The sequence below is a fragment of the Lacerta agilis genome, chromosome 5 (assembly GCF_009819535.1).
Source record: "Lacerta agilis isolate rLacAgi1 chromosome 5, rLacAgi1.pri, whole genome shotgun sequence".
NCBI lineage: Eukaryota > Metazoa > Chordata > Lepidosauria > Squamata > Lacertidae > Lacerta > Lacerta agilis.
The window spans coordinates 28428472-28550383 of NC_046316.1; the positions used below are offsets into that span (position 1 = coordinate 28428472).

General features: G+C 46.3%; 3 protein-coding genes and 1 non-coding gene across 4 annotated transcripts in view; 3 read left to right on the forward strand and 1 right to left on the reverse strand.

Annotated features, from left to right (window-relative positions):
• SAR1A (secretion associated Ras related GTPase 1A) overlaps positions 1–10486 on the forward strand; it is an 11608-nt gene extending 1122 nt beyond the window's left edge. Inside the window, exons 2-7 of the mRNA XM_033149104.1 lie at positions 1730–1804; positions 3457–3576; positions 4167–4232; positions 5435–5538; positions 5925–6056; positions 7800–10486. Coding sequence (XP_033004995.1) covers positions 1747–1804; positions 3457–3576; positions 4167–4232; positions 5435–5538; positions 5925–6056; positions 7800–7916 — 597 coding nt within the window. The 5' untranslated portion in view covers positions 1730–1746 and the 3' untranslated portion in view covers positions 7917–10486. The remainder of the gene's footprint in view (positions 1–1729; positions 1805–3456; positions 3577–4166; positions 4233–5434; positions 5539–5924; positions 6057–7799) is intronic.
• Positions 10487–13545: 3059 nt separating this feature from the next.
• On the forward strand, positions 13546–13619 carry TRNAI-GAU. The gene has a single exon. It is a non-coding gene; the product is annotated as a tRNA-Ile (tRNA).
• A 736-nt stretch (positions 13620–14355) lies between these two features.
• TYSND1 (trypsin domain containing 1) lies at positions 14356–19610 on the forward strand. The gene is made up of 4 exons (XM_033149106.1): positions 14356–15958; positions 16811–16941; positions 17933–18118; positions 19282–19610. The coding sequence occupies exons 1-4, from the start codon at positions 14808–14810 to the stop codon at positions 19497–19499; spliced, it is 1686 nt and encodes a 561-aa protein (XP_033004997.1). The 5' UTR covers positions 14356–14807; the 3' UTR covers positions 19500–19610.
• A 22705-nt stretch (positions 19611–42315) lies between these two features.
• On the reverse strand, positions 42316–114738 carry SPOCK2 (SPARC (osteonectin), cwcv and kazal like domains proteoglycan 2). Its single transcript, XM_033149107.1, has 11 exons — positions 114321–114738; positions 74100–74108; positions 70838–70883; positions 65429–65543; positions 58622–58736; positions 51974–52088; positions 50188–50307; positions 46726–46944; positions 45081–45143; positions 43851–43988; positions 42316–42567 (listed from the first exon to the last, which is right to left on the reverse strand). The coding sequence occupies exons 1-11, from the start codon at positions 114504–114506 to the stop codon at positions 42422–42424; spliced, it is 1272 nt and encodes a 423-aa protein (XP_033004998.1). The 5' UTR covers positions 114507–114738; the 3' UTR covers positions 42316–42421.
• Between the last annotated feature and the right edge of the window lie 7174 nt (positions 114739–121912).

Here is a 121912-nt window from a genome sequence, read left to right on the forward strand (position 1 = left end):
TTTCTGGTTATTATGTAATCTGGTTAGTCACAAGAGGTAGGGGGAAAAGATGGCAACCCAGACTTGGCATTCGGATTTTATGTGAGCTTTGGTGAAGGGGTGGGTGATTCTGTTCTCTTCTTGTGAGTGTACTGTAACCCAGGGTTTCCCAAACTTGGGTCACCAGCAGTTTTTGGACTACAACTCCCATCATCCCTAGCTAGCAGGACCAGTGGTCAGGGATGATGAGACTTGGTAGTCTAAAAACTGCTGGAGACACAGGTATGGGAAACCCTGCTGTAAATTTATGTTAAAAATATCCCCCCCACCCCGGTAACTGAATAGTTTGAGCCATAAGCCTTTCTGGAATTATGCCTTCTATCCTAGAAGTCATGGAAGTTCATTTAGTCTGTTAGTAGTAACGGCAAATGCACTCTGTAAGTGCTGACAATAGTTTTGTTGTCAGAATCACAGAAGTTGGAAGGGAACCCAAGGGTCATCTAGTTCAGTCTCCTGCAATGCAGGAATGTCAACTAGTTCAGACTTCAGAACCTTTTCTTGGCATCAGTCTGTTTATGGGGCTGAGCACTGACTGATTAAGCTTGGAATTCATGGCATCCTATTTGTGTAGCTGTGTTGAAATAAGGAAGGATTATTATCTGATAATGGTAGACTTTAGACAGAAAAGTTGGTGGGTAACTTGTTCAGTGTTCAAATTTATGAGGAAAATGTCGCCACCCTAACCCCCTCCCAATTTTAGCCAAATTGTGGACCCTGTAGCCTTTGCTTTGCATTCCACTCCCTCTTGTAATTCAAGCAGCAGTTTTGTTGTAACATTTGGATTCCATGCTTTTGAATTTTTAAATACTTTAGAAGTTTAAAAGCTATCCATTTGGAATTAGATGAACCAAAGAAGATGTGGTCTGTGCACCAATTAAACTGCCTTAATATTGGTATCCATGGGTACTCTTTGTAAGAACATTTGTGAGCATAGTAAGTGTTATTGTGTGTTTTGTAGGGTATGTTTCACTTGCTGTGGTCCATACTGAAGCAAGGAACAACGTTTTCTACCCTCAGTTAAGATGAATGTGTATCCATGCATTCTTCCATTGTCTCTTGAGAGAAATGGATGGCAGTGGCTTATGTACCCTGCTTACTTGAGTGTTCCCTAAACACACTAGCTGCAGGAGGAGAACCTCTATTTGTGTTCACCATACGCAGTGACAAGGCAGGGAATCCACAGCTATATGGTAGTTGGGGCACTTGTTAGCCCTTTACAAAGGCCCCTAAAGACTTGTTTTGGTGCATAAACCTGAAGTGAAAGGCTCCCAACCAAGAGAAATCAATTTAATTTCTCTCTTATATCATTTTGTGATTTGTAGGGTTGTCACTCACAGTCTTGCATAAGAAGTACTACATATTTGGAAGCTTCGGGAAGACACCTCATAACATTTCTACTAAGAATAGAACTTGACTTCATATGGGGTTAGAGTAACCTGCTATGCATATCAAATACGCTGGTACAGAGAGTCAGTTGAAAACATAGGAGCCATTGTGCAAACTGTCTAGCTTATATTCCCTGCTTGAGGGAGGAAGTGTTGATTTGTTCCTGCTATCTTCATAGCTACCACTCAGTTTTGTTTTTCTGCTTCTTAAATGGCAACTTTCTAGTTCATAGGAAATTATGATAGCTGAAATGTTCTAGTATATAGCCAAAATTCACAAACAATTGCTTTTATCTTTCTCCTAGGCAATTGATCTCCCACAATGTCATTCATATTTGAATGGATCTACAATGGCTTCAGCAGTGTTCTGCAGTTTCTAGGTAAGGCTTCAAATGTTCATGTATAAACAGTTCTCTTGGGCTTAGTGTTAACATCTGAACTGCTGGTTTTCACACAATCTGCTACTAGGAACTGAGAGGTGGTGGCACATTATCTGATGCCATTTTCACTCCTCTGGTTTTTATAATTCTGAATAAGTGTGTCAGGGAACTGCCACCTGGCCCGCTGAGGGGAACGGAGGGCCCGTTAGCATACAGAGAGCCCCAACGCCAATTCAGCTGCAGCACCTCTTCCAGCGGAGAAAGCCACCACACCTCCAATGGGGAGGAGAGGGAAGGAACCAGCCAGGCGGGGAGGGGGCTTAGGGATGCCACTGAGAGCCCCAGCGCCTCTTCTGGCCAGGAGCCACAAGCAGGGAGCCTGGTGGGGAGAGGGCTTGGGGATGTTGCTGAGACCCTGCGCTCACCTCACCTGGCTGGTCAGGAGGGAGGCACACCATTTCCAGTACCTCAGTTGTGCAGAGGAGTGAAACGCAAGGAGCGTAGGAGGAGACTTGGGGTGCCGAAGTTATTATGCTGAGGGAGAAGCCGGAAGGGGCAACTCCCGGATTCTGCCAGCGACTGAGACAGACATGCTTTTTGTAGCTCTGCACTGTAAATAGTTTGCACAATAAAACTGCAAAAGACTGTTTGGGCTCCTGCTCTGTTACTCGTGAAGTACTTTCATGTGAACCTTACAGTGTCATTTTACTCATTTGCCCTAGAGACCTTGATAATTTTTAATTTCTTAAAACTGGCTACCTACAGTGGGTCTCAAATTTCAGCGGCGCCCTGTGCAGTGCCAAAATTCTACACACTCCCCTAACCCGCCTCTGCTACTTTGCAGTTCCATCTCTAGTTGATTGGCTGTAGCTCTTCATATTTTAAGAAAGGAAACTGTCCTATCCCCGTCAGGGGGTGCCAAGGATTGAATCTGAGATCTTCCGCATTTAAAGCACGTGTTGTACTGAGCTATGATCCTTCTCCCCTTTTCCCTCTTGGCTAACTTCATCAAACATATTGGAATCTATATGGAAGTAATTGTACAACTACAAGGAAAGGGTGGAGACACCATAGCTTACAATTCTAGGAGACTAAAGGGCACAGAAACCTGGGTAAGAGGGACAAGCGGCAAAACTCAAAACAGAAGACTGCTACTTTGTATAGTACCTAAGAGGAAGTAGTCTGTCTTAATTTCAAGACTGTATAGTGGTACCTTGGGTTACATATGCTTCAGGTTACATACGCTTCAGGTTACATACTCCGCTAACCCAGAAATAACGCTTCAGGTTAATAACTTTGCTTCAGGATAAGAACAGAAATTGTGCTCTGGAGGCGCAGCGGGAGGCCCCATTGGCTAAAGTGGTGCTTCAGGTTAAGAACAGTTTCAGGTTAAGAACGGACCTCCAGAACGAATTAAATATGTAACCAGAGGTACCGCTATACAAGTTAGAAAGCTCAGCCCTTCCATAAATGCTCCCTTCTTCCACTAGTAGCACTGGCAGTTTTCTGTAGAAAACCATCTGTAAATGTGCCCAAGGTAGCATGGATATTCAAGATACAGTTTTCAAGATCCATTTATTCTAATTATACAGCTTACTTTGGTCTAGTTATCTTATTCCCTTTTTTTTACATGCTGCTTTTCTGTTCTGCAGGATTATACAAGAAGTCTGGAAAGTTAGTTTTCTTGGGTTTGGATAATGCAGGCAAAACCACTCTTCTGCACATGCTTAAGGACGACAGGTTGGGTCAGCATGTGCCTACCCTGCATCCAAGTAAGCTTTACATAGCTTTGGGTGGTTTTATCTATTAAGGTCATTTTAAAAAAAATTGCTACTGTATGTTACTAGACTACTGGAGCCTGGCATGTATGTTTAAAAAAAGTTGTGTAATAGCAGTTCTCATTGCCTTGAAAAGTAAGGCTTATAAGCCTAATACCTTTTGTAAGGATTAATAATTTTAAAAAAACTAGTAAGAGATTATAGGGAACTGTGTTATTAAATGCACATTATACCTGGTAAATTTTTATAAGCTAGAATTAAAAATAATTCTGTGTCATTTGAATAATTTGAAAGTTTAAGAAGTAATTTTAGACTTAGGTGGTGCTTTAAGGCCAGGGTCTTAGCCCTTCAGCCATTGCTAGAGTCCAGCTCCTCAGCCCCAAACAGCCAATGGCCTGGGATGATGGGAGCTGCTGCTGTTGTCATTGGACTGCATCTGGACGGCAGCAGGTTAGCCATCCATGCTTTTAAAGTCTGGTTTGTCCTGAATGGCTTCTCTTAGATGCAGGCATTTTGATATGTGAGAGAAACAGTACAACCAACCAGTACTGGAGTTCATAAAATATTTTCCTCCTTTGCTGCAGCATCAGAAGAACTGACAATTGCAGGAATGACTTTCACAACTTTTGATCTCGGTGGCCATGAACAAGGTAAAAGCAACATTTCCCATCTGGTGACTTGCGATTGATATGTGTTTCTGTCTCAGTGTTGGTTATTTTGACGTAGCAAATTATTAACTGGGAGTTTTAATTAGCTGGTCATGATGATGCCATCATGGTTCTCAACCTTTTTGGTATGGTTACTCTTCTCCCCCTCCCAAGTCCAAATTTACTTGGCATGGCAACCCATCAATTTATGTTCCCCCCCCCCTCGTCGTTGGTTTATTGTTACATGAATTTTGGATCACAAGCTAGAGTTTGTGGACCTCTTGTTGCCATGCTTTTTCCCTCAAACCATACTTTTCCCCTCTTGGCTCCACACTTGCATGATCTTGAATGATATGGCAACCCCCTGTTCTCAAAAAGGGGGGGGGGGACACTTGAAACAAAGAATGCCCTTTCACCACTCCCACACACCCAAAATAAACCTTTGGGTCTTTACTCCACACTTCCCTTTTTGGGGGGGGAGGAGGGAGTTTGAAACAACACATTTTTATACAAGCCAAATCTGTACGTTAAATTTTTTTGTTTGTTTGTTTGCTCTGGGGATATTGTAATACTTGATGTTATAGCAACATTCACCATGAAAAGAAGCTCATAGCTAAGTCAGTCCAAAAGCCCATCTAGTCCAGCATCCTGTGCTCACACATGCTAACCAGATGCCTCAGGATGCTTGCAAACAGGACCTGAGTTCACTCTCCCCACTTGTGATTCCTAGCAGCTAGTATCCACAGGGGTACTGTCTCCAGTAGAGGAGTTGGAACATAGTTATTGTGGCTAATAGCCATTCTAATCCTCCTTATGGAAATAGCTGTCTTGCAGACACAACCACATGGAGATAAAATGTAGCTGGGTTTTTAAAGCAGAACAAGTTGGCCTCAAGAAATGGCCCTGAAAATGTGGAATTACTAAAATTTTGAAGCTAGTTCACATAATGTATACTTTTTAAATTACTGAGCATAGGTGTGAAGTGAGCACTTGCCATAGAAATAACGGAATTGTAGTTGGAAGGCACCCCAAGGCTCATCTAGTCCATCCCTTGCACTGCAGAGGAAAAGATAAGCACATGCAGTAGCTACTAATGACATTGTTGATTTTGATTATAATGGCAAGCTGGAATTTGAAAATGTGTCGAGAAATACTTGTGAACTTTATTTTTATACTTTATATAAATGTTTTTCTTTCCCTTTTAGCTCGGCGTGTTTGGAAGAATTATCTACCAGCGATTAATGGGATTGTCTTTTTAGTGGACTGCGCAGATCATGCACGTCTTTTGGAGTCCAAAGTGGAGCTTAATGTATGTAGCTTCCCCCCAGTTTTACACAGCCAGTTGGAGCCTGTATAGAATCTCTGTTCCTTTCTGTCACCTGAAGAATTGGATCTTAAGGCTGTGTGAAAGAGAAGAGGTGTCATAATGAGGAAAATGTATTAAATATAAAGTGGAGAATGAAAACAAGGCAGTACTAGTTAAAGCATCTAAGTTCTAGAAACAGTTTTAGGCCTGAACATACTTTTCAATAAGCTTCTGTAGGACCTCACTGTAAGTCAAGTGCAACTACCATGATACCTCACTTAGTGCAAGGATTTTATGTATGATAATAGTCAATAAACTGTTTGGGGTTTATCTAGAATCATTGCTGCAGATATGTTATGACACACATGTAATTCTCTTTTTCCTATTAGGCACTAATGACTGATGAAACAATATCAAATGTGCCAATTCTTATCTTGGGTAACAAAATTGACAGACCAGAAGCTATCAGTGAGGAGAAGCTGCGAGAGATTTTTGGGCTTTACGGGCAGACCACAGGAAAGGTAAGAAGTCAAAGCTGGTCATAAAAATAAGAAAATTGATATACTCTATTGCAAAAACTGATATCCTTTTAAAAGCTCTCTCAGTAGAGTGGTATTTCAAGATCCAAGTCTTGAAATCTGAAGTTCTAATGGCTTTTAAAATACTGGAAAAGATAGATAACAGGCTTTCAGTACATCTGTGTGTGATGCAAATATTAGTAGTTTTACTAGCTAAAGAGGTTAGTAGCCTGTGTTTCTGTGCTAGCCTAGGAAGAGGAGAAACTTCTTAAAAGACTAGTGGGGAAAATTGCCTTCTACCAAACATGCTGACTGCCTTTCTTCCTCAGCCAGTGCAGAAACAAAGAGCACTAGCAGAGGAGGAAAACAAGAGATCCCTCCCTCTCCACCAGCCCACTTGCTCACCATGCAATTCCTGGTCACCAATGGCTACCAGGCAATTTGTTAAGTAAAAGGCTAGTTTTAGTCAAAGCTATAATAAAAGTACGATTGGTCAAGGAGAACTGCAAGAGCTTGCTTTCGTAGAATAGCTTTATTTGGTATATTTGCTCCTTTTAGGAATTCTTTCTCTTATGTGAAGTTAGAAATGACCAATCTTGTGTATAGTATGTGAACCCCCGTCTTCCCCAAAAAGAGATGAGCAACAAAATCGTCTGGCACCTTAAAGACTAATAGATTTATTGTGCCAAAAGCTTTCCTGGTCTACTTCATCAGATGCATGAAATGTTATCTTCAGTTGGAGGATACATATTGTAAGAGAGAATTGTAAAAAGTGGGCAAGGACAAATCTAGTGTGACAAATCTAGTAAAGCATAAATATATGCAAGATCATTCACAACAGCAATCGTTACTAATAACAAAGGAAGCCTAAAGTCATCGTGTTAATAAATGCCTACTAAAGGTCATGCATTATCTTTATTTAAAGCCTAAACAAATCGAATCAGGCTTCTCCAATTTAACCATTTCCTGCTTGAGTCTCCATTTGAAGCTCCTTTATTGGAGAATAGCAACTTTCAGGTCAACAGTAATGCCTTAGGAGGTTGAGTTTTGCATACAGCCATTTCTTAATACTGCCATTTCTGTTGTCCAGTTGGGTTCCATTTATTTTTACATAGACTGTACGTAAAAAGCACAAGAACATTGCTGGCTGATAAGAGATACTGAGATTTTAAAATGTGATGCATATGTTCATGCTTGCCTGACCACTATGGGTATACTGCAAATTTTATTTTTGTTTCTGTAGTACTGCATACTACGTTTCAGTCAAGGTAGAATTTACAATTCAAAAATACAATTTAATATACTTGTGAAATTTACAATTTACAATGTTTACAATTAAAAATAGCTCAGCTGTTTGCAAAAGGGGTTTCAGACAGCCCTGCACTGAGCTTTGGCTGCACCAGACTGCATGCCAAACTGGTGAGGAATGGCTGTACACATCAGTTTCCAATAGGGGAACTTGTGCACACAGCCGACATAGAATCAAACGTTGCTCATCAGGTGATCACACGCACCCATCCTGTTGGAGTGTTGTCAGTTGATTGGCAGGTGGGTGTGGTTTTTAAAAACGGCATTGCAGGCCAGATTTAAACCCCAGTGCACCATGATTGGCCTGCAGTTCGGAAGTTCCCTACCCCTAATTTTTAAGAAAGTTTTGTGTGTGTTTGAAGCCATGAGTAACTCTTTTACTGTTTTAAGAATTCCACAGCTGAGTCTCTCTGAATGAATTCTTGTTTGACTCTCTAGGGGAATGTGCCACAGAAGGACTTGAACACACGTCCCATGGAAGTGTTCATGTGCAGTGTACTGAAGAGGCAAGGCTACGGTGAAGGTTTTCGTTGGCTATCACAGTATATTGACTGATATTTGGAGAGAAATCTGCTCCTGGACTGATCCTGTTCACAGCTTCCTTATGGACTTTTCTATTAGAACATGGAAGGCTCTCCAACCACATACTGGCAATGACTGAGAGACTCCTGTCTTCACTTACCCTATATCACAGTGGTGACACAATTCTTTTCCCTTTGTCTGGGAGATAACATTCTACACACTGGTGCAGGTTGTTGTCACTTCCAGTTGCCATTGTTTCCCATGGAAACCATGGCTTTCAGTTACAATGGGGCTGGTGAGTTGGAATGCAGAACTGCACACAGCACTCTTAATGGCTGGAAAAGAGAACCTGTCTCACCACTGTGGCCAATTGACTTTGGAAAAAGCAGCTCTATTTTTTAAAGAAAGTGTTTAATGTAAACGGTGTCCCTTTAGATTTCTTAAGTTAGCATTCATCTTGTTTGGGCCAGAATTCGATAGGGTTTTTATTAATCTATTTAAATGTTGTTTAGATAGAGAGATCCCAAATTACTGAACCAGCTATCATGATATTAATCATCCTTAGTGAACAGAAAGATGGGCTCAGTTGCCCTGTAAGATGGTTGTGCTGTCACACTGTTTGATCATGAAGATGGTGCTGTTGGGACTGACTTGTGCAATGATTTGTTTTCTTTAATTTACAGGGGTTTTAGTTGGGGAGGGAAATGGAACGCACATGCAGACACACTTGTTCTAGCTTTCCATGTCATTATGCATAGGAGTCTGAAATGCAGTTAATCACCTTAGCCCACCTCTCAAAGTTACCACCACTTCCTTTGTCAGCAGTCTTCTTATCCCCCTTCTCTGCAGCAGCAGTGGAACAGTTGTCTCAGGCTTGTGATATGGCTTGTTCTACATTGCAGGCAACTGCTGGAAAAAAATGCAGTAGAAATCATGAATTTATTTTGTTGGGTTACTGTAGCATTAAATTTTTTCCACCAAATGCATATCATAATGCTGTTAATGTAAACTAACCCTGTTTCTTTTATATTCAACAGAGCTTGTGTTTGAAATTTCATTATTTGCCTAGACATCTTCATTTTCCATTTTAAAGAAACCACAAGTATACATCATTCTCCTTTAAAGGAGTATGATGGGGCTTTAGCAGAAATTATTTTAGTGCTCGCTGGCAGTGTCTTTCACTGATAGATGCAAGGGATTGGTGGCTTAGAGTCTGAAAACTCTTGAGGTGACTTGTGTGCTAAATTTTGTTACAGAAGATGAAATGCAAAGGGCAAAACACCAGAAGAACTCTTGCTTTTGTGCCATAGGCACTTTTTTATGCTGAAAGGTGCATTCTTTTGCTAGGACTTCAGTAGGTTAACTTGATAGTTAGTTCCTGTGATCTAGCACCTTTTGTCTCTGCATCAAAATCTTTGAAAGGGAAATAAGTCCTTAACATAACCATTAATAGTTTGAAATTCCAGAGTTTCTTGTGCTGGTGGTGTGAAAATCGTTTTGTTTTTTTAAAAAACTTCTGAGTTTTGTCACATTCACTCAGCGCTTGGGCATGTAAAAATGTGTTGCTCCTTTACCCAAACACTTAATGGATTCCACTGAAGCATGTAATGCAGCTGTAAAGACAGGAGAATTTACACTCTCTATGCCAGCAAGAGGAATGGAATGTATTGCTAACATGGTACACTTAAATTGCACCGTTTGATGCATCTGACTTGTAAAGCTTAATACAGTTGGGGTACTCCCAGGGTAGTTTAAGCTGAATCGTCATTAGAAAGAAGCGTGCGACAGTAAACTCTTCCTGAAAAGCATAACTAGAAGTCTGATCAGGATCAGGAAGGCTCTCTTTCCACTTACAGAATACTTGTAATTCTTGACCTATTTGCAGTGTCTTCACCAAAAATGGCTGCATATAGCATCATCATTGAGTTCTCTTTTAATCTTGTCTCTGTGAAGCCTTTTGATTTTACAGAAGCTTTTCAATCTGTAAATATCTCCCCAGGCCACCGTGCCTATGACTGTGTGGCCAAGGAGGTGTAGAGAACCACGTCAAAATACAGTGGTCATGCAAACACACTTCACTTTAACCGATCAGTTACTACATTATTTGAATCTCCGGTATTGACCACCTAGAGTTCTGTTGGCTGTTACATTCAAGGAATGCTAATGGAATTGTTCTTGAAACAATATGCGACCTGGTAACCCCTTACCTGAAGTGACATACTCCAGTTCCATGCTTAAAGGGAAGACCCCAGTAAACAGAGCTATAAAATTTGTGCCTGGTAGAGGCATAGTTTTCTATGAAGGTGGTGTCTCAGCCACTGGAGAAAGTATTTGTGAATAGCTCTGACCTTTTCCCCCTCCGCCTTGCCATGTATTGTCATTAGACAACTCTTAACTCCTTGCAATGTATGGATATAAAGTTTAATATATACTTTAGAAACTGGATTACAGATTGGAAGGCGAGAGAACATGTCATTCTGTTAGCAAAATGTTTTAACTTCCCATTTCTGGAAACGTGAAACATGTTTGCAGAGAAGGTTTGTCTGTATCCAAAACATTTTAATAAAGTTTTTTTTAAAAAAAAAAACAACAAGAACAACCCATCACACTTAGTGGACTGAGTCTGGCCATAATCCTAATGGTTTTTTAAAAAACTTCATACGCTCACAACATAAACTATTGATAAAAGGTGTACAGTGCCTGAACTGTAATGGCATTTTAGATGAATGGTTTAATTTTTAAAAAAATGACTTGGCCACCAAATATGTTCAATTACGTAACTGAGGGAGTTAATAATATGTTTTCTGGCATGTGAAGCCCTGAAGCATGTTTAGGTTAGCTGGTTGGTTCAGAAGAAAACCTGTAAAGGAAAAGGAAGCCCTTTCTGCATGTGGAGTTGCTTGAAAGAAGATTGAGAATTAATTAACTGGTTAAAGCCCGATTCAGAAGTTAACACAGAATTAGAGCCTGAACAAGCGTATAACTGGTACAGTTTCTGTTTGTATATTTCAGCTAGTTGCTATTACTTAAGTGGCCATTTGAATAAAAATGAAAATTAAAGTAGATTCTATTTAAGATATGCAAAAAAGTATTATTTCTTGCAGCTTTTGACCTCAGATGTACATCCTTTCATAATTGGGTGGAAGGTGAAAAAAGTTTAGGAGGTGACAATGCCAGTTGTTTTGTGAACTGTGTGTGGGTTGCACAAGAGAGGTGAGGAAGCCTGGAAATGGCAGGGAAGGTGAAAAGGGAGCTTCTAAATAGGCCATTGTCTTCATCTCAAACATGTTATTTGAGTAAGATCCTTGCGACCATCTCATTCTGTGCATTTCTTTAAAACCTTGGCATTTTCTCCCAGGCCATATTGGGGCAAGGCCGGCACAAGAATCTCCTTGCCCCAGCTTTAACTAACTTGATGGGTAAAGAGAGTGCGGTAAATACTACGTTTTGCAACCTCAAGCAGCTTCTTAAATTCTGTTGTGGCAGATATGGCACACAGATTACCCAACCTGCTCTACTGCTTGAAAGCATGCAAATCTAAGAGAAAGAAGAAATGCAAGAAAGGACATGTTTATGCGTATCTTGAATAGAATCTACTGTTCTAATTTCCTAGTAGTAGTGTGACATACTGCATTTTTTAAAAATTAGGAAATGGTTGTTGTTCTTTCAGCCACTGCTAGGCAGTGCAGGGGATAAGGAAAGTTGTGCACGTGCTTGGTGCAAACCAGTGTCGCCTAGCAACAGCCTGGGTGGGCTGTAATTTTGCAGCTGGACCCACTGCCAGCATGGGTGAGTAATGGAGTCGAAGTCAGGAGGCAGAGAGGTCTCCCTTCTCTGAATAAAAAGGGTTCAGCGGAGGCATTGAAAGGAATTATGTATAGAGAGATAAAATAATTTTTAATAAGACTATTAGCAACTGGAGTAAATAATGGCAGGGAGACATGACAGTTTCAAGGCAGGGATAAAAATACAAGTATGAAAGGAGATGGGGAGGAGAAATTATGGGAGGTGTGTAAAAACAGTTTGACAGGCATGCAGGGAGGAAACAAAATACAGTATTTTGTACTGTACTTAAAGCCTCTAACGCAAGCTCTTCCTAAAATGGGGAGTGGATTCAGAGTACCTCCACAGCTAATGTCTGTATTTCATAGAATCATAGAAGTGGAAGGGACCACGAGGCTCATCTAGTCCAACCCCCTGCAATGCAGGTTTTTTTTTTACCCAACGTGGGGCTTCAACCCACAACCCCGAGATTAAGGGCCTCCTGCTCTACGACTGAGCTATCCCTCTCTCATGACACTGCATGAGCCTCTGAAGTAAAATAAACATGAACACCTGAAATGAGAAGCCACCTGTCATTTTCAGAACCCAATGATGACCATAGACTGCGGGCACAATTTCCCAGTGCTGTGGAAGGCCTAGTGCAAATGTGTTCTGACTGCCTGCATTGCAGGAAGCACTTTCCCTGGCAGAACCTCCAGCCCATCAGGCACCTGTGTAATAACAGTTGGTCATGCAGTGCGGCGTGTGGCAAGCAAAGGGAGAACGAAAGCTGTTTAAGAGACACCAGGAACCCCTGAAGCTCTGCGAAAAATGATCAAACATCCATCTGCGTGGTTTGCAACAGGTCCAGCGTGCATAAAGATCCTATAGAGAAAGCTGCTCCAGTTCACCAGGAGAAAATACATCACTGTTTAAAAACCGGAAGAAGAGAGAGACAAGATTTTTGTCATTTAAATTAGATGTAGGGAAGCCAAGCCAGGATCATCTGGCAGAAACCAAAGCTGAGAATTGAAATGTGGTGTTGGAATTTGAGAAGCTCCACCAATTTCTTGAGAAAGAAAAACAACAACTGTAAACCCAGCTGGATTGGGAAGAAGCACCCTAATCAATGAGCTGGAGCCGAAGTGTCAGGAATTTCTAGCTGGGCTGCTGCAGGATATTGGAAATATCAGGTGCAACGGCGGCAAATTTCAGTTTCCTGCTCCACCCGGTTCTTCAGAGCTCAGTGCAGTGCTTCAGGAATTCTCCAAATAGAGAGTGCATTGCTGCAAGGCGAAACTGAGGAAATTGAGAGAGATTTTGGCTGAACAAAAGTGGATAAATGAGAATGTGATGCTGGACCCCGCAACAGCTTGCACTTGATTTATTGTGTTTGACAGTCAGAAAGCTGTTGCATGGGAAGCTGTCCTACAGCACTGGTATATTCAACCCTACCCACTGTGTGCTTGACTCTCAAGGATTAACATTGGGGAAGCATCAGTTGACACTGGATGTGAGCGAGGGAACTTCCTGGGCTGCGTGTGGCCAGAGAATTTGTGAAGAGAAAAGGACTGCTGACTATTGTCCCTGAGGAGGGAATCGTGGCTGTTAGGCCTGGGTGATGTATCAGTACTAGGGCGGGGCAATACCTGGTTTTCAACATCACAATAAACATTGCGATATTTCAGTATATCATAATGTCTGAAGCTATGTAGAGGCAAACAGAGTGATGTCCTGGCAACTGCTACGACTTAATGGGTCTAACTCTAAAACTGATGATTTTCTACTTAACCTTTAACATATTGTTACAACTGTTAGGCTATAGTACCGTTGTACCGATAATGTTTAAAGTAGCACGTTTTCTGTCAAATTAACACTGTAGAAATAATATAAATCTGATGCATGGATAGCTCAGTTGGTTAGAGTGTGGTGCTGATAATGCCAAGGTTGCAGGTTCGATCCCTGTATGGAGCAGCTGCACATTCCTGCATTGCAGGGGGTTGGACTAGATGATCCTCAGGGTCCCTTCCAACTCTACAATTCTATGAAAAAACAAACGTTTACTCAATGATAGCATGCTTAACTAAACCATTAAAATTTTCTGGAGAATATAGTACTGCTCTATGCAGTTTTGTGGCCAAAGTCAAAATTCACAGAGGTAGTAGATTTAGAAAAAAATATTAAATCTGCGTATGATTATAAAATTAATTTACAACAAATTCAAGAGTAGTTTAAGTCTACTTGCACCACCTGTGGGATGATGGCAGAATTGCAGTGTTGGAAGGGGGGAACCTCTGAGGGTCTTCTAGTTCAGCCCTCTCCAAGGCAGGAACCTCACTGATGCAGCCCTGATAGATTGCCATCTCATAAGACAGCAAAGGCAGCCAGTTAAATCCCCCCCCTCCTTTACGCAACCCATTTGTGACACAAGCAACAAGAAGGTCATGGCAAATATATGTGCTTTTTTACTCGAGTAAAAAAATTCCTGCGTTGCAGGGGGTTGGACTAGATGACCCCCTGGGACCCATCGAACTCCTATGAAATCATGGTTTTGTGCTTTACAGTACTTGAGAGGCTCTCTCCTAGCCACGCCCCCTCCCTTAAGCAGGCAAACCAACCAACCAACCAACCAGCTCCCGATTTTGCCAGGAAATCTTCCTGCTGAGCGGCAAGCAGCCAATCGTGGAGGACGTCCGCAGCAAGAGCCGCTGCAGCCAACCGCAGCCCGCTTGCCCGGGCAGAGCAGCCAATAGGGCGGGATCTTTCCCCCACCTGACCTTGCTCGCTCGGCTCCGTTCTGATTCCGGCTGCAGCCGCTGACTCGCGCGCTTTCGAAACCTCTTGCGCGTCCTTAGGACTTTGCCCCCTCGGGCTGCGCCGGGCAGAGCCCTGTTCACGCTGGGCGCATAGGAGCAGGGGATCTCCGTGAGTTTCGCACCTGCTCTTTCCAGCTAAGCGAACAGATCCCAAGGGGGGGTGGGGATCATCCCGGGGCAGTCCCCACGTGCCTCCTTCGCCCGAGTTCTCTTGCACAACTTCGAAACTTCGCCTCCCTTTGTATAAGACACTGATCTCCCTCCTGAGCTGCTCTTACTTTTTGCACCATGCCGAGTGGCTTTCTCTCCCGGTGCTGCTAAGGAAACGCCTTTCTTCCTCCCCGCAATGGCCGAGGCTCTGCGGTTGATAGCAGAGAAAGCTGGCTGCGTCGTCCGTGTTTCTCACGCGCGCGGATCTGTGCCCCAGGGACCCTGGAGTGGCAGCGGTGTCCTTTTGACGCCGGACCCGGCCATTGTCCTCTGCCATGGGTCCGTCTTCTCTCCTTTCCTCCTGCCAGCGGAGCACCAAGACTGGGCCCAGAGCCGATTTCTGCTCCCTGATAGCTTCCCATCGGACATCCAGATCCAAGTGCTTAGGCCAGCAGAATGCAGCCTTAAAGCTCCCAATAGGAACTGGCTAGGCGGAGATCTGGGGGGGAACACCCCGGCCTTGAGATTCAACCCGCTTTCAAATTGGCACGAGACACCCAGTGGCCTCCGATGCCACAAGGCCGAACTCATCGTGATGCTCCCCTGCGTGCCGTTCCAGGATGCTTTCTCCAAAGTCTTCAGCTCCACTGAACAGTGGCATTTTGGCGCAGAGGAGGTTGAAGAGGAATCCAGCGCCCCGGAAGACGAGGCGCGTTTCCTGCCCTGGTTTGCCCTGCTGAGGATCCTGGATGGCAGTTCCCACGGTGTGGGTGGGGTGAGCTGCGCGGCGGCCGAAACGCTGAGGAAGGGAGACCCGGTCTTCGCCTGTGGCTCCCCATTTGGCTCGTTCTGCCCGGACATCTTCATGAACACCCTCAGCAAAGGGATCGTGAGCAACACAGCCGGAGAAAGCAACGCCCTAATCCTGACCGACGCTCGCTGCTTGCCTGGCACCGAAGGGGGCGGCGTCTATGCCTTGTCAGGAGCTGGTCTTCACTTGGTTGGGATCATTGTAGCTCCACTTTGCTGGAAATCCAGCGAATGGGTTGGTCTAACTCTGGTTTGTGCTGTCAACGTTATTCTACATTGCATCCGGAGCGCCCTTTCTGGGCCTCACCGGGCTCTGAAAACGTGGCTGGACCCCTTGGAACTTGTGGCCAAGTCTCACGGAAAGATGGTCGCCAGAGATGGACCACATCAGCAAATGCTGTCTGCTGTGGTTCTGGTGGAACGGGGCCTCACCTGGGGATCTGGCGTGATCGTGAACTCAAGACTGGTGTTGACCTGTCGACACGTGGCCAACGGCGCAACGAGTGTCTGCGTTAGGTTGCAGCCCAGCCATGGAAAGTATGTCTGGGTTCTCACCTGTATGGAGAGATGCTGAGGTCAAGTTCTGTTTGCTTTGCTGCATCTTCTAGTCTCTGCAAGATCTGAAACTTGAGCATTGATACCTGCGCTGTTCAGTCAACAGGGTAGACCTGGGTTTCTTGGTGGGCTGGAGTCACAGGGGTGAGCAGTCTGGGTGTTTGCCAGATGTTGATCTTGTAGAGAAGCAAATCACATAGCAGCTAGAATCCCCATTCAGTGCAATATTATTAGAAATTGAGAAACCATCACCTGTGAATTGGAAAGAGATAACACTATACTGAGTGTCAGTATAGTGGACACTTCCCTGGGAACAAGGGATATTTGAGTTCTGGCTGAGGTGTTCACTTTCAGGTGAATGCTGTTCAATTTTATTTTAATTTATAGTGCCTTATTTCCTTTTTTTTTAAGGAATACCGTTTGCTTCATATTTTTACAGAGCCATGCGGGGCACTTTTTATGTGCCCATAACCCTGATGCTTTCAGACATGGCTAAGTCATATTTCCAGCAGTGTGCATCTCCCAAGTATATGCACTGAGGAGTCGGGATTGTCCATGTTGTGGGAAATGTATGTTTCCCATAGGTAAATTGGCCATTTCTGAATGTGCAGATCAGCCCAAATGTGGATAACTCAGTGAGTCTTGTTTCTAACACACTAAACAGGGCATCATGAAAAACATAGTGGCACAGCTCTCATTTATGTTGACAGCGCTTGTTTAAGAGACCTTCCCAAAGGATTGCATCTTCTTAATAGTTAGGCTAGTTGAGGAATGTCAAAAATCCTGGCTTATTGCAAGTATCTGTATCTGCTGTCTCCTTCTGTTTGCTCCTAGGAGTTCTGTAGCTAAAGGAAAAGTGGTGTTTGCTACCAAGGACTCTTCTCCCTATGACGTAGCACTGGTAGAATTAGAAGATGACCTGCCCACTTCTACAGAGCCCGTCCTGGCATCAGAGTTTTACAAAGGTGAGAACCGGACACTCCGCCTATCTCCTTTGGGTCACTGCCCGGTGGGTCTTGCGATTTTATTGTGGGAAATGAAATCAAAAGCCCTATAACATTCTGCCTACTAAATCAATTTGATATGGGCTGTTCTTTTGAAAGTGGTATTAAAAGAATCTTGCTAGACTCTTGAGTAACCTCTGTTGAGCAAGTACAAAGTCTAAGCCTTGAAACCATTTTGGGATGTGAATATGTCCCCGTTGTGCCTTCCCCGTCCCACACAGGGACAGCTGAGATAGCTCAGTCAGTAGAGCACAAGAGTCTTAATGTCAGGGTCGGGGGTTCGAGCCCCACAGTGGGCAAAAGCTCCATTCTAGCGGGTTAAGACTACGTGGCCCTCGTGTTCCCTTCCAACTCTACAATTCTGTGATTCTCTAATTCTGTGAATAGTTGAATTAGATAATGGATTCAGTTCAAGTGACCAAAATCAATGCAATATGTTGCCTGTGGCAAGCACGGCCGTTGCTTTCTGTACTTCCATTTTTTTATTAAATGTATTAAATTAATTATTAAATTAAACGCTGATTTGCAATACAATGCTCCTGTTTTGGGAAGTCTAGGAAGTCACTGGAAAGAGATTGGAAAGAGACTTGTTCTAATGTTGCACCATGGATCATGGTCTCCAAGGAAGATGGGTGATGAAGTGTCGATGGCAAGTCTCTTGGTGGCTTCCGTTGTGGTTTGCTTCTGAGCTCTCCTGGAGTTATTGTTGAGGGTTTTTGTAGGATTTTGCCTTGTTTCTCCCCACTGGGAACTGTGCATCTCAGAACTGCTTCTCGCGTTGCAAAGAAACAGAGAAACGGAAAGCACAAACGGCAACTTCTGTTAGGTGGTAAGGGCGATTTGTGGACCTTCTTCCTTGGAGAGACTTGGGAGCTTTGCCATCTCTCTGGGATATACAAAGTGGGCTTTTTTGTGCAGTTTTTCACTGCTTTGGTTTGTGCTCTTCATGCAGGAGAAGATGTGAGTATCGTTGGTTTTGGTGTCTTTGGCCAGGCCTGCGGCCCATCGGTAACATCTGGGATCCTGTCGGCAGTGATCACTGTGGGAGATGAGCCTGTGATGCTTCAGGCAACCTGTGCAGTTCATGGTGGCTCCAGCGGGGGAGCCCTCTTCTCCACGCGCAGTGGGAAACTCCTAGGTATGCCGTACAGCCTCTTTCTCCTTGTTCCTTGCTCTCCCATGATCTCACTACGTAGGCGTAGGGATTGGTGCAAGTATGGAATCCAGTAAACTCATACTTGCTGCTGTGAGGAAAGCAAGTTCCTAGTCCTTAGTGTGCACCGAAATGGGTTAAGCATGAAATCTTGTTCAAGGCTGCTAACACTTAAACAGCATTGGTCTCCAACACTGTATCTGTGTCCGTGGGGTGGATTTCTGCTAGTGCAGTGGGGGGCCTAACCTTCCTCTCTTCCCACTTTACAGCCCTCACTCTTCTCTGAAGAGTGGGGGACAAGCAGATTTTGGGAGGAACATCATGGTGGCTGCAAGGTGAGGAGGGTGGAGCGAAATCCCACCACCCAATTTTGGGGAATTCCCCATGCAGCCCCATACAATACATCTCCTCACTGTTGAGGGGGCGCCTTCTAACCCTCTGCAGAGGATTTTAGGAAGGGCAAGAGAAGGATGGCTGTTGTGAGCTTACAAAATCCTTTTAAAGTAAATTTACATGCCCAGCAGATTAAAAGCAGCATTCAATAGGCCGAATGCCTGCCAAAAGGAAATGTCTTTGGGTAGTGGAGACCAGGCAATTGGACGGGGCCAAATGGGTCTCTTGTGGTAGAGACTTTCCAGAGTCTAGGACCGGCAACAGAAAATCCCATGCAAGGAGGAGCTGGGCTCTTTACCTCAATGATGCATGCCTGGGTATGGCGTGATTCGTAATCCTCGTTTGTCTTTGCCAAGCCAAAGTACATTACACAACTTTTTCACACACATGCACTGAGCCTTTGATAATTGGTTGTGTGTAGCAATGCTCTTGGTAGGTTTTTATTCTTGCCAACCGTATCTGATCGCGGAGGCACTTTTGTTGTGGGTGATTTTATCTCTCGGTTGCAACCATGTGCCATCGAGACGTTGCAGCTCTGAGATGTTGCAGGATGAAGCTTTTTTATTCCTCTGAATTATGAAATCCCCCTTTTTAATAACAGACTCGAGTTGCACAAGATTTCCTCAAGGTCCTCCCTCCGCTTCCTTGCTCAAATACTTGTTTTAGTCTGCGTTTAAGTAGCCACTTCTTCACGGTTTGATTTTGGGTCCTCCAGATGTTTGGGAATACCTAATATTTTTTTCCCCCAACGGCAGGTATCGTTGCCAGCAACACGAGGGATAACAGCATAGGAGTCACATACCCTCACCTGAACTTCAGCATTCCCATCACCGTTCTGCAGCCGGCCCTCTTGGAATACCTTCATAGCAGAAGCCTGCGCGGCTTCCGGGAACTAGACAGGGTGGGCCACAAGATCCAGGTTGTGTGGAGACTCCAAAGAGAGCCTGCGGAGGGACCGCTCAGCAAGCTCTGAAGAACTTCAGAAGAGAGAAGAAAAGCATTGCTTATCCATGCCCTGGGTGAGCTATATCTAGATCAGGGCGGTCCAACTTCTCAGACGAGGTAGGCTGCAAAGGTACTTGTAGGCCGCACGCTGAATTGTCATGTGGGAGTGGGGAGCCAGGCCTAAATTTGACGCTGACGCCGCCACCCCCCAACGCTTGTGCTGCCTTCCCAAAGCCGGCTAGACAACGCACCAGAGTCCTAGATCCCTTCCACCTCCTTCCGAAAGCTTGGAAAGCGATAACTAGGCTTTGGGAAGGAGGAGGGAGAACTCTAGGTACCTGTCAGAGACCTCAGGCCTCCTTCCCAAAGCCCAGTGCCTCCACCCTGGCTTTGGGAAGGCAGCGAGAGAACGGAAAGGGACGGCAGAAGGCATTGAGGGCCACATGCAGCCCTTAGGCCTATATTACTGGGCCAATGAACCAAGCTTTCCTTGATTGATTTCAGTAGGGCTGAACCTTTTGCCCTTGTTTCCCATCATGCACCTCGCTGTGCCCTTTGCTTCTCCAAATCTCACTCGAGCATCAAAACGCCCCCTGTTTCCCTTGAGCTCGTCTCTGCCTGCTCTTCCTTGCTGGGGGGCTCTCTCCTGCAACCCCCTGTGTGCTGTTTCCACCTGTCTTCTGTCAGCTCTTTTTCTAAACCCACCTTTTCTATACTGTAGACTTCGTTCGGCAGTTGTCCTCCGTGCCCCCCTGGGAAGGGGAACCTGTGGCTCTCCTGAGGTTGTTAACACTCCAGTTCCCATCAGCCGCAGTCAGCATGTAAAGGATCCAGTGATCAAGGATGATGGGAGTTGGCCTGGCAACATCTGGTGGTGGTGGGGTTTCCCCTCCCTGTATTGCCACTTCTCAAAAAAACAACAAAAAACTACGTTCTCTCTCACACTCACAGATTTTGTACACACCTTTTGCTTATATGTATCCCCTGGTACCCTTCCCTTTCCCTTTCCTTCCTCTGTTGCCTTTACGCACGGATGAAATTTCTACTGTAAGCTCCTGGAGGCTGTCTGGATTTTGATTATATAAATAAACGATAACATACCCAGCTACAGTCCTAGCATCTATAAGAAGCTTTATGACATCTTTTATTAGTTGGTTGTAGTGTCCCTGCTTGCCACCAGACGGTGAGACTGTTCCAAACACCTATGTAGATAGATTGTGTTCTAGCAGGGTCTGGTTTTTTTTTCCATTTCAGTTTGCTGAAATTGCTTTTTAAGTTGTCAGTCAATAACCTTTTATGCAGAAGTTGTTTGCCGCTGTCTCTTGTGTGCAAAACAGAATGAGCTTATTTCAACAGCTCCCTCTTGCCCGTTCTCTCTGGATCGTTCATTCGTCGCAGAATTGTATATTTAGGAGGAACATAGATAATGGTTCTTTTTTCTCAACAACCCCAGTGCTTAGCCACAGAGAAGATGTGGGCTTTTTAGAGGCCCTGACTGTGCCCAGGGAGATCAGTTCTCTTTCCATAATGGCAGTGTTCTCCCTTCTCTGACGGGGCCCATGTTGCTTCTGAACGCCAGCGGTTGGGAATCGGGGGTGGAGAGAAAGTCTGGTTTCCCCCAGGTGCTTTTTTTAAGGCTCCCCATAAGCATCTGCTTGGCCCCCGTGAGAACTGGGTGCTCAACTAGAGACCTGATACATCAGAGCTGCTCTTATTTTCCATTTGTGCTTTCCTGGACAAAGCAAACTAAAAACAAAGTGCTTGTATTCTCAGCACGAGATTGCAAATGCTGCAATAATTGAACAGTAGCTCCCCCCCCCCCCATGTAGCACTCAATGGGACTCGTGGGTGCTCACGTCCGCTGCTTAAAAAGAGAAGGTAAAGGGCAACGCTGCTGTCGGCAAAAGACGGACTCATACCATTCTTCTCTTTTTCCTTTCCTCTTCCTTGAGGATGAAATGGATCAGGCCAGCTGGCCTGCAGGAGAGCCAGTGTGGTGTAGTGGTTAAGAGCGGTAGACTCGTTATCTGGTGAATCGGGTTCGCGTCTCCGCTCCTCCACACGCAGCTGCTGGGTGACCTTGGGCTAGTCACACTTCTCTGAAGTCTCTCAGCCCCACTCACCTCACAGAGTGTTTGTTGTGGGGGAGGAAGGGAAAGGAGATTGTTAGCCGCTTTGAGACTCCTTCGGGTAGTGAAAAGCGGGATATCAAATCCAAACTCTTCTTCTTCTTCTCTTCAGGGCAGTCTTAGCTCATTTCATTCCCCTGTCGACTCAGAGAAGGCCAGGGAAAAGATTGCAATTTAGGGAAGCAGCCGTTCTGCGCTGTGTTATGTTCATTCAGTTTCCAGTGGTGAAACTGAACAAACAGTGGCAGTGGTGGGAGTTACGCTGCATAATTATTTTTTGAACACAGCTTGCGCAGTGTACATATTGCCGTTGAAGCCACGCTATGAATTTCTAATAGTTATGGTGTAGAGCAGGGGAATGAACTTTTTACTGCTGCTGGCTTCAGAGCATCTCCCCTGCTCAACTGTAGTTCCACAGCCAGCGCAATGAACCGCACTTTACACCTGACAGGCTGAAATCCCCTGAATTTCTGGTTTGGAGGGGCTTTGACAAATAAGTGGTACAGCTTCATAGAATCCATTGATCTGGGGAGCTCATATGAGCAAAGTCCTAGGGGATAGGAGATGGCATGTGTGACACCCATTTATCTTCCAGTCTCCTCGAGACAAATGTCCACACAAGGAGCTCCACCGCTTTTGAAGAAAATGAAGACTTCTCGAAATGGTCTCGCCAGCAAGTGTAGCTCCTTCTCCCTCGAGCCATAAATATCTCTTGCTGCAGCCAATTCTTCCAGCCACAGTGCAGAAGAAAAATACTGTGTGTTCTTAAAAGGATGGTAGAAATAAGTTGACAATTTTTTTTTACCCCTTGAGTTGTGAAGGGAGAGGAAGAGGCCAGCACTGAAATCTATGTGGCTCCTGCTAGGGTCCTTCTGCCCATCGTCCTTGTTCACAAACCATTGTAAGAGGTTGAGATGAAGGGCCCATCTGGTTCAGCATCCTGTTCTTAAGCCATCCAAGTTGGTGGTCCTCAACCGCCTCTTAGGGGAACAAATTATGTAGGCTAAACACTCTGCTCCTGTTCTGTAAAATTATAAATAGGATTGTGATGGTATAGGCAGCAGGGGGAGCAATTAAGAATCACTTGGTGGACCCTAACAATGTTGTCATTCAACGGAGTGGGCCTGGTCTAGATTCATAAACAGAGGCAGAGTTAGATCATAGAATCGTAGGGTTGGAAAGGACCCTGAGGATCGTCTAAGTCCTACCCCCTGCAATATGCAGCTGTCTCATATGGGGATTGAACCTGCAACCTTGGCATTATTAGCACCATGCTCTAACCAGCTAAGCCGTCCAGGCTTATGCCTGTTACCCCTTGCTTGTGGATTCTGCTATTTGGCTCTGCATGCCGCCACCTGTGTTTTTCTGCAACTTGTCACACATTAAAATCTTGTTTTATGCAGCGAGGCCTGGATTAAAGCTGGAAAGGTATACTATCCTGTTCTTTTATTTTGAAGAACTGAATGCTGGATGTTTTCCCCGTCTGAGGAATGACTTCTCAGTGTAAAAGCACTAACTTTGGAACATGAGTACAATGCAATAGACACCACACTGGTGAACAGTACAGTCCTATACACTCAAAAGTAAACCACACCAAGTCCCTTGGAGCTTACTCCTAAGCATATATTATTGTATACGACTGCAGCTGAGGAAGACCATTCGACCATTCCTTCCTTACCTTTGTCATTCACAGAATTTTGTTTGCCAGTTGTCCTGTTCCCAGCTGCCTATGGGAAGCCCGCAAGCAGGGCCGGAGGAGAATAGCCTCCTCCTGTCCATGTTCCTCGCCTAGTATTTGCAAGCATGCTACTTCAGATCATGCAGGAAATGCAGAGCCGTCATGACAAGCACCCAGGAGTAGTAGCCTTATCCTCCGTTCATTTGTCTAATCCAGGGTTTCCCAAACTTGGGTCCCTCACTGTTTTTTGGACTACAACTCCCATCATCCCTAGCTAGCAGGACCAGTGGTCAGGGATGATGGGAGTTGTAGTCCAAAAAACAAACAAACCAGCGGGAGACCCAAGTTTGGGAAACCCTGGTCTAATCCCTTCCTAAGTTGATGGGTTTGTGCTACCCAGTTCCATAGGGTTGAACTGTGTCCTTCAACGAAAGGAAGATGCATATTTCCCCCAGTCTTGTACAGCACTTTTATTTTCTCCAAGGAAAAAAGGTCTTGGCTCAGCACGGTGTAAATGCCGCAAGGAAGATGCACATGGAAAGCGCAAGTGCAAGAAGGCTTCTCAAACGGCTTAATTCAAGGCAGCATCGCATCACCGCACCTTGCAAACCATGACTGCTGATTTTGTTACATTGATCTGTACGCTGTGCAGCTTCATTTGCAAAGGAAGCACCTTGCTGGAGGACCAGTTTGCACACAGCTTGTGGATAATTGTGAACTGAAGCCCCCAGGGACCTTCTTGTTGGTTGAGCTGGCCTGCTCTTAATGCCCTCCTTTTTGCCTTTTACTGCTGCTCCTGCCATGGAAGCCATCAGAAAGCAGCCCTGCCAAGTTCCTAAATTGCGGGGTAAGCTGTGACTTCCGCTCGCACACACTAGGGGGCAGCATGGTCCTTCGGCAGCTCGCCTCCAATCTCAGCCCATGCCAGCAGCAGCCTATAGAGCTGGAGAGAGTTCATTTTGTGCAAATGGTGTGATCTAAGCGCAACATGCGGCTGCTGCCCTTTTGCTGGCTCTTAACAGCCACGTGATGGGCAGCGACCCCACGTTCTCTCTTTTTTCTGGGGTCGAATCCCAATTGCCTGGCCCGCTTTGATTTCCGCGGAGGCCATAGGGGTTGTTTCAATGTTGATGTGAGTTTCTGGAGTTACCCTTCCTCTGGCTTCATCCACCCCCACTTGCTGGCGTGAGATTTGATTCGTGGAATCGTAAGGGGTTCTTTGGGATCAAAGGACAAGCAACCTGTCCTTTTGCTCTGATCTTGTTAACTATAAAACCAATGGATTAGCAGCTTCAGTAAATAAATATTGGGGAGAGGAAGCTTGGAGGAGTGTGAGTAACGAGGATGTTGCAAGTAGCATGTGGTGCAATTCTAGGCATGTCTACTTGGGAGTCCCATCGACTTCCGTGGGGCTGCCTGCCAAACAGGCTGGCCTAGGAGTATTGTAACCTGTCTCACCTGTAAAACACAGGAGGGTGTGGCGCTGGAATCCCTGCAGTCCAAGAATGCCCTCTTCTTGCGTGGTCTGATAGGCTTCTCCTGGTGACAGGGGAGTTACGCCTCTCCGTTGCCTTGCCCATTGTGATTAATAATAATAATAATAATAATAATAATAATAATAATAATAATATACTACTTATACCCCACCCATCTGGCTGGGTTTCCCCAGCCACTCTGGGCGGCACCCAACAGAATATTAAAAACACGATAAAACATCAAACGTTAAAAACTTTTCTAGACAGGACTGCCTTCCAATGTCTTATAAAAGTCAGTTGTTTATTTCCTTGACTTCTGGTGGGAGGGCGTTCCACAGGGCGGGCACCTCTACCGAGAAGGCCCTCTGCCTGGTTCGCTGTAACCTCACTTCTCTCAGGGAGGGAACCGCTAGAAGGCCCTCGGAGCTGGACCTCAGTGTCTGGGCTGAACGATGGGGGTGTCAGAAGAGACGAGTGAAGAGGCTTTTGCTTAGCTAGTTAATGGAAGTGGAGGGATCTTCTTAAAGAACAAAAACTATTAATTTAATTAAAAACACACACACACAAATTCAAGATAGAGAGAAAAGAGCCCAGATTCCAGCCTTTCATTCATTTGCGGGAGAGGGAAAATTGAAGCAACTTGACTTCCAAGAATGGAAAGAAATTTCCATATAGTTTTGAAGGAAGGTCTAAATTCCTCATGTACCTTGATTAGCAGCCTGCTTATACACACAGGATCACAGAACCATAGAGTTGGAAGGGACGCCAAGGGTCAACCAGCCCAACCTCCTGCAATGCAGGAATCTCAGCTAAAGCATCCGTGACAGATGTCCATCCAACATCTGCTTTAAAACCTCAAAGGAAGGAGAGGCCGTCACCTTCCAAGGGGACCGTTCCACTGTTGTTGTTGTTGTTGTTGTTGTTGTTGTTGTTGTTGTGTCATACCCTCCAGAGCAGGAGACAAACAAGCTTGTGACAGCCCTTGAGATATTTGAAGATGGCTACCATATCAGTCTCCTCTTTTCCATGCTTATCAGCTGTTTTGAGAATTGGCCCTGAATCTAGCATATTATTTTGTAAAGCGGGCTTACCTGGCAACTAGGTCATAACATTTTAACGTGGGGTGGTAAACCTCTCATTATCCCTGCCCGTTGAACATGCTGTCTGGGGCTGATGGGAGTTCAACAACATCTGGAGTGCCACACATTCTCTCTTCCCCCTCTTAAAATACAGTCGTGTGAGCTTCTGCACGCACACATTCAAATTGCCATGGTTTTTTCTTAAAGTAGGTACTTCTTAAAGTATTTCTAGACGGTAAGTTGCCCTGTGCCTGAAACAGCTGCTTGATCTGCAGAGGCTGGCAGACATTTGCTACCTAATGGAGACGTGCCAACCAGACGTCGTTTTTGTCTCTGCCGTGTAAAGTGTTCCCTCCTCGTTTCTGCAGATCAGGCCGTCGCTAAAGGCGCAAGAGCATGCTGGCCCGGCGTTCTTTCTTGGTCAGTTGGCAACCCTATGCAACAGGAAGGCTTGGTTGCTGCTAAGAGAAGGTGGCCTCATCTCTCCACCCTGTAAGGAAAGTTGTTTCCAAGGAAACAAGCTCAGGACCAGCATCCTTCAATTGCCTTCCTTTCAGCGACTGCACAAAATCACCTCCAAGGGAGCAAACAGGCAAATATGCTATAGAGGTTGTGAATCAGCTATAATCTCACCACACAACTGTTGCTTTCGTCTGCCAAATCCAGTTTCCTTCCATCTCAGGAGACCTGACACAGACTTTACCTTTATGAAATCCTGGCTCCGTGTGTCCTAGTTTTCCTAGCACCTCGCTGGATTTATGGAGCTGGTGAGATTCTGGGCTCTGCCAGCTTTGCTTTGAGCCGCCCTTGCTCATTCCTACGACCCATATTTCAGGTGCCGGCGGCTTCTGCAGGGGAGGAGGCAGAATTAGATTCAGAGCGGTTGAAAGGATGGTAGTATATTGTGCCTGTCTAGGCGCGCTTTCAAGTTTGGGCTCGGGAGTGAATTTACTGCTTGTTATTGTGGATATTATTCCATCTGATGTATTTGTGTAGCCTCCCACCAAATAGGATGTGTAGGTGCCCTGCAATGTTCCAAGTTGAGGACCGTGCTGCTTTGTATTTTCCACTTTCTGTTACTCTGGGGCTGCGGGAAATGGGAGGGAAGAATAAAGCATCACTTCCTATCTTGTATATTTGGGGCAGGGGAGGAATGATGTGGGGTGGGATCTCGCAGCATCAGCCATGACCCCTGCAATTCACTGGGCCGGGTCCTGCTTGTTTCAGGCGTGAGGAACTGGTGGCACTACCACCCCCAGTCCTGGTTGGACTCCACTTCCCATCATCCCTGACCATTGGGCATGCTGGCTAGCACTGGTGGGAGGCAGACTCCTGCAATGCCCAGAGGCCCACAGGTTGCACACACCGATCTGTTTCGTTGATGTAGGCGGTAGGAAACAGCACAGTTGCTCAGTTGGGAGACCACAAGACTCTTAAAACCACTTAATGTTAATGCGGGAGTGGGGGACCTTTGGCGTTCCAGGTGCCGCTGAACTATAACTCACGCCTGCCCCAGCCAGCTGGCCAGGGATGAGGGAAGCTGGTGCCCAAAGACAGACACACCTGCAGCCCAGCAGTTGCCCTGGTTCCCTGCGGAAACTGAGCAGAGCGATCTGTCGCTTCCCCAGCTTGTTGTTTTGCCTTGCTGCTTCAGTGTTAGGCACTGGAGGCTACATCAGCCGGATGGAGGTTTCAGGAAGCGACAGCCCGTCGCCACTCGTGGGACAGGGAAGATGCTACTAGCTAATGCTAGCCTCTCTGCTTGCTGGTTTCCTGGTGAGCATGCTTAGTCACTCAGATGGCAGCTGCGGCTCTGGAAGGTCCTCCCTGGCTGCTGTGCTGATGCTGGAGGATCTCAGGTGGCCTTTGCCTCAGCCGTCTCTTCCTGGCCAGGAGGGCCTTTATTTTCAGCAGAGGTCTTCCAGGATGGCTGCAGTATATCTTAGCAGCTGGGTTTTCGTGATTTGATTCTTGATTTCCTTTTGCTTTTCAACCTGCTTTCCCCCAAATAATAATATATTCTGCCGTTGTTGGAAGTGATGGCAGCAAACCATACCGTGCACATTGGAGTTAACTCTTTATTAGCAAAAAACATGTTCTGCAAGGACCTGGCGGGGCGTCAGGCCTAATGAGCACAGCAACTCAACTCTGATAGGTCTGGCCCCCATGAAGCAGTTGCTGAGACGGAAGGTCCCTGCCTCCCCAGGGTCCTTCTCAAGCAATCAGAGGCTACGCCAATGTGCTTGTCTCTGCTCCTCCCTCTTCATGCCTCTTCTGGTTCTGGGAAACTGGGGGAGGGGAGCTGGTCACAGCAGGAGGGGGAGACCCTCTGGCTTCTTCATCCTCATCTCTGCCTCTTGGCCTCCCTTCTCTCCTGTTTCACCTTCTGCCTCTGATTCTGAACTTCCTTCTGTCTCAGCCTCTTCCTGCTCACTAAACCCTGTTACCTTTTCAGCTCCCGACACCTGTTCCTCCCAGTCTTCTCCCTCTGACCACTCGTAGCCATCCCACCAACAATCCCCGGGCTTCATCCCTTAGGCATTCCTTAGCGGGTTCCTCCCACCATTCCTCTGCGCTCAACCAGTCCATGATGTCTGTACATGTCATTTTGCATAATTCATTGTGCAAGGCTCTGAAGGGGACTTTTCTTCAGGCTGATGGTCTCATCCCCTTCTGACAAAATTTACCCCCGTTGCTCCACCCACTTTTGCTTCTGGCCCCGCCCACCTCTAGCAGGTGACCTTCGGAAGATTGTACACAGAAAGGAATGTGGCCCTTGGGCTTCCCTGCCCCATGGGGGGCCTAAAAACCCATCAAAACAAACACATAAATGGCAGCTGAAGAAGAAGAGGAGGAGGAGGAGGAGGAGGAGTTTGGATTTGATATCCCGCTTTATCACTACCTGAAGGAGTCTCAAAGCGGCTAACATTCTCCTTTCCCTTCCTCCCCGACAACAAACACTCTGTGAGGTGTGTGGGGCTGAGAGACTTCAGAGAAGTGTGACTAGCCCAAGGTCACCCAGCAGCTGCATGTGGAGGAGTGGAGACGCGAACCCGGTTCCCCAGATTATGAGTCTACCACTCTTAACCACTACACCACACTGGCTCTCTTACCCTCTCTCTTACCCATCATCCCTTTGCCTCACCTTGGCCTACAAAGATGTCCCCGTTATAGAAGCAAGCAGATGAATTTGCCCAGCAGCTGCCAAGGTGTCAGTAGCACCTGTCACCCAGGGGAGCTGCCCAAGTGTCAGCACTTGTCACCTAGGTGAGTGCTTCAGGAAACGCAGGCAAATGCCCGAGGCGTTGGCATGCCGGTGGCTGCTCGGATAATAAGATCCAGTAATGAACCGAGCTGGGATTAGCCTCACCCTTTCCCCAAGGAGGGCTTGCAGGCTAAACATAGCCCAGGCAATTAAAAAAAATGTAAGCCCGCAAAATGGTTCTTTCGTGACAACGGCGCCTTGAAGGTCCTCCTTTGGGCAGTGCAAGCCGCAGGGCGTTGGTATGGGGTTGGGGTTGGCAGCCGTTAGGCACAGGATAGGACACCTCTCATGCTGTGCTAGTATTGTGCTAAACGTAGCCTGGGGTAAGCCACTGGGTAGTTTTTATTCTTGCCTACAGGATAGAGACAAAGCTGGGAATAGTTGGTTCTTCCTGCCCTCCCTATGAGTCTCGTTGGGCACAGGCCACTGCTGGATTGTGGAATTCCCCAAGGGTTCTACTTGCAGCAGGAGAGAGCAGCAGAGGACCCAAATATTCACGTGTGGATAATAATAATAATAATAATAATAATAATAACAACAACATTTATTATTTGTACCCCGCCCATCTGGATCTGCTGGTGGACACAGCCTCTGTTTGAGAAAGTGTGACCCAGAATGCAGAGTCCTTTTTGACATACGCTGGACCAACCTCCACCAGAGTCCTCATCGGATGTGCTAATCGGATGCAGCGAAGACGGCAAAAGTTGCCTCCCCGCTTTCTCTCTCTCTCTTCAGCATTCATCCTCGTGAAGGAGGTTAGATGAGGTTGGCTCTTTTGTGAGCATTCGGATTCGTTTGCCGGTATATGACGTTGGGTCAAGCAAGTGTTATCTCACACTTTTCTCCTCGCTTTCCATATTGCAATAAGTCCTGTTTGTGGGAGGGGATTGGTGGTGGCGGCGGCGGGTTTGTTGCTCAAGAGTTGCCCGATCAGCTTCAACTCTGCAACCTGAATTTGCCAGTATGCAATCGAATCCCACCTGAAAACAGCAAGCATCTGGAAGAAACCCAGGGAGTCTTGCAGCACCTTAAAGACAAGCCTGTTTATGATCCCTCCATGGATTTGATCGGAGTCCTCTTCGTCACATCTGATGAAGTGGGCTCTGGCCCCTGACAGCTTATACCACTGTGAATGGTTCATATTTAGTGTGTGACAAGTAGGGAAAAGAGAGTCAATTCATTTTGCATTTAAAGCCGGGGCAAAATGTAGCCATCCTTTGAAATTCACACTTCTCCAAATTTTGCGGTGCAGGCCTTTAGCGAAGCAAATTTTACAAAAAAAATGTGTATACTGGGATAAAGTACGCATTAAATTTTCTTTTTATTTCATTTACTAAATTTGTAGACCACTCTATACCTGTAGCTTGAGCTAGGCCACAACATAAAATTACAAAAAAAAAAAAACACCTGTTAGTGAAAAGACATACAAAAATACATTAAATCTGGGGGAAATGTGATGCGAAAATGTGTGTGTCGGGCAAAATTGCATACAGAAATGTTTATATTAGAAGAAATTCACACCAAAATGATGACTTTTTTTTTTTTTTTTGCACACTGACGTGGAAATGTGAAGAACTGAACTTAAGATGGGAAAGGTGAGAAACTTGAGAGAAACCAAAATGGACAGATTTGGCCATCGCTAGTCACAAAAGACTATTATCCCTTGCTGTGTGGGTTTTGCTAACCTGCTGTCTGAGGCTGATGGGAGTTGTAGTCCGAAACACTAGGAGGGTACCAGGTTGTTAAAGGCTGCTGTAACGTGTGTGCTGCTGCTGAGGTCAGCGGGGGGTGGAGGGACATAAACTGTGAGCAGGATGTACTATGCAGTCCGGCACATACAGGCCCTCACAGAAAAGCCTCTAAGCCTTCTGCGCCAGTTTGATAAATCTACCACACTTCTCCCTCTCTTACAAATATGTCATGACCGGGCAGAAAATGATTAGCCAACTGGGACTCTGGCCAGGGGATGACAACTGCTGTGTGCTGTGCTAAAGCCCTTGAGCTGTGAACTCCACAAAGCGCTCGCTCCTGAGAGCAGAGGAAAGCAACTTGTCAGCAGTTCGCATCTGCTGCCTTGGGACGCTGCTGAGCCATCCATGGCCCTCCCCCCTTAGAGAAGAGGTTAGGCACATTTGGGTAGTACGTTCTCAGAAGAAGGGGATGCCCACAGGAGCCACGCAGCCGAGATCAGAGAAGAACGTGGCCGTATTCCAAGGGGGGTGACTAGGCAGCTGAACACCGTTTTCATTTTATGAAGATGAGCTTGTTTGTTGGGTGTGCTTATGTCGTCATTCTTCACCTTACCTAATTTTAGAAAGGGCAAAACTAGGGCATTCACTGCGGCAGCCTTGACATGGTGGAACAGAGGTGCGCTCTAATTTTTTTAAAAAAAATGCTGTTCACATGAACATGATGGAAAAGTACCTCCTTCTGGGAACAGTCATGTTTCTTTAAGAGCAGTTGTGTTCCTTTTATCCTTCATAGTGTTGTTTCCAAATGACAGAAGGTGGAGTGGTCAAAGAGGAAATTCCTTTAGCAGGTAAAATCGTGGACTTTTGGGGGAGGGGGTTATCTAGGTAAGTTGTTTGTTTGTTTGTGTTTTGTTTTTGTTGTTGTTATACCTCACCCATCTGGCTGGTTTTCCCCAGCCACATTGGGCAGCTTCCAGCAGCAGCAACAACAACAACATGTCAAACATTAAAACTTCCCAATGATTAGTCTTTCTTCCATCATTTCAAGGCCATCCAGTTTAAATCAGGGGAAGCGAACCGATTCCGGCTGGGGAGCCCGATCATTATCTCTCCAAACCTTGGGACTTCATGTGATTCTAATATTTCTTTTTAATCCATTAAACTTCAGTACAGCCCTTCATCCAAGGATCACAGTTCGTCTTCCAATATATGCTGCACTTTGAAGCCCTAGGTTTATATATATATATATATATGTATATATATATATATATATATATGGAGGTTTAAAGGAGCAGCGTGGAGTTCTTAGCCCTTTGCAAGCAGTTCCATGCTCCTCTTTTACACCTCAGAAAAACTGAGGTGGAAGGAGCAGCGTGGGATTAGTTCAGAGAGCAACGATGGAGATGCTTTGCTCTAGCACAGTAGAACTCAGGAGACCAGTCCAATCCCTGCCCTTACCAGTCCCACACCTGGGATGCCATGTATGTATGAGATCAGGTATAGGGTGTGCAGGCCTGGCTTCACCAGAACAGCTTTACAGAGCCAAATGAGGAGGCCTGGTGGTCCAGGTTTGGCCCATGATCTGGAGATTCCCTACCCCTGCTTTAAATGCTTTAAAAGTTTGTGGCGTTTGTTTGGAGCTTAAGCAGAAAATGAACCAGGGAATCTTTCCGTATGGCTGGTGTCCTTATTACTGTCAAATGGTGTGTCATTTCCCCTGACGAGGCCACCTGCCATAATTCCCCCTACCATTTGTCTCTCGACAAACATCTGCATGTTTCCAGAGTTAGGCAATAGCTTGCCTCACAGCGTGACATTCGCAAGCATTTTAGATATTTTACAGCATTGTTTTCGTTATCCTTTACCCTGGACAAAATTAAGGGTGGCAGCACCACTGCTTGTTTAGTTACTGTTTTCTTCCACATGCTATGATATTTTCTTCTGAACGGTGTTTTCCAGAAAGACATTGCTTTTTGTACAATTCCACCAGTGCATAAGCGCTCTGTGTTTCCCGTAGTCTTTCCGACACCCTGGGAGACGTTGTTTGACTATTTGTGCCTCCAGGCTGCCACTGTTTTGCGGGAGGGATTCAAGTGAACAAATAATTGCAGGGGAGTTGGCTTATTGCTATATAAGTATCCTGCAAAACAAATCAGAATGAATGCTACATAAAGATTGGGCATCGTCTAGCTTCCATGTTTGTTGCAACTGAATCAGAATGAGTGCTCGGTGAACAGGCTGTCTAGACGAACCTGTCCTGGCTAACTGCCAGGAGCAATAGACTATCAATCCTTAAGTCCCCCTTCCTTACTTGTGTACAATAGTTTATTCTATCTTTTTACAGTATATACTAGTTTTTGCAATGTAATGTTTCTTTTTTTGTTATTACAATCTTCTAGTGTCTGTTTCCTTTCTGTTGCCTTTTTTAAAATTGCAGAACTTGTTGCCTGATATTTTTTCAGAGATTGTTCAAATTCTCTGTAATGGCGGAAGGATGAAGAACACCTTTGGGGTAATTCTGGGTCTTCATAGTGGTTGCCTCCAGACCTTGGCAGTTTAATGCAGGAACTTGGTCAAGCCTGCTCTCCGACTTTTGAAAAGGAATATCAAGCACATCTTTTGGGGAAATTTGTAAACCTTACAGGCAGTGATATGGGGCTGAAATTTTCCATTGCTCTGTTTTCACACAGAAAGTTTTGTTTCCTGGATTCATTAGTAGCAATTAATTGGTGCCAACTGCAAATTAAATATTAGGCAAGCTTGGTATTTTCACAGGTTTACTTTTGTTGCTAACTGCCAAGTAAAGGAAATATGCTTAATTATATCACAGCCTGGGGCATGAGAAACTATTTCAGTGCAAAGTAATTTTCCCCCCCCCAAAAAAAAAACTTGCCCCTAATTTGCATTAGAAAATTTCCCTGTTCAGTTTTTTTTCCAGAAAACCTACATCACTGCTCACTGGGGGGGGGGGTGTGAATGCCTATTGTCTGTTGTTAACTAAGGATGTTTATCTGCAGGCTTTTTATTTTTTGAGTGCGAGTCTATGTTATCCGCTTGCCTCAAGCGTTTGGACAGGCAGCAGACAAAACGACATTGGGAAAATGTTGCTGGCGCCAGCCTTCCATTGGAACCCAAAGTCTCGGGGAAACAAACCAGGCAAAAAGGATTCATCGGATATCTGATATTGCTTGTGAGAAGCCGGCTGCCAGAACGAGCCACCTGGAAGTTGGTGCCAGGAAGATACAAGCTTTGAGAGGCAGAGTCAAATGGAAAGCCAAACTCCTGTTTAAAAATGAGAAATGCTGTGATCACGGCACAGCCTGGAAGCTTCGCTGGTGCGGCTTCAAGTTGCCCATAACAACCGAGGACTGCATCTCACTTTACACTTTGAAATCCAGCGTCACGGACATCCAAGGGCAAAAATACGCAGGCCCCTTATCAGGCACAGCCTGAGACAATTTTGGAGAAGAACTGAAAAAAAAATACCTCAGCTCACTATTTACAGGGCAGCGCATTGCACATAAACGTTTCTCTGCAGAGCCCTAGTAAGTGCTGTTGCTCTTCCAATTTGTTGCATATTCCGTCCCTGATGTCCCAGACAGCTTGTTGGGACAACAGCACTCACCTGGTCCCATTGCTGCATGTACCCTCCCCTGTAGGGTCCCTGACCAGACTAGAACTTTACCCAACAGAGGCCTGGAAAGTTTGGCTCAGGGGAAAATGGGAAGTGCCTCTTGGTTTTTCCTCTTTCTGTGTCTTTCTCCAAAGAGTCTGTCTCCTAATGGTCAGAGTGTGGCCTGTGTCTGAACCCCCATATTGGTATGTGAGCTGTTAATGGCCTTTCCTGGTTATACAGTGCCGGCCCAAGACATTTTGCCACCTGAAGCAGAGCTCCCCAGAATGATAGTCTCTTGCTGCTCCAGTCAGAGTCAGACATTCACGTCTTCTATTTCCCCCTAGGACCAGCTCGCCCATGAGGCAACTTGAAGCAGCCGCCTCAGGGCAGCAGAAACCAAAGAAGCAGTGCCCCCTCTGCCCCACGGATCTGGGGAGATCTTGCGAGATTTCAGCGAATTCTCACCAGGAACTGCTGTCGTTTTGCAGCAGCCGCCGTGCAACCCAGCTAAGGGTTCAGGGCCAACACGGTAGTACATTTCCCTTTTGCCTTGACTGGCAAAATGGGATGCGCGGCCCCGATTTCCCGCCACCCGCATCCTGGGCCCTGCTCAAAGCAGGTTGCCTCAACCTGCTGCCATACTAGGACTGGCCTGACACGCTCAATAGGCAAAAAGTGGGAGTTTGCGTGCCTTTGGTGTCCAGAAGCCTATTTTCTTCATACAAATTGCAACACAGCACGAGCCCCTGAGAAGCCAAAGAGTTAACTCTCTCTGCAGGTGCTGTCGTGCGAAGCCTTGGCGAACAGGCCCGCCACTGTTCAGGCCCTGGAAGTGGGCCTAGAAATGCAGGCAGCTGAGGGGACAGCTGCAACTCGCAAAGTCTTGCCCTGGCGATAATGGGAAAGCAAGGAGAGAGAAAAATCCTCTGTGGCTTTGTTGGCTCGCGGCCTGCCAACGGCCGACCGCAGCAGAGTGACAGTGAGCAATGTGCCCACACTGCAGCAGGAGAGGCCTGTGGCGTTCTGCAGGGGCGACTCAACGCTTCGTTCCCATTTCGACTTGGCATCGCTCCCTTTTTCCTTGTGGCTTTATGTGGGAGCAGAGAACCGAATCCTCGCCAGCAAGCCAGCGCTGCTTATCTGGCAGAGCAAGGAGAGCCTTTGTCGCCTCTTATTCTCTCGCAATCATTGGAACTGCCAGGAGCATTGGAGCTTTTGCAGTGTGGATGGCAGAGATCTGCACAGTACTTGCTTCCGAATGCTACCATCGAGGTAGAGCAGATCCTCCACAGGTGAACATTTTTGCAACATAGGAATGCAGAACCTGTGGCCCAGCAGAGTTTAGTGGACGCCAGCTCCCACCTGCACGGCCAGTTGCTGAGGATGATGGGAGTTGTAGTCCACCCAAATCTGGAAACCTGTTGCTTCCCCCAATCCTCCTGCAAGATGTGCTCTGGGGTGTGGTGGGAGATGCTTTGAAAAGCACTCCAGGCCGATGAGAAGAGGGTCAAGGCTCAACAACTTTCGGGGTGTCCTGGTTTTGACTTTTTGAAAAATGGCAACTGTAGTTTAGGCGCGTACTTGAGGTTGTGGGCCAGACGCTCGCCACCTCTGTTCTAGGAGTTCCACATATACCCACATGACTGCATTTGCCCATTGAGCTGTTCTGCCCCTGCAAAGCAGTTCTGAGGCCGCCTCCCAGCTCAAATCACAGAAATGCCTTTCCTAAGCTAGCAGACGGCAAGAAGTGGGGATTCATCCCGGAAGTGCCACAGCTAGGTGGGCGTTTTTACGAGCAGACGTCTTCCCTGAGCGCACATCAGCGCCCTTCTGTCTTCTCGAACTCTTCCCCAACCCCAGTCCCCTCCCCGCTGCCATTACAAACCACACGGAGTGATGTTTATAAATTTTTATTTTCTTTTTTTAAAAAATAAGGTTGCATTTCATTTCTTGGAATGGTGTACGTGTGTACTTGTTTCCTTAGGTTAAGTTAAGTTAAGTTATTAGGCAGAGAACCGACAATGTGAAACAGTTTCCCAGGGAGCCACCGGGAAAGCGATACAGGAGTGTCACAGCTGGGAGGGAGGGGAGAGGGCGCCCTAGGAACAGAAGGAGCCTGGGGGGGCAAGGTCTCGCCCAAGTTGAGCTCTTAAAGTCCCAGAACAATTTCCGTGGAAGGAAGTGTTTAAACTCTCCCATTGGAACAGCTTTTGCCAACATGGCACCCTCCGAATGTCCTGGACTGCCAACTCCCATCAGGTCCACGCAGGGTCTGATGGGAACTGTAGTCCAAAGTGGATATCCGGAGGGCACGAGACTAGCAAAGGCCGCAATAGGATTTCAAAGGCTAAGAACTTGGGCAGGCTTGCCCCCGCTGGTGTTCCAGCGCCCGCCATATGCACACACATACGTTCTAACACTTTTTTTGTTGTTTCATTTTTAATCGTCTAGAATTACCGAGATACACTTGCAGCACTGAAATATACAAACTGAAATCAAAGCACTTGAACACGATGTTTAACGCTATAAAGTTCAGAAGTTATTATTGCACATAAGACTTAAATATGTTCTCAGGCTATAGGCGAGTTTGTTTCTCGATTTCTGGTTTGTTAAGCATAAAATGCTGTTGGGTTTTTTCCCCCCCCTTTCAAAAAAAAAAAATCAACTCATTTTAACACTTTTAAAAATACTTAATCTACTAGTGGTTTTTAATATACACATTCTTTCCATCAACACTGAGCTGATATTCAATACAGAGAAGAGAGAAAGGTTTAATAGATTGGACTAGACAGAGCTACTTTCATTTGTTCGGTGTGGGGAGGCTTGCGATAAATGTGTAGAAATGATCTATTTCAGATTTGGACACTAAGGGGAAGAAGAGAGGTGTGTTTGTGTACTGGGCAGATTTCAAAAGCAGCACACCTGTGAGCCTAACTCCCCCCAGTAACTAACACAATTGCCTTGATACATGGAGGGAATTCCATATGTAGAAGCAGACACACTACTGGTTCAAGAACTGCAGTCTACGCTCCGCATTTTAAAATGAATTGAAGTCACTTCTGAATATAAGAACCTTTGGATGAAATGGTTAGCTGCAGTCTTAGTTTAACACATTGCAAAGATTTCCTTCCCTTGGATGTTAATTCTTTTCAGCTGCACTCTGGAGAAGAAGAATGGTCCATTTCCTTCCCCTCCAGCATCCAGAATCAATGAAGAGCAAGGGAAAATAATATTTGCACACATGAAAACCAAGCATTCTTCCAGATATATTCATTTGTCCTGTGATCATTGGCCGATAAGGGGTTCCAATGGAAGGCAATTTCTTGCCCACCCGAGCAAGCGATTGCTTAGCTCTCCCAGGGAGGATCAGGAGAGCTTGATCCTCCTCAAAGCTCAAAAAAATAGAAAGAGGACTTCACCGGCTAAAAACAGCAAGGATCAGGCCCATAGGAATGTTTCATACATTACACAAAGGCAAATCTGGGTTTGCTACTGAGGGCACAGTCGCCAGGTAGTTGCTGCCAATCAGTTTCTTGACAAGAGTACTCAGATGACACACACTGATTCAAAACATGCTGCAAAAGCCATACTACAGTCGCTTGTGTCAGCGTACGCCTAAAAATGTGATCATCTTAGGGGCAAACCTAAAAATGTATGAAGGGAGACAAGCAACAAAGAAAAGGAGCATCTGCTATTAGGGCGACCCCTTTGGCCAATTTGTTGAAGCAACCAAAACATTACGTACTTATGCTCAGAAGCAGGCTTGCTCTTTCTTATTTGCACAGGGCTCAAGCAAATGCATGGAAAAATAAATAAATGGTGGCAATGTAGCCTGTTTTCAGAAATCCGAATCTGGTTGATACCAATGGTATGATAAGAGCTTCCTCGCTTGTCCTTTCTCCCCTCTGCCAGCACAGAGATGGCAAAACAGGTAAAGTTGTCGGAACTGCCTGATACACACAGCTCCAGCGCTGGCATGGCTGCTTGATATGGTGATGATATCCTAGCTGCTTCCTTGGGGAAGAGACTCTTTTTTATTATTTCTTTTAAGTCATCTCTGGTGTTGAATTCCCAGGCTGGTTAAGACAGTTCCTGCTCTTTTTGAAAACAAACAGCATTGATGGGGCGAACGTGGTGTGGAACACAAAGATGTGAAGAGGGAGAACTTGTGTGCGAGAGGGGGGGGGGGCGTGCACGCACCAAGTGTTGTTTCCTTATTTACAACATTCAGACTAGCTTGCGGGTTTGGAAGAAAAGAGTGAGATTTTGAAAACTGGGATGATCTAATCAACCTCAAAGCAAAGTCTAGGGTTGCCAACTCCTTTTCCTCAGCAGGACCCTGCCCTGAGATTCAAACCTGCTCCAAAAGTCAGCCTCTTATCTTGAAAGACCTGCCATGTAATCCAGATATGTGAAAGAGGCCCATTTCAGATTACCCAGTAGGAAGGGGCATTGCACATGCTCAGAGGTTATTTGGACTAATCCAAACACTCTTTTAACCCTAGCAAAAAGGTCTGGGGAGCTGAGATTCGATTCACTGACTCGACACAAAGCCTTCCTCGCATGTCTTTGAACAGCTGCATGACAGGAGAAGCGCTACAGATAAAATAATCCCCACATTGAACAGTCATGGAGTCACAGTGATTGGGAAGTTTGCTCCTGCGGTATTTCTCTGTTCTCTGTTAGGAAAGTAGTTGGCAACCCAAGGAGAAACAGGAAGCCTTTAATTCTGCCCCCAAGCCCACTTGGCAAGGTGAACCCTACAGGGCAGCAAGAGTTCCTCCTACGGACGTCGTTTGGGATGACGTATCTTCTGCTTCGGCTACCCTAGAAGTCAGAGAATGTGTCACGAGGTACTACGAATCAGCTAAAAATGCATTAAAACAAATGGGGTGTAAAATTAAGGCTGGAAGCAGAGAATAGGCAAAAGACATTATGTGTTCACCATAAGAAGAAAAAATGCTCTCCAGTTACTTTTTAACTCCCCTTAAGAAAATGGAGAGCTTTCTCTTCCAGTGGGGAATAAGTACGTCTTTTGTCCCATGGGGAAGTTTTTCTTTCAAAACTGGGCAGAGCTAGACAACCTGGAGAGAGAAAATAGTTCTTAAAAAGAGAGTTGAAAGTGGCATGGTTGACTTACTGTTTTCCATGGCACTGACACTCATTCCTTTGTCTTCAGTCGATGCAATAATTTTTTGAGAATTTGGTTTTTGAGCAGTTCTTTTTGACAGCCAAAACCTACAAAAACCTGCGATCAGACACAACGCTGGGAATGAGGATCAGTCAGAGGCCACTATTTGTCTGCCATTCTACCTTCAAACCTCTGGGAACAAAACAAAACCCTATCGTCCGTCTCCAAGGCTGTCATCAAAGGTGTCAAGGAGGACAAGCAATCATAAAGCATAAACCTTGTTATCAACACAGAAAGCACACACACACACACACACACAAAATTGTCCATCCCTGTCCCCCCAGTTCTACAGTATTCAAGAGTGTCTGGTGTGGAGGGGCACCATCATTGCTGCTTCCCTGGATGGGGCAAACCAGGTTGGCAAGGAGAGGCCACTGTGCCATCCATTAAAACACCCCATAGACGGGCAATTCTTCCTTTTGCATTAATTTTGGGGTGCTGCCCTGCCTAGTGAAGTTAGCAAAAATTTGCTTCCTGGATTCGAAAGGTGTATTTACAGGTTATTTAAACATGCACAACTGGGGAATTCAGTCCCAGACACGCAGGCAGAAGGGGGAAGGAGGCAACAACAGTGGAGGAGACCTCTAGAGAGGGGCTTTTCAGAAACCAAAGCTCGAGTAAGTCACTGGGTAGTTGGTGCTGAGGTTGCAGGTTCAATCCCTATATGGGACAGATGCATATTCCTGCATTGCAGAGGGTTGGACTACATGATCCTCAGGGTCCCTTCCAACTCTACAATTCTGTGACTGTGTATTAGCAAGATGCAAATAGATCGCTTAGCAGCAGAAAGGGAAGGGGGGGAGGGTACAAAAATGCAAATCTAAGGAGGAAAAGGAGGAATTTCCCAAAGGACATGGACTGAGAAGGCCACTCCCTCCTGGCAGTGACAAGTTCCAAGTCTCGCTCTGTCATAATCTATTATTCTCTCTGCAGAAAAGTAGAAGAAATAGTGGAATAAAGGAGGGGTGTGAAGCGTGCGGGTGTGTATATAGACAGAGACAAATAGAGAGGGAAAAGCCTAGGCAAGAAGGAAGGTTAAGAGAGGTCAACACAGCAAGGCTTGTTTATTATCACAGCTGGGCTACACAAGTGTTCTCTGTTATGGTGCCACTGCAAGCATGTGGCCGGGCTCATTGGGAGGTTTAGCTCACGTTAAAAAAAAATTAAAATCCCACAGTTATTCATATATTTTTGTGTGTGTGTATTTGAAGGATATGGAGCCGCACAGAAAGCCTAGATGGCTCTACTGGAAGCGCAGTTTTTGCGTAAGCTCTGGAATGCTCAATGTAATAAGCCAAGCTGGCTCTCCCTCATTCTCCACGCACGCAAACACCCGCCATCTGCTCACACTGCGTGAGGGCACCCGTGGCTGCCACACCTATGCACTCGCAACACACACACACACACACACACACACACACACACACAATCTCACACCTGCAGGAACCCATGCCAACAAAGCAGTGGGTGCGTCCAAATGCAGCAGCAGTGGGACAACTGTCTCTTTCAAAGGAGAATTTAAGTTTGCCGTGGTGCACCCTATCCAGGCGGAAAGCCTACAGTTCCCCTGACCTGGAAAGAATGTAGAAAAGAGCATCTTGCCAAGCATCTTTACCTAGAAAACAAAGCAGCCAATAGCAACGCCACACTGCAACCCAAATCATTTGGAAGCAAAGTAACTGGGGTGGCTGTTTAGGTATTGACAGATGATGGGCCCCCCGTTTTCATCATGGGAACTTTGTTCCTAGCTAGGGATGCCTTTTTGTCATTGGTTACCCTAGCCTGCTCCACAATTTGCGTTCCACAATCAATAACGTTATTTCTCATTTTTTTTAAAAAAACAACAACAGTGTTTCTCAGCCAATTGTGTGCCCAAATGCCTCTGTCACTCTGCCAGGGCACCGAGAGGCCAAATGGAAGCCCGTCATTCTACAGCGACCAGAGATAAAGTTGAGACAAGTTTGCAAGGCCCTTCCTTGGGACCCTCTAAATCGGCGGGCGCAACCCTGTGATCACCTGTCAGTTCTTAAATCAATACACCAAACCTCCTGTGGGGAATATTCCAGGGAGGCAGGATTTTGCAGGACCCTCTCGGTGTCTGAGAAGTACGTGATATGCTAGCCAAGTTTGGAACCAGCGCTGTGCTATCTGTCCCAGCCTGATAGGGATCTTACATTTGGTCAAAGGAAGAGAAAGGGGATGCTCTTCATCCCTGACCTGTCAGCTGAAGTCCAGGTGATCACACCTCTTCCGTTGCAACAAGACTCAGGAATGGTTGGCAGAGCTCCTGGGCGCTTGTAGAGGTATGTGCTTGAAAGCGATCTGGTGCACCAGGGTGTACATACCTAACAATGTGTAAATTATTGGAAGCTATTGCTAGGAACCATAACACGAGAGATGATGGGGCGGGTAAACATATTTGGGGGTCTGGCTACGAGCGGAAATGTGTGATAAGACAATTTAAACATTAAATTAAATTACACTTTTTAAATATATTTATATATATAAAAAGACCACCCGAACCTACAGTGCAGATTACTTTGCCCCCTTTCCCATTTTGCTTTGATACAGCTTTGATCTCTGCTAAGCTGGGGGGTGGGAAACAGATAATCCCCACGGCCCTGTAAGGAGAATGGACTCACCCAGGCAGGTGCATACATACATACATACACTCACACACGCACACACAACATGTTCTGCCATAGTTAGTTACATTCAACTGTGTTTCCTGATCATCTTGTTAAGCTGTTCCTCTCCTTCGGGTTTCGACGGCCGTCTCCCAGCCCTGCAGCCAGCATCCTGACCAAACTGTGCCCTCGGCGGCTTCTACCAGATGTAGCCTCCATCGTCGGCCTCTCCCACTTCGCCCTCCTCCTCCTCGGCCTCCTCGCCGGCTTCCTCAGTCTCTTTCTCTTCCTCGTCTTCCCACCCGACGCCACTCCCAAAGTCCCCCGAGAATCCAACGATATCATCTGCAACAAGAACAACAACAGCAGAAGCAGCAGCGTTAGTAAGGAAACGGCGGTGCGGCACTTTGGTAACCGTGGATGGTGAACCCTCCCCCTCAGAAAGCTTTCATTCGCTTCTTCCATGGTGAGGAAGCCTTTCTGCTCAACTCTATGAGTGGGGCCAACAGGAGCAAGCCAGCAGGAAATCACACTGAGCAAGTCGGAGTTAACTCTTTGTTAGCAAAAAGAGAGAGAGAGAGAGATGAGAGAGAGATGGAGAGAGAGAGAGAGAGAGAGAGAGAGAGAAAGGAGTGTCAGGCCTTGTGAGCACAGCAACTCGCCTCCGGCCAGTCTTGCCCCTCCACCCCACCCAGAAGCACTTGCTGAGACTGAAGGTTCCCACCTCCTCACTGCTGCCTAAGTCCAGTGTCTGTGAAGTTAACTCTTTATTCGAAGAAACCAAAACAGTGCAGGCCTAGAGATCACAGCAACTCTTCCTAGTAGGTCTTGCCCCAGTGAAGCAGTTGCGAGGTCCCCACCTTCCCACCGCTCTGTAAGGCTCCTCCCTCAATTCCTTCCCTGGCAGCCTAAGGCTCTGTTGTCTTGTCTCCCATTCCTCCGCCCTCTTCATTTCTCTGCATGTTCTGGAGACCAGGGGGAGGGGAGCTGGTCGCAGCAGGAGCGGGAAACACTTGTGCCTCTGTGAGCCAGTGTGGTGTAGTGGTTAAGAGCGGTAGACTTGTAATCTGGGGAACCAGGTTCATGTCTCCGCTCCTCCACATGCAGCTGCTGGGTGACCTTGGGCTAGTCACACTTCTTTGAAGTCTCTCAGCCTCACTCACCTCACAGAGTGTTTGTTGTGGGGGAGGAAGGGAAAGGAGAATGTTAGCCGCTTTGAGACTCCTTCGGGTAGTGAAAAGCGGGATATCAATCCAAACTCTTATTATTATTATTATTAGCCAGACTCCTCTCTGCCTCTTGGGCTCCCTCCTCTCCTGCTTCAGCTCCAGGACTTCTTTCTGCCACAGACTCTCCCTGCTCACTCAGCCCTGTTACCTCTTCAGCTTCCGACACCTCCTATTCCCAGTCTTCTCCCTCTGACCGCTCATTGTGGTCCCACCGCCATTCCCTGGGCTGAGCCTTCTTGTGGGTTCCACAGCTGGTTCTTTCCACCGTTCCTCTGCATCCAACCAGTCCACGACGGGGGGCCACGTTGGAGGGGCTCCCCCCTTGTCGTGTGCCATGCGTACATTTTGTGCTCCAACCCTCCAACAGTTCTCCCCACCTCGCCTCTCCATTCTCCTTACCACAATCTGGATTCCCATGCATCCGCGTTCCTGTTAGTTCCATGCCAAGGTGGTCCACGCACCAACACTCCCCACTGCTTGGGTCACACTGCATCTTCCGATAGTACCCATCCTCATCACAGCTGGGGATGAAGATCCCTGGGAAAGCAAAATCAGCAACAGGGCGTCAGTAGAGTTGGGATACAATGGTTGCAGCAGCAGGACTTCATTGCTGGGAAATGATTTTTAGGTTTGCCGTGTTTTGAAGAGCGAAAAAGAGGACGTGTCCTGGGAAAAGAGGACACATGGCAACCCTAGCAGCATCTTGTATAACTGGGAATTTAAAGGAAGATCATACACTTTGAATAAGAAAGGAGCTTAGACTGTAAGGAATAATTGGCCAGAGTATGGACTTTATATTTAATAATGCTTGGAACTACTTTAAAAAATAAGCTGCTTCAGTACACAGTTGAATAAATAAAAAAATCTGACCTCAGAGGCGCTTTCATGAATAAACATAAGCAATGGAAAATGACAAGGGGAAATCTTCACGCAGTGACTGTTTCCCTGACAAGAATTATGGTGTGCAAAAACCACTGACAAAAATCATAATGTGTAGTAAGTGGGTTGCCATATATGCACACGGCCAGGGCAATGCACCACCACAACCACCCCTGCCCTGTGACAATGAGCTTGTTGCACGATTATCGCTGAAATCTGCCCAGAATGGGGATTTGCTCACACAAATGGCTGCAGTCATAAGGCTGCTTTGGGCATGGCCCGGCAGCACGATCCTGGTGGGGTGCCATCGCGGCTGCCCCCCACGCCCACGCAGACAGCACGCCACGCCCCCAGGACGCACACCAGCCCCACTCCCGCCTGCTCTCTGCCCCCCAGTGCCAGTACATGAAGCTCCGCCACTGCCTCCAGCTGTTTTGGGACTACAACTCCCATCATCCCTAGCTAACAGGACCAGTGTTCAGGGATTATGGGAATTGTAGTCCCAAAACAGCCAGAGTGCTGAGTTTGGGGGTGCCTGAGCTGGACCTTAGGGAGGACACCATCATCTAAAACAGGTGTGGATCCTCTGTGGGGCAAGCAGAGATGGGGTTTGGGAGAAAGAGACTTTGCAAGACAGCACTGCCTGGTGAAGTGCCTTCCAAGCATCGACTATCAGCACCGAGACATCCACAAGATCCCTTTCCCCTTCTCTCACCCATCCCCAAATAGCTCCCCATTTCCACAACTCACCGGGCTTCTTTTTGGCTGCTTCCTGGATCTGTATCCTCTCCAGCTCCACAAGACAAGGAGGCTCTGAAACACCCAAAGCAAAACGTGCGTCCATTCCAGGATTGCCAAAAACCAGTTCAAAACAATCTCAGTGGAGCTGTGCGCTTGTCAGTAAATGAGCCGCTCTCCCCCAGTAATCTCTGATACGAGGGTAAAAGAACTGGCCTACCTTGCAGTACTGCTGGAAGGATAATTAACGTAAAATATGCAAAGCACTCTGAGCCCTTAAGAAAAACCAGTTACATAAATACCAGGTGTTTCATTTACTAACAGCACTGGTCTACCTTGCAAGGATTATTGAAGTGTGTGTTTTCTGTGTGTGTGTGTGTGTGTGTGTGTGTGTGTGTGTGTGTGTGTGTGTATGCAAAGGGCTCTGAGTTCATAAGAAAAAGCACTACACAAATGCTAAGCAAATATTTTCCCTCCTAAAAACCATTGGCAGCTCCTGGGGAGAAAATATAAGACAGACCATCTTCACTGCAAGTCTGGAAAAAAAAACCATGCTGCTAGAGACTATCAAGGTGGGGTGATGTTTTGGGGCTTCCGTTGGGGTCCAGAATTAATCTTGAAGGTGCCTTATTTACAGGGATGTTTCTGCATTTTATTAGTAGACCTTACTAATGTTCAATTTTTGGTATATTTCTTACTGAGATGCTGAGATGTTTTGGTTAACTTATTGTTAAATTCTGTTGCCACTTAGCCAGTTTTGCCACCACGAGCAAAATTTATGACGGAAAGGTGGCGTGCAAATAAAGGATGATGATCTTTAATCTAAGTGGGGCTGTAATGAGTGCCTCTTTAAACACAGTGAACTTAGTCCTAAAGGTAAAGGTAAAGGGACCCCTGACCATTAGGTCCAGTTGTGGACGACTCTGGGGTTGTGGCGCTCATCTCGCTTTATTGGCCGAGGGAGCCAGCATACAGTTTCTGGGTTATGTGGCCAGGATGACTAAGCCGCTTCTGGCAAACCAGAGCAGCACACGGAAACGCCATTTACCTTCCCGCCAGAGCGGTACCTATTTATCTACTTGCACTTTTTGGCATGCTAGGTTGGCAGGAGCTGGAACTGAGAAATGGGAGCTCACCCCGTAGCAGGGATTCGAACCACCGATCTTCTTATCGGCAAGCCCAAGAGACATTGTGGTTTAGACTACAGTGCCACCCGCATCTCTGCTGCTTGCATACAAAGTCCTAAATAACTTTGGACCAAGGCTACCCTCCACTCCCCAACCTTGTGACCAGCTTTGGGAACCCAGTGCTTTCGAACTGCTAGGTTGGCAGGAGCTGGGACCAAGCAACAGGAGCTCACCCCATCGTGGGGATTCGAACCGCCGACCTTCTGATCGGCAAGCCCTAGGCTCTGTGGTTTAACCCACAGCACCACCCGCATCCCTTGAACTTAGTACTATGCTATGGTAAAAAACTTGAGCCAGAAGAGGCCTCTTGCTTAGTGGCATCAATGAAAGATAGGGAGAAGCCCATTTGTCGGTGTGTGTGTGTATCTGTTTCAGCATCACAGTTGGCACTATATAAAGAACGGCGGGATATGACTGACTGGAAGGAGTCAACACAAAAGACTCTTAGGAGAAACCTTGCAGCGACGCACTTTCTCGCCAGAAGCAGAAACACCACTCTGCGGTGGAGACGCGGCCGTCCTTGTAGGTGTCGCAGGAGTTGAAGAAAGGCCGGATGCAGATCTCGTACTTGTCCAGGTTGATGGCTGCCAGCTCCGTCTGGTCCAGGAAAAGGTCGCCGTTGGTGTCCAGCTTGGAAAACATCCAGCCAATCGAGTCTTTGCAACTGGCCACAAGGCTCTTGTCCAGCACTGCAAACAGACGGGGTTTGAAAAAACAACAACAGCAGAGAGTGAGGAAGAAGAGTAAGGGGGAGCGAAGGTGCCTCTGCGCGTACAGCTGTAATGAGGGCCGTTGTTCCCTCTAAGAGTGAACTCAGGTGGTTTGGAGCTGAAATGGGGCTTCTGAGAGACGAGGCGGGGGAAGCTGCGTGTGAAGGTGAACCTCAAGGTAAGAAGAAGTATAAAACTTTAAAAATACACCCTAGGAGGCAAAAGCACCCCAAAGACAACCCAATGGAGACTGAGCATGCTCAGCAGCTGTGGAATGTTGAGTGTCAACTGGGAAACAAAAAACCCCGGTGTGTGTGTCTGTGTGTGCAATGGAGTATCCTAAGGATAACATGTCTGCCTGCATCTCTGAACAGGAGCGCTCGCACCGAGAGGTAGGTCACCTGCAGCGATTTGTTGCAGGTTCTACTCGTTATTTTAAAGAAACCAAGCAAGATGCTAGACCTTATGGCTACAAAGACAGTGGTGATTAAAAACGTGTAGGCGATGCTTAGGAGCTACACGAATGAGAAGCCGCGCAGAACACCCTGTGGCTGAGAGGCAGGTGCTCCTTGAGTGCCTTGCCGCTCCTCAGAGAAGCTGCATGCATTATGCAAATAGGCTCAATCTGCATAATTTATACCGCTCACAGGGTTCCATCTTCCTAGTTGCGGAATTTTTACTTATTTAAAAGCTCGTGCGTCAACACAAGCCTGTGCACGTGCATGGCCTCTCCTGGAAAGGCTGCCTGTCGACGCCGCTGCACATCAAGATTCAAACGTCTGCACGGGAAATTCTGCACGGGAACCCCAAAGTACCGCCATCACAGTTCTGCACGGCAAATACATGTTAAGCGTGTATGGAGCAGAGGTGAACAACTGCAGGCCCACTGGCAAAATCTGGTCCTCTACAAGGTACCAGCTGCTACCCCTCTCCTTCCTGAAGGCAAGCTAGAGGCAGAAGATGCAAGGAGGACGTGGCATGCAGGACAGCAGAAGACAGTGGCAGCCCGCCTGAAAGGGTCATGGCTGTGGCATCGGCCCGCCACGCTCGGCTCGCTTCTCAAAGTGGCACTCTAGGAAAAGCAGCTGCTGTTGAAGGAGACAGGAGCCTTGCCATTTCCCCGCACGGCCTGCTTCACTTCCTAGCTCCTACGTAGTTTGTGATGCTGCTGCCAGGCTGGTTCCAGATGGACTTCCTCACCGCTGGAGGCGAGCCACGGCAGCTCACTGCTTGCTTACGAAAGCTGAGGGATGGGAGCGGCAGAGCCAACGGTGGCACGAGGGCATTGCCCTCCCAACGCGGCAAGACTTCATCCGATGCATCAGGCCCGCCTGTGGGAGAAGCATGCGGCTTGGCGGTTTCTGTTCATTGACATTTAAACTAATGATCTTCCTCCTGACCGGTCGCACTTCACGTTCTGCGTGTGCTCTGGGACCAATCTGCCAACTCTGCTCAGGGGCTGGGGACTTGTTTAAAACAAACAAGTGCGCAAAAACCTTTGCCTTGCTGTGCTCACACAGCAACTGGCAGAGTGTGGGTGGCCCACACAGAAAGCTCTGCTCTGTGGAAGCAGCCAGGAGATGAGCCGGGTCTTGTTTGGTTTAATGTACAAAATGTGCATTTGCTGATGACCAGCCAGTCCAACTTTCCATTTTTCCTTTCATCACACCAACTACAAGATTTATTATTATTATTATTATTATTATTATTATTATTATTATTATTATTATTTGAAAATTCCAGGCTCCGGCTTGTTGTTAAGAGTGTTAATTTCTCAGATCAGCTCTGAGAACAAAGTATTGTGTTTCAGCTAATGAAAATGTGGCAAATGGCACATGTAAATCTGCATTTAACGCACCGAATCTGATTGGATGAACATGATGGTGACTCAAGAACTGTTTAGTGCATAGATGAGGAAGCTGTGGCCCTACAGAGTTTATTGGACTACATTTCCCATCATTCCCAGCCAGCCTGGTTGGCAGCTGGGGTCGATGACGAGATTCGTAGTCCAGCAGCATCTGGAGGGCCGCAGATTCCCCGTTCCTGATCTCATGGTATATAAACTAAAGACCAGTTTAGTGCCGAAATACGACAAGCTGCTGGCACCCAACAAGTAACTGCTCAGCCAAAGCAAAAACAATTTAGTTTCACAAGGGGAAATAAGAGCTGACACAACAGGGGGAATGAAGATTGACGGAACCAGGCACGTCTGCTGTGCCAGCTCCGGTGAAATAAATGAGCCTGTGGTGCTCGCAAAGTCCTATTCATTGCAACAAGGCCGTCCCTCTCTAATAGGAGTTGCTGAAGGGCTGATTGTGGTCACCTTCCCTCGTTCAGTGCAGGGCACAGAGCTTTCTCACATCGATCCTGAACACATGGAGGATTTTTCCCACCGGTTCCTCTGCACTGCTGAAGTTACAGCTGAATGTGTTCCTGCGTCTCTCACACCTGAATGAAACAACCTTCTTCCTTAGAGGAAATAGAGGGGTTAAGCCAAGGGGTGGTGGTGGGGTGACCAGTGGCCCTCCAGATATTTTTGGATTACAACTCCCTTCCATCCTTGTCCATTGGCCATGCTGGCTCTGGATGATGGGAGAGTCCAGGTTCCCCAACCCCTGGGTTAAGCCAAAGTATGCATTCAGAAATATCCTACTGCCCAAGCCTGTACCACTTCATAGATTCTGAATCGCACGTTTCAGCATTATCTCCTATAAAAAGCTCTCTGTGTGTGGAAAACCAGCCTGCCAGGAAGAAATATATAAGAAGAAATATGGGCGGTATTCAACAGAACTGTTGCATTAACACAACTTGGTCTCCAGCCGCTGTCCCCAAATCTACTCCAGAGAGTGGGGGGGAAACCCAGAAGAGATTTAGGGGGTGCATGGGGGAAGCAGAGATGGAGAACATTTCCTTGTGCAAGCAGAAATCCTCATCCTGACTTACGGTTCGCCGTAATGCTACTACCTTGAACGCAACCCTTTCACCCCAACCTGCAGGCTTTCCAAGGACAGAAGAGTGTTTGTTTCTTAAACCTATTCAATCATGCAGCCAGCCATCCACCTGCAGCCCAAAGATGTTCAGTCTAAGGGAATCACTGGACACAGATATCAGTCCAGTAACTGCCGAGAGAACCTCTTCAGAGATTGCATGGCTCCGTTCCCGTCTTTCCATGACTGTTTGTGTACGCGTATGCATATGACAACGGCTGCAGTTTCTGCATACCGTTCACTGGATTGGCCCCTGCGCTTCCGGAGCTGTTCTGCTTGGCATTCTCATGCAGGAGCTGGAACCAGTCACGGAGCCGATCCCCCAAGTCTGCCAAGTCTTGCCCAGTACAGGTTTCTGTAAATCAAATGCAGAATTATTAACTGAGCACCCCGAGCTGGGAAGGAGTCAAGTTACTGAGCCGAAAAAGGGGGGGGGGGGAAGCATGCAGTTGTTATCAAGCACAAACAAGTGTGCTTCCTATGGCTTTTCCACACAAGAACATGAAAGACACCCAAACACTATTTGATCCATTGTGCAAGAGTCTCTTTTATGTAGCAAAATATTCCGTTTCCATGGAGTAAATTCAGTGTGTTTATGTGTGTAATACAGAAAGGACTGCTTACTGTGGAGTTGGGGAAGGTGGTGACTTGTGTGACATTTGTTAGCTTGGAAATCCTTGTCCATTTCACTCCCTGCCTTAAACAAAAGCCTGAGCTGTCCAAATGGTGGATAAACTCCAGGATTTGACAAGAGCACCACTCACTTGCCTAACCAGAGTGTGTTACACATCTTGGACTTGTCTAGAATTTGGCCTTCTGTACTTTTATGGGGATGGAGAGCAGCAGAGAGAAGCCTGCCATTTTAAGGGTTTAGGTAGAGAATAGCATACAACTCAGAAACAAGTTACAATAATTAGGTTGCAAACTTTATACCAATTAATTGAACAAAAATTACACAATTAATTTGCTAAGTTTTACTCAGGCAACAGTGCTATATTTGCCAAGTAACATTAAGCATCCTGTTTATTTTTATTTATTTATTTCATGCATGCCTCATAGCAGATACTTACCTCTTTATCCTGGCCTTTAATACGTTTTTAGGACCCACCTTATATTTTTGATTGTAAATCAGTTCATCTGGTTTTAAACCTGCCTTAGGTCCTTATGGTGAGGGGCAAGGAAGAAATCTAAGCAACAACAAAATGAACCTATTTCCTTCTTTCCTCCACTTTGCAAATGACGATGTAGCGTGAACTGGATTTCACATTTCCATGCGAACTGGCTCTTGGCAGATGTGCTGAAATGATTTCTGAATCTTTATTGCGTGGACCAGAACAGCAGTCGGAGGGACACACACCTGATTTTTGGTGCTTTAAGCTTTCCCACAGCTCTTAGGTCAGCACTTGGTTGACCCAAGTCTAGGAGACCCAAGGTGTGTGGGGGACCTGTGCAATGTGTACTCTGGTGGGAGCCCTTCCCCAGCAGTGGGCTCTGGTGGGCTTACCTGGCATTAGTGTGCAGCTGAGACTGTGCTCTGAAAACTGCCCTAGAACAATGCTGCACTGTGGGGAAGGGAGCATTTTGTGGGAAATTCAGAGAGTAGACCCAAGCTTGGAGAACTAGTTCCCCCCCTTTTTTTAAAAGGTGGGTCCATGGCAAGCGGCAGCAGTACCCGCTGCCACAGTGCTGGAGCTGCCCAAGGATGCCTGGTAGTAATGCCAGCCCCAGGGTCACCTTCCCAGAACAAAATGATGGCAATGCACACGAAACCGCAGCATGAGATGTGTTACTGGGGGAGGGAGTTTGCCTGCGTCTGGATAACGGTCTCATGTAGTTTCCTTTGCCTGGCAGAGAAATGCATATGGCACGATCAAGGGAGATTGGGGGCCCTTGGAATAAGATTTAACGCCAGACTCTTAGGCATGCTTTTGTTTCTGCCGTTCACACAAAAAGCTGCACAGAGAGAAAGGGAAAGAGAGGGTGCCGTCACCAGGCTATTCGCTAAAATGTTCCCCCCTGACCTTGTTTGGTGTCTGTGGCTGAGGTCGGGCTATGCTCACTCGCGCATGGGCACTGCCCCTCGCACTTAACCGTCAGTTGTTTGCTGGTCAGGCAGGCTTGCTGCTCCAGTTTGCACTGCAAGACAGAATGGAGAGTAGACAGTCAGAGAAGTCAGCACTTGCCAATCAAATTGGGGGGGGGATGACGACGACATCCGGGCTGTGGGACTCTGCTGGTCTAGGAGAGCCTGCCATGAACCTCCTCGACCTCATCTCACCTGCTCCTCTGCTGCTGCCTGACGCTCCCCTCCTCATTTGGTAGTCCCTGTCTAGTCTGTCCAACATAGATCACAAACCCTAACAGAGTGGACAATGCCTCCCTCTCCTCTGTCTTTTGGCAGCAGGAGCAAGAGCAGAAGGGAAGATGGGAGGCAGGACCACTTCATCACCTCGGTCAACAGGCCAGACCCTTTTGGCTCCTCCTCTCCTTAAGTTGTTTCCATCCCAGCTAGTCCTGCAAAGACCTGGTGCCTGAGTTTGCTTATCTTCCCTCCATCCCTTTCCCCCCTTTTGTGTCATCTCTTTTAGATTATAAACCTGAGGGCAGCAACTGTCTTGCTTTTTAACTGAGCTGTAAAGTTGCTTTTCAGCTTCCGGAGCAGGGTCCAAACACTACAAACTAACTAACTAACTAACTAACTCTAAGTTCTGCACTAAGATGGCGACTCACCTACTGCTTAATGCAATGGCTGAATACTCGTGCACAAGTTCATAACGGTTACTCCCCCCCCCATGCCCAATTCCAAATTCCATGAATAATATTCCTCCGAACGCTCCTTGATGGGAGGCAACTCCATTAATCAGCTCCAGTATAAACACATTAATCACAGGGATTAGCGGCTGCATATATCAATATGCCGACATTCAATATAATAAATCGGAGGATGTGACCATTTCCCTTTTGTCCACGATAGAAGGCACAGCGGGTCTTGGAAAGTATTCCTATGGCAGTATAATGAACTCTGCCTCTGGAGCCATGCCCAGCTGGAGCAATGGTGCTCAAGCGGGTGTGGTCCAACTTAGGAAAGGGTTCTGTTATTAGCCAAGGCTACACGCATGCCGTGATTTCCATGGGGGGAGGGAAAGGGGCACCACAAAACGAGGCTTTCTGAGAACTTCTGCTTTTATGACGGGGAAGATGTATGTGTGCAAGTATGTGTGCAAGGGAGGGGAAGGAAGCAGGGAATAAATAAGATTTTTGGTAGCTGGGGTGGGGCTTCAGGGCATGAGGCAGTTTCTCATGCTCCTAATGACTAGCACAAAAGAAATGTTGCAGAATTCTGCATTTATTTATTTATTGCTAGTAATTTATTACGGTCAAAGACCAGCTCGCATAACACAATAGTGACAGCATTCGTAAAGATAAAATATACAATTAAAATAGATCGTTATTTTTCATTATTAGGGACATCTTGCAAATGGGCTTATTTTTCACCCGCTTACACAGGTCACAGAATTTGGCTTGATGTGGGGTTTTGATTGCAAATGCACAGACGGGTTTTTTTTTTTAAACTATAGTGCACCCGATTCTGCTTATATCTCATGCCAAAACACAGGAGGGCTCTGCATAGGGATCGGGACTCAAACTTCTCCCCCAGTGCTCTGTGAATGTTTGGGCTCCATGGCTAGATCCTGCCTCCTTCCCACGATGATTCTTGCTCTTTATTCTGAGTACATTTAGGAGGTCTAAGTTCCAGCAGCAAGAATCTCTCTCCCGCTGACCCCTTTGAAATCCAAGGGCAGATTGCAACAGAAGGGTTTTGCGGCCGGCCAGCCTTCTGATCCTGTTACTTTTTTTTTATTTAATTCTTCAGGCAACGAAGAACCAAAAGCAAATAACAATGAATCTTCTTAGTGCTAATCTCCCCCGAATGAAATTTCCTGCTGTGTCCCGGTTTCAAACTAATCAGGCTAAGGCTTCTCAACATTCTTTGGTGCATAATAGGCTACAAACTGGCTGCCTGTTTCCTGCAAACTATAGAAAAATATTTCCCCCAGCCATTGACTTGACCTGCTGTGATTTCATGGGGCATTCACAAACATCTTAATAACTGATGGGATGGGAGAAAGAGTAACATTTTTTTTTTTAAGGGAAGGACCCTAGTATATTTGGCTGTGACGAAACACCACACACAGAGCATATGGAAATGGAGGATTTAGTTGGTGGGAAGATGAAGGGGTAGATTCACAAAACCCCAAACAAACAAGCAAGATGGTCAATGGAACTGATTACTTAGAGGGATAGTGGAGTCTCCCTCACTGGCACAAGCGATGGACAAATCTTCAATTTATTCTAGTTTCTCATTTCTTCAAACAAATTCAGTTCTCCATATTTCCACATGGTTGTGATTTTAAAAAAAAGTTCCCATGAAAATTCACCAGCGTTTTAGTGTAAATTTGTCCTAATCTACACGTTTGTATGCAATTTCCCCTAGTGAACAAGTGTACACAAAACAATTTCCCCCAATGCAATAAACTGTTGCATGTCATTTTTCACTCATATATGCATTTTTATGCACACTTTACACATTACTTCTCAGGAGAGCTGCACTACAAAATTCAGAAAAGTGTGAATTTTGAAGACTGGCTGTGTTTCGGTCCTCGTATTGTGTTGGAAAGCATGAATTAGGGACGTTCGCTTTTACACGCAAAATGAACTGAATTTATCCTCTCATCCCTACTCATTGGAGGCCTTCCAACAGGCTGGACCACCATCCCTTAGGGGTGTTCCTACTCTGGATTTCCTGCATCAAACTACATGTCCAACAAGACCACCTCCAAATCTATGATTTCCAAGTGGTCGGTTCAAAGCATGTTACAGCTCTTTACATAGCGGCAAAGCCGTAATTCCAATGCTCCACCTCACTGCCAGATTAGTGCTCGGGATGCGAGGAGACAATCAGGAAAGAATCAGAATCCTCACTTCCTGTTGCAAATTGCCCCAGCCACCATATGGAGCAATCCAAAAATGGCTGCAAACGAGCTCTGGATTGCATGCTCCAGACCAATGTTGGGAGCTGTATAATAACTGGCCTCAATTTTTAGCAAAGGAACTGTGCTTCGGTTTCTGAATCAGTTTACCCCAGGCTGGGAGGTGATTCTTCACAAGACTTGCTTCTCTATTTTGAGAGAGTTGCGGTAAATGCAATTGTATGTGCTAAAGGCAAGAGCTTAGTTGGAACAGACTCCCCCATTCCGACAGCCAGAAGGCAGAAAAACTAGGTCAGCACAGCATAACAAGGGCTACCCAAACGAGCTTTGGCTCAGTGAGTCGCACCAATCCTGTACAGCTTCACTGTACTGCATGTAACGTAAAGGCATATTGCACTCGCTTCCAATACTGTAAATAGACCACGGCACTATCACTCAAGAGACTCACTTTGTCTAGAAGGAAAGTCAAACGACCTCAAACCCTTGGCCATACTTGTATTGCTGCTGTCCATCATTTTAAGGGACCTGCTTCGCATTTCATGGAATCCAAAAGTTGGAAGGCGCCTCAAAATGTCAATGAGTTCAGCACCTCCCTGCAGCAACCTTATAACAGAGGGCCAAACAGCCTCTGCTTAAACAGCCCCAGAAGAGGAGAACCTACCACCTTCCAAAGCGGTCAAAGAGCTCTTACTGTTAGGAAGTTTCTCCTAACATCAAGCTGAAGTCTGCTTCGTTGCCATTTCCACCCGTTGGTTCCAGTCATGATTCCGTGGGCCAAAACTATTCACATCGTCCTAACTGCATGCATTTTGTTTCCAGAAGGTGACATTTTGATATCAGCATATTGGTAACAGACAGTCTCCCTTTTCTAACCAACACTAGGGACAGGCCAATAGTATTTCCCTCACCAGAAATGAAGGTGCCCTTAAAAAAAAAGGATTCTTTGATCTTGCTGCCAAAATTCATCTTGATTTCTGGTCAGGTCAACAATGGGCCTAGCAGGTTTTCGTATCGTTTCAAAAACCTGTTTGATTACAGGTGAGAATGAGGATAAAATGAATTCGTGGAAGGGGCGTAGCTCAATGGTAGCGCATCTGCCTTGCGTACAGAAGGTCCCAATTTCACTCCCCGGCATCTCCAGGCAGGACTGATAAGAACTCCTGCCTGAAATCCTGGAGAGCTGCTGTCAGTCAGTGCAGGCAATACTGAGCTGAATGGACAATTCGTCTGACTTGGTATAAGGCAGCTTCCTCTGTTACTGTGGGTCTGATTTGACTAACCAGTATAATAACTCTGGGCAGCTCCCAACAGAATATTAAAAACACAACAAAACATCGAGCATTAAAAAATTCCCTAAACAGGGCTGTATTCAGATGTCTTCTAAAAGTCAGATAGTTGCTTATTTCCTTGACATCTGATGGGAGGGCGTTACACAGGGCGGGTGCCACTACCGAGAAGGCCCTCTGCCTGAATCCCTGTAGCTTCACTTCTTACAGTGAGGGAACCGCCAGAAGGCCCTCAGCATTGGACCTCAGTATCCGAGCTGAATGATGGGGGTGGAGACACTAGCAGAAGTCTGCACAAGGAAGCCCGCACAATTGGCCAAGAGGGTGCATTTGTCAGTACAGGAGAAGGGAGACCACTCTGACAGGCAAACAGAAATGTGTGTGCTGACAGAGCGATCTCCTTAGCGCTACAAATCCCTCCCTGTGTTACTAAATGTGTATTTGCACCAGAGGAAGTGAAGCCTTCGTACAATTTGTTATTCTCTTAAAAGCTCTGCCTTGTTTTATTATTGTCTCTGTGCCTTTTTGGTTCTTTTCATCATACTAGCATTCACGAGAATTCTGCAGATCTGCAGCGTTTAGCAATGGCAACTTTAGCTGCCCTCAGAAGAAAAAGAGAGGGGGGGGGAAGCTCATAATTACCTCTTCTTTATCTTTAAAATCAACCAATTACTCCACCTCTGGGACCTCCACCAATTGGTTATATATAATCTTGGTATAATTTTGTGGGTTGGTGATATATTAAGCAGAGGTGCCAGAGAGGTTGTCTTTGTTGGTTGTTATCTTTAATATCGCTCGCTAACAATGCCTCCAGTGCTTCCACTAATATATATATATGTATATGTGTGTATGTAATTTATTTAACTGTACTGAAGTACTAAGTACTGCTCCACAGTTTGGGTTAATGTGTCCTTACAATTTTCACAAAATTGTCCCTGTTTTTACAGATGGAAATGAATGGTGAGAGGACTTAGGCCACCCACTGATAGCCTAGAGGAGAAAAGCATTAATGAAGTACAAAATTATGTCCGTGAGATGGCAATGTAGGAGAGTGGGCAAAGTTTTTAAGCTTGAGAGGAGAGGAGTTGTGAGCAGTCAAAAGACCCGTCAAGAGGAAGGGGCAAGTGGCTTCCATGTCTTCTGCTCACACTCCTGAGTCTCGTCCTAAGGAAGGAGACAGGCGCTTCCCTCACAATGAGATGGCCTCACTCCTGAGCATCCAACAGAACGTGCTTTTCCTCACTACAATCCATAAATGTGGAAAGAAGAAACATTAGTCTCTTGAGCAACCATTCTGAAACAAACAGGCCCTAATAACAAGTTAAGGAACCAAGCTTTTCCCATGGCAAAGTGTTGCATGAGATGCAAGTAAAGATTTATTTGTTACATTTATAAGCCGCTGCCTTTCCTCCAGGAAGCTCCCCTGTATCATCTTCTTCTTCTTCTTCTTCTTCTTCTTCTTCTTCTTCTTCTTCTTCTTCTTCTTCCTACTACTACTACTACTATTAGGATTTATAAGCTGTTTGTAGAGCCAACTCCTAGTACACCATAAAGCCCGCTGAATAACTTTGGGTCCATTACTGGGTGGTTGGGTTTGTTTTGTTTTCAAGCTTAACCTACCTCACAGGGTTGTTGTGAAGATAGAATAGGTGGGTGGGTAGAGAAACAAAAGGACTCGGAGCTAATTCTAACAGCTCAGTTGCCTAGAGCGTGGTGCTGATAATGCCAAGGTTGTGGGGTTTGATCCCCTTAAGGCAGTGTTTCTCAACCTTGGGTCTCCAACTGTTTTGGGACTACAACTCCCATCATCCTTAGCTAGCAGGACCAGTGGCCGGGGATGGTGGGAGTTGTAGTACAAAAACAGCTGGAGACCCAAGGTTGAGAAACGCTGCCTTAAGGGACAGCAGCATATTCCTGCATTGCGGGGGGTGGGGGGTGGACTAGATCAGTGTTTTTCAACCTTTTTTGGGCAAAGGCACACTTGTTTCATGAAAAAAATCACGAGGCACACCACCATTAGAAAATGTTAAAAATTTTAACTCTGTGCCTATATTGACTATATATAAAGTAATTTTTCAATTTTTCCTACGGCACACCAGGCAACACTAGTGTGCCGCGGAACAGTGGTTGAAAAACACTGGACTAGATGACCCTCAGGGTCCCTTCCAACTCTGCAATCCTATGACTCTCAAGAATGGAACAAGCAAAGACTGTAAAACAACTCAAGAGAACAGAGATACAGAAACTCCCTGCACCCCCCCCCCCCGCATAATACTAAACGGGTATGAAATTCTGACCAGACCCCCTGAAACGTTGTGGCTGCTTCTTCCCCTGAACGAATGCCCTCCCGCCAACCTCATTTCAAGGCTTAGCTGCTGCCATTTTCTCTCACCACGGAGCTGTAAGTGTGTCCATCGGAGCCACAGACAGATGCGAGCTGGGTCATGTGACAAGGCTTGCACAAGCTCTCCTTGTTTCCATGGAGTTTCAGGGCAGGCTGTTTGATTCTGTGGGTGCACAGGAGGGAGAAATAAGAAAGAAACAAATAATTTTTATTAAAGGAGGGATTACCTCGCAGCAAACACGCCCTCGGGCACAAGATGCGCTCTTCTCTGTTTGGCCCTTGAGGAATGTGAAATATCCCGAAAATGCAGGCCGGAGAGTGCTCCTCAGGTATCACTGTGGTGCCTGCAGTATAACAGGCAGGGATCCACAAGTGAAACTTTTCACAGAGCCGTGAGGAGGAAAAGCTTCACCTATGGATTTCTGCCTGTTGTGCTGCCACCACATACAGAGCTTCCGCCTGCCAAACGGCGACTGTGGAGAACTAGCCTCATGCCAGGTAGGGGTTAAGTGTTCTGACAGTTAGAACCCTCAGGGGCGGGCTTAGCCTGGGTATAAAACACCCCTCCCAGTGGGCAGTAAGTCAGTTGAAGTGTGGGCAGGAGGAGTTAGAGTTAAGTGCGGGGAGTTAGAGTTGGAGTTGAGCAGTGTGAGTCAAGAGATAGAGCTGGGAGTTTAGAGTCTTAGGTGGATGTTAGCAGAGAGGATAAAGAGATTGTGAAACGCATTGTTATTGATATTTAGTTTACTATTAGAGGTATTAGGCCGGTAATATTTAGAGGTATTAGGCCGGTATAGGACAACTGTTATAAGCTTATTGAACAACCTTTTATTTATCAGCAACCACAAGCTTTGTACGCAATAAACATCTTTTTAGTTCACAATATCCTCGTCTGTGGTGAATGAAGTAAGCAGGATCCAGCCAGTAGTCTGAAGGGCTGCATGCTGGGGACTGTTTGTCGTTGGTGCAGCACTCATAGACCGTAAAACGTCCGGGGGTGGGCTGTACAGGGCGTAGGGCCCGCGACATTAAAGTGGTGGCAGCGTCGGGACGAAAGATAGTCATAAAGTGGTGGTCACGTTGAGATCAAAGATCTAAAGTGTTGGCAAGAAGTGCCAAGGTACAAGAAAGATTTAAGGGTGACGCATTGTGTGAAGTGTGAGGCTTAAAGACGATTTAAGCAAACTTCTGTGAGACTCTACAATCTAGTCAGGAAGGGGATCGCATACACCTGGAAAGGGAGAAGGGGAATTCAGAGAGGAATTACCTGGCCCTAGGGTGTGGTGTGATAGCGCCTAAGACTGTGAGATTGTGAGAGAGTTACAAAGATACTTTGCGTTTGAAACTATTTCAGGCAGAAAGGTTTATAGTGAGAGGTCGGAAAAGTATGCTGGATAAAGTGCACTGAGGTAACTTTAGGCGTGACTTTGGACCTAAACTGGGGAAACTGAGCCTGAAGAAATAGTTTAACTGAAACATCCTTGCTTTAAGTACAGAAATAATACCACCAAATAAATAGAAAATGCCACCTAGGAAGACAAAAACAGCTCTTAGGGACTCACAAGTAGAAAGCTCTGAAGACGAAAATGGGGTTTCCCAGATGGAAGAAACCAGTACTGAAACAGTTAACAAAAATCCTGCTGAGGGGACTAGTTTTAAAGCCTCAGAGGAATTTGAGAAATGGAAGTTAGAACAAGAATATAAACTGAAGGAATTAGAATTAAAGTTACAAGCTGAGGCAAAAGAGAAAGAAATGACCTTAAATATTGAAAGAGAGAGAGAGGCAAGAGCACTAAAAGAGAAGGAAATGATATTAACTATTGAGGCAAAAGAGAGAGAATTAAAATTACAAGCTGAGGCAAAAGAGAGAGAACTGAAAGAGAAAGAAATGACCTTAGCTATTGAGAGAGAAAGAGAACGGGAAGAAAGAGAATATTTACTAGAAATGAAAAGACTTGAATTATCAGCTGTAGAAAATAGAAACAACAACAATAGTTCCACACAAAATCCTAGCAGGGTGGATTTAAAAAGATTCCCTGACTTCAAAGATAAAGACGATCCTGAAGCGTTTATCATTTCTTTTGAGAGGGCTTGCGAAGATTTTGAAGTAAAAGATGAGGAGAAAATGCAAATACTGAGAGCTCGTATTAGTGGAACATTAACAGAGATTTATTCTCAAATGCCATCTGATCAATCTAAAGATTTTGAAGCATTTAAACAGTTGGTTTATGTCAGATTCGGAATTACTGCAGAACAACTGAGACAAAAATTTAGAACAATAACAAAAGTGCGTGAGGAAACATTTGCTCAACTAGGAGCTAAAACTACAAATTATTTAAACAAGTGGCTAGAACAGGAGGGCGCTGATTCTGTGGCGAAAATAAAAGAGGTGTTCGCATTAGAACAATTTTATGACACGATTAATACCCATCTGAAGTATTTAATTAAAGAAAGACGCCCTAAAACCATCCTGGAAGCTGCTAATCTGGCAGATGAAATAAATGAAATCCGAGAACACGCTTATGATGCCCCAAAATATAAGGACAAACAGTGGGAAACAAATAAGTTTAAGAGAATGCAACAGCCCACAAAGTTTACCACAGAAACTGCCAAGAAAATTTTTCCCGCCAATGCAAATGTTCCCCATAACACGCCTATGACAACGGGGGGGACTGAGGGAAAAGTAAATAAATATAGTGAGGGTAAAAGGCCTGAATTAATCTGTTGGCAATGTGGGAGAAAAGGCCATCGACAGGTGGACTGTAGAACTGAAATCAGAACTAGGAGTGCAAATACTATCCCTCAGAAGCAGACATATTGTGTCCAAACTGTGGAGACAGAGCCAACTGCCAACATGGTTGCCACGGCAACCGAGGCCCAGTCAGAGGCTGATGAGTTACCAGTGGCCCAAGTTGTGAGGTGCTATATAATTCAACAAGATGACATGCTATTACACAAAACAGGAGAAGAAATTTGGGTGAATGGTAAACAATATAAAGGCTTAAAAGACACAGGGTCTCAGATTAGTATTGTACATCCTGATTTGTTAAAGCCAGAAGACTTTATTAAAGGCAAAACAATCAGTTTAAAAGGAATATCAAAACAGCCAGAAATCTTGCCAGTCGCATTAGTTAATCTGACATATAAACAATGGTCTGGAAAATGGCAAGTAGCAGTTTCACCAGAAATCCCAGCTCCAATGTTAATCGGGTGGGATCTACTTGACCATGTACAGAGTGCATTTGTGAAAACTAGGGCACAAAAACTGCGACAGTTACCTCAGGAGGAAAGGCCTGATACAATTGTTGAACTGACACAAGATACAAGTATAATGCCAGTTACAAATAGTCAAGCAGCTAGTTTTGCAGCCAAGCAGAAACTAGATACAGATTTACAGAAATATTTTCAAGCCACAGCCGTGAATACAGTATTAACCCCTGAAAGCCCGGAGCGGTTTATAGTCAACAATGGGTTGCTATACAGGGAGATTCTTTTAAAGCCTAATAGAGGGGGTAATGAGATCCACAGGCAACTGATAGTACCTACTGAATTTAGAACCAAAATAATACAACATGCACATGGCAGTATCTTTGGAGGTCACTTGGGAATCACCAGAACCAAACAAAGGGTGTCCCAAAATTTCTTTTGGCCTGGGATGGGCAAGCAAATAAAGTTATCTTGTCGAACGTGCCATACTTGCCAATTACAAGGACATGGGCAAGATAAGACGAAAGCACGTGAGAGATCTTTTGAGCCAGGACAAGATATTTTATTAATCAGATCAGTAAACAGTGACAAGTTACAACTGACATGGGAAGGTCCTTGTAAGATCATTTCAAAAATGAATGATATAAACAATATAATTCAGCATGGTGAAGGGAGGCGGGTCATGCATAAGAATATGATAAACCCAACCCAGTCACTAAACCATGAACCCAATCTAGACTACAGTCGTCACGTTGTTGAAAAAGCCTGTGATATTGGTAAAGGAGTGTCTACCTGCAATGTGACCAGTGACCTATCTGTGAGATCAGTTAGAACAACTAGTCAAATTTATGATAAACCATTCATCAGTTGGAAAGATAGAAAGAAAGACGTGCTAGAAGTTATAGCTGGCATGGGGTCCCATCGACTTTCTATGAAAGTGAAAGTGTTTCCTACACTAGAGACTGTGTGGTGGGAGGATGGGTACCCTGCTGCTCATGCAACACAAATAAATGTCCAAAATGAATGTAGTTACACAGCATTAACAGGGCTACCACGTCAAAGGCATACAAAAGTAATCTTAAAATTGCTCGAAGTGGGAACTAATAAATCACTACAGACCAAAGATGAACTGACAACAAGGGAGATTGCTATGAGCAATAAGCAATCAGAGCTTGTTAGCCTACTTTCATTAAGAGATCACGCTTGCCTAGAAAGCTTCAGCAAGCTGACTAAAACAGAAGATATCCACAAACTTCTGCAAATAGTTCCCAGTGCATTTAAAAGCCAGACAACCAGCGTTTATGCAGCTTATGATGACCTAGAGATGTGTGTACAAGTCTGCGAGCTTAAGCATTTAACAGAGATCCTGAAGGAGGGAGAGGTTGAACTAAGAGAGCTTTTGATCCTGAGAAACAAGGACTCTACCCAGCTTGAGATCCACAATCGTTACAGACGCCTCGAGTGCAGAGATCGGAATGGGACTGTGTCATCTGGCCGGGGAAGACAGCTTACATCCCATCACGTTTGGCCGAGAAAAGACTGGTGCCCAGAGAAAGATACTTCTTGCGACGGTTAAGGAGCGTGAAAGGATCTTAAACATCATCGCAGACGCCTTAACACGAAGACCCAAAGACAAAGGTTAAAATGGACAGTTACGACTTTTCTTGCAATAAAGACCTAATGCTGCATGAACTATTGTATATAATGTTCACAACCATATGTACTTTTACTGAAGATGTAACTGTTTATGTTATAGATAGGTAATATAGGTAAGAGTTATAAAATGTATTGTTTATGTTAATGTTTAAAAATGTTGTTTGTATCAGAGGGATACTTTGGCTAGTAACTCCTCTGATACAAACCTAAAAAGGAGGGAGGTATGTGGAGAACTAGCCTCATGCCAGGTAGGGGTTAAGTGTTCTGACAGTTAGAACCCTCAGGGGCGGGCTTAGCCTGGGTATAAAACACCCCTCCCAGTGGGCAGTAAGTCAGTTGAAGTGTGGGCAGGAGGAGTTAGAGTTAAGTGCGGGGAGTTAGAGTTGGAGTTGAGCAGTGTGAGTCAAGAGATAGAGCTGGGAGTTTAGAGTCTTAGGTGGATGTTAGCAGAGAGGATAAAGAGATTGTGAAACGCATTGTTATTGATATTTAGTTTACTATTAGAGGTATTAGGCCGGTAATATTTAGAGGTATTAGGCCGGTATAGGACAACTGTTATAAGCTTATTGAACAACCTTTTATTTATCAGCAACCACAAGCTTTGTACGCAATAAACATCTTTTTAGTTCACAATATCCTCGTCTGTGGTGAATGAAGTAAGCAGGATCCAGCCAGTAGTCTGAAGGGCTGCATGCTGGGGACTGTTTGTCGTTGGTGCAGCACTCATAGACCGTAAAACGTCCGGGGGTGGGCTGTACAGGGCGTAGGGCCCGCGACAGCGACAACTTTACTTTAACCTTCAGTTATACCAGGCATGTCCAACAGGTAGATCACTGGACATCTGTGGTAGATCACTGGCTCCCCCCAAAGAAACTCAGCAACTTTGGCTCCCCTAAAAAAGCTCTACATCTTTGCCCTGAACCCCCCCCAAAACAGGGCTTTCCTTCCTAAGCAAAGCTCAACTTTGACCCGAACCCCCCCCAAAACATGGATGGCTTTCCTTCCTAAGAAAGCTCAACAACCTCGACCTGAACCCCGCAAAAGGGGGTAGATCACTGCCAGTTTATAACTCTGCGAGTAGATCGCAGTCTCTTGGAAGTTGGCCACTCCTGAGTTATACGATTTGTTCGCAGCAGAAAGGGGCAAAAAGCTATCGAGGGAGAAATGAAACAAGAGACCCAAAGGCCTCTTCAGCCATTTGGGGCGAATGCACATGGATTGATAGAGGCTGGGGCATGCACAGAAACCCCTGTCCCTACGTCACCGCATGGGCCAGATCCACTTCGCACCATCCTGCATCGAGAACAAAAGTCTGAAGGGAGATTTTAAGGGTGTTCAGATGAATGTGTGCGTGCACCTGCTTTCTCACCCCGTTTTTAGCTCACAGGAGTTTGTGCGAACGCTTGCAGAGAGCTCATGTGTAAACACCTTAGCCGCAAGGAATGAGTTCACCTGCGCAATATGGCCTCCCTTAGGGATACTGCCTATTCCTCCTCTGCTTTTTAACTCTTAAATTTAAAAAAGAAAAAGAAGTTATGACTTATGGAAATTGTGCAGGCAACTCTATACCTGCTTGTTCAGTGAGAACAGGCAGTAGGGAGCAGGATCCGGCCAAGGGGCCAAATCCTCACCACCCCCATGGGCCATTTCGAGAGATGGGTGGGGCCTCCATCACATGACGTCAAAACGATGTCGCATGATCCGAAATATACCTGTTCCTGAGTTTCAGTGTCCTGGCTAACAAGTGTCACTTCAGTGGGTGGCTGAGAAGCACTTGGCACTTCTAAAAATATTCATTCAATATCCTGAATAAAACAAATCACTTTTAAATCTACTAGCCAACTGTATTTAAGTTTGGGTTGTCCTCCATTGACTTGTAACAGCTTCCTTCCTTCCTGGTGTGCCCACCACAAAACGACTCGCAAGAGCAAGTCACTCAATAACACATATTGCCCCACCAGGGACTCATGGGGAGGCCAGCTGCTTCCTTACCTGTGCTCCAGCTTTTTGCGGCTAATGCACATAGCCCGCTGGTAGCCCTGGGCGATGCACACCTTGTGACGGCTGCATTTCACTTTCTGGCAGGGATCCTTGGTGGTGTCCACACCTAAAGCCAGAAGTAAATGGAGTGTGAATGACTAAATGCTCCTTTTTGTAGCACCTCCGCAGAGGTTGCTGCCTGATATAAAGCAGAAGCTTGCAGACAACCACACACAACATGCTAAAAAACCACAAAGCAACCACGGTCTGCAATACTTCGTTGCATGCAACTATATCTGGATCAGAAGCTGTTTCACAAGTCACACCCATTTGTAGTGCCATCTTATTAATAGGGTTGCCCTACATCCGGGACTCCCGGATGTACGGCAGTGTCGGAAGTGTTGATTTTGGGGGCAAATTCCCTTAAAAAAATAATAATAGCACAGCAACTTCATTTTTTTCATTTATTTATTTTTTGAGATTTTGCAGAAAAAGCTCAACAACTCTTGTGTTCAGATATTCGCTTTTTGAAATATGGCAACCCTATTACAAACAACTTTGCTACAATTTCGAAATTATTTGCACGCAGTGTGCTGTGTACTGCCGACTGCCTTTGCAAACAAACCTAAGCTGACAGCTTCAGGAAGACAGCTCCTCAATATGCAACGGCAATGAACCCTTCTGGCTGTGTGCTCTCTCTATGACCTGCGTGGATTCCCACCACATGCAAAAAGGTGCTGCGAGAGAACCACTTGGCATAGTTCGTATAAGGATTCACATTCCCATCTTCACTGAGGAACGGGTAGGAATGTGCAGCTGCAGCTGTCCTGCACGGACAGTCACGGGTTGCCTTACACTTGTCATGTGTGCCTGTCAATATGCAACCAATGTGGGCCTCGACAAATCACCCAGTTTACTCACCTGCAGCAGTGTCCAGTGCTGAACTACATATACTGAAGGCTCTTTGGGTTTGCATTCAGGGCGTGGTTTGTGTGTGATGGAGGACTTTGTGCAAGAAAAGCCCTAACCACGAGGGTGAAATATCTGCTGGGTTGAGACCAATATTATTGTCATGGTTCTCTACAGAACTAGCACCTGCCACCTGAATTCTAGTCTCTAGCCACTCCCCTTTCAAACACATTTTTGTTTAGATTAAAAAAAAAACCAACCAAAATTAAGCAACCTTAAAAAACACACAACCCTATGCATCCAAACATCTAAATCCCGAATCGGTGATTCAGGTAATACGCCCACAACAACTAATCATCACTAAATTTGGGAAACAGCTATAGCTCAGTGGTAGAGCACATGCTTTGAATGCAGAATGATCAAGGTTCGATCGCAAGCATCTCCAAGCAGCTCAGGGAAAGACTCCCTCCTCGAAATCTGGAGACCTGCACCCAGTCAACGGAGATAATCCTGAGCTGCATGGACCATTGGGCTGACTCAACAGAAGGCTGCTTTCCATGTACGCTGTGTCAAATCTAGAATAACAGACAAGTTTCAAGCCGTGTGCTCTAATCCACCCTGAATGACTGGTCTACTGAAACAGCCTCCTGCTTGCATTTGTCAACGAAGGTACACATCTCCATCTGGGCTGCAATGGTTATCTACCCTCTACCAAACTGTGGCATATGTAGTCTGAAACTTCCTGAGGGCACCTGAGGTTGGAGGAGGATGGGCTAGATCAAGGGTCAGCAAAGTTTTTGCGGCTTGGGCTGGTTCATGGTCTCGCAGACAGGGCCGGCGCGTCCATTAAGGCGAACTAGGCAATTGCCTAGGGCGCCAAAATGGAGGGGGCACTGGCCAGGCTTGGGCGGGGTGGTGGGACGGGCTAGCAGCAGCTTCTCCGCTGTAGCGGAGAGGTGCTGCTTGCCCCCTACACCACCCCCGGCTCCCGCTAAAGCAGGCTTTGGTGGGGGCGGGGGGCGCCAGAAGGTGGTCTCGCCTAGGGCGCAAGAAACCCTAGCACCGGTCCTGCTCGCAGATACCGCGGTGGGCCGGAGTGTGTGTGTGCACACATGCACAAACGCTATTTCCGGCGCTCCTTCCAGCGCAGAGGAGGCGTGCACAGCCTCCCATTGACTGCAGGAGCTTCCTGCAGCCAATGGGAAGCCAGCCAGCGTTGTGGAAGGCAGTCCCCGCTGTGCTCCGCGCTGGTTTAGTGCGGCGCACGGGAGCCGACCGAGTGGGCGGCGGGGGCCCATGGGCTGGTTAAACTACCCCCATTGGCCGCTTGTGGCCCATGGGCCTTAGGTTGCCGACCACTGGGCTAGATGCATCTTTGGATGGAAATGGAAGATGTGCCTCTAAATCCAGCCCCTCCAGCTACACGTCACTAGCTGCCCGTGATTGCTGTTGGATTTGGGCTGCAGAGGACAATGCAGCATAGAGCTAAGCGCCCTTAAGCTTGCCGCTTTCAAAGGGCATAATGAGCATGCTTAAATCTGCGTGGGTTCAAAGCCAGCAAACTTTACAACAGCAGGAACTTTGCAGCCTGGATCAGGCAGCCTTTGAAAAACAAAATGCTCTTGCACTATTTTCTGAAGGTCAGCAAATCAGTATTCTGGTCAGGCCAGAGCAGTCAAGGCATTCTTTAAATTGAATTGCCTTTATTTAATAAAACCAAGGGAGATCAAAGGACTGGTGCTCAAGTACTCAATTTTCTAAAAGTAAAAAAAAAAAAAAAGTCTGGTGCCAACAGTGATTGGAAGATCAGGCCGTGGTAACCAGCGAAACTCCAGCTCCTCAAAGCTTGAATGTATAAACCTGCTTTATACAGAATCAGGACCTCAGTCCATCTATTTCAGTTCTGCCTATAGCAAGATGGAGGAATTTGTGGCCTCCATGTGCTATGGGACTCCAACTCCCATCATCCTCAGCCAGCAAGGGATGATGGGAGATGGGAGTTCCCCATTCGTAGCCTACACAGACTGGCTCAGAGAGGAAACTTTTCCAGCTCCATACCTGGCGATGCCAGAGACTGAACCTGGGAGCTTGGGTATGCAAGCTTACTTCTTTATGTGTCAATTTTACTTAAATCAACCATGTCTACACCACTTGCCACCTGAGCCTCTAAGTGGTGTATGGGAAGGATAAAAGGATGCAATGAAATTAAAGCCAATTAAAACTGACCCGTGAATTTTTAAAAAACAATTTAAAACTATCTGCAATTGAACTATGGTCTGTTCTTGTAGCTTGAGCATGCTGTTCTCTTGCAAGCGCCACACATTTTTCAACGGTTTAGAAGATCGCGTTGCTCAGGCAACATGTGGATATACTCAAGTTTCTTGCCATAGAACACATGCTTTGATTGCAATCCCCAACATCTCCAGGGAGAAGGATCAGAAAGCAAGGAACAGGGAAGGCCCTGGTGCCAGTTGAAGTAGCAGAGTAGACAGACCCAATGGTCTTGCCTAGAAAAAAGAAACTTCCTCTTGTTGCGTATACTCTGCTCCAGGTTGGCTAGGAAGCTTAAGTTTCGTAACCACACCACATCTAAGTCAGCAAACTATTCCACCCATTCTCCCTGGCTGCCCCATATACGTACTTTCCCTAAAATAGGGAAAGGGAAACCTCAGCTCCAGTGGCCCCACCAGCGCTCTCTTTTGGACTCCCAGAGCTCTCCACCAGCCACATCCCCTCTCCCCAGACCACGATTGACAGTTTCGGCTTTACAACCTCCTTGAACGTTTTTCCCAGTCTGGAACCTGCTCCTGAACTCTATACCAATTGTTCTACCTGTTTTGTTTCTGTCCTGTCCCCGCCCACTTCTGGCATGTGGCCCTTGGGACATTGCCCAGAAGGGAATCTGGCCCTCTGGGTGAAAAATGTTTCCCATCCGTGTGCTAGAATATCTACGCAGTACCAGTGCTGCCCCCCCTTTTTTCCTCCCAGTCTCCCTTTCGAAAACTAAACTTTCCCATCATGCTTTTGTTACTTGTCCTGTTTACATAAATGTCCACAGCACCCTTCAGTAGAAATTCCTACTGAAGTGTGGTTTACATGGAAAGGCCAATGCGAAAAAGAATTAAAATGCACGTGAAGAATCACATAAACACAAAGGGCGAAAAGGCAGCCGTATCTGAAAGCTGTAATGCTGCCCATCAGAGGAGCACAGCTGCATTTACCCTCCCTGCACAACAACTGATCAGCGCAACTGCAGTTGATGTGACAGAGCTACATGCGCACAGCTTTGGCTCGTTGCATGTGAATATTGTTGGATCCATAACAACTGCCCCACTTGCAAAAAAAAGGAAAGGAAATAATACAAAAAACCTCATATCCCACTACAACGCTTAGATTAAAATTAGACCAAATTTGGAAAACCTTTAAGCACAGGAAGGTCTTTAAAGCAGATTTAAAATTAATCAGAGGAGTTCCCATTTGAACTTCTCTGGCAAAGCATTTGTGCAAACTGCAGTACCACCTCTGAGTCGGCCCTGCAGCATCCCAACTCAACTGCTTTAAAACGGTTGTGGACGTTTTGATTCAGCCATTGATTCAGATTATTTCCTCTCCTGCATGAAATTGAGTAGTCCTGCACCATTCCACTTTTTTATTATCTGGACAGCTGCTCAGAGCTCAACTCTGTGCTTCTACTCCGCAAATTTCTCCTCTGTCACATCAACCACCCACCCAATAATTTCGGATCAATCATCTGTGAAGTCACAACTCTGGAGGCATCGATTTCAAATAGCAATTAAATGATACTAACCAAGGAAACCAAACCTGCAAACTGTAAACATTTAGAAGTAGGTGTCTCCACTAACATAAATGTGGGGCTATTTCCATCACTCGCATAAGCACAATCAATTGCGCTCAATGGCACACAACAACCTTATCTAACGTGCAGGGAAATAGACTTAACTAACCAAAACACATGAAAGAGCATCAGAATTCACCCCAGAAGAAAGTGATTAAGGCCATGGGTAGCCCACTCTAATGAATTATCAAGGGCGGGGAAAACTTTGGCCTATCTACAAATCGCCTTTGTGTTTTTAAGAATATGCATTGGCAGGTAGATTGTATATGAAAGACTACTGCAGCTCGGAGGTAACACCATGCTGCTAATGGAACAGAGGGAATGGAAGATTAAAAAAGAAAGACTATACCCTCCACTTAGAAGGAGAGTTGCAATTCCTGCATTGTACACACATATTTTTTGCAGCTAGTAAAGTAAAACCGGAACCAGGGAACACACTTCTCTTCAAACACGCCTGTACTCTGGCTTGATAGTCTTGCCTTCAAAGTCATTTTCAAACGTTTTAAAAACAAGATGAAAGTAAGGTAGAGGCAAGTGAGATTTGCTCCTATATTTACCATCTTGCAGGGCAGGAGGAACCTTGTCCTAACAAGGTCTTGGGCACTTTATTGCAACAGGTCCTTTAAAAAGATTAAGCGGAACCAAAAAAAGGGTACCTTCATCAACTGGCTGATTATCCTCCCAGCTTTTGATGTAGTCATCCTAAATGGGGGGGAAAGGAAAAATGACAGCCTAAAGTGAATTAGAATAGTTTAAACAACAGAAAATGTCAACTATAATAATCCAGATGCTGAGAACTCCAGGCAAATCAAAATCCATACAGATAATGTTATGCAGAGGATGCGACAGTGATGCTTCCTTGACAGACTGAATTGCAGGAAAGGGGCTCTGCTGCTGTAATTTCTCTTGGCTTGCCCTCTTTGTTCCCTTTTTGCAGCAGAGGCTCAACGGTTTGATGAGCTGGTGCTTAAGAAGGCTGAATCTTCTCAAATCCTCGATTCTCCATAATGCAAAGAAATGGACTAGGCTCTGTGGGATTTGTCCATTCTTGAACAGCGATGGGAAACCTCCGTACTATGAGCCTAATCAGCCCCCCCCCCAACTCCGACCTCCCCATTTTGACCCACAAGGCCATTTCGGCCAGGCCACACTCACCTGACATCACATATGATGTCATGCTGGTAGAGATGTGTCAGGTGCGGTGCAGCTAAAGACCTGACTTAGCCAAAATGGGGTTTGCAGGCACTGCTGATCAGCTGATTGGCTGCCCCTGCAAAGTGATATGCCCTTTGTACTAGCAAACTTTGGCCATCAGCTGATCAAGGTTTGCTATGCCAGGGCTCAGCCATTGCAAGACCCTACAGCGTAGAACTAGGAAGAAGATTCAGGCATTCCAGAACACGAGGTCATATTCTCTTGTCCCTCGTGACCTTATTTTTACTATTTTTTTTTAATAAAAAAAATCTTTTCACATTTTCCAAGCTAGCAAGCAATCAGAAGTTAGCAGCCCACTGCAAATCAATGAAGCCATTTTCTGCTTTAAAGTGTTATGCAATCAGAAATAAACATGCTCTATCAACCAGAAAAACAAAATAAAAGCGGTTTAATGATAGAGCCCTTGGCCATCCCGCTTTCATCAAAATGAAGTGTGTGGGGATGGAGGGGGGGGGGAATCCCCGAACCTCAGCAGTTTTCTTTCATCCTTTTAAAAAATCTCATCCACTATGGCTCTGAGCTGACCAGTCAGAACGCCATTATTATTATTATTATTATTATTATTATTATTATTATTATTATTATTTGGCCAGAATGCTCTCCCCCTCCATGTGGTACAGTGGTCTTGTGAAGGCACTCCTGTGTGGCAGCACATCTACATTTTTATTTTTTAAGGATATGGGAACTGGTGATATTGCCATGGTGACAAAGATTGTGTCACCTGACAGGCAGCAGAAGGAAAGGCTTGCCTGTGGAAGAGAGGGTTGCACCTAGCCCTCTTACTGGGTTCTCACAAATATGCTGCCAGGCTCTGGCAAGAAGGGAGTCGCACCAATGTCACGGAACCATCCAGAACGTCCCTCTAGATGGAGGGTCGGATTCCCTCCAGACCAACCTCTGGAGGGCCTTATGACAGTGGTGGGCAGGGCCAACTGGGTGGAGGAAGACATGGGACAGAAATATGCCACGTAAGAGCCAGAGGTTTCTAAACACACACACACACCTCTCAATTGTCCACCGTTCCAGCCAGGTGAAAACATCTGACGGGGCACAGAGGAGAGTCTGAGAGGGCCGCATCCGGCCCTCAGGCCCATCAGCCTCCTCTCCTGCTGTCCATATTTTTGAGCAGATACCTGATTCAAGATGGTGAGCCAGGGCAGACGTTAACTGCCAACAGATGCTGGCGCAAAATAGTAATTTGCGCGAGCAACGCCATGTCAGGCCTGGAGCCCATGGAAGGTCAGAGCAACATGTGACTGTTTCTAAACACAGCGTTGCATGATTCCCTGCTTCACATGTTATACCACTGAAGAGATACTGGAGCTTATCAGGCAGCTGCAGGACTGTGCCAACTCATCCATGCAACTTTAAAGACTGTGAGGGAGCACAAGGGAGCAGGCGGTGCCTAAGGTGGGCAACCTCCATTGTTTCAAAGGGGGAAGGCAGTATATGGGCAAAAGAGATTTATAATCTGACTCGCGGCAACATTCTCCTTAAAGGAGCATGGGGCGTGTTCTGCACCCCCACTCCAGTCACCTTGCTGCAGAAAAAGGTGCTTTTGAAAAGACTCAGCTGGAGCTCAAAAGTTCCAGAAGAAATGAGAGTGCGTGGCTGGGTGTGGGTGGGTGTCCCTTATTTTGTCGAGAGGCTGTGGGTGGGTGTGGGTGGGTGTCCCTTATTTTGTCCTCCTCTCTCCTTGTGGGCTCAGGATTTACGAAGGTGCGTCACATGTAAATGCAGACTACACTTGTGTTACAGGTGAGAGACTTACCTGCGTGGAAGACCCTGTGTAAAGCAGAGGGTTGGGCTTAACCTCTTTTGATATATTCCAGACCTCTGATTCGAGAAAGCAGAACTAGTTCACCAGGCGGTTGTTGGGCTAGCTTCCCAGCAGGCTGGTCGCTCCTGCTCACTGGGAAGGAGCGAGGAGGCAGCCAGGAGGTCAGCACGGTGCAGGAGTAGCAGCAGAGCCAACATGGTGCTGATCCTGGTGCATTTGCACCCTGCCAACCTCCTCACCTCACTCTTCTCCCTCCTGGTAATCAACAGGAAGCTGGTATATCAGTTGTGCTCCACCCACCATGCCCTAGAAAGCTCTGTCCTAGCCAAACCACACAGTCAGAAGAACCACATGGCAACATCCCTTGCTGAGATCGGCCACTTCCATCCGTAGGTGAGAAATTACATTTTGGGTTCTCCTACCACATAGAAACAAAAAACAGCTCAAATCTCTCTGCCACAGAAAACAAGCATGTTGGAGACAACACTTTTTTCTTTCTTTCAGGGTTTCTACCCAAGGAACTTTTTCATGTCCTTGGAAGTCTGAAATGGTCTGCCCAGCAAGAGATACCTGCCATGTGATTCTTTCATTCTTGTAGCCTGGCTGTTAATTCAGCTCTAAAGCACACCATCCTTGACGCGGGTTTATAGCAAAATTGGATTTAGTTTAATGCAACCTTTGTGCTGTGCCAGTTCAGGCACCAGTGATTTCACTGCAGGCAGATGGACGCAGGTATTGAAACATGCAGAGCCAGGATGACTGGCCAATTTTTCACAGACCACATTCAACCACTTAGAAGGTCCTCCAAAATAAACCAGAACCAAAATGAAGGAGCTGCAGTAGAGGACAGAAGGAGACGATACAGATGTGATGATAAAATGAAACAAGATTATAGAAAAATATATAAAAAAATCAATACTAACCTCCACCTCCTGGATAATTCAGAGCACAGCAGAAGGGCAGCAGAAATAACATGAAAAGGAGAGAAAAAGAGAAGTAAAAAATCCCACACATGAAGACAGCATTACATAGCAGCTATACCAACAAGCCAATGCAGCCACTGCTATTCCTCTGCTTAAATTCAGAGTAATGTCAGGATTCATTTCCCAGAAATGATGCTTTATTAACCATTCTACTAATGCAATTTTTGTTTTGTTTTTTCCAATTTGCATCTATTAAGCCATTTGCCTGTAACAGTGAAAGCCGTGGATTCGTGTTGGAAGGGATATAAATCAAGACAAGGGCCTGATCATTCGGGGCATTTATTAAGCAGGCGGTGTCTTCCTCAGGAGGTTTTCTGTTGCCTACAGGGCATGAACGGCAAAGTCTTGGAAGGATGCGCTGGAGTTGCGCATCGTATTTCATGCTCTTTCTGACACCCCCACCGATACATGCGCTTGATTATTTCCCCCTTTTTTGCCTCCGCCAGTAAAGGACACGATTCAGACTATCTGTTGGCGGCAGCCATTATAGTGCTAGCCTGCTATGCCACCTCCCTCGAAATGCACCCGCAAAGAAGTAAATTAAGAAACAGGGAAGGGAAGGGATATATATGGCTGGGTTCAATGCTCTGTAGCTATATACGCTGCCCATAGAGAGACTGCAATTGAGGTCAACGATCCACCCACGCTCTTGTCCAAAGGGGTTTCAACAGGGCAATCCAACCCCACACCCCCAAATCCACTCTGCTAGGTATTTAGATGTGGTGGACGTGTTCCTCCACCTGGCTCCATTCTGCGTCTGCTAAAACCACAGGCAAGAAGCTACCCTCAGCAACAGTCAGCATAAGCCCTCAAAACAGGGCACAGAGGAGAAGGCAGAGCTGAGCCTTCCAAGGACCTGCAGAATTCTATGGTGGTCCAGCTGCCAGTGATGGGCCTGATCCAGCCCTCTCTGCTCTGCCAACCTGGAGCTGGTAAAGAAAAAAAAGAGGGGTGGGTTGGGGGGAAGCAGCCATGCAGTTACTGTCCTCCCACAGTAAACAGACTCGGCTGCTCCAGGTTTGGATACTGCAACGACTAAGGGTGCAATCAGTTCACACACCCAAATAATGTAAGTGGTAAGAGAAATTCTTAAGACAGTGTTATTTCCTCCCCATCCTTCCATAGAAAGGGGTATCTATTCTGAAATCTGAGGGGTCAGCACAACTAGCAGCTAGTGATAATTGAGGCCTTTTGGTACGAATGTGGTTTTAAGGTTTTCAAAACACTCCATGGATATGAATGACGAGGCTTTACTACCACTGCGAAGTCGATTGCCATGTATCCCTGATTAAAGGAAAAGCACAAATCCCTTCCAGTGCACTTCTATCCTATTTGCCCCGAAAAAACAATTAATTGTACCCCAAAGTGAGTGCCTGTCTTTGATAAGCCTACTGGGGACATTCTTAAAAGACCCAGAATGGGTATAGGTAGGGCTTATTGAAGGGAGGTGTGCATATAGCTGAGAACTGGGTATGCAGCCGGAAGCGACAAGCCACTGATCTGTTAAGAAAGTGGCTTGCCTCTTCAGCAGCGAGGAACAAGTGTAGTCAGTTGCCATGTCTAGCTGTGGATCATCAAGGCCTGGTTCACATGGACATATGCATCACTTGATATAAACACCTGCCAGTCTCGTGCTGTCTGTCAATGGGCAGTTTTAAGTGGTCTCTCCTTCAGATCCAAGATCTCAGCTGTTTCTCAGCCCTTCAGCCAGCGATCCATTTACGAGCAATGCCAGGATCTGTGCTGGGCAAAGTCTGGCTCGGCCAAAGTCTGGCTCGTCCACCTGCCCATGATAGGAAGCTGCCTTCGAACTGTAGGCACCTAACCTTTCGCTGTGCCTTGGCTGAATTTTGGTAGTGTGGCCATGAGCAAAACAAACAAACGTCACCCTGGTGGCGGGGTAGTCAAGATGCTGTTCTTGACTTATGGCAGGGATGCCAAGCCGGTTCCCCTCCAGATATTGCTGAACTCCGGCTCTCATCAGCCTCAGCAAGCATGGCCAGTAGTAAAGGATTATGGGATTTGCAGTCCAGACACACCTGGAAGGTCACAGGTTGTCTTCAGGGAACATATCACCAGGGCCTGTTTCATGGAAATCAGCAGAAGCCATTCTCCAACTACTGCACCTGCCACACTCCAGAAAAGTCCATCCTTTGAACAACCCTTTTCCGTCAACAACCCTTTAAGCATTCGGCCCCCATTTCCCCCTCTCCCCCTTTCTGCCTCAGGTCCCCAGCGAGTCCGTTCATCTTCCCTGTGCACACCTCTGCAACGGCTCTTCCTTCACCCAACTGCCACTCTCTTTCAATGCCCTGGCTCTGTCCCCAGCCTCTTTGCCCTCTTCTGTGTGTCTGCCCCACCCCACAACACACACACACACACACACACACACACACACAGCTGGAACACCAAGCCATGAGGCAAGGGGTCCCTGCAGGTTGAAGGAGCTGCGCCATCAAAGGCAATTGTGTGCTTCCTCCCCGCCTGCCGAAATCTGCCATCCCAGCTCTTATAGCGAGGCTGGCAATTGCGAGCCAGGGAGAACAACAAAACCAAATTATTCTCCACTGCACGCTCAAGACTTCCAGGGCGTTCCACCCCCCACTGGGAACGTTTTCAATAGCACCAACCGAAAGGGAGAACAGGGAAGAAGAAAAAGCAGCATAACAATGTCTCTCCCCCCCCCCCTTCCCTTAGTTCTCGCTCTCTTTCTCTCCAGCCCAACCCGACAGGAAGCGGCACATTGTCAAAGCTGGCACCCTGCCACTCTGCAGCAGCCTCTGCCAAGTGAGCAAATGAGGCTTCACATCGGAGATGGTGGCGCTGATGTGCTGTGGAGCCACCTGCCGCTCTGGGGACTGCTTGTAAGCACAGGGAGGGGGGGGAGCTCTCTGGGGTGTGGGCAGAGGAAAAGGAACGATCCAAGGTGCTCGTGATAAGATTTGAATCCACACCTGGCGTTCAGTGGGTGACCTTGAGCCACCATCCCTCTGGGTCAATTTAACCCACCTCAATGGGGGGGTGGCCTTCCAGACCATCGCCATTTTCGGTGGGATTCAGTCGCTGCGCGATTACAGCCGATTGGGAGGCAACCAGCCTGCTCCACCCCCACCCAAAACCAGAGCTTTTGCCACAAGGAAAGCAGCTGGAAAACGCACAACACTGTCCAAAAACAAATCAGAATGAACGTTCATCAAATAGCATCGCCTGAGCTCCTATCGAGATAAATGCTGAATGGACAGGTCGTGTGGAAGCAACTGGGGTTGTCGGTACCAAAGCAGGATAAAAAAAACAGCCTGTGTGGTGTAGCAGAGTGCTGAACTAAAACCTGGGAGACCGGGGTTCAAATCCCCACTCAGCCATGAAGCTCACTGGGTGACCTTGGGCCAGACACTGCCTCTCTGTCTAACCTACCTCACAGGGTCATTGTGGGGATTAAATGAGGAGAACCAGGGCTTTCTCCCCCCCCCCCCCTGCCGGAACTTGCCGGAACTCAGTTCCAGCACACCTCAGGTGGGTGCCATTGCCATTCTAAGAGAACAAGGGCAGCGTTCATGGCAAGTTCCGGCTCCTCTTTTTCTAGAAATACAAGCCAGCTCCAGCTCCAGCTCCAGCTCACCCCATGCATGCTCCTCAAGTGCTTTAGGAAATAACAAAATTAGATAACCTCAGATTTCCCAGGGCAGACACAAAACACCAGGAAGCTGCAGAAACCTTAAGAGGATAGTAAAGTACTGTTAGCAAAGCCACCCTCCATGTACGTCTCTTGCAAGGTGGCCGTTTTAAAGCCCCTCCCCCCCTCTTTTAAACTCAGGAGCCATGCTATGCTGCGTAGTGGCTACAGAGGGCTGGGCGAAAGCCAAGGAGACCTAATTTCAAATACCCACCAGGCCACAAAATTCACTGGCTGGCCTTGAGTTAAGTCACTATCTCTCGGTCTAACCTACCTCACAGGGTTGTTGTGAGGGTGAAATGGTGGCAGGGACGGGTGCAGGAGAACCTGCCTTGAGCTCCATGGAGGAGAGCCGGGATAAAAATGTACTGGGGCGAGCGCACGAACCCAACGCTCACGCTTCATGAAGAAAGATCATTCGGCCCCAAACGTTTGGTGATAAGCAATTAAGCGACCCGCCGGCATGTGTGCGGAACAGACACCCCCAGCCACAACTGCAAAGCAGTTCTGTCAAAGGCAAGCCCTTCTGATTCCCCCCCCCCCAATACATTTAAACAATCCTTTCTAGTCAGCGCTTTCTGTTTGTGTCATGCACTTTCTGGAGGGGGAGAGAGAGGACTGTTGACAGGGTAGGTCACTCGAGACAGCGGCTCCCTCAGGAGGTCAAACTACTGAAGGAGACTGCGCCTGACCTTGGCGCTACTGAAAGGGAAGCGTGTTTGCTCAGCAAGAGGAGGGAGTTACCAACGGCATGCTGGGAGCTCAAAACGCTCTTCGGCCTTTATATTCTGTGCCGGCTTCTGTAGTGTAATAACATCAAAATAATCCGCTTTGAGAGCAGGTCTACATCTGAGGGCTCATCTTCAAAGCCCCACGCAAGGCTTATCGGAAAGGTGGGGCAGTCCAGCAGTGCCCAGAGACGAGACCGTTATACCGCAGCATAAAATAAAAACAGCACCTGTGTGTCCGGTCCTTCCTCACTCATCCGTGATGTCTAAGACATCTCCGTACGATTCACTGAGAGTTTCTCTCACCTTTGTTAGCATCCGTCTGTCTCAAGAGACAACAGAGTACGTCTCAAACCAGCCTCAAACCAAGCAGCTCTGAAGTGACCTCCCCCAGGGCACAAGCCTGGGCAGTATGTATGGAGGTCCTGGGATGCCCAGATGACAAGACCCCTCTCTTGGCCTTGCTGATGTGGTCCCAAGGAAAGCAGAACAATGTGTCTCTCACCAGCTTCGCTGCACGAGTTGCCGGAAGGAGGCATACAAGGCGCCACCCAAGTGTCATGGGCACTCCACTCTGGATTTGTCTAAAGTTTTACTCCTTAGCCTTTTCTCCTCCCGAAGGTGTCCTACAAGAAAGTGGCTACAGATTTTTCCATGGGGTTTACTTTCCCCAAAGCTTTTCTCATCAATGAGTAGAGCCACAAGACAGCGGAGGTTTAGGACCAGAGCTTTCCTCTTCCTAGATGGGCTACCTTCCTAGGTGGACCAGCCCCATCTGCCCCTTCGTTCTCTCCACAGCTCACATGAGCACACATATGCCACACATTATGCTGTGTGTAAGAGAGAGAGACGGGATGCACATTCTTCCTATTCCATCATACAGAGTATTTCTCTTTTTGTGTGAAGCAGTCAGCAAACTTTTTCAGCAGGGGGCCGGTCCACTGTCCCTCAGACCTTGTGGGGGGCCGGACTATATTTTGAAATAATAATAATAATTATTATTATAAATGAATTCCTATGCCCCACAAATAACCCAGAGATGCATTTTAAATAAAAGCACACATTCTACTCACGTAAAAACACACTGATTCCTGGACCGTCCGCGGGCCAGATTTAGAAGGCGATTGGGCCGGATCTGGCCCCCAGGCCTTAGGTTGCCTTGTTGTTATTCAGTTGTTCAGTCGTGTCCGACCCTTCGTGACCCCATGAACCAGAGCATGCCAGGCACCCCTATCCTCCACTACCTCCTGCAGTTTGCCTACCCATTCTCTAAATCCTATACTTCAGCCCTGCATCGTCATGGAGCTGTCCAGCAGAATAGCTCCTGAATCCATCTCCTCTCATCTCATCCACTAGTATTCTCACACAATTCATAGAATTGTAGAGTTGGAAGGGACCACAAGTGACATCCAGTCTAAGCCCTGCAATGCAAGAATCTTTTGCCCGACGTGGGGCTCGAACCCACAACCCTGAGATTAAAAGTCCCACTTACACAAAACCCTAAATGTTGGCAAGGGGGAGCTGCTCCTTAACTTTTTCTCTTTTTCAAAAAAAAAACTTTCAAAATCTGCCCATTCCAGCTTTATGGAGTTCTGGCTGCTGCTGACATCTTCCTTTGAGAGGGAGGGAGGCAGCTCTGTTGGGAAGAAGCCATTGCACTCAAGCCAGCAATATTTCGATGATGAAGGCAAAACTCCCCATCCGCTCTGTTTCCACAGAAAACTCTCTTCCCTTAAAAATCACTTCCAGGTTAAAGAGTCAGCAGCCACCCAGTTAATGGAGCCTCAAAGTGGGCATTTTGGCCCACTCTTTTATATACCCCGGTTCAATGTGTTTGGAAAGCCGGTTTAGCAATGGAGAGATAAGTCTGCTGCTGTCAGTCAAACAACCACCACTTTATCATGAGCACAGAGGACGGGGCGGGGGGGGGGGCAGGCAAGGTGAGGAATCAATCCAAATCCAGTCATGCTCAGAAAGCTAAACATTAGATAGTGAGCTGTGTGTCAACGGTTCAAATATTGCCTCAGTCATGAACCGGCAAGGCCTCTCATTCTCCTCAGGATTCCAGATTGGTGATCTGAGGGACACTGTGTAAGAAAATATGAAGCTGCCCTATATCAGTTTGGACTATTTGTCCCATCTTGTCTACTCTGTGGCACCAGCTCTCCAGATTCTTGGGCACAGATCTTTCCCCATTTTGCTAACTGGTCCTCTGTCACTGGAGAGGCCAAAGATTGAACCTGGAGCCTTCTAAATGAGAAGCAGCTAAGCTGAAAAATAAAAATGCACACCAGAAAGGAATCTGCTTGTGTACCATCACTCTGTTCTGGCCAAAGGAGGAAACTACAAGGAAGTCAGCCACAAAACTAAAGGAAGCCTCATGATTACAATAAGCTAGAGCTGGTCAGGTGATGCTCCTGGGGGCCCCATAGAAGTCTCAAAATCAAGCCTTCTCAATATCATGAGCAACTAAGATGACCTGTTTCTGGTGACTACAAACCATATTTGCCTTTTACACAATCTTGCTCTCTTTCTCTCTCTCTCTCCACCCCCCACAGGGATTGAGTCACTGAAATGTTCTCCCAGCTGCAGGGGACCAACTCAGTTAAGCAACTCCCACGAGGCTGAGAGAAAATGTAGATAGAGGACCCCGTGAACTTCCTCAGCAGGGAGCTATCGCCCATCCCACGTGGCTCGCCAAAGGACGTCTCTGTGCAACGCACACGTTGACAACCCCATCTGCCTCATGCATACGATCTGCAGATTTAGATGTTGCTTTGGGAGTAGGGTGTAACAAAACAAAAAAAATGCCATGTGCTAAGGGAACCTTGTATTTCAGGTGATGTAACTTAGCAGGAAGGGTGGGCTATTTGCTTGCACACTTTTTCATTGCGGTGGCTACTGATCCCAATATCTGCCTCCCTGCTTCCATCGGTTTCAAATCTCAACACCTCAGCCAAACCAGAGAAGTGTTCCCAGTGTGCCCCCCTTGACGCGATCTGCCACTTTGCCCAGGAACGGCGTCCAAGCTGCCTGATTGTCCTTTCCTAAGCCACCTGCCTCTCAAACAGCTCAATGTTCTATTAGCTTAAAAACCTATTAAGAACCCTTTTAATGAGGCGATGTTAGGCAAGCAGGGGGGAGGGAGGGGAGAGGAAGAGAGAGAAGAGACAATATCGTGCTGCCAAGGAACCTTTCATCTCTCTGCCGCCAATTCAAACCCACAGCAGATCAGTGGTGGCCAAAAACGAATTTTCCAGAACACATTTACATCGTACAAAGACTCACGCGCATGACCCAGCAGCTCCCTGGGGTGGTCCGGCCATAGCGTCCATTTTACGCGCAGCAAAAAAAAAAAAGTGTATAAAATTTTAATGACAAGAAGAAGGCAAAATGATGGTTCCCATCACTCTTCAAGCAGGCGGCTGCTGCGTATTTCAAATATATGCAGCAGGGGGTGGGGGAAAGCAGCAGAGAATAAAATCTTGTACTTTTATCACAGGCCATTAGCTACTTTTCAGATAGGACATGGGTTCTTTATGAACCATGTGGGGCAGGGGGAGCTAAGGTAAAGACCCTGGTCCAGCATCAACTAGGGGAGGGAGCATAGCTCATTGGCAAGGTGCATGTTCTGCAATCGGAATACACCTCTGCCTGAGACACTGGGGTGCCACTCCCGGTCAAGAGTAGGCAATATTGCCCTAGATGGGTGAACTCCATACGAAGGAACTCTGCTGGAAGTGCATAACACCGGTCCTAAAATATCTACATGGGCTCCCAGTATATTTCCGAGCACAGTTCTAAGTGTTGGTGCTGACCTTTGAGGGTGCACAGAGTGCCACCTGCATTGCAGGGGGTTGGACTAAATGACCCTTGGGGTCCCTTCCAACTCTACAATTCTATGATCACTTTTATCCCCAGAGGCCACACTTTACTTCCAGGTCAGCTCACTGCAGCCATGATTCTCTCCTCAATCCAGCCTCATCCCCAAGTTGTTCTTGTTCTTCCTGTCCAGCTGGCTACCCACACTCCCAAGCTAAAGGTTTGTTGCTGTTTTTCAAGGACTCCTGCCCTGTCTGTTCCCTCGCTTTGCTGCACCAGAAGCCAAAACCACACAGGCATAAATCATGGCAAAAAAAACGCCACTGCCCATATTTTCACACAAAATAACCTGGAACTTCCATTGCTCTTGAAGAACAAAAGGGCCATAAAATATTTCACGGAACGTCTATTTGCACCTGGCTGAAACGTATGTCTGCTGCAGCAAAAACAATGTGATAGGAGTTATAGATAAAGATGAAAGTGTTGGGATCTTAAAGACACTCTCGGGTCAAACTGGCACGTTAAGCAAAATATGAAAATGGCCTCCCATCTCCCACAAAGACTACAGTTCCTGAATCTGGAAGTGTCCGTCCCCCCCCCCAAACAATTTAGCCATGTTTTTCCAAGACCCACTGACTATAGAGCAGGGAGAGGCCTTGGCTGGTTACTTAGTCCCAGCTCTCTTACGGCACCCTCCATGCAGACATAAGAGGATATCAGCAAGCTTGGGGAGACCCCAGGGTTTGCAGAAGTGCAATTTAAAAAATCAAATACCCTAAGCAGGGAGCGGGGCAATCTCAAAAACAGCCTAATGTTGACTAGGCATACTCAGAAGACACAGAATGCTGAAAGATTGTTTGGGGGGAGCAGGGGAGCCAGAAAACAGGGTTGCGGGTGGAATGGAGTGTCTGGAATCCTGAAGAGCAGCACTCCACGCTGCAATGCTATGTTGCAGCTCCCAGCTGCAACATTCTATTCGGCAGAAGCCGCACAGTTGGGCATCTTATGAATGCATAAGTGAAAAGAGAATGCGAGAGTGTTCTTGGTCACTTCCTTAGCGACGCTGCCCTTCATATACCCATGGAAATATATATATATATATATATATCAGGATGAAAAATAATAGCAATGAGAGGGTATATATATATATATATATATATATATATATATATATACACACACCCTCTCATTGCTATTATTTTTCATCCTGATATTGTGCAGAACAGCAAGGAGCTAATCCCAATCCCCGCCAGGATAAACAGTGTAGATCTGGGAGGCAGCATTTGCATTCCGAGTCGAAATCGAAAGGTTCATTTCTTGCAATGCTGAATAAGAATAATGCAGAGGGACCAGCTGCTACATCCTGCCGCTGCTGCGTTCACACATACATCACATTCACAAGAAGAGAGGGGCGGCTTCCACGCAGGAAACTGATCCCAACATTAACCATACAGACTTAATCATCCCCAAACTGACGTGTTATCGGTGTGCTTTTAAAGGGAGGGCCACTAGGGCAGAAAGCTCCATCCTTCCTCAAATTAATAATGTACCTACCTACCAGTAGCAACTGATAATCGCAAGCGTGCAAGCTCTGGGGAAAGACTCAATTCACACCTGCCTGCAGTGGCACAGTTGCTTCTCCAAGTTGGTTTGGCACAGCAAGGAAGGACTCCATAACGCCATTGGTGGCTGCATTGTACGAGCACCAATTGCCCATGAAATCAACAGACTCAACCAGGGAGCAGCGCATGGGTGGCCAATCAGTGCAAGACATGGCGCCAGCATCATAAATTTGGGCCCCTGCCAGCACAAGGGCTGTGGGCCATTTTATTTTATTTTTTTTCAACAAAGCCAGGCCTGCTCTACTTCCCCAGTGTTGCGCTCCTGCGTAAGACGAGCCCGGCTAGATCAGGCCAGTGGCCCATCTAGTCCAGCCTCCTATTCTCACAGTCGACAGCCAGGTGCCCATAGGAAGACCATGAGAAGGACCTGAAGTGCCTAGAAGTGATTCCACTTGTATTCAGCAGAGGTAGAACACGGCCATTTTGGCTAGCAGCCATTGATGTCTTCCGTAAATTTGTCTAATCCTCTTTGAAGGCCATCCAAGCTGGTGGCCATCTCCAAATAGCGGATTCCATAGCGTGTGCTAAGAAGCGCTTTATTTAACCAGTCCCGAGATTTCTCACATTGCCCGTCCTTATTCTTCCAGCTGCCATGCTCTCCGGCTCAGCAGCATGGAGGAAACACTATATCCAAAGGCACAGCAAACTCCTTAACTGTGGTGTCCTTCTGGAGAGCCACACCTTGGACCAGACACACAGCACACTTGCCAAAACGTTGGGGGCCCTTGGAATAAGAAGTCAATTCCATTATATGTGCTACTAAAAGGATGGCCCTAAAAAGTGCTAGTGGGAATAGGTAGGAGGTAGGTGTTCTTCCGCCCATACGTTCTAATGACAGCAAAGAGAGAGAGAGAGAGAGAGAGAGAGAGAGAGAGAGAGACTTTTACCTCCCATTAGTGCGATTGATTTTTGAAAGAAGCCAGAATGTTGACGTTTTGTGCAGTCTCAGCAAAGCACTGATGAGTTCTGCTCTTTGAAAAGTCAGGCTTATTATCCTTCTTTCCGAAGATGCCACATAATGTTAAAAGGTACAAGGAAACGAGCAACTTGTCTCTGTCAGAAAGAGCTGGCCCACCAGTGGGTGGGGGAAATCTCCCCTCTTTCACTGCTCCTGTTTTGTCCAAACCAAGAAACTAGGGTTACCAGCTTTGGAACAAGTTAGGATCTTAAACCAACTTCCACCTGTGGCCTACGATCCTTGTTTCCCCGCTGGTATAGTTTACTGGTTTGGATGAAACTATGGTTAATCAGAGCCTTCCTGAATTAATCATGGCTCTTGCAAAGCAGCTGCCTGTGCAGGCAAAAGCCTGGTCCATATTTCAAGCTCATTAAGCCAAAATACAATAATCTGAAAGCAGCCACAGTCTTCTAACATGCTCTCTCATTTGTGGCCAGCTATCTTAAAAAACACAGAGGGAGGCTTTTCCGGTCAGATCACTTTTAGCTTGCAGCAGTTACCCTTTTACTGCTAGTAAACCTAAATTAAGTTTGTACTTGGCTGGTGTCACAGCCTGGCTGCTACCGCTCTCGGCGTAATTTCAGTAACTGAAGCATTTGCTGCCATAGCATGTGATTATGGCCACAGGATGCTTATGTCGCTCTAAAGCATAGGAATAGACAAATTCATGGGGAATGGGCTCATCAACTGATATGAGCCGCAATAGGTGAATAAAACTATCTTCCAAGCACATATATTCCTCTGATTAACACGAACTAGAGGACAGCAAAAGGTACCAACTCTATGCTTCCGAACATCTAGAGCAGGCTTCCTCAACCTCGGCCCTCCAGATGTTTTGAGACTACAATTCCCATCAGCCCTGACCACTGGTCCTGCTAGCTAGGGATCATGGGAGTCGTAGGCCAAAAACATCTGGAGTGCTGAAATTGAGGAAGCCTGATCTAGAGTGAAAACTGAACTGCAGGTGATACCATATTTTTCGCTCCATAAGACACACTTATTTCCTCCTAAAAAGTAAGGGGAAATATCTGTGCGAATGGTGGTCCCTGGAGCTGAATTGCCCAGGGGCCAAAAGAGGATCATGCTTTTTATTTTACAAAGAGAAAAGGGGGTGTTGAAAGGACCCCGCTCAGCAGCTGATCAGCAAGAGATCGGGAGAGAGATAAGAGTCTCCAGCTCCCTTTCAGCCCCACCCTCAAGCTGCAGAAATGTGAGTTGAACCCCATAAAAACGGGGTTTTTCCTCTTTGCTTTTCTCCCTTTGCAAAAGGAGCTTTGCTTTACCCCCTTTGCAAAAAAAGCTGCAAAACTTTTAGCTGATCCCCAAATAAACCAGGGCTTTTTCCTTTTTAAAAAAAGCTGCAAAACTTTTAGCTGATCCTCAAAAAAACAACAACAGGGCTTTTAGAAGAAAACCAGAAAAATATTTTTTTTCCTTGTTTCCTCCTCTAAAAACAAGGTGCGCCCTATGGAGCGAAAAATACGGTACTTTCTTAGGGTTCATCCATGCTATTGTTTACCTTGCTGCTTTCTCCCAGGAAAACCCGCAGTTTAGCATTGAATCAGAACCAGTGTTAGAAATGGCTCCTTAAACCAAGGTTACAGTTGCCAAAACAGAATGCCTAGTTGCCATTTTGGGGGCCAGATGGCTCAAAAGTCGTATTTTTCAATACAACTTTTGGGATCCTGAAATTCATTCGGATTGTGCAGATAAAGTATAACTGGAAAGAATTGTACAAGATGTGTTGCTGGTTCGTAAAAACAGTCCAGATCCAAGGATCCCCAGGCACACACCTCCCAATGTCAGAGACATCAGGCGCCATCCTGGCACCCAGGCATCTTCACTTGGTCGCAAGTGGCTGATAGCCAGATGCAAAATGCACCTGGTGAATTCCAAAAGCTGATCTGAGCCAACGGCAATCAGGCTTTCCATGGATTGCTGTTGGTTCCAATTGAACGCTAAACTGAGAGAAAGTAGCAGGGCAAAGGCAAAACTGCTTGGATCCATGCCTAGAAACTGCGGGACAAGCAGAAAACAACTTGGACCCATGATTTCTAGGAACATGACAAGTGCACGTGTTGGCAACTCTTAGTGAAGTATATTCAGGCTTTGGATTGGCTATGCCCAACCAGGTTTGCCACTGCATTCTCTTGGGCAGGAAGGACTTCAGGTCCTGGTTGAGCCTTACTTGAGTGATGCAGTCTTCCTACTCTCAAATGTGTTCTTGCATCCTTGGTCCTGTCTTCTGGCTTCCTTCGGAACCCTGCCTTCCTAGTTTGGCCTTCGGTTCTAACTTCTGGCTTGCTCCAAAGCTCTGGCTTCTGGCTCATCTCAGACCCACAAGCCCTGCTCTGGCATGAGAGGCACCTTCTGGGTCACCACTGAAGACAGAGCACTGGGCTAGATGGAAGCCGGTATAACCCAGCAAGCCACTTCTTCTGTCTCTATGCTTGCATCTCCTTAGGAGCTGCACACCTCTGCAGTTCCTTCGGAAATAAAACATCCCACAGACACAGCAAAGGCTAAGGACCACCGCTAGATCGCGTCGCCAAGCACGGCATCAGAAAAGCTTGGTGGGACAACATCCCGCTGGCATTTTCGGGGAGGAAAATGCCTTCCACAAATAGCGTCAACTCCAGTGCAGGAGGGAACTGATGGCTTATTAATTCTGACAGGGCGCTCTTTCTTAAAGGAGCAGATTCCAGAAGAGTGACAAGGGGTAGTATACGGAGAGCAGGGGGTAGGGGGGAGAGCAGAGAAATGATTGGAGGGTGTGTGTGTGTGTGTGTGTTACATGGAATGACAATGATCTAAAAAAGAATGTAAAAAATGAATAATGGGAACATCCGAGCTGTAAAAATGAAAACCAATAAAAGTAAAGAATTACAGGAATGTTGAAAAAGGAACACATGAAAGGACAAGCATTTTAAAGCTCTGAGTTTGCAATCTAAAGTTTATACTGGGGAGGAGCCATCAGTTTGGAGAGTGGTGGGAGAAGAAGGTTAAGCACTAGGACCAATTGCCCCTGAGAACGTATTAGCACAGGATACATCTGGTGTGCTCTAGTCTCCAGGCTCAGTTCACAAGGGGAACAGCAAGGACCAAGTGGCCCAGCCAGAGCACTGCACAAACTGTGTGTCCTAGACCAGCCTTCCCCAACCTGGTGCCCTCCAGAAATTTTAGATCACACCTCTCGCCAGCCACAGCTGGCACAGAATCATGTCCAGTGCTCCCTGGTTCCACAAAAGCAGAAAACCACTGGGCCACCAAATCTGCACAGGAAGGCCAACGGTCTGCAAAGCAGGGGACAAGCCTACTGATTTGCTATTCAATCCAAGGGCAGATACCTGTGTTTGGTTTGTTTACTACATAACACCTAGTTGCTTGAAGGGGCTCTAGAAATCGCAACGGAGCAAGGGCTTAATCTCGTTTCTCTTAGGCAACAGGGTGCTCTGGGAACAAAATGAGAGCGAAACACGCAGAGCGAAGCGGCAAGTTCTGTATAAGCCTGTAATTACAAATGTTGTAAAATGGGTTGCTATTTACACCAGGGGAAGTAATCGCGCCATTAGCTGAGCGACACAGGACTCTCACGGCTGGCTCATCAAATCATGGATTGCAACAGATGTGGGAGAGGAAACCTGGGATGAGAATGTATGGCATGGGGAAACTAACATCCCAATAACCTTTTTCTGATTAAACTGGGGACTGGACCGCATTGCCCCCGTATACTGACAACACATATTGTTGTTAAACCCGAGGCCTTGCCCAAAGGTGGGGCGAGTGGACTCCTTGGAGCCTGACAGCACAGTCCCTGATCCACACACACAAAAACTCCCAACGGCAGGTGGGTAATACTCAAAATCTTGGGGATTCAGAGTGGAGGAGAGAAAGTCAGAGAGACCAAAAGCAAGGGCACCCAAAACTCCTTGCATTAGCTTGCAGCAGACATTCGCAGTTCAGGGAAAGCAATTAACCCTGTTGCAGGAGCTGCATCTATCCCAGCCTGTGTGCTCTGCTTGGAGTGAGGTCATTCCACTCTGCATATCCATTACAGCCACGCTCTGCCAGGCACATTAGAGGAAACATGAATACATTGACTTTGAGAGGGAGAGGGGGAGGGGGAGAGGCAGGCAAGGTGCACAGCACAGCCTCATTACTCACTGGTCCCCAGACACACATCTCCAGAGGAACTTCCCCCTCCCCAGCGCTCCCGTTAATGAAGGGAAGAGAAGCCGAAATGGCAACTGGAGCAGGGTGGGGATGCTGATAAGGCCAGCAACTTACGTTAAATATCACAGTGCGCTTCCTGAGCACAGGAGCCATCTCCCAAATGAAGGAGGAATGACAGTGGTGGCTTTTAAAAATGAGGGTCTCTTTCTCTCTGTGTGTGCCTTGAGCAATGGGGCATGAAGACGAGTCGCAGCACCCAAGTTCCCTTGGAGGAAGCCTTAAAATTGCTGGCTGTGGGCCTGCCTTTCAGAAAGAGAAAGCGTGTATTATCCCAATGGGTCACTGCAACTACAGTGAGAGCCAGTGTGGTGTAGTGGTTAAGAGCGGTAGACTCGTAATCTGGTGAACTGGGTTCGCACCTCCGCTCCTCCACATGCAGCTGCTGGGTGACCTTGGGTTAGTCACACTTCTAGCAGTACATGTGAAAAGGATCTAGGAGTCTTGGTAGACCATAAACTTGACATGAGTCAACAGTGTGATGCAGCAGCTAAAAAAGCCAATGCAATTCTGAGCTGCATCAATAGGAGTATAGCATCTAGATCAAGGGAAGTAATAGTACCACTGAATTCCGCTCTGGTCAGACCTCACCTGGAATACTGTGTCCAGTTCTGGGCACCACAGTTCAAGAAGGATACTGACAAGCTGGAACGTGTCCAGAGGAGGGCAACCAAAATGGTCAAAGGCCTGGAAACGATGCCTTATGAGGAACGGCTTAGGGAGCTGGGTATGTTTAGCCTGGAGAAGAGAAGGTTAAGGGGTGATATGATAGCCATGTTCAAATATATAAAAGGATGTCATATAGAGGAGGGAGAAAGGTTGTTTTCTGCTGCTCCAGAGAAGTGGACATGGGGAAATGGATTCAAACTACAAGAAAGAAGATTCCACCTAAACATTAGGAAGAACTTCCTGAGAGTAAGAGCTGTTCGACTGTGGAATTTGCTACCAAGGAGTGTGGTGGAGTCTCCTTCTTTGGAGGTCTTTAAGCGGAGGCTTGACAGCCATCTGTCAGGAATGCTTTGATGGTGTTTCCTGCTTGGCAGGGGGTTGGACTGGATGGCCCTCGTGGTCTCTTCCAACTCTATGATTCTATGATTGTTTGAAGTCTCTCAGCCCCACTCACCTTACTGAGTGTTTGTTGTTGGGGAGGAAGGGAAAGGAGAATGTTAGCCGCTTGTGAGACTCCTTCAGGTAGTGATAAAGCAGGATATCAAATCCAAACTCTTTCTTCTTCTTCTTCTTCTTCTTCTTCTTCTTCTTCTTCTTCTTCTTCTTCTGTAGTGGGCAAGGACTGGGCACTCACATATGGGAAATGGCTTATGGTGCGGCACTCTGCGCTCCACCATTTTAGGCTGCAGATTGGGGAAGGAGCTGCTTGCTAGGGGATGATGGAACCAACCCTCGGCTACTCTGCATATTTGGTCTGTTCCTCTGAGCGAGAAAGAGATTGAAATGGACAAGATAACAGGATCCGTGTCAGCTTGCATCCTTCACAGGATCAGGTCAGGCAGGTGCAGCGAGGTGACCTGTGCATACATGGAGCCGGATAAAAGCCAAACTCCGCCTGACCGGGATGCATTCTTTCGCTGCCGTTATCATCGTGATGATTCTTGCTTACTTTAATTGGCAATACTCACCTCTTAGCTAACAGACAATTAATGGGTTTATAGAAATCGAGCTGTTAAAATCTGGCAAACCTTTTAAATGTGACCTATTCCAAAAAAAAAAAATGCTTTTATCAGATGACAGGTCTGGAGATCCACAGACATATGCATAATTGAAACGGTGTACTGTGTTGTTATTGTCTGAATCCTAGCAAACAATACCAAGATAAGGCCTCTTGCACAAACCACAATGGGCATTTATTTATAGAGCCATTTCTTCTCCTCATCTTTTTTCTTCTAATTTCACTTTTGTTCCCATAACTGCATCTGCACAAAGCAACATTCTCTGCTTTCAGATGATGAATTTGCTGTTCATTTTCTTTCCATTAAAATCTTTCCATTCTCACCCAGTTCTAATCCAGATCTTGGTAACATGGCCCATAAGTCTTAGGAACCATCATGAGTTGGGTTGAGTTGAAGGGGCAGGTGGCTACCGCCAGAAGAACTACAAGAAAATTTGTGATTAAATTATATGCTGCTAAAATAAATCCGTAACTTTAGTTGGTGAAAAATTGTGGACACGGTGTGTCTATTCCCACAAAATTTCTATTCTCAAACTGATACCTGAAAGATGACATTTTTCTGACCCAAACTTTCCAATGCTATCAAAGACGGACTTTGTAATAATAGCTATTTTGGACACGGAAATCAATTTGATTTGTATGCAAAGCAACAGGCAAAGGTAACAAATATCAATAAAAACATATGTTATTACTTCCATTAACCATAGCACCTGACATCTCACAGCTCACTCTTAACTGTAACAGATTTGCCCTGACCCAAATCCTGTTCTTCCATGAGTTTTAGTCTTACAAGGGAGAAAAACGTTTCTCTATCCTATACTAAGGAATGCCGCTTCATCATACTTCAAGTCCCTGCCCCAGAACAAGTCATTTGTTGATGATGAATGGCGTGGAGAAACGAATATGATGAAGCTGAGCCATGTGGTGGGCATTCCTATCTCTTCCCCTTTCTGTCATGGTACCAAAGGCACCATACATGTAGTTCCTGGTCAGTCACCCCTCCGGCACTAAAGAGATCTGGGCTGCTTAGCCTCAGAAGTCCTCGTGTGCCTTCAGATTCTCACCTGGGACCAATATTACTGAGGGCTCCAGAAATAACATGAATAAACCCTCTAGTTCTCATCAGAAATGCAAATGGTGGTCCAGGTAAGGCTTAGCAATGCAATTAGATATTCAAAGCAGAATGCTTAGACAGTGTTAAGCTATGCATATCCATGTAGCAGAGAATACATGTATCTTATGGAAAGATCAACTGTTAGCCAATGACGTGGTTGGATGGTTGCAGCATATTCCTAACTATGGTTACTGTGAACTACATCCCACTGCAATCAATGGAACTTACTGATAGGTTAAGTGTACGCAGGATTGCAACCCAGTTGTATACACGCCCCCAACAGACCTTAACGCCAGTGATCAACCATGTTTTAACTCAGGGGTAGGCAACCTAAGGCCCGGGGGCTGGATGCGGCCCAATCACCTTCTCAATCCGGCCCACGGATGGTCCGGGAATCAGCATGTTTTTAGAATGTGTCCTTTTATTTAAAATGCATCTCTGGGTTACATGTAGGGCCTGCCTGGTGTTTTTAAATGAGCAGAATGTGTGCTTGTATTTAAAATGCATCTCTGGGTTATTTGTGGAGCATAGGAATTCGTTCATTATTATTTTTTTCAGAATATAGTCCGGCCCACCACACGGTCTGAGGGACAGTGGACCGGCCCACGGCTGAAAAGGGTTGCTGACCCCTGTTTTAACTTGTCAGAAAACAGCTCTGCATATGAAGCCTAAGAACCGAATCTCTCAATTTGCGTATCTTTGTTCAATAATTCTTTCTGAGCAGATTTAAACATGCCATCTTTTCTTTAGGAGCCTTTGGATGTTACAGGCTTGATGGGGAAAAAGTCTCTCGCTCAAGTTTGGGCAAAGCCTCCAGCTGGAGAATGCGACACATCTATGCGCCGAACTCCGGCTCGTCTCTGAGAAGAAGCACACGCCATTCTTTCCATTGCTCACTCTCTCGTTAGCTTGCCTGGAAAGCTAACTGTCAGAGTAGATGCTGCCATTAGAGTCGAGCATCAAGCAAGGTAAGGCATGGCATTGCCTGCGGCTGCAAGTCAGAGTAAATAAAGCGAGCCTGCGCTGTTGCATTCATCTTTCATGTCTACGGCGAGAAACAATGAGCAAAGAGGCGCATTCCCTCCCGTTAAAAGGGAATTGGCGGCATGTGCAGCCACCAGAACATTGATGAAGGGCTGTGCTAGGACAGCTCTACCCTTTGGCTCTCTCTTGTTCTCTCTCCCAGCTTGCAGCTGGAAGACTAGAAGGGAGACAAAGAGAGTCTCCACTGCATCACCTTGTTCAGACCCTTTGGCTCATATGTCCCATGCGCAGCTGCCACAGCACTGCCCCGTGTTTTAATACTGGGCAGTGCTATGGAAGCTGCACAAATAGTGCTCTCGTGACCCAGGAGCACCAAGGATGAAAGTGAGCAATGGGGCGGGGGGGGGGGAGGTAATCAACCTCCCAGCACATTACTCTGCGGTGGCGAATACACAGCAGAACTATGGCGCCTGTTTAGCCTCACTGCCAGGTCTAGACAGGTATCAGAAAAAAGTATGGTGGCAGAGGTGAGAAAGAGGAAAGCCAGGAGGCGCAAAAGCAGTAATTTTTTATTATTATTATTATTATTATTATTATTATTATTATTATTACCACCTCACCCATCTGGCTGGGTTTCCCCAGCCACTCTGGGCCGTTCCCAACAGAACACTCAAACTTCAAACATTAAAAAGTTCCCTAAACAGGGTTGCCTTCAGATGTCTTCTAAAAGTCAGGTAGTTGTTCATTTCCTTGACATCTGATGGGAGGGCACCATTCCTTGAGTGTTTATTTGCAGGGTGGTGTAGCTGGGAAGCGAAAACAAACACTAAGAGATTCCCTCATATTGAGGGCAGTGCCAAGGGGCAAGCAACAGGCACACAAAAAGGATTCTGATTATAAATCTCGGCACATCAGCACGTCTTCCGAGCTTTTATGAGCTTCTCTGAATCGAAGATTTGTTGCAGCCACCTGCCACATGCTGGCTCCTGCAAAACCAAGCAGAATCTTTCAACAGAGGTCTCAGCCAGGACATGACATCTGGGAAGCCACAAACACCCAAAGACGGGGTGATTTCTAGCCTAGTTTTTTTTGGGGGGGGCTGCTATTCTGAGCATACTCCTGCAAAGTGGTCTTTTTGTTTCCTTACACTGGAGGCAGAGTTAATGTTTTAAAATATACAATTCTTTCGTCCCACTGTCACTTCCGGTCAAAAAGATTTATAAGGTTTTTGAAACCATACAAAAAACACCCTGCCAAACTTGCTGGACCACAGGGGAAAGCAAGATGAACACTCCCTCCTCTTTTGGGCCACCTTGAACTTGTGTGCGTTTGTTTGTGTGTCTCCATCTTCAGCCCAAGTTGAACTCACCATCTTGCTCCAAACATTCTTCCATGTCCCAAAACTAACCCATTAAGAGAATTTCCTCTTGTCCTCCAGTCTCTGAAGAACCTCCCTCCTGACTGTAAAGTTCATCTCAAAATATAATAAAATAAAATACAAGCTTGGAAACTTGCATGGGCCGAAGAGGTTATGAGCAAAGGTTAATGGCAACAACAAACAGGAGGATTGTTCTGAATTATGGAAGCGTGGAAAAGATGGGCAAGGGAGGCTAGGTGTATGTCTGTTCTTTGCATCACGGTTAATGGCTGAGCAAGGGGGAGTAAGCCAGTACTAATTAGATTTGTAGGCTGGGAGGGGCTAGGAACAAGAGTAAGGACAAGAGGGGGCTGTGGTCTTGTGGTTTGTTTGAGAGAATGACAAGTGTCTCAAAAAAACAACAACAGGTCACTTGTGGGGAATTAGCAAAGAGACACCCAACAGGTATTTCAGCAACTTTATTTTATTATTATTATTATTATTATTATTATTATTATTATTATTATTATTATTATTATTATTATTATTATTATATTTGTACCCCGCCCATCTGGCTGGATTTCCCCAGCCACTCTGGGCGGCTTCCAACAAAAATCAAATACATTAAAATATCACACATTAAAAGCTTCCCTAAACAGGGCTGCCTTCAGATATTTTCTGAATGTCAGGTAGTTGTTTATTCTCTTGACCTCTAATGGGAGGGCATTCCACAGGGCGGGCACCACTACCAAGAAGGCCCTCTGCCTGGTTCCCTGTAGCTTTGCTTCTCGCATTGAGGGAACCGCCAGAAGGCCCTCGGCGCTGGATCTCAGTGTCCGGGCTGAATGATGGGGCTTATTTCATGGCATATTCCAGAAGTGATCGATGCCTATGACTAGGGAAATGATAAAAACTGCAATATTATTTATTGATAATCTGCTTCCTCTAAATCTTCAGTTGACTTAAAAGACCCAACCTAAAATGATGAAATCGGTTTTTAAAAACCCAGAGACTGCGGCTATCTATTTTTGGCTGCTCCATCACCTGTGTTTTGTATTTTTTAGCAAGTGGCTAAATTGAAAGCAACCTGCATGCAAGTACTTTTTTTATATAAGTAACTTTTTGACACTCTGAAGTGAGTGTAAAAAAGCACTTGCAAAAAAGCAACAACAACCGAGTTTTGTGGTTCCTTAAAAATGATCAAACCTATTAGGGCATAAGATTTTGTGGACTACAGTGCACTTCATCAGATTAATTCATCAGTCTATAGAGTCCACTGCCCCGTGATCTCAATTTAATAAATAATACTTCAGCCTGGAGCAACAATGAGTAGACCAAACTTCCCATTGGGGGGCTTTAGACATTGCTGGTCTGCTTTGAGCCCACAGAGCTTTCTCCCAAAGCTTTGGACACCCCCTTAGTTACTGACATGCACGAGGAAGATGGGGATAATTTGAAAAGAACCGAAAAGATGCAAGGGGCATTTCCCCCCTTTCCTTTGAAGAATTTCAATTTACGGCAAGAATGTGCTGATAAGAGACTGGCAGAGGGACCCAGCTCTTTCATGTCAGGCTGGTTAAATTACATTGGAAAGGGAAAACATATTAAGAGCCTGTATTCGTCGGCGCAGAGACACAGACGCTCATTCCTGCTGACATCTCTCCTTTCAGCCACCAGCTGACACCTAACTTCAGGTCTCCAGAACGGCATCAAAGGGAAAGGCATCTTCTGCTACAGTTCAGTTCCATTTTGGCTCTTTTGTTGGGGGGGAGAATGGCAGGGAACAGGTAGAATCAGTGGTTTAAACCACAGCATGGTGCTTCCCTCTCTTCTATGAATCCACCCAATTTACCTTTCAAAGCCGCTCCACTCCCAGTCAGTGGCCATTGCCCCATATTGTGGTTGCGAATGTTGTGCTAAGTTAATTCTGAATGGTTTGAAGCACTTCTGTTTTAGCTATGCTGAACATACATCCAAATCAAATCAACAACCCTGCCCAACAAGCAGAGAGCACTCTGATGGTCCCGATACCATCCTGGCAGTCCCCTAATTTCAGCGTCAACATCTGCACGGACGAGGGCCTTTGATAATGGCTCATCCTCCTAAGCTGCTGGCAAAGCATCTTCAAGGTCCCCCAATGAGCAGAAGTGGAACACCAGAGCCATGTTGTCAAAGTTCTAGTACTGTACAGGCATAGGCAAACTCGGCCCTCCAGATGTTTTGGGACTACAATTCCCATCATCCTTGACCACTGGTCCTGTTAGCTAGGGATGATGGGAGGTGTAGTCCCAAAACATCTGGAGGGCCGAGTTTGCCTAAGCTTGTTCTAGTATAATGGAGAGTTGGGGTGCCCATCCAGTCTCAACATGGCTCAGAGACCTGAAGACCTCTATCATGTCTCCACTTCATCTAAACAAAAACAAGCATCCCTTCTTCATAAGAAGACCCCTTCTTCTTCTTCTTCTACCTGGGTGATTTCCCCACATTGTCTACTGCCCATAAAGTGCATCCAACTCACTGGTGCTCGTTAGTGCAGAATGTGGATGTCTAAATTAGTCAGATGTCTCTAGATGATGTTGTTGTCATTATTACTACTGTCACTTTGCTCATGGAAATGGCTCAAAGAGGCTTAGACACAAATAGGAGTGCTAAAACCAATGACAGTAGCACAAACAATAAAAATCTAAACAGCCACACATCTACACAAACAAAAGATAGATGTTTTCAACGGTCCGTTTTCGAGGGTAGCAGCCTGCTCCGAGACTGGATTTCTGGTACCTACAGCGTTCTCGAGAGTGGGCTTTCCAACTGACTCCTTTAGAAATAAATCAAGGGTGGGGAACTTGTGGCCCTCCAGGTATTGCTGAAAGGGGGCACCCCATAGGAACGGAAGGAAAAGAAGTGGGATGGGAAGGAAAGCTGGGAGAGTGAATAGGGAGAGATCAAAGATACACGTGGTCAGGATTGTGAAGGAGAGGCAGACATTGGCATGCATATTTTGAAGTGGCTTGCAAAGCTTCTTCTGCGTTTGTGTAGATTCCATACCCAGGATCTTGTGTCGTTAGACCAGAAAGCCCACAAAGTGCAAAATGTACAACACTTCTTCCTATTCAAAATGATTTGGTTCTTAAGTCCCTTTTGGAAGGAAACCCCAAATGCTATGATTGGCTCAGTGGCTGTGGCTACTTTGAGGAGTTCATAAAGCACTTCCTATTTTTAGAAAAGCAGTGGGAACAAATAGGGCAGGGAGATCATAGGACCTCCTTTCTTGGAGACGAAGAACTTGTGCCCTCCAAGTGTTGGACCCTAACTCCCACCAACCCAAGGCAGCATGGCCATTTGTTAGGAATGATGGGAATTGTCCTTTCCAACTCTTTCTCATCTCCCCTCCATCACTTTCCTTGGGCTTCTGCTTTCTCATGAACTTCCACCCTGGTCTCCTCTTTCCCTAGGCCCCTGCTCTGCTCTCCTTCCTGACCCAAGAAGCTTAGCCAACAGCACTCAAAAACCCCACTACCCTCTCTGACATCAGGGCAACTCAACCAATCTACACCCCCCCCCCCAAGATCCCTTGATAATATAGATAGAAGGCAAGACTGCACAAAGGCCCAGGTTGGCATTTCACAATCTCTCGTTCTTAAGCCAAACGGGGCAGGCATAGCAAATCTAACAGGCAAGATGGAGACAGGCAGGGTACTGCAAATCCAGCAATATTATTCTACCCACAACGCGCACACACTCCCCTGCTAGAGCATCGATCATACTCAAAGCTCCACTCTAAAACCTTTCAGCTCGCCAGCATCCTTCTGAAACTGTAGTGCCCAGTGCTAAACGCAGTTCTCCAAATGAGGTCATGCTGTGCTAAGTGGAGTTCAGCCTTCTGGGTTTTCGAATCATGCTCTTGTTGTTAATACAATGGAATTAGTCTTTTTAAAAACCACAGTCAAGCTTGGCTAATTCGTGCACCGGTTGTTACCAGAGAAACATGCCCCCATTCCCCCCCACCCTCGAAGAATCTCCGTTCCTACAATATTTGAACAAATGGCATAGAATCATAGAATTGTGGAGTTGGAAGGGACCCTGAGGCTCATCTCCTCCAACCCCCCCCCCCGCAATACAAGAATCTTTTGCCCACCGTGGGGCTCGAACCCATGACCCTGTGATTAAGAGTCTCCTGCTTTACCGACTGAGCTATCACTTCAGTTGTTAGACGACTCCCATCAGCCCCCAGACCGATGGGATTTGTAGTCCAGCAACACTTGGAGAGCGACAAGTTGACGAAGACAGCTCTAGACTACTGGATTTAGACTCCAGATCTCTGGAAATTGGGGCCAAGCTCTGGCAGATGCCTCCAGAGCTACACAGCTTCTGCTACAACGAGGATTGCCGGTATTTCAGAAATCCAAATGGTTTGATTCAGACCCTATCCTTGAAGTGTCCATCGGCATTACTATTTTGGGGCATGTGTCACCAGAAGTGACAGCAATGTCCTGACTGACCTGAGCTCAGCACATTTGCGCATCTGAGGCTCATACTGGAAAAACAGAAGGGAGGCTGCAGGGAGGACAATAAAAGCTACAGGCGGAGTGTTGTTTGTTCTCACAGCTGTAATGATGTCTGTTATGTTTCTATTTGTGTGTACAGTACAGGTCTTCTATGAAGAATGCAGCTAGAAGAGGAATTCTCAGCTAAGCAAGGGCTCACCAGCACACCATTAGGTTCAAGATTTTGAAAGCCGCTGTGGTGTAGTGGTTAATGTGTTGGGCTAGGACCTGGGAGATCAGGGTTTGATTCCCTGCTTAGCCATGAAACTCACTGGGTGATCTTGGGCCAGTGGACCCCTGGGTCGCTGCCTAACAACACACCTATACCTGGGACAGCAATGGCTTGATTCAGGGGTCCCCTGACCTATTTGGGCCCAGGGGGTTCCATGGGCCCATTTCAACAGAAGAAAAATTGATGGGTGTTCAGAAATCCCTCTCCCAAGCATTGTGAAATGTCTGCACCCGCCCCAAAACAAATAGAGCACAAACTCCAAAAGGGGGGAAGGCAAGCAACACCCACCCTTCTCCAAAACTGGGGGGGGGAGCCCCGGCCTCAATCAAACAAGCAAAAGAGAAGGGGGAAAATATTTTTGTATCATGGCCTAAGTCAGTTGAGAGACTGGAACTCTGTAATGGCCAGATCTGCCTGGTCGTGGCTAACAAGACAGAACGCCATTTCCGCTGCAAATAATACTGACCATCCTCAGGTGCCCAATTATTAATAGCACTGCATTTGGCAACATCATGGTGATGTGTGCCTTTCTGCAGATGCACAGGCAATTTTTGAAGGAAAGGGGGTGGGGGGCTGCAATCTTATCCTTACCTAAGGATGAAGGAGGATTTTGTCCTGTCTGCATTTTTAAGCAAACTGATATAATCTGCAACTCCCAGACTGATACATGGTCTGAAACATAATCGTCCTTCAGATTTCACACACTTCTGAATTTTACAATTATGATCCTTGGGCCCTCTAAGATGCACCAAAACACATCAAAATTACGAATTTGGGGATAAAATGGGTTTAGGAATGTGTTTGTTGAGATAAGGAAGGCATTTAAATCCAGATTCAGATGAAGTGTTATTTCAATACGTTTTAAAGTATGTGCTTAGGAATTTTCATACAGCCTTTTAAAAATAATAATAATAATAATAATCACAGAAAGATGCAAAAACTAGAATCAAACAAACTCATGCGAAATTGACCCGGGAGTCAATCCCGCTGAACACAATCCTAACAGGTTTGCACTGGAAATCAAGGGAGGGGGGAGCTTTCAGAGAGGAAAACGAACGGCAGAGAAAACCCGCACAAATGTTTCTCTCAAGCAATTGTAGGAACAATAGTGTGTGTGTTGAAGCAGCATGCCGAAGGGGGAGGGAAGAGAGGAGGGAGAAAGATTTGGCACTGCTGAATCTCTTCCTCGGGCTCCATCCCCAGCTCCTTGCCTGATTCGCATGCATCCTGCCCTGCAGAGGACAAGAGCAGTGCACCAGCCAGCTTAAGCTGAGATGTTATTTTATTTTTATGGCACATAAGTGGCTCTCGGTGACACACAGTGACACAAGCTAATCGTGACTCACCGAGCACAGCACACATCTCAGCGGAGGAGCCCGTTCCGAGAGACTCGTTTTATTAATCCTGCATTACTGGGAGAGCTTCTGGGGCTGCGCTAAGGCCCTTGTGTTGCAGCAGGACTCTGGGAGGCTGCCACTGCTGCGTTGAACACGGAAAGGATACATGAAATGCTCATGCTCCCCTTGGGTGCACAGACACGGGCTTTCAAGCATACGTGCCCGTAAGAGAGATGCAAAACCAGGCGGGTTTCCGCCGCCCTCCTTAGAGGCTGTTTGGAGTGTCAGAACAGCAAACAGCGCAGATGGTCGTTTACGGGGGGGGGGGAAGGGAAGGAAAGAAATCAACATCACACCTACAATGTACACACATACATACTTGTGCAGCATTTAACTCCCCCCCCCCTGTCGGCTTGTCAAGTACAAGTACATTGGAAAAGCCGCAGAGCACTGTAAATGTTGCCAGAGGAGGAACAAAAAGCAGAAGGGCCAATTGCAATCTGTTAAAAGAACAGGGTCACAGGATGCGTGCCAGGGATGGGGAACCCGTGGCTGTCGGACTACAACTCCCATCATTCCCGGCGGTTGGCAATGATGGCTGGGGCTGATGGGAGTAGGAGTGCAACAACAGCTAAAGGGCCACAGGTTCTCCACCTCTGCAGCATTTTCTGGGTGTGCGCAAATGCTTGTTTTGATGGAAGCAACTTCCTGCTTCCCACCACTGTGACACCAGCCCTCACCCAGCACCATCAGCAGAACTGTAGCAATGTAACGGAGGCGAAAAGGAACCTTGCTTCCAAAAACAAAGCCTGGTTGCTCCATTTTCCTTATTCTCAATTACAGCTGCTGCTCACGTGTTTCAAGCTAGTTGGTGAAATTGATTGGACCAAATGGCCCGGCCCTTGCTGGACTAGTCAATTTCATCCAACAAGGAAACTTTTAGGTGGGGGAGGGGGAATCTTGAAAGGCAAGCCATTGCTGTGAGAGGGGTAGGAGTACAAGGAATCGGGGCGATCGGTTTTTAAAACAGTCCTCTTCTTCTGACTTTAATAGCAGTTGGGCACCAAAAGATTTCAATGGCATGGCGATAAGGTGTTGGGGGGAAAACTTCTGCATAACTCCTTCCATCCTCGGTAAAAAGGACGGCAAGCCTAGATCCCCCTTTTACTCCTGAAATGTGTAACCAGAGAATGGACTGATCCCCTGTTTTTCATGTTCTACGACAGAGAGAGCGACAACTTCCTCTTCAGAGCAGGAGAGAACTCTGAATGGACTTGTACACCATCTTCCTGGGTGGAGGAGAAGCCAGGAGTATGTAAAGCCCAGATGAGTGATAGGGGAGGAAGACGTTGTCCAAGGCCATGTTCTTCCTGGGGACACAGCAGGGTGATGCTGCAGGATGGTCCTTATGCCCTCTAAAAGGTGTGTAAAAAGGAGTTTGGGCAACTGCAGCTTTGAGGCCTCGTTCTTAAGCTGCAGCTTCCAAAACTCCTCCTTCTGCAGAGTTATTGCAGAAACCAGGCCCTGTCCTCCTTGGTACCAACAAAGATGCTAGTAAACATCTGAAACCCTACAGAGGATCCAGTTCTATCGCAAACAGGATTTGCTAATTCTACATTATGCGGTTGTCATAATGGGCCCCCGGTGGGAAGCATTTAACAGGGGAACCTCCCATCCCTCTTTTATCCTTACCCTTTATCTATTAAACTAATTGGTTTATTTAACACAGAGAATTACAGCCCACCCTCACCAGCACAGTGAGAGCTCTGATCCATATTCATGAATGCACAGTTCAGCTCTAGCCTTGCTGACTGTCAGGACAGATATTTCAGGAAGGGGTGGCATTGAGGGGCTCTGTTGCGGCCTCATGGCCTTTCCCTCTTCTTCAGAGGAGGAAAATCTGGACTAGTGTAGGTGCCTGGAGCGGAATAGTAAGACTGCTAACAGTTCTAAATGCTAAATGTATTCTTGGAAAGAAGATACGCATCCATGGACACTTGCCCTGTGATAGTGTTCCAACAGCTCTGGGCTCTGAGCATCTCTTAAGGTAGGCATGAGGAACCTGTAGTTCTCCAGATGTCCCAAAAGGCCCCAGCCAGCATAGCCAATAGTCAAGGATGATGGGAGTTGTAGTCCCAACAACATCTGGAGGGCCACAGGTTTCCCATACCTGTCTTAAACTGTAGCCCGAAGGCCACCAGTAGTCCACTTTCAGGTGGTCCTTGATACCAAACAAAAGAACAGCAAAGGGATTGAAAGAGAAAAGCCAAGTATATTGCTGAAGTTTTCATCATATGCTGAAGAGGCAATACATTTCTCAGTTCCAAGTTTTGAGCAGCTTGCCTCTTCAAGTAATGCAAAACAGCAGGGCAGGCCCAAGGCATTTTGGCATCTGAGGGGAACCACAAAATGGCAGCCTCCAATGAAGGAGGGGTGAAGTGGGAATCAAAGACCGCCATGACAAGGGGCCTGCTCTGAAAAATGCTGGGTGGTTACAGAGCCCAGGAGACTCCAGAAGGAAGCCCCCTAGGGGTGGGAGGAGACCAGCAGTGTATCCTGTTCACCAAAAAGCCCCTGTAGAGGTGCCATGGGGGGTCTGCCTAAGAGGTAGCAGATCCAGCCTCCAATGGCACCACTGTAGCAGCAGCAGCAGCAGCAGGCAATGCATTCCTTGGAGGCCAAATCTGCCGTCCCTGTGAATCCTGCCGCCAAAGGCAGTTGCCTCATCATGCCTCGTGGGTGGGCCGGCCCTGCAAAGCAGCTACAGTGGGAACTTCAAAGAAGGCCTCCTGCTACAGACCTGATCCTTTCCCGTGCTTGCAGGTCACAGAGGACAAATGCAACAGTAGAGTTTTAATTGGTAATCCAAAGGTCTCTCCATAAAGTGGTGTGAGATTTATGTTTATTAAAAAAAAAAAAGCAAGAAATTCAGCAAAAAAAAAAAACTAGCCATGGGGCGGTTCTTAATGCAACGTCCTATGGATGTCTCTCTGCATGGTTCATCACTGCCCCATAGGACAATGAGGAAAAGCACTAACACACACAAGCTACATCACATATTCTGAAGATGTGCTGCTGCATGAAACTTACGTCTGCCTTGTAGTGTTTATGCAGATTAACAGGTAGAATAGCACAGTTTGTGGGGTTTTTTAATGCTTTTTATTAATTTTTTAAACTGGTTATTCATATACATATTCCAATCCTTTCCCCCACATATACTGTGTGTGTGTGTGTGTACACCAGGCAGTATCAATATTTCTTCACAAGTGACTTCCCAACACCTCATTGCAGCTTCTTCTATCTTCTTTCTCTTTTTGACTGTGTTGTTTGTCTTTATTACCTTTCTATTACGTAATATAACTTCTCTATTTGTTCTTAACTTTGCGGAATTTATTCAAAACATATCAAGGGTTTTGAGAACGATGCTTTCCTAAATAGTCTTTCACACATTCCCACTCTTTTGTAAATTTTTGGTTTGGTTGGTTCCCAATTGCCTCTGTCATTTTTGCTAATCCCAAATATTCACACAATTTGATTTGCCGTTCTTCCTTTGTCCCCGTTCCAATTGCTAGCAATTAACATTCTTGCTGTGATTTTAGCATATAGAAACATCTTTTTTGTCATTGGGTATATCAATTGTCATAATGCCCAGAAGAAAGGCTTCAGGTTTCTTCTCAAATGTTTTTCTAAACATTTTTCTTAATTCGTCATAGACGGTGTTCCAGAATTTTTTAACTTTATCACAACCCCACCACATGTGGTACCTTCACCTTGATTATACCTCCAGCATACATTTGATTTTGATTTATATATTTTAGCCCATTTTCTGGGGGGGTCATGTAAATAGCACGGTTCGTAATGTGAACTGGTGTGCTGCGGATGACACAGTGCTAAATATGGAATTTGGGAGACCAGTGTTCAAATCCTAGATCTGCCATATAAGAGTTAGGAGCGGCTGAGCTTGGACCGATCATTATGATGCCTGGAGTGAAGCAGATATGAGAGCGGAATGTTAATCACAGATATGCTTTATTTGTGCATCCAAGTGTTTGCACCCTTGGACTTAAATTTTGAACCAAGCTAAAAGTGAGGCAGGAGGCTACTACTTTCTTTTAAAGCATTCAAAATTAAAGCTGCAGGGGAATAAATTAAGTTGGAGGAGCACACTGAATGGATCTAATTTAAGTTAATTCTGAGTCCAAAAAAAAATGATCTGCAGATAAAATTCAGTAACCATCAGCAATTGCTGTCCTGGTGCAAATATCAGAAACACACCAGCAGCTTCTTCTGTCGGAAATTTCTGTATACCCCAGGAAAGTCAATTCTGGGAGGTGTAGTTGTTGTCTGCACATTTAAAGCACGCAACGTCCCCTAAAGAAAGCTGAGAACTGTAATCTACCCCTCACAGAGCTTCAACACCTAGATCCCTTAATGAACTACAGCTCCCAAGAGGCTTTGGGGGAAGCCATGTGCATTAAACCTGCTTTAAATGTCTGGTGTGATGTTCAGCAAGGAACTTTCATCCATCAGAATACAGGTGCAGAGTGAAAACCCCATTGGTTTTTCTAGGCAAATTGAAGCTAAAGAGATCTATCCGGTAATTAATTCTCCTACCGTCTGTATTTCTTATAGGAGTGGTCATTTTATTGTGTTTTTCACTTTACTTTTTAAGCTATGATTAATCATCTAAAGCAGGGGGTTGAGAACTTTTTCCAGACTGGGGGCCGCACTTCCTTCTGGGCAACCTTTCAAGGTCCACATGCCAGTAGTACATGGGGCCAGAGGCAAAACTGGCCGAGCAACAAATGCAAATCTTCCTTTTGTCTAGTAGCCTGGTTTTACTCTTTATCCTCCATCTGGACGAACTAGAGGCACTATCGGAGTTCAAAGGAATAGTCAAGGAGGATCCACAGTAGAGCTGATGAAGGGATATGGCCTGGGGAGAATCCTGAGGTCTAGACAGAGAAGCTACCCTTGGTCTACAGCTTTGACAACCTTTTCAGCAGAAAGGTTATAATATTTATGAATCAACCAATCAAATGACAATATTTAGGGAGGTGGGGCTAAAACTCAGAAGAAGAAGAAGAAGAAGAGTTTGGATTTGATATCCCGCTTTTTACTACCCGAAGGAGTCTCAAAGCGGCTAACATTCTCCTTTCCCTTCCTCCCCCACAACAAACACTCTGTGAGGTGAGTGGGGCTGAGAGACTTCAGAGAAGTGTGACTAGCCCAAGGTCACCCAGCAGCTGCATGTGGAGGAGTGCAGACACGAACCCGGTTCCCCAGATTACGAGTCTGCCACTCTTAACCACTACACCAAACTGGCTCTCTCAGGTCAATGAATGGGCTGCAATGCAAGGGGGCAGCTCAATTTGAAGCATGCTTTCTCAGAAGAAACCTCACCACCTTGGGTGGGGCTTACCTGCTTGATATCGCATGCATAGGGTCATAGCCTTTATCTCAACATGGAATTTCAGCTTTACTCCTTGTTCAGTATCTATAGGTGCCTGGGATACTCATGCAATCATATTCCATTTTTACAAATTATGCATTGGCTCAATAAAGAGTATCTTCTCCCACATAACAAAATATTGCAGTTTTGAGTGCTGGGGAAATGTGATATCCTTGCAACAGAAGGGTTTGAAGGAAAACAATCTGGATCCCCAAGAACAAGTGATTAACTATTGGAGGAGGAGGGGACATCCTCAGTACAGCCAAGGGCCTAGAAACACCATCTATTTCTCCCTCAAAATTAACAAAGTAAAGCATAATTCAAGCCAGCTACTTCATGATCCTGGAAGCCCAGATATATCATGACCCCCATCTCCAATTCCTCCACCCCACCTACAAATGGGCACGAGAAGAAGTGTGTAAAGAGCTGGGATAGGATAGCAAGGGGCAAAGCTTGCATAAAAGCAAGAGCACTAGGCTGGTTGTGCCCTTATTTTCTTATCTGCTTCAAATACACCAGGGGTGGGAAAGATCCAGCCCTCTGATGTTGGTGGACTCTAACTCCCATCAGCTCCAGCAAGCATAGCCAATGGTCAGGGATGATTGGAGCTACAGTCCAACATTGGGAAGACCAAAAGTTCCTCATCCTTACAATGCACTGTGTACAGTCTGTCATATTTTATTAACTGGTTTAGACAATGGCCATTAATGTATGATGAAACTCAGTTATACAGGATGAAGGATGAAGGGTCTTACCAAAAGGTCCATCATACACCCTTGCCCTGCCCTCTCCTGGATCCAAAAGGACCCGCACATCGGAGGTTGCATGTCAGTTGGATACACAGAAAATGGTAGCCAGAATATAGGTTGTTAGATCCTTTTATCCCATTTAGTCCGCTTGCAAACAGCGCTCCTCTCTTTCTCCCCATCTTGCAATGAACAGACCACATAGTTAAGTAAATTTAAAACAATTTACTTACAAAACGTTCCAAAGGTCAGATTCATGCATTTATCCAAGCAGCAGCAAGGCAGAATACTCCTGGGTAAAAAATACAGAAAGATAGTTCCAAACATGTGCTCTAAGCTTGGCACTTGCTTAGGCACGTCTTCCTTGGTCAGTTCCAGGGGGGGGGGATCTTCACTTCCTCTCTCATGGGGGCAGAGGGAAGAGGAGGCATGACCTGAGCCTAGGAAACACAGCTCTATTGTCTTAACCCTTTCATACACTAACTAGCCCTATGCTTGCTAGTTGAGCCACTGACATTGCCTAAGAAGCTTCTTGCAGCACCAGCCACTCTGCATAGGATCAGGGGAGGGTTAGAAATCAGATCAATCCGCATTCCTTGTCAGCATCAGGATCATGGAAGTTGTCAGATGGGAGTGCAAGCAAGTTTGGCAAGGCTGCTCCTTTTAACCAAAGGTCAACTGCCTATTTTCAGTATGACTGAAGAAGATGCTGAGAGTGAATCACATTGCATGAATGCAACTAGGGCTGTGAAGACCAGCATGCAAGTGACAGTCCCTTCAACAATGCTTGAACGTGATGGGCAATGGGGCTGGGCGATATCTGGTTTTCAACATCATGATATATCTATCACCAGCTAAAGATTGCGATATAAGGAGGCACTGTCTGGCTTCACAGTTTTCCCAACATCATGATTTTTGCATAGCACACACATACTGTACATTTGTGATATATTGCCAGATCAAAATTTAGGAAACTACTATCACAACGAGGACTTCAATCTGGTTTTGGACGATCTATCGCCCAGCCCCAACACACATCATGATTCATGATATATTGTCAGGTCAAAAATGATGAAACTGATATCACAATGTTGACTTTAAAATAGTTTTGGACTATATATATTGGCCCAACCCTAATGGGCAGCCATTGGGGAATTCAAAGGGTGAGGAGAAGCTTGTTAGGCCCATTATGGCTTTCTTCTTTATCTAGAGATAGATAGAACCATCCTATTAATTCTAGGCCATTGTTCCCCCAATGTCTGAGAGCTGGGGCACATTTTTGTCCCCTGAATTAAAACTGGAGGCACCGTTCACTCCAGAAAGATGTACAGTGGGAAACAGTAACAAACAACCAGTTCACCTCTGCTGGAGTCACTGTTCTGAGCATGTCTCTTGACAGGTAGAGCACATGGCATTGCAACTAGAAAGCCCCGGGTTCAACCTTGGCATCAACAACTAAGGCTGGGAGAGACACTTGCCAGAAACACAGATGAGCTGCTCCCAGAAGACAACATTGAGCAAGGCAGGTACCACAGGTCTGACTCGGTGGAAGGTGGCTTCTTCTGCTCCAGAGGAACTCACACAGAGATGCAACCCCTTCCGAGAGTGGAGAAGGCTGCAGGGTCCCCGCGTTGAAAAAGAGTGACTGAATTGTGGAATATGGCCTAATTCATACCCGCCCTATCGTGCTCAGGCAGAGCAATAAATCATGTTCCAAGACTCAAAGCCCTCGATGGGCAGGTCCTTTAAAGGCTGCTGGGAACTGTGCTTTTAATGAATTAATTCATCACACACACACACACACACACACACACACAGAGAGAGAGAGAGAGAGAGAGAGAGAGAGAGCTCTCTTGTGGAACGTAGCACAGGCATTACTCGTCTCACTGCCACAAGCCAACAAAACCTAACCCGCAGTTCTCCCGTTTCGCATTCATTCATGTCAAACCCGCCAAATTCCATAACAAGGCAGAGTATCCCCAAACTATTTCTTCGGCCCACCTTGTTGGCACGCAAACATGGAAACATTTCCCGCCCTGTTTCTATTTTAAACGGATCCCTTGGAACCTAGCATACCTCAGGAGCTGCCACGCATGGCATTGGTGAAGAGTATAGACTGTCCTATGCGGAGCAGCTGCGCGTGTCCATTTCACAACTCCGTGAGAAATGGAAACCCAGTGGGATGGAGGAACGAGATGCTGCTTCGAACAGACCAGCATGCACCGTGGCTGCAATCCTGCACATAGGACTGGCTGAAAGGCAGGTGCTCTATTAAAAGTGTCTGCATGAGTCGGGTGGGGAGAGAAGAGCGGTTTTATTTTGCATCGCAGCATACACTGTTGTTGCAATCCTACATGCAGCGACATTAGACAGGTTTGTTGTTGTTGTTTTTAAAAGGATGTTGAAGAGGGAGTAATTTCCTTTTGCATTCCTTAGAGGAAACGTTGGGTGGGGTTGCCAAGGCACCAAATATTACAGTATTTTCTAAGCTGAGAGCCAATTGACTTGCAAAGCATCTGTAACATCCCCCCATTATCAGGTATGCTTTTACACATATACGTATGTATGTGCTGACGTTCCCTGGCATCACTGAAAATCACCCCCAAACTTATATGCATCAAACCACGGGCTTGAGTGATAACTGAATCAGCTTAATTTTCTTATGCTCTTTTTTCTTTAGGAGAGGCACAATATGTTTTCCTTTTCTAGCTTCCAAAAGTTTTAAGTATCATTATCAGGAGGTTTTGCTAAAATGACACTGGACTCAGAGTGGGCCCATATTAAAGTGAAGGTGTCGGGGGGGGGGGGGGAAGCATGTGCAAGTTAATGAACAGTAAAAAAAAAGTATGCAAAAGGGAGACACAGACAAGATATTCAAACCAAGAGTGATATGTAACAAGTTGATATACTACTGCAAAGTTAAGCCGACCAAGACTTCAAACGACCTCCCTGTATTTTCATTTATGCACCTTACACATTGTGATGCTTTGCAATAAAATCACACTATGTAGCATTACAGGTTTTCCAAAGGCATTTTGTATGTATTATTTTCATAAACCTTTGCACACAACAGTCCTGTAAGGTGGGTCAGAATGATTATCTTTCTACTGCAGATGCAACAGGGAGAGTGGGCTGGCGAAAGACAGCAACCTGCCTGAATCGACCTTCTGAGTTATTGGCATCAGCGAGCTTTGACTGGACCCGGTTCACATCTGCAAACCTAGACCCACTTACCTGGGAGTAAGCTCCAATGAACTCAGTGACACTCATTTCTGAGTAGTAGACATGTAAAGGATCACACTGTTAGCTGCTACATTATATAGTAGGTCTCCACATATAGTTATGGTTTTTTTTTTCTTTCTCTCTGCCTTTCAAAGAAAGGACACAAAAATAGCCAGGACAAAAGTGCCCTTACGCAATTCCTTACCATGCCAAAGTATGTTTGCTGTGCAACATAAAAGCACGTAAGGAAAGCCTCGTTGGATCAGACCAACTAGCCCAGAATCTTGTTACCGATAATCGCTAGGCAGATGCTTAAGAAGCCCACCAGGAAGGCTGGAAGACAATATTTTTTTCATGCTGTTGCCCCCACTCCTAGCAAGCAGTGTTCAAGATCCATACGGCCTCTGAACACAAGGGACTCGATCTGTGTGCAGTGGCTAATAGCCCTTGATAGACCCCACCCTGCTCCATAAATTTGTCTTATTTCTCTTAAAAGCATCCAAGCCAGCCTCCGCCGTAACGACCTGTGTCGGCGCACAGCCCGTCAATTAAGCACAGTTTATACGAAGAAGCAGCGCTTTCTTTTGCCCAACCGGATTCAGCTACCAATCAATGTCATTGAGTGACCCCCAAGTTTCTAGTGTTCTCATGTTTTATATAGGCACAGGCCCGCAGAATGGGAGAGGCTGGCTGTGCATTACTGACTCAAAGACAATCTGGCAGGGGGCGGAGGGGATGTGCGTTCATAATCCTTTGCAAATGCATTGTTCCTGGCCAAAGCCAATCTGCTCAGATTGCAGCATGTCTTTGTGGGGATAGTGTGTGTGTGTGTGTGTGTGTGTGTGTGTGTGTGTGTGTGTGTGTCCGTCCTACCCTTTATTCAATGCCTTTGCTAATAAATCTTCCAGAGGGGTAGTGGGAAGAACTACCGTAAGTGGCTCTTCAGACGATGTCAAGAGGGCAAAAGCCGGGCTTTCTGAGTTTTTATTGCTTAATCAAATTGCTTTTCCTTCTGATGGAACAGCCATTAGATGAAACCGTAGCTGCTTCCAAACCTCCCTTTCCCATCAGCTGACCACCAGACATCTTCCCAGCCTCCTCGGTGGGTTTTTGAAATAGACCAAACCAGATGTCGGAGGGGCTATGCCAGAAAAACATGTGCCCACGTTGGCAAGCTCGCAAGACTTTTCCCTGGGAGCAATTAACCCGGAATTAACTAGCACTCCCTAGAATCACTAGCATCCCTCCGATGGCAAACTCAGCTAGCGAGTAATAATTTTAGCCAAAATGGGGGCTGCTGAGAAAGAAGCGGGGGGAATCAGAATGTCTTCGGGAGGAGAGGGGGAGCAGGTTTGTGGAAGTGTAAGAAGTCGTTTTGCAGGTTCCCCTCAGAGAACCCCACCCACACAAGTGTGAATTGTGCATGTGTGAGTACAGTACCTAAAAACCCCAGTGAACCAGAGGGAAGGCCTGCCATACCCCAGTGTGGTGTTAGTTAGTCAGTTAGTTAGTTAGTTAGTTAGCTAGTTAGTTATTGTTTCCACCATGATCAACCAAGACCACAAGCAGGGCACAAAGAGCTCTTTTCCCACCCCCTTGTAATCCACAAGTGCTCACAACCTCTGCTACTAGAGGTCATATGTGTGACTCTTGGGGGAGGGGGAACCCATCATTTTACCACCCAATGGTGAATAAAAGTAAGGTTTTTAACAGATGTTTTGAGGGCAAACGCGTCTGAATTAAGTGCTCTTGCCCATGGAAATGTCCCCCCCCCTTTCTAAATGCAGGATTTAAACTTTACGCTGCATAAATAGGGGAGCCAGCAGTGAGACTAGCATAATTTCTTTCTTTCTTTCTTTCTTTTTTACTGGACCTGCTTCTTCCTCTTTATCACCTGCCTGGGCATGCACAAAGCGAGCAGAGGAAGCTTTACCTGGCAGGCAAGCAAATGGCAGGTAAAGTGTCACCTGGTAAGATTCTGCAGGTGGGGGCTGCCCTTAAAAGGCACAGCAGTTAAAAACAATGGCAAGCCTAGGCATCAGTCTATTTCGTTTATCCTTTGTTTCATTTGTACGGCTGCCTGGTCCCCATGAAAACTGGCACCGTTTTACTGATGAGGAGGCACAGGGAGGACTAAACGGAAAAGCAGATCTATCCAAACAGGGATGGGTGGGGGGGAGGGAAGCACATGAGTGGCCGTGGTGTGATCTTCTGGCCAATTAATTTTAAAAAGGAGAACTATATAAATGAACCCCCTTTCCTCCCACCCCACAAATATTGGTCTCCCTGGGGATCTCCTCTCTTTCGGCTTTTTATTTTGTGTGGACCTCGCAGAATAAATCTTAAAAGAGCAGGGCAGAGAGAGGGGGAGAATTGCCCATCTGGTTGCATGAAGAGCAAACTAGAGCTTTATCCACCCATTGTCCCAACAGCAGAGAACAGACGAAGGGGCTTTCGAAAGGGAATCTACAGCCACATACTCCAGAGAGGTTGCTGCCTGCGTGAGTCTGCTCAGCAAAAGCAGCCGTCACTCCAAATCCTACACAGGCTTAGTTGGGAGCAAACCTCACCAAACTCAGCATTCGTGAGCCTGGGTCCATTTCTCCAGATGCACCCAGGGGAATTTAATTCTCTCTCCGATGGAAGGGAGCTTGATCCGAACCCAGTCTGGGTTCACAACAACCCACCATGGAAGTAAGTGAGCTAGTAAGAAGACGGGAGCTCTGGACACGGGCACTTTCCTTTGCCAATGGAAGTCCAAGCTCCAAAATCTCCCCCTTATTTCCAGGCAGGATGCAGCAGTTTCGGCAGGTGTGGCTCGCCACTACGGTACTGCTTGGAGATAGAGAATTTTGGCAGGTGCAGCTTTTCCTTTCTACATGCCTATATATATATATATATATATATATATATATATATATATATATATATATATATATAAGCACATGAGCCTCGACCTCTATTGGGTTGGATCCCAAGAATCTGTAGAAAATGAATCGCTCTGTTTTGGCCTTGAAAGGTAAGCCAACTATGAGCAACCTCAGCAGCAGCAGCACCCACCAGAACCCCCCCCCCCTTACTCTGGAAAAAGGAGGACCCCTATCTGCCATCTGGGTGTAAGATGCAGCTTCTCTGTTCCCTAGTGACCATCATAAACAGTCACTAGGCACATTTATTTCTCAGAAATCTTGTATGTGTGGGTAGTTGTAGTAGAACAAGGGAGACTGGGGTTGCAATCCTACACACCCCAAATGACCTAGGAGTAAGTCCTATTGAGCTCAAGGCGGCTTTCTTCCGAGTAGACTAGTCAGGATTGCACAGCCAGGCAGATTTCCCTCTTCTGCTTAGTTTGCACACCTGTACAACGTGGCTCCATTTCCCCTTGCAGCTACTATTCCCCCTCCCTCAATTTTCTCTGTCCTTTCGTTGATGTCCGATTTCGCCGGCGTCAGCCGTAAAAAAAAAAAGGGGGGGAGCGGTGAGTGAAGTGTGCCCGCTCCAACACTGCAGCAACCAGAAAGACCAACCAAGGCACACCCGCCCCGTCCCAACTCCACCCCGGGTTTACTGTTCCAGGACCTTAAATATATAGCAAAGCATTTTTGCACAAGGTGGAGAACTGAGCAGGAAGCGAGAAGACGAGATGCCAGCCTGGAACAAACACATGCACAGGCCCCCAGGCGCTGCGTGGCTTGCCTTGCAGCAAACGGCTCCGCCGCCAAAGGGCTCGTCGGAGTTCGCAAGGGCGGGTCTCCGCCTGGCCGCGTCGGAAGGAAACTAGAGATCCGACGGGGCTCTGCGCAGCCAAGCAAGGAGGTTGCAACGCAAGCTTCCGCGGCGGCCAGCCGGGCAGATGTTTGCAAACTCGAGGGTGTGTGTTTGTGCGCGTAACAGGAATTAAACGCCAAGGCTGCAAAAGCTACAGCAGGGTATCCAAATCCCACTTGCTCTAACCCGATCATTTTAAAATAAAGAATCGGGACCAACAGTGCAACTTCAGCTAAAGAATCCGGTGCAGGTTCCCACCTACCCACCCAGCTTTCCCGCTCCAAATTCACCAGCCACTGGGAGCCCCCCCCCCCAACAAAAAAAGCCTTTGCAACGGTTGCTCCGCACACTGCTGCTGCTACTGCAACCGGCGATTGCTCTTGGCGGCTCCCGGCGCGCCACCTGCACGCGCTGCAAGAGGAGCCGCCTCAACCCGCCACCGCCGCCTCCACGCCATGCCTGCACCCTACATCCTCGACAGCAGCAGCAGCAATTGTTGCAGGCTGCCAATCGCTCCGTTGCACATGCACCCCGGCGGGTGCAACGCGTTGCAACAGCCTCTATCCACCGTTCCCTCCCTTCCCCACTCCCGGGTTGCCCTGGATGTTAGCGGGGCGGAGGAATTTGTATGCTACGAGGTAAAAAAAAAAAAAAAATCATGCATGGGCTCTCCATCCGGACTCACGTCTCGGAAGCGGTTCCAGTGCTTGATCTTGCCGCTGTACTGGGAGATGGAAGACAGCCATTGCTCGTCCTCCATGAAATTGCCGGGATTGTCGCCTTCTTTGGCCGCCTTGCCGTCCCCTTCCGCCAAGGCGAGGGCCAGCAGCAGGGGCAGCAGCGACACCAGACAACAGCCTGGGGCTCTCATCTTGCCTGCGAGGCGGTGGCTCCCTCGCTCGCCGCAAAGCGATTATTGAGTCTTCTTCCTCCTCCTCCTCCTCCTCTGATCTCTCTCCCGGCTCGGAGGGAGAGAAGGGCGGCTGGATCCCCGCTGAAATGTGACCTGATTAGGAGATGCACTACTTCTGCGAAGCCCGGCGCTGCCTGGGAGCCACCGGGAGGATTACGGAGTCTGCGCCAAAAGAGGCAGGCTTAAGTCACTGGAGCATCAGCATCACATTTGACATCATCGTACCTGTTAAAAGAAGCCCACCCCTCGACGGAAGGGGGTTGGAGGGGGACGGGAGGGGGAGTAAGTATTCGGAATGCACCCGTCTCTTCGACTTCTGCCTAATTTGTAAAGGGCAACTCAGTGTGGCCATCGACTAATAATGACAGTGCATAGCACAAGAAAGACCTTGGAGGGGGCAGTGGGGGGTCCTAGATTATTTTTATGAGCAGGGACCACCCCACAGCTTTTTGGTTCAGTAGCTGTGGCCAGTTTGGGCGTAGCCTGGATTTATGTTGGCCAGGAGGGGTTGACCAACTCGTCACCGTCCTCTGGCTGGCTCTGTCTAGCAGATGAGGAATGAAACCGTTGTTTTAAATTGTTTTAAATTGCTTTCTTTTGACACAAAGTGCTCAGAAAAAAATCTGTCAAAATCTTTTCCCAATTTCTACTTTCAGTTAAGCATTATTATTTATTTACTTGATTTTTTGGGTGGGGGAGCACTGCCCTTCCCCCCCCCCAAAGCTACGCCCCATGTCCCAGAGGATAAGAAATATACGCAAAAGAGGAGCTTATTGTGATCGAAAGCATCTAAGCATTCAGGGTTATACAGAACTCTGAGCAGGTTGGGCAGACAGCAGTTTCTTTTAAAGCTATAGGACAGGTAAGAACATCAGAAGATGCTGCTGGATCAGGCCAATGGCCCCTCTAGGCCAGCATCCTGTTCTCACAGTGGCCCACCAGAACCCAAGCACAAGACAGAACCTGTGGTTTCCAGCAACTGGTTTTCCAAAACATCATACTACTTCCAGCTGTGGAGACAGAGCTTCACATCACGGCTAGCAGCCATCGATTGCCCTCTCCTCCAGGAATTTATCCAATCCTCTTTGAAAGCCATCTAGGTTGTTGGTAACCACTACTTCCTGCGGAACTGAGTTCCATAGATTAACTGTGTGCTGCATTAGGAAGCACTTTCCTTTATCTGCCCTGCATCTTCCATCTTTCAGCTTCATTGAATGCCCACCACCAGTGCTGGCACTGAGAGAGGGGGGGTGCTTTTTTCTCCTGTGTCCGCTTTCCTCATGCCATGCATAGTTTTATAAACTTGCGTCGCCTCTTACTTGCCTAAAAAGTTCCCAGTGCTGCAGCCTTTCTTCACAGGGGAGTCTCTCCATCCCTTAAGGGGTAGCGTCACACAAGATGTACAGGCCTGCCATAGGCTTGGCATTCAACAGGGAGCTGTAGCGAGCTCAAGTGTACCCAAAGGATACACACAGTGATGCCCTTAGGTAATATTAGCTTCCGGACTTCATGGTCATATGGGACCGTTAGGACTGTGTATTATTTCTACTTCCTGTAATATGTAGTAAGTCAACCCCACTGTTTTGGGGGGCGCTGCCCAGATGTCATCACTTGATGTAGCTGTTGGTTGCATTCACACATGACATCTTAATTTTACTGCCCCAAAAAGGCTCCCTGCAGCTAGAGTGGCTTTACAGGAAAGGCTTTTAACCCCCAGGTCACATCAGATAATGTTTCTCCCACGCCCATGTTCCCCCCCCCCCATTTCCTAGCTATATGATACCACAGGAACTCACTGGGGGATTACAGCTGTTTGTAACGACTTGGCCAAATGCGATAACTAAACATTTCGTGCCCAACTGCTTTTACTTCAAACCCCTGCTCCCCAACTGAAAACTGCTGGATTCCGTACAATCTGGTGTCTTGAGGGATCCTAACCTATGGTATTTGTTCTCACCCAAGCACCAATGCGGCAAGAGCAAGATCATACAAAGGATCAGGCCTATACCAAACACCTTATCAGAATATCTGGAGTCTGGACACATTTTAAAAGTGGGGAGGGGGCACCCATTTGGTAGGGCTCGACCCTGCCAGTATTAATAATTGTGAGGCCATTGTTCTCCACAGAGAGTTATGCATGTCCTGGACTTTCCTTCTGAAATAATAAGTGGGAACTGAAAGTGCTTAACTGTGGCAGGATAATGTCCACAACATTGACTCCCCTCATTCCCAAAATGCATACTGTCAAGATTATTATTATTATTATTATTACTACAGCATTATTATTATTATTATTATGAATTTATATACCACTCTATACCTGGAAGTCTCAGCTATTTCCTTCCTGCCTGTCACTAGCATAACATATTTAAGAAGAAACTGTCATAGCAGGTTAGAAGGGAGCCTTCAAGATAACAGAGAAAATGATGGTTGTAGTTGCACCGATTGTGCTAAGTCAGAGATAGTGCTAAATGTTCATTCCCAAAGATGTCTACATCGTAGCTAATCCATCACACATGAATAAGCGATTCTTATTTCTTGAACCCAGTTGACTAGCCTTTTCAATATTATATGCCAAATGTAAAGTAGCTTTTAAGTGGACCACTCTTATTCCCCAGCCCATGCCACAGTCTCCATCCCTTAAAAAAACAAAAAAGCTAGGAAGAGATTTAAATGGAAAGTACTCCATCACAAGAGTCCCTGTCTGGAGTAGTGCAGCCCAGACAGAGGTTTAGCACCTTAGTGAGTACTAGACCTATGCAATTAGTAAATGAAATGCAGAATTAGTACCTTAGTGGATTCAACCTTGGTTGCCTGATTTATGAATAAGCCACATGTGGCTATAAGTTTGCAGACTGCCTTTGCGGCACTACGTTCATTACAGAAATGCTTCAGCCATCTGTTCCGCTGGCAAGAGAGGCACGATTAAGTATCATGTGACACATTGCTAGCCGTGCAACTTAACTTGGTTTAAGATGCTGCTATTTACACAGAGAGTGGACTGCTGAGGGTCTTAAATGGAGCCAAAGCTTGTTGGCTCCAAAGTCATAATCTATAAACCGGGCACCACTCTGACGTTTTGCAAATATGCAGGATTATGAACTAGAAAAGAACGGTTTCCTGTCGAAGCCAATAAATCACAGTGATCTGAACTATTTCACACCATGCGTTCATTATAGCCATAGCTATTTGCAGTTGTTTGCACACAAAACTTTAATTATGCAGGGGAGGAGGCAAAAAATGTGTCTGTGTGTGAGAGAGAGAGAAACAGAGAGACAGACAGAGAGATAGACAGACAGACAGACAGACAGAGAGGATGGTGCTTTCTAGGGGAAATAGAGATAAAACCCTATGCCAGACTAACTTGGAAGGAAGACCCATTTAACTCACCAAAAAGAAGTAATCATACATAAGATCAGGCTACACATATAAAGGGCCAGGATGCCTTTAAACATACAAAAGATTCAGCGCCCTATAGTGACCATGAGAACACTGTGTTCTCGAAGCGACTGGCATGAGTTTGGCCAAACTGCGGGAGACAGTGAAGGATAGGCGTGCCTGGCGTGCTCTGGTCCATGGGGTCACGAAGAGTCGGACACGACTGAACGACTGAACAACAACAAGTGACCATGAGTGTTAGACTGAAGAACGAAGTTCAAATCACCATTTAGCCAAGAAGCTCACTGGGTGACCTTGGGCCAATCACTCTCTCTCAACCAAGCCTACCTCACAGGGTTGTTGTAAAGATAGAATGGCATGGGAGATGTGTGTAGGCTGCCTTAAGCTCCTTGGAGGAAAGGCAGAATATAAACGCAATAAATAAATCCTGGTTTCTTGCAATCCTAGGTATTTGTGCCATGATTACAGTCAGAGAGCATGTTGTTGATGAATGCAAAAAGGCGCTCCTAAAATCCTGAGAGCTGCTTTTGTATTAGGAAACTCAGCCACTGCTGGTCACATGTTGTTTTTTCCCACTTGCCAGTCATATTTGTTCTGTGAGGCATACAGAGGCTTGATCTACTAAAAGCCACACATAATCTGATCAAACGCAGCCCATCCTAAACTGCTCCATCTATCTTATTTATTGTCTGTGTGCAGATGGTACATCATGTAACCCTCTTTTAAGCAACGCATATTACAGACAGGAACTCAGATGGCAACAGGATTCAGAAGGGTCCAAGTCTATGCAGCAAGGGTTTCTTACCCCCCCCCCTCACAACTGTCTCTGGTAACAAATCATAGGAAGAGCCATCTAGACAGTTCATGCACATAGCTTTTGTATGTGTCTTGAGATTTAACCAAAAGCAAAGATAAAATAAAACCAGAAAATTCAAGCGGTATTTATCTCCAGCTCAGACACCATTGTTGGCAAAGCTTCCTTCTATTCCAGATAGGGAGAAAGAGATAGAAAAAGTACGCAGCAGGCATTATTCACTAGCAGGTCCTGAATGTTTGGGGTCTGAGATGCAAAAAATATGCAATCTCGGGCACACACGGTATCATTTTCAAGTAAGGGATGCAATTTCAAAGTGGCTATCAAGATGAAAGGCTTTACGGTAAGAATAACCCTGTAATTTCCAGCTAGAATCACAAGGGATGGATAAAGCAGGGCAACATGAGCAGCAGAATCAATTCAGCTGTATTGCTCTGCGAAAGATGGTGCTTTGTCAAAGCACAGTGCCAAGCTGTCTGTCGGGGTGGGGAGAAAATTCCCAAGTCAAAATGCTGTGCTCAGAAATTTCAGCCAGAGCCAGTTGCAAGCAGAGAGGCAGAGGTGTGCTTAGATTGCCTGCATGGAGCAACTTGTCAGATGTCAAGTGGCTGTGCAACTACAACCCGATGAGCCCAGTTCTTAATGTTTCTAAAAGTGTTGACCCTGTCAGCTGGGCTTGTCTTTTGTGCAGGGCACAAATCAATTGCTTCAGTCAGCTAATGCTACAGTGCTCAACACAATGACTCAGAAATAAGGACTGCTTAGAACACAATGCAGTGATTTTTAAACTGCCTTGGGCAGCAGATCCAGTGGTTACAGAGCAATGTTTTGATTTGCTTGCTCCCTGTAGATTTTTGTGCAGTGTCTCACAAAGACCTGTGGCTGCCAGAAAGGTTTCGTAATTAAGGCTCATATACTTCTGTACCCCGATACATTTGTACTGCATGCTCCGACTAAAAATATTTATTAATGTAGCATCTTCAATGTATATGGCACTTTGTATAAGAGGACATGCCCCTGCCCAACTGGGCTTACAGTTTAAAGTTTGACAGGAGAGATGACAGAGGAAGCAGAGGCAAATGGTGTTCCATGTCACTGTCTGTCTTGATTCTGTTATTAAGGGCTTTTGGTGGTATACCTTGTGAGGTCACCTTGCTTAGATCTCTTTGACACAGGGTTCTCTTCTCTCCACCCCTCCCTCCCTTTGGGACGCCTTGCACCCCTTGCCAACACCTATTTGAAGTGTGCTAATGTCCAGAACCTCACATTTTTTGTAAATTTAATATTAAAAGGCACTTAAAGTGTCTATTGTGCACCAGCTCCATTAAGCTCAAATAAGACTGGACTTTGTGCTTGTGTTTTTCAGTGCTGTTACACGTTACAACAGTCAAGACAGATCTTCATTTTTGCACCTCACAATTTTCAAAGGATGCTTACATCTGTAAACATGTGACTGACGATTTCCCAGCTACCAATTGGCCAAAGTTCCCAGGGGTATATTCACTCCTTGCTTTGAAATATGTGAATGTCCTTCAAACATTTAGCAAAAGCATAATCAATCCAGTAGAAATGCAAAGACTTGTGTTTGTTGCAAAATGTAAACCACTTCTCCCTCACTGCAATAATATGCACCCTATGTGTAGGCTTGCATACTGTACTAACCAGCAGATTTTTTTAGGGGGGGGGAGAGAAACCTTTCCCAAATCTTAAGACTTAAGCTAGTGCCAAGAAACACAAGCTTCTGTAGTCACTGAACATTGACAATCCTCTGCCACCAGCTCTTGCGATCACAATTTGCCTTCACCAACAGCATAGACCAGCCTTGCTCAACTTGGTGCCCCAGATGTGCTGGACTGCCGCAGAGCTGCACCAATTATCCCCAGCCAACACAGCTGGAAGGAAGGCTGGAATAGATTGAATGTCCATTTATTTGAGGTGGGTTAGAGTTAGATGGCTATTTGGATAGACTTCCCAGTCGTCTTCAGAAAGAGGTATAAAGTGATGCTGGTACGTAGTCATTATCTTTGTGATGCGCTGAGTCCAAACGTTTCTATTAGAACACCGACCTGCAGTGTAAGAATTTTGATAGGACTTGTGATGAGGCACCTCAGGTATCCCCAGTGCTAAGCATTTATAAGCTGTGTGTATTGCATTAGCTAACTGCTAAGGTTCTGTTGAGGACAGCTTTCAAAACAGATGTATCTAAAATAACTCGCTATAAAACTAAAAAATATATTTATTAATCAGGTTGTCCTTAAACATGTCCATATGAGGTATTGGACTACTACTCAGCTTCATAGAAATTAATTCCAGATCTGCTTCTCTCTGCTGTGAATTTTATGTACCAACTTAATCCAGCGTTGCTGAATTAATTATACTTCATACATTATAAAGGAACGAACTTATTAAATATATATATATTCAAAAAAGAAAAAGAAAGTACATACAATTAAAAGAAACCCTTTCCAATCTCATTTAAAATAAATTGTGTTCTCCGAGTTTAGGCCTTGACCTCCTAAGTAATTAACTATATTATAGTGGGTTTGCACCGAAATTCAGTGCCATGCTACTTAATCTGTAGCACTGAAAAAGATTTGTCAAGCTTCAGGTTGGCCCATTTGATATTGGTGGTAGTACCCAGAAAGAACTACTCTTATGAACAATGAGAATGGCAGAATCTGGCCCTGCATAATCAAACCCAGCCATATTAATGTCAACCTCAATAACCAACAAGCAGCTAGGGGGGAAATCAATGCTAGACGATAAAGGACAAAACTGGTCAGGAAAGAAAATTTATTGGAAAAGCTTCTACGAGGGAACTGCAGACAAAGAAGAATAAAAATAGTACTCATCTCCTTTTCGGGCTTTAATATTCAGCATGAAGTGTATTGCTAAGTGCATAAACAGCTTCTTGGTTACTGTTGTTAAAAATAAAAATATGTCAAGAAGCTTTCAGATGTACTTCTTTTCTTTCTGCTGCAGAAGAGATGCCTGGCTTTTGTGAGCAAGTGGAACAAAAACAACCATAACCCCACCTCCCTCTGCTTTTGCTCTGGGTAAAGGAAGAACCAAAGGGGCCTGTATTCGGGCAAGCAGAGTACCTCTCAAAAGGTGCTGAAAATTGCTGCGTGGAGGAGAAGAGCACTCAGGA

Excerpts from the sequence above, each read along its gene's own strand:
- TYSND1 (XM_033149106.1), top strand. The coding sequence starts at position 14,808 with ATGGCCGAGGCTCTGCGGTTGATAGCAGAGAAAGCTGGCTGCGTCGTC. Across the intron at positions 15,959-16,810 it reads TTGCAGCCCAGCCATGGAAA|GAGTTCTGTAGCTAAAGGAA; the intron begins GTATGTCTGGGT and ends GTTTGCTCCTAG. Across the intron at positions 16,942-17,932 it reads GGCATCAGAGTTTTACAAAG|GAGAAGATGTGAGTATCGTT; the intron begins GTGAGAACCGGA and ends CTCTTCATGCAG.
- SPOCK2 (XM_033149107.1), bottom strand. The coding sequence starts at position 114,506 with ATGAGAGCCCCAGGCTGTTGTCTGGTGTCGCTGCTGCCCCTGCTGCTG. Across the intron at positions 65,544-70,837 it reads TAATCAGCCAGTTGATGAAG|GTGTGGACACCACCAAGGAT; the intron begins GTACCCTTTTTT and ends TTCTGGCTTTAG. Across the intron at positions 45,144-46,725 it reads TTTCTGCTTCTGGCGAGAAA|AGCCTCCTTGTCTTGTGGAG; the intron begins GTGCGTCGCTGC and ends TGGGTGTTTCAG.